This window comes from Paroedura picta, chromosome 11 (genome assembly GCF_049243985.1).
Source record: "Paroedura picta isolate Pp20150507F chromosome 11, Ppicta_v3.0, whole genome shotgun sequence".
In the NCBI taxonomy this organism is placed as follows: domain Eukaryota; kingdom Metazoa; phylum Chordata; class Lepidosauria; order Squamata; family Gekkonidae; genus Paroedura; species Paroedura picta.
Genome location: NC_135379.1, coordinates 7,118,957 through 7,239,330, shown reverse-complemented (window position 1 = coordinate 7,239,330; position 120,374 = coordinate 7,118,957). Strand labels below are relative to the sequence as shown.

General features: G+C 46.8%; 2 protein-coding genes across 2 annotated transcripts; one reads left to right on the top strand and one right to left on the bottom strand.

Moving 5' to 3' along the window:
* Positions 1-3,329: 3,329 nt before the first annotated feature.
* On the bottom strand, positions 3,330-64,198 carry UBE3C (ubiquitin protein ligase E3C). Its single transcript, XM_077304451.1, has 23 exons — positions 63,915-64,198; positions 58,315-58,368; positions 56,487-56,561; positions 55,118-55,264; positions 52,415-52,530; positions 51,822-51,979; positions 50,787-50,940; positions 49,607-49,827; positions 48,542-48,696; positions 46,963-47,150; positions 37,228-37,314; positions 36,166-36,323; positions 35,405-35,637; positions 29,076-29,180; positions 28,389-28,476; positions 26,098-26,195; positions 23,745-23,877; positions 21,650-21,897; positions 13,208-13,420; positions 10,029-10,217; positions 9,854-9,920; positions 8,176-8,306; positions 3,330-5,069 (listed from the first exon to the last, which is right to left on the bottom strand). The coding sequence occupies exons 1-23, from the start codon at positions 63,978-63,980 to the stop codon at positions 4,899-4,901; spliced, it is 3,255 nt and encodes a 1,084-aa protein (XP_077160566.1). The 5' UTR covers positions 63,981-64,198; the 3' UTR covers positions 3,330-4,898.
* A 35,396-nt stretch (positions 64,199-99,594) lies between these two features.
* MNX1 (motor neuron and pancreas homeobox 1) lies at positions 99,595-108,542 on the top strand. The gene is made up of 3 exons (XM_077303833.1): positions 99,595-100,171; positions 104,240-104,400; positions 106,641-108,542. Exons 1-3 carry the CDS (start codon positions 99,640-99,642, stop codon positions 107,007-107,009), a joined length of 1,062 nt encoding a protein of 353 aa, XP_077159948.1. The 5' UTR covers positions 99,595-99,639; the 3' UTR covers positions 107,010-108,542.
* The last annotated feature ends 11,832 nt before the right edge of the window (positions 108,543-120,374 follow it).

The following is a 120,374-nucleotide window of genomic DNA, read 5'->3' as shown; positions in this document are numbered from 1 at the left end:
AATAACCACTGAATAACCACTGATCTTTTGCATGCTGACCTCTTGTTAAAATGTTCTTTGTTTGTTCTGTGACCCCTAAGAAATGTGATTGAGATGTACATTTGGCATTTACTCAAATTGCTTCCCCTAAATCTGGGGTTTGTGACACCCTGGGGTTTCTTGACAGCCCTGGAAGGGCTTCCCGAATGGGTGAGAATTAATTTTTTATATGTTCGTTAAATTTGTTAAACGTTTGAGTGATACGAACATATTCTGCATGATTGTGCCACTTCTGTGGTTTCTAGAGGCCCGAAGAATGTTTCAGGCGTTTCTCAAAAGTAAAAAAGTTGAGAAAGGCTACCCTAAATAATCTGGTTGGAATCCCAACCACAGCTTTCCAAGGCACACTAGTATTCTTCATTCCTCCTAATACAGAAGGGAAGACATGCAGCCAGCTGGGTGACCTTGGGCTAGCCACTGCACTGATAAAGCTGTTCTGACCAAGCAGTAATACCAGGGCTCTCATCTCCCTCACAGGATGGCTGTTGTGGGGAGAGGAAAGAGAAGGCGACTGTAGGAAGAAGAGTTGGTACTTATATGCCGCTTTTCTCTACCGGGAATCTCAAAGCGGCTTCCAATAAACTGCTTTGAGACTCCTTTGGGTAGAGAAAAGCGGCATATAACAACCAACTCTTCTTCTTCTTGGCATCCTCCTATGGGCTTTCAGAGAAGATTTTTCTCCCTAACACAGAGAAATAAAGAAAGGTCCTGCCCCTCCCACCCACCCCAGTCAAACAAGGACATACCACCACACAGACAAATAGACAGAAATCCATTTATTATTGGACACCAAGAAAACGTGAACATTCCAACATACTGGGAATTTTTTTTTAAGACTGCATGAAATTAAAGTTTAGAACATTTGACCCAAAGAAGCTAATGCATTCGAGGTTATTTTTCTTGAATTCATTAGTTTCAAGCACACACAAAGGAATGGATTACATGGTTTCTTTTTCCTTCCCTTGACAAAGGTCAACATTTCTATCCATTGATATGTGTGACAAAAAGGGTATTTAATTGGTTCAATTATCAGCCTCCCCCCAACCCTTTGGGTTCTTCTTACATTTTTTCAGTCTGTAGCCCCCTTCAGATCTACCAAGGAGCTGGGGGGGGGGGACATGAGAGTGACTGATCTAGAGAAGATATGCATATAGAAGTCTACATGAGATATATCACAGTTGGAAGAAAGGGTGAGATGAGGGAAAATTAAAATTTACTATTTGAATCCTGGTAGAAGGAAGTAACCTCACAAGAAGGTAAAGAGTACAAGCTGACCTTACCACCATCAGGAAATGCCTCTTCTACATGAAGGATACACCATCTAGCACTGATCATCTCCCCCAAGTATTATTCATGTGCAAATATATGCAGATTGACTCAATTATTTCCACCCACTTTCCCATCCTTGGGTGAGCATTCCTCGATAGCTCCAAACTGGTGTGTCAGCTCCCAATACCCCAAAGTTTCCCAAGAGTGGAATGGAAAAAGGATGACAACTGCAGGATGAAACCTGTCTTCCTCTGTCTTCCCCTCTGGGGTTTTCCGGGAGGGAAGGGAAGGCATCTCCCCGCTTACAGTAATTTGGAAAACAAAGCCCTGCTTCCTTGTTTACAGCCTGCTGACTTAGAGTTGCCTCTTAGCCCTGGTGACGTGTCCTGCAGTCAGACAGACTGGAAGGATTCACTGCAGTAGAGCTCTGCATGCTAGTGATCTTACCAAATGCATTGCCCCCAAGAGAATGGATTCCTATAGGCCAGGGGATCCCTCAACCTGTGGGCACCTTGGAATTCTGACTGTGTGGTGGAGAAGCAGCTACAGCTTAAATCCAGTCAAACCATGAGGATCCTTGTGTTGTGGTGGAAGTTACTACCAAAGCTTTTTAAAAATCTGTAGCCAATCCAATCTCCAATAGGCTGATCTGGCCCCACCCACTCACTAAAAAACTATTTCGCAGGCACCAGGAGAGGTGGTCAGTGGGCACCCTGCCAGGGATCCCTTGCCTAGGAAATGCAGACATCACCATATTGAGGGTTTCGAGAGAGCTTAAAACTGGGCCATACCTGCAGCCTTAGACTTCAGAATGAATGGAAGAGGCTCTTCTTTGGAGTTCACTGGGGATGTCCTCCAGATGTCCATGGACTACAATTCTCATGAGCCCCTGCCAGCAAACACTGGCAGGGGCTCATGGGAATTGTAGTCCATGGACATCTGGAGGACCACAGGTTGACCAACCACAGCTCTTTGGGAAAAGAACGTGAAACCTTAGAGTTAAAGCCTATTGAAGCAGAATGGGATGGCAGGCAAAGGATTTTATGGGACCAAAGGGCTTTGAGGAGTTGCTTTACGGAAAGGGAAACAGCAGACGTTGAGTTGCCAAGAATCCAGGGACGGATTTATGTCAGTGCATCAAAAATAAATCACAGGGCAGTCTTGTGCAGATTATGTATTGGGAGATCTCCTGTGCCCTGCTACCTAAAACGGGACACACCACTGCCAGTCTTTGGGGTGCAGAAATGATTAGCCAATATGAAATTTATCAGAAAAGTTTTGGAATCGCAGTTGTACAAACTGGCCTTCTTATACTGGCTTATTGCTAAAGCAAACATGGAAGAATCTTCAGTAATCTGGCAGGCCTCTCTCTCCAACTGATACAGCTGGAATCCAACTAACCGTGCCAAGGTGGCCAGGGAGCTTTCAGACTTGTTCTTGAAAAACACTTCCCTGTGCCTTGGGGCAAACCATTCTAGAATATTGTTTGTGGTGTGGCCCAGGGGAGGGCAAGTGCCCAAAGCCCAATAAGCACACACAAGACCCGTTGACCCCGACCGCAGCCTTTGGCACCCTCAGCCATACCTTTGGTTTCACTGCACTTTGAATCTGGAGAGACATATCCAAACAGGAGCCAATCCAATCACCAATCATACGGACAATGTTGCATAAGCACCCAAATCTTGGAAGTGTGCGATTCATTAGAAAAACATTTAATTTACACTTAACAACTCACAAACAAGGCAGTTCCGATGAAACAAAATGAAGTCAACGGAAAAACAGCGGTCAGATATTTAACACTTTGGATGATATAGAATAAATAACGCTTTCTAAAGGAAATGTTCAGGTTTTGTTTTTGAGAGACGGTAGTGGTAGAAGAGAGGGAAGTTTCGATAGCCCTTCTGCATTCAACTCCATTATCTGTATTTAAAAACACGCAGGCAGGCAGCCAACATTCAGGAAAAGGAACAGGCAGCGTATTGTGAGACAATTTATAAATAAAACGGCTCAGAACAAAACAAAACAAAAAAAGAAAACAATTGCTTTATTTCTATCCATTGGGACTACAAACAGTATTTTTAAACACTTCATTTTGTTTATCCGAATCATGAAATTATACATTTTGTACTAACACTAGTAAACATCTTAAAATCACTCAGAGTTCTTTTGCACATTTAAAATATATTGCTATTTACTGCTAATTAAATACGAAATTCAGGCGCTTCCTTGCAGCAGTAAAATACGTCTCGTGTTGTTGTTTCTTAAGTCCAGGAGGCCAGGAATGGTGTAGCCCCTGATGTAAAATTCTCCAATCTTTTTAAACAGATGCTAAAGGATGAACTTGATTCTGCCTCTGTTGATGATTTAAGTCCCAATATCTATATATCATTTCTTTTTAAAGCAAGAATTGCACGTGAAGTCAAGTGTAGACCGGCACTGGGATTTTCTCACAACCATCTCCTTTCACGCAGGACAAACACGTCAAATGTGGACAAGTGTCAGATCTCCCCTTCCTCCACATCCAAGGAGGCCTGTGAGCTGTGCAAAGCAGGCTCTTAGGTGCTTAAGCCATGGGAAAACAATGGGAGCAGCCCTGTGTCTACACACCACACACACACACATGCGCACACACAGTTATTCTGGGTGGATGAAGCAAATGAGATGATGCAAATGCTTGCAGGCTCTCAGAGATAAAAGATAAACACCTGGTGGCTGCAGTTCCCAATTATTTTAATAGCTGATACAAATATTTGCTTCCCCTACCCCCCCACCCCAAGTCACAACTATCATCTATATGCTGAAGAAGTTTGATACATTTTTTTAAAAAGAAGTCTACAGGCACAGAGGATAAAATAAAACAGTGGTGGTGGGGAATCCACATCTGCCCGTAACAACACCTGACTGATCGTGGCAAAAATTAAGGTAGTAAAACTGAAGGTCAAGAATGACCATCTGGGTTTCAAAACACAGAAGGGACATAAAAGCTCTCTCTACCACTTGATACCAAGATAATAAAAATGAATCCCCTTCTCAGGTGTAACAAACTGCAGTCACAGCAAGATTTGTAAACGGTTCCTGCCACCGGGGGGGGGGGATGACACAGAACTACTTTCCCTCGTCGTTTTTAGCCTCTTGTTTCTGGGATGCTTGAGAAAAAAAAAAAGGTTTCGCTTCCCTCTCCAAGGGCATCACCCTGTTTGCATCCCAGCGGTTGCTTTGTACATTGCTTTATTGCCAGCTTGTGAAGTTATTTGTATTTGAACAGCACAAACTCAAAGCTTCATCTTTGGTTATTTCCACTAAGATGGTTGCTGTGCTTGAACAAGCTCTTCCTCCTTGGAAAACACTGCCAAAAATTGCACACGGCGTCCATTAATTTAAACCAGATCCGGGTAGCGTCAATGTCGTTAAATGCTAATGAACAGACAGCAAGTTAACACCTTTCGCTAGAACTGAAGCCTACTGGGGAGTGCCTGATGGGGCAATGAGCTGCAGAAACCTAGACGGAGTTCCCGTAGCCGGCTTGGGCATCAGCCCTGCTCGTGGAGTAGGCACTGGTTGAGTCCTTCGACAGGGCGTGGGATCCTGCTTCAGCTCAGCTCAAACCCAGCCGCACATTCGATGGCGTAAAGAAGTTTGCTCCGCATCAGGTTCTCATCGTAAAACTCTGGAAGCTTCAGTAAGTTCATGCAGGTGCTGGCAGTGGGGAGTCGGTCCAGGTCCGATCCTCCGTTGTGCACACAAAAGGCAGGATACAGTTCCTGGGGAAGAAAAGATGGAACGAGAATTACAGCACGCTTCTCTCCCCCCACCCCTCCAAAAACAAAAAAATGGGAAGAAATAGCCTCACCTACATTTCAGGACACTTCCTTCGCTGCCCTAGAGGAACCCCTAAAAGCCCAACAGTGAAACAGTCTTCAGAAGGGACCACCCACAAGTGATTGAGCAAATAATGCAGAAACCCTGAGGTCTGGGACCCCAGGATTAAAACATGCTTTGCTCGATGGGCTCTGATGGGGTAATTTCTACAGTTCAGTTATGCATTAATGCAGGGCCAGTTTCTTATGCTACAGCCAAGATGTCTGAGCGCTTTGTGCTTATCCACACAGAGAAATTTAAGGGACTCATAGACCGCTCCTCTCTCAAAACTACTGGTGTAAAATGCCATCAAAGTTGCAGCCAGCTTACGGTGACCCTATAGGGTAGGAGTAGTCAACCTGTGGTCCTCCAGATGTCCATGGACTACAATTCCCATGAGCCCCTGCCAGCAAATGCTGGCAGGGGCTCATAGGAATTGTCGTCCATGGACATCTGGAGGACCACAGGTTGACTACCCCTGCTATAGGGCACTCAAGGCAAGGAATGAACATTACCTGCTGCTTGGAGCAACCCTGGACTTCCTTGGTTGGCTCCCACCAAAGTACCAGCCAGGGCCAACCCTGGTTTAGCTTCTGAGACCTGACAAGATCGGCCTAGCCTGGCCCATTCAGGCCAGGCCCTCAAAGCTGTAAATTTACACCCAAATGTGTTGATTATATATCTCTGAAAGAAGTGTAAGGATCTCAGTCATTTTTAGAGTGAGCAGCACAACTTCGCTCCCTGCTAGAGAAAGTGACACAATCGAGGATCTTCTGAACTCTTTAATGCCTGTAGGATTTAGATTTTCAAATGTTTCAGGGCTGGAGCGTTGCTTGAAAAAGCTCTGTTTTTTAACTGCTTCGTAGCTTGTTGCTCCGATAGGATATTGCTCAAAACACTGGAGTGCTTTAGTGGTGCCTGCTCATTAAAATCCACTAAAGGACAAAAGTAAAATTAGTTAAATTGCCCTTTTAAATGCAACTTACCCTAGAGCTGAGAAAACCGCGTCTCTCCTGCCCACTGGGGATGCACAGGGCACTTGTGTATTGCACCGAAAGTTCTATTTTCATTGGCAGGAGTGTATTGACTGCATCAAATGCCCCAGCGAGTGGAAACAGATTGTCTGGTTTTAGAAACTGTAGGGAAGGAGGGGGAGGGAAACCCTGCCACCCTAAGCTGGGAGGTTAATGAGATTTTAAGTTAAATTATTGTTTAAATGGAGGCCTTTAAATGTATGCCGTGGCTAAAATGCCGTATTTTTAGTGTTCCTTTCAAAACGCTAATTGAATTTTCCTACTTTAAGCCTTAAAAATGTTAAAAATTAAGTTCTAGAGGGAGGTGTCATGCCAAGGGCACCATTTGTTGCATAATTAAACGCCGGGAAACGGGAATCTGCGGCAGAAGGGAAGTGCGCGGCGTCATCCATTCATCCTGTGACCTGATTGGAACTTAACAGTTCCCAACTGCACTTTAATGATTTTTTTTTTGTCTGTAACAATCCCATTTATTAAACTTATTAAACTTTAATTAGCTGCAGCATATGTTATGGTGAGCCCAGGCGGCTGGCGGAGAAGACTCCCCATTTTTCTCAAAATGGAAGGCGACCCGACTGAGCTATTTATAAGCAAAGTGCTTAAAGACGCTCGGCAGCCTTTTAAATGAGGCTGAACTAACTTTAGCAGAAGGTGAGAGTTCCCCACTATGGTATGGACGAGAAAGCCAGGAGATAAGAAAGTTAACAGCAACGTTTAATTGTCTCCTATTGTAATATGGGCTGTGCACCATTAATTACCGAAGACATTTTGCACTAATTGCTGCCCTCAATATATTTCTTTCGTTAAACGAATCCACTTATTTCATGGCAAATACTAATTGCTACTTACAGTACGTGGTGCTCTTCATCTTCAAAGTCCTGCACATGAATATATTGCAGTCCCTGGGCTATGCTACTTGCTCAAAAGGCAGCCGCCCTGGCTGGGCTACAGGGGCAGAGCATAGTAAGGCTGCATCTGCTTCAATTTAGGGGGCATAGGAAACTGATTGACATATCCTGCTGGGGAGGGGGGGGAGTTATTAATTGGCCTTTCTAGATGATGTTGAGAAACTCCGCCATTGCAGGGAGGAACAGGTGTCTGCAGAGGCAGCACAGAAGTTTTCAAAATAAATACTTATTTCCTGCTTTACTTCTCTATGTCATAGAACATAGTTTTCTTCGCTTATGTCCCAAACTTATATACCACTCCTCGCCAAGCAGACTTGGGGCGGTTTACAACAATGGGTTAAAACAATTCATAAAAAGCTTTTAAAAACTCAATCTTCAATCTGGGCTGCAGAACTGGCTGAGAGAGGAGAGGAGGGAGGCCCACATGATATTAAGCTGCCACAGCCTCAATCCTAGGCCTGGCGGTAGAGTGTCATCTTACAGAACCTACAGAGTTGTGACAGCTCCATCAAGGCCCTGATTGCAGCTGGCAGCTCATTCCACCAGGCTGACACCAGGACTGAAAAAATGCTGGCTCTGGTTGAGGCCAGGCGCATCTCTTTGGAGTCAGAGATTGCCAACAGATTGGCCCCTGAAGAACAAAGTGCTCTCTGGGAAATGAATTAACGGTAAACCATCTCACTCTGTTGGAGAGCAGGGTAAATAACTATGCTTAAAATAAATAACACCACTAAACTGGCTGGCCTGATCCAATAAGCTCTTCGAAGCTAAGCAGGGTCAGCCCAAGTTAGTACTCGGATGGGAGACCACTAAGGAAGTCCAGGGTCACGAGGCAGGCAATGGCATACTGCCTCTGTTCATCTCTTGCCTTGAAAACCCTATGGCAGGGGTGCCCATGGACGACAATTTCCATGAGCTCCTGCCACTGCTGGCTGGGATTTGATGGCACTTTCCAACATCACCCCTTTGTTATATGTTTTCTTTAATTATTAGGGTGAAACATCACATCTTCAGCAAACCAGACTGAATTACAACAAATGGGGAGTAAAGGGCAGGAAAGGAGATACCTTGAACCCCAACAGAGGAGGTCGGGAGCAGCTGGTCACAAATTTCAGTAATTTACGCTTTTCTTCATCAGTGAAGCTTTCTACAACTCTCCAGAAAATCTTGATTACTGGATGATCTGCAGAATAACCACCTGTTTTCCCCGAAAAGGAAGTCACATTGCATTAACAATGAGCAACACTGCTACTGCGCACCATGAGAAGATAACCAGGATCTCTATTTGAGCGTACTAATAAGCTTGAACAATTTAGACAGCCATGGAGATGTTCAGCTAAGATACTGCCATGAACAGTTTTCTTTGTGGCTTTTTGTCAGCTTTCAAATTCGCATATGCCCTTAGAGAACTAGTCTGTGCTGAGCCATGCACCTGGAATGTGGGGACTGAGAAGAACAGAACGCTATACCTGATCCCAGAAAATTCTGAGTGCTTTTGTTTCAGGGATGAAGTTAATTTGCAAAATCTATGAGGTTCGTCCTGTTGCAAGGAGCCCAGTGTTCTGAAAGCTAGTCATATCATAGACTGGTTTGTAAATCAAGATAATAGAAGAAACAAAAGACATGGGCAAAAGAAAGCTGATCATCTCAGATTCTGACCTGATCAATATTTGGAGGTTAGACATATCAGTTCCTTCAAGCACATTTGGTCTGAGCTCCGTAAAGAAAATGTATAAAACAAATAACATACAATAAATGCCCTCAACCATTACCTGCCCCTTAATTAAGTATAATAAAGATTATTTGAAGCTTTTTAATGCCAACTTTCCACCCATCCTAGGATCCCCAAGGTGGTAAATAATCAAATATGTTAAAACAAACTTTTAAAATACATTAACCAATAAAACAAAATACATAAAGAGGAAGAAGTGTTAGTGAGAGAACAGCAAACACAACAACACAAGTCTTCACTTGCTGGCATAAAACATTGACAGAGGAGGACAAACAGACCAATCTCTGTAGAGAGGGAATTCTATAGTTTGGTGCCATCACTAAGAAGACCCTTTCTTGGGTTGTCACGCATCTCGGCTCAGATGGCCGGGACAGCCAAAGCAGGGTAGCGGTCAGGTAGGTTGATATGGGAGCAGACAATCCTTAAGGTATCCGGTCCAGAAACAAAATGGGAGCCAGTACAGATGGACTGAGACTGGAGTGATGGCCCCTACAACTCAAGCCAGCATTCTGGCCACAGCAACCTGTACAATTGTAGCTATTACCAGGGTATCGACCATAATGGCAAGGCCTTTTTTTGCCCAAGAAAGGCAGCAATTGGCTCACCAGCAACAGCTCCTGTACACTGCTGCCATCCCCTTAGCCAACAGGGGACCTACTTTAGAAATCTGCAACAACAGCAGATACTAAGGCATGAAATAACATAAATCTCAATAAGAGAAAGTAAGCCACATCTTTCAATAAGCCCTAAGACCGTTTACACACTGGGAACTTCACTGCCCCAGCTCCTGTGCAGGACTACAAATCGGGGGTGGATGAGGTGCACCGGGCCAAATGCTCCCCCCGTGTGGGTGCAGGAAGAGGTGGGGCCACCTGCCATGACTAAAACTCCAGCCTGCATCCCGGCATGAAAGCTCCAGTGCGTAAACGGTCTAACAGAGCTTCACCTTCCCAGATTTCATCCTTCGTACTGGCCTGAGACACTCAGTGATTGTTTGACTGCAAAATACTTGCCTGAGTAGTTGGTAAAGGTTTTAAGGTCATCCAGACTGATAGGAACCTGTGCACCAGAAATCAAAACCTAGAATGGACAATAAAGAAAAGCAGTATTTCAGGTGTAGGCGTACATTTATTTATTTATTTGTAATGTTCATTCTTTTACGATCTTCACTGAATTATGGGACGCTACCTGAATTTCTTGCTGATCAAACATCCTAAGCCACTCTAGATTAACAACGTTGGCGAGACCCTGTCTGAAAGCCAGGCAATGTTGACGGATCTGTTTGTTTAACCTGTAGTCTGCCACAAGATGAATGTATGCGATACGGTTAGCACTGGTGACGGGAATGTCCTTTCCTCCTGGCTTCAGTTCAACCACCTGTAAAGGTAATAATCTTCCATGAAATAGAGCTCTTTCTTACACAAGTGATCTGGCTTGTTACTCCACCATTAATGTCATGTTTCAACACAATTTGCTGAGAATGTCGGCTTTAGAGGCTTTCTAAACTCAACTGAAATTAAAAAGAAAGATTCAGAACCCCTCTTTCAGTTAAAGCCAGTTTGGTGTAGTGGTTAGGAGTGTGGACTTCTAATCTGGCATGCCAGGTTCAATTCTGCGCTCCCCCACATGCAGCCAGCTGGGTGACCTTGGGCTCACCATGGCACTGATAAAACTGTTCTGACCGAGCAGTGATATCAGGGCTCTCTCAGCCTCACCCACCCCACAGGGTGTCTGTTGTGGGGACAGGAATGGGAAGACAACTGTAAGCCGCTTTGAGCCTCCTTCGGGTAGGGAAAAGCAGCATATAAGAACCAACTCTTCTTCTTCTTCTTCTTAAATTTTATCGGCTATATCTAAATGTAAGTGGCAGCTGCTACTTGTTTCATACTGATTTTGTGTGGTTTTTAAAAAGTTTTAGAAGCCGCAATGAATGCTCGAATGGAAAAGCACAACGTTAACTAATCAGCAATAAAAATAAGAAATTTCTCAGAACATATGATCTAGATTTCACAAGTGAGGAAGACAAGCAGAGGGAATGAACGGAAAGGCAAAAATACAAGGACAAAATGTGAGCAGGGACTGAATAACCAACTGCAACATTAATTTCTCAAAGGAATATAAAGACCATATAAAGGGAGGGATCTTGGGGTGGTTGGGGAGGGGCTTTTTCTTAATTATGATTTATTGTTCTACTGTATTTTATTGCTGATGTGAACCACCATGAGCTAGCCAGCCTAGGGATGGCAGCATCAAAGTTTAATTAATAAACACAAATAATAATACATAAAAATACTACAACTAAGATCAGAATTATTTACATCAAAAATAAAAGCTCTGATCATCTATAAAACTGAAATGCAACGGATTCATTGGCGAACTCCAGGAATTGGCAAAAGAGAACACTCACTTCCCACATACCCCACAGAATTCAATATTTCCTAGTCTCCCCAAAAAATGGAATTTGGAAATTAACACACAAACACAAAAGGCTACATTATACAGAGTCAGGCACTTGTTCCATGAAAGCCTGTACTGTCTGTGCCAACTGGCTGCAGCTCTGCAGGGTCCCAAAATACTGGAAGTCTTTTTTTCTTTACACTGACCATGCTGAGGAATGAGCCTGGGACCACCAGTATGTAACATGGAGGCAGTACCAGTGAGACACTATCTCTACCCAGAATGAGGGAGCTTTAGTGCTCAGCTAGACAATTCTCACCACGGGTTTTACATGCTATTTGCCATGCTCCCTGGGAGCCACACAGCAGCTGCAGGAGATGCTTGCTTTTTTATTTTATTTTATTAAGGGGACACACACACAAGGACTTAACTTTATTCCACTACTGGATGTTCCTCATGGATTTACCAGCAGATTTCTGTGGTCAAACTCAACCAGGCAGAATTTCTGGTGGTGACCTACCCTGTTACACCTTTTGTCACTAGGTGGCATAATGTAACCATACAGTCGGTCTAAAATTATTCCTGAATTGGCATATTTCCAATGGGTGTTTTTCTTTTCTTTTTTTTTTAAGGTTGATTTTCATTCGAACACACCCACTGAATCTAGGCAGGATTCTGTAAGCATTCCAATCACGTGCAAAGATCGCATTCTACATGTCTGTGTCCTCCGAAATGGAATCAGATTGCACTGGGTTGAGCTTACAGTGCTTGAAGGGCTGGAACTCAACCACCAGACTCAGAAAACAATATCCCATCTTATAAAAAATCATTATTATGCACCCTGGACCAGAAGAGTCCCCATGGCTGGAATCTGTTCACATGTAGTAATATTCATAGTAGCATTCAAGATATTCAGAGCCACTGCTGCCTCACTATCTTGGTGTTCTGGTGGGCACTAGCGAACTCTCTGACGCAAACACTGCATTTTACCAACCCGTAACACTCCCCTGCAGTACAGAATGCTTTCTAGTCTAATACCTGACTGGCACTATCATGGGCATAATAATTAACAATTACAGTTTTACGAGGGGGAGATCCACACGGACTCATTTTCCCCTCTCCCAGTATTTCCTTTTCCCCTTTTTTGAAGGCCCCCACAACAGCCTCTCCCTTTATTCTGATTTCTTCTCTAGTCCCCATCGACCTACCAACCAACAAACCAACCAAAGAATTTATCTGACTCCTAGTCATCAATTTTATGTTTACATGACAAAAATGGATAGTAAACCTTATAATTTGTACATGTAAACCTTATAATTAAAGTATCCAACTATTTCAAGAACAAAATGAATGAATCAGTTTAATTGGTTGAACTTAATATTTGGTGAAGACTCAAAGGGGTGGATTTTATTTGGTTTGAGCTGGGTGACACTCACAGAAACTAACTTTCATGCCTCCGCTCTCTGACTGCAGTTTATTGTCTCAAAAAATCGAGTTTCCACGACTCCGGGTAAGAGGGTAAGGACATGCTTGGTTTCCCTTCAGACTCACTGGCACTTTCCTTTATGCATCAGGCTAAAACTCTTTTTACTCAGGCTCTCAACTGAAAGGTTCCATCATTTGATGCTGTTTTTTTATTTTATTTTTTTGTTCACTTCTAGCTCGCAAAGTGGTTTAAGGAGTACCCATGCATAGTGCTAGGGGTGTTTATATTTCAGCAATGACATTACACAACACATGTCTCACTTTCGGTCTCGCTGTTTATTAACAGTTAGCTTACAAAATTAAACAGTGCCAGAACAAAAAGGCGCAATGGTCAGAGTCCAGATGCTTTGACGCTCTGCCACAGAAGCAGTAGTTGTTGTACGTGCCGTGCCTTATCATCATGGCATCAGCATACAAATGCTACGGCGAAATTAATCGCTAACTAGCTATGCCGGGAAAGGGAAAGGACAACCTGGGAAGCTTACCTGTGCCTCTCCCAAGTCATTATTCACCACTGTAAAGTTCAGGCCAAGTTCTTCCACGTCCCCTTCATAGCTCTTGAGGAAAAGCAAATTTCTGTACATTTCAGGATCCAGAGAGGCCAGGTGATGGATATCCACATCAGCACTTGTCCCAAGCAGTTTGGAGAGAAAGAAACTAGCAAACGGAAGCTCAACAAGCATATTTTCATATAAAGCCTAAAAAAGAGAAAAAGTTGAAAATTCACTCACTTGCTACATAAAGGAATTGGAGTACTTACGTTTTCTTTCTATTTCAGAATTTTCTATGTATTTCTTGCTCAAGGTTTGGTCATTTCTACAGAGTTTTCTCTGTCTTCCTAACATCCATTCTATAACTCCCATGCTGTTTTTTCATCACAACCACCTTATGAGGTAGGTTAATCTGAAAGTGGGCAACTGGCTCAAGCTTCCATGGCAGGGTGGGGACGGAAATCTAGGTCTTTCAGGTCCCAGTCTGACATTGTAACTAAGGCTTTCTCAATCAGGGTTTCCCAGATGGGTGCGAGTTAATTTTTCATATATTTTTAAAATCTGTTAAAACATTTATCAGGTGATATGACTGTATATGATCATGTCAACCCACCCATCCCCCTCCCTCCCAAAATGGCCAAAGGTGAGCCGGGGGGTGTGTGTGGGAATTTTTACTTCTGTTTAAAACCTAAGCTGTCTTTGGCAGTGTTCTACCAAAGGGACTGTCAATGAAGTCACACAAGTCACAGGACAGTGCATGATCTCACTCACACCAATACAAACTTTACATCAAAAAGTGGTAAATTCTATATTTTCTATTGCCCCAAGCCCAAAACGTTTCAGCACTTTGTGCACCCTTGGGCAGGAAGAAGAACAAAACCTAGAAAGGCAGCAAAGAGCGCCAAAGTCACCATGGCCTACCAATGGCACACAGAAGCTTCTTGACATTTTAAGACATATCGCATAGCAGGTATGGACAATGAGATCAAAGCCAAAGTGGGTTTGCACAACTGGAAAGGTGTGGCAACTGAAACCTTCATTTGTGCAGCCGAATCCAAAGAGTAAACTTGAAGTGTAAATCATTAATTGGCAATCTATACGGACACAGCAGTTCAAAATTAGTAACAACCCCCACAGCTAATTTGTTAAATGTATCAAAGCTACCTGAATCTTAAAGTGGAACTTCATCTATGACTCACCAAGTACAAATACAAAAGATTTCCTCCCCCCCCCCCTTCTTTTATACAAATGCAAGTCAGGTTTAAGCCTTTAAAGCATTTAGTATACAAGCACTAATAAATGATGGCTCTAAACACTATGATCACATCAGCTAAATGGATTATAAATTAAATTTCCATAATGTATGCAACTGAAATACAAATGTAGGCATAAATCAAGGTAGTTTCTAAACACAGGTTAATTACACAGATTCAAGAACGGTCTATTTTCTATGCAAAATAATCCACTTACCATTTTTCATAGGAGTCTTAATTCTGAGCCGCATGTAACACTGGCTCCTAGAAGCCTATCAATAACTTCTTGTCAAGGGAAAAAGGCAATAGGTATATTGAAGGAACCTGCATGTTATTTTTCAAGTGTCTGTCTTTTATGAGTGTTTATTGCTGGAAATTGTGCCAAAATGATTTGAAATAAAAAGGATTAATTATAGTAGAAGCCTTTTAATATAAGTGAGTGCACTAGCAATGCAATTAATGCAAATTGCGGTGCTATCAGGAGAATAAATGTGAACAACATCACAGGCCATTTCTGTTTGCTGCCAAATAACTTTAGTAATTTACTACATTAAGAATCAATAAAAAAAATAATGCTTTTCAAATGCATCACTATCAATCTTCAGGTACCTCCGCCGCAAACATTTAGAACTTAATCTAAAAACTATATAAAGCATTTTCAAGCCACCTTGATGGTGCAATCTCGATTGTAATTTTAGCTACCTCGGCTCCCTGCGGCCAGGTTCTTCCAAATATAAAAGGCAAAAGAAATATTCATAAATAAGGTAAGACGAATTGTTAATATTCCAATTAGAGTAAAAGCTAAGTTTTGTAGCAAACATTTCTCAAATGCGCAATCACTCGCTGGTAAGTTAATCACAGCTGAGCTCTGCTCTTTCCAGGTGGCAAAACACAATAAAACACGCAATGCCGTCCCTGTGCATGCGCACACACCCTGACTCTTCTGAGATTTCATAAATCCTAGTCAAAACAACTTTTTCCTATAATCTTCCAGTTAAGTCAAATAGACAAAGGAAAAGTAACGTCAACTTGTATTCCTACAATGAGAGCCCTGATATTCCTGCTCGGTCAGAACAGCTTTATCTGTGCTGGGGCGAGCTCAAGGTCACCCAGCTGGCTGTGTGTAGAGAGGGGGAGCGGGGAATCAAACCCGGCTTGTCTGCACTCCTAACCACTACACCAAGCTGGCCCTCTGAATAACTTGGCCTCTTCAAGAGTCTCTAATTTCAAGCCTATGCATGCAAAAAATGGATGTATTAGGGTTTGGTGCTTCAGCGCCCAAAGCGGCTGGTCTCTCCTGGCGCAGCCAGTGCCACGCCGTGGGGGGGGGGAGGTGCGGGCGTCAGCACGTCAACAGGCACACACACGCAGGCGTGGAGCGCCCAACCCTAGTAGTGATGTTATATCACTTAAAGAACACAGTGATTGGAGATAACAGCCAAAAGATGGAACTTCTTGTCCTTGTTAAACAATAGTTCTCAAAATAGGGTAAAAACCTTGACTCAACGACTTCCAAAAGCAGTACAGGCATCCCTCATTGTAGGAGAAATTCATAGCTTCTTTCTTGCCTATTTAATTTGAGTTCTACTCTAAATTACAGAAGTGTTTCTCCAGAGGGGGAAAAGATGGTAAAAGACCAGGTCAAATAAAAAAAAACATTCAAATAAAAACACTCAAAATGCACAATGCACACATTTTGTTTGTTCCCTTGCACGAAAGAAACTTCTCACTGGTGTTACAGCAAAATCACTGAAGAATCCTAAGGTCCAGGTTTTGGTCCAGAAAATACCCCCGTCGCTCTTTGTTTAGACTTCTCAGGTTCAAATGTGGGAGTGTCTCATTCTACAGCCCTTCCTTGCATATGGATAATTAGGCCTTTTACACAAAGCCACTTGGAAAGGTCTTTTCTACATCTGGTGGATAGTGTCCCCAGTAAGTTGATGTCACCTAATTTCTCTTTTTCATCTGGATTAGATGAGACAATAGATGTCCTCACCAAGTGCCTGAGGCCAGGACTGGGTTAAATGCAAACCAATAAACTAACAATCCAGAAATTATTATTAGTCACTTACGATGCCAAAGGCGGCTTACAGAGATAGCCTGTTCCGAATGGGTTGCATTCCCTTCTAAAGCAGGGGTAGTCAACCTGTGGTCCTCCAGATGTTCGTGGACTACAATTCCCATGAGCTATCAGAAAGCAAATCTGGCCCGCCCCCTTTATTAAATCCAGGCTATGACCCTCAGGCTAAGAGCTGAAGGACAAGATTTTAAAGCTCTCCTGTTGTTTCCCTCAGCTGCTGCTTTATTGTACTTGCTGCCAGATTGATTTTAAGTCAGACTCTATTTTATTCTATGGAAATAGGACAGCATTCAATTTTGTTCTGTTGACTGTATAGCTCATTTAATTCCAGACTTTTTGTGATGTTCAGATCCATTTCATGATCACTTAACATTAATAAGGCAGGAGTCTGGACTTCCAATAAACCCAGTATATCTCTGGTAGAAGTTCCCTGTTATGCTTTGTGTGTGTGGGTAGGGGTGTATGTCTGTAAGTATGTGTATGTATGCGTCTATAGGTATAGGTATATGTGTGTGTGTGTGTGTGTGTGTGTATCACTTCTAATGCTGGGAGCGATTGAGGGCAAAAGAAGAAGGGGACGACAGAGAATGAGCTGGCTGGATGGAGTCACTGAAGCAGTCGGAGTGAGCTTAAATGGACTCCGGGGAATGGTAGAGCAGTGGTCGCCAACCTGCGGGCCGCGACCCGGTGCCGGGCCGCGAAGGCCATGGCGCCAGGCCGCGGCTCCCTCTCCCCGCCCCCCCCCCGCAGTAAAAAACTTCCCAGGCCGCAAGCTTGTGGCCCAGGAAGCTTCTTACTGCGGGAGGGCGGGAGAGGGAATCGGGGCCATGCCCGCGCATGCGCAAATGCGCCATGCGCGGCCGAAATCGTGCATGCGCGGCACTTTTGCGCATGCAGAAATTGCGCATGCACGTCACTTTTGCGCATGCGCTGCCCTGCCGGTCCCCAGCCTCAGAAAGGTTGGGGACCACTGTGGTAGAGGACAGCAAGGCCTGCAGGATCATTGTCAATGTGGTCGCGATGGGTCAGACACGACTTCACAACTAACAACAACAAATGTATGTATGTATGTATATGTGTGTGTATATATGTGTGTATGTACAACAAAAGGTCTAGCAAGAGTTCCAACAAACACCAATGTACTATACTAGTCCATAGTGAGGGCACATGTGTTACGTCTCTGAAAGGAATGATTTTCAGACGCATTCTCCTGCAGCAGGCAAAGGCAGAAATGAAAATGGTCTCTTAAAAGAAAATTATTAGCACAAAGTTATACTTCTGGCGTGAATCATCTCGAGGAAACTGAGTGAAGGTAACAACCATTAATGCAGCCAGGGAGAACACGTATCAAGATGAATCAATAGCTTCAAATCAGCAAAGTATTCATTTTCAGTAAGAGTTCAAGCACAACAATTTATTTCTGCAAATATTCTGGACTTAATTGACTTAAATGGACCTAGGTGTTTCCAAAGGCAAAAAAGGATCAGGGTGCCATTACCACATACTTTAACTGTTTATTTATTCCCTGTCTGGAAGCCTGATTTAAGAGCTATAAAATGCAATCAGTACACAAACCAGAAGCTGGAATCATCTGCTAATGGAACTTTTAATTGAGAAGTGACCACTGACATGAGGTAATTCTTTCTATGTAGAATTGCTTGCAAGGACCTTTTTGTACTTCATCACAGTAAACAATCGCTAACATATGCATTAAAGAAAATTTAAATACATTATGACCCAATAAATATCACAATCAATCAATACAATCTTTCCCCCCCCTCAAAGATTTAGTGTTAAAATTCCACACTTTTAGTGCTCCCCACATATTTATAATGCTGCTACTAGTTTAGGCATTTGTAATGAAGAGATAATTGGTAATGTGAAAGAACTAGTACACAGCGTACTATTACCAGCCAAGTTAAGCCATGATGAAAAATACGTTAACGTTGCCAGACAGCTGAAGACTGATCTTCATTTCCACTCCATATCAAATGATTTTTTTGGATCATTAGCCAGTTGATTCTGCTTGGAAACTACTATGTTACAGAAGTGCTTATCTTTAAGCTAGTAAAATAGCAAAAACCGCTAGAGGGAAAGATCAGAGCCACTTAATTTAGTGACATCAACCCTTTGATTTTTTTTTTTTTAAGTTAAAAGCATAGCACGCAAGATTTCTATTTTCGTTTGATATCTCCCTCAGGTGGAAGCAACAGAATTCAACACCTAAACCCAATTTTCTCTAACTCATGCGTTGGCTTTCTAATGCTTCTATCCTAAACAGGATTATACGTCTAGGGCTGCACTGCTAACCTATTCCAAGCTGCAAACAGTTTGGAAACAGGACTGCAACACCCTGCTCACAGAAATGCCATGTGCTGTACAGAGGGGGAAGTTGATATATTTTTATTGTTCGCCATCTTGTTTACATTGTTATATGTTTATACGGTTATCTTTAAGGGTACTGTTAGGGGATTTTATTCTGTTTTTATTATCGGCATCTGTAAACCACAGTGAAACATTCGTGAGTGGCGGTATAACAAATATAATTATTATAATAAATAAATAAATAAACAAGGCCTGGTTTTCCCCAGCAGGTAAGTGGACTGGAGAAAGATTCCGGTACTGAATTTTTGCCTCTAAAGACTCTGCTAAGGAAACGTGAGCCTCACCACGAAGCATCTTGTAGCCCCAAGTATGACATCACCATCACACATAAAATTTAAAGAGGCAGGTTAACTCTTTCCCACTCTTTTCATGATGATGGCTGTCAGCATTTCAGTATATCTGGGGGCCCCAACTTGGTGCCCATGGTCATTGTGATGCCCACAGAGACCTTTTCTTGGGGCCCATCCAGTGTTTTGTACTAAGAGGGTGGGGCCAGGTAGGACTTTTCTCCAGACAGGCTTCTGATTGACTGTCCGTTTCTTAAATAAATGCTGATTTGTCAGTAGCAGCACAAGGATCTTCAGTGTGTGAGTGGACGTCAGCTGCAGTAGCCATACTGTGGGGGGGGGGGGCTCCATTTACTGCAGCAGCAATTTTGCGGTTGTGCCTGTCTCTGTAGGCATTTTCAAGGTGCCCCCAGGTTTTAAAAGTTTGGGGTCCCCCTGCAGTATATGATAAAATATCACAATGATTATCTTTGGAGAGTGTGTGTGTTATTTCATACTGGCAGGGATAAGTACAGTTCCTTTATGAAGGCCAGAACACAGGAATTTTCTCTAGGGAAGATTTTCAACACTGATCAAAGCTTCCTTGGCCATCACCTCTGAAAGGCTATCTGAACACATACAGATGCATAAAAATTATTTGATTTTAATGTATTTGTTCTCTGATAACAGTGAAACGTATAAACAGAGTTCTTCGTGGCAGCTCTCTTTGCATTTTGGTTTATGCAAATAAGAAATTGCTGTGGGTGCCAGGCTGCTTCCTTTCCCGCATATGCAATCTATTTGCACAAAGGCTTTTATTAACCTACTACTGCATTTCAGGAGTTATTTGCAAATCGGAAAAAATGGAAGCATTTTTATAAACGGATGAATGAGTTTTCAATGAGGTCTTCGAATCAAAACCGCAATCCTGGCAGAGATTGAATAGGAAGACTGTGCCTTATCTTGCTGCTGGATTCATCAAGCTTTCCAAACATGCCAGTTAAAGGGTGTTTCTGCACCTGGGTACAGCTAATTATTAAGTAACACAGCCATTTTGTTCCTTGCGCAAACAAAGAACGCAAACAGCAATATTTCTCTGCTTTCAAAATGACAAGCAGCCAGTTCCCTGTGGATTTCAAAGTATAAGAACTGAAAAGTTATTCAGCTTTTCCCAACCAAAAGGAAAGATCTTTTGTCTTATTTTGTACTTTAATGTTCTGCTGCAGGATAACAGCTTTGGGCAGCTACTGCTTTGGTAGGTGCTAACACTTTCCCCGGTCTCCACGGTGCTAGAGGCAGTGGTACTTAAGCATTAAGCTCACTAGCATTTTTGTGTAGGGTCTTGCATGGAAAAACCTGGAAGAGAAGCAAAGGCTCAAAGCGGATGATCGGAAATGAAAATGTACTGGGCCAATCCTTGTGAAACGAGCCATCGGAGGCGAGAGACTCTTGATTTTATTCACATAGCAAAATTTGTCCCAAGTTCTGGGCAGCAGCCTTAAATTTGCACCTTTAAAAAAAGTAATGTCAAAATCAGCCTCAAACTTTTACACTTGGGGTTCTTTGAGTTGCTGTGTAGGTTCTGACTGACTAGTGCTGAGAACCCATGAATGAAACCACCGGGGTTTTACCATCAGCCTGACAACTCCAACAATAAAATAATCTGCTCCATATAGAAGTTTATCTACAGCAGTGGTTCTCAACCTTCCTAATGCTGCGACCCTTTAATACAGTTCTTCATGTTGTGGTGACCCCCAAGCATAAAATTATGCAAGTGTTCATTGGCAGAAATTAAACCAAAACTGACCAATGGCGTGAAGATCCATTGTTCATCATTGTATATAAATTGTTTTTCCCCTGAGTATCTCAGTTCAGTTCTGTCCCACCATGCTGATCTCACTCTTTTCCGCTGCTCCAGACAGAGGAAGACTCTATCTTGATCTACCCCACAAGGATAATGTGTGGATGGCACCCCACCCCCCCAGCCAAGCTGCTTGCCTTGCCGTGACCCCTGTGAAAAGGTCCTTCAACCCCCAGGTTGAGAACCAACGATCTACAGTAACACAGTGGCTATGATCTCATTTGATAAACTTATTTTTCAGAAAATTCCACACAAAGATTCACATAATTTAAACATGTAGCGAACCAAGCCCCAAAACTAAAATCCAAAAGTCAGAGAAACTACCCGCAGACCAACATGTACACATTTTCATTTAGAACATGGAACTTTATGTAACCACACAAACTCAGAAGGCAGCTACTTGAAACACAAAAACTGTTAAGATTTTACACTGCCAATGGGTGAAGATGTTATTCTCCTCAAATGGGGACTCAGTTGATACCAACTTGTTGTTGTTTCCCCAGGTTTCCTCCATTTCTGAGAACACCTTGTAAAATCTCCCATTTCTATCACATCTACACATTTTTTAGGGGAAATAAAATTTTTGCTTACCTTTCCAAGCATTCTCCCAAGGAAATAGTAGTGCCTGGCATAAGAATCTCCAACAAGCATCTGAGCAGCAGGATTAGGGTAAAGCAGTCCTTCATTAGTGGTCTTAAAAAAGCCCTGGTTAGGATTAAACCCCGATTTAAGCAGTTCATTCAGAAATTCTCTGAATATTCCTCCACCATCGATACCAGCTTCATCTAGCCCGTGGGCGTTAAGTAAATGAACACGGATCCGCTTTTTCAAGTCGGGTTCTGGAGAAAACGGGGGAGGGGGGGAAAGGTTGCATAAGAATGTGCAAACACACCGATCCGTATATAAATAATAATGTTTCCAAAGAGATCGCAAATGATTTTGTGCCTCAAATGTTAGCAAAACAGGTAACCCTGTTTTTTGCGGCTGGCTTCTGTTTCATAGTTGCTGCTCAGTTCTGCAGATCTTCTGCAGATTTGCCAGATACATATTTTAAATAAATAAGAACAGATTCACACTGTTGCCATCTTAGTGAGCCAATATTTTGGTGACAGCTGTAATCCTTACATATTACTTCTTGCTGTTGCCCATTTATTTAAGTCATCTGCCGCATAAACAGGAGTATTGTTATCATCAACACAACTCCAACTAAACTTGCCACGCAGAGAAACTTGCATTAGATACACCTGCATCAGCATTCACCAAGCACAGATAAGAGTCCATGTAAGGCAAATATAAAGCAGCCATGACATAGTTAAGATCTGTTCATGCATATCTGTTTTGTATAAACTACCATTGACTTTTTTTGGAATTGCAGAGCTTAACTTGCCTTCTTTCCCTAATTAGCTGCAAGTCACTCAATGAATATGTCTCTACTGTTTTTACAGTTCCCCACACACACCTGTCCAAATTTTTTAAAGAAGGGAGATTAAAGCTTTGCCAATGACAAATTATCTTCCCCTCTCACCTAGTAAGACTGAGGCCATGTCTATGTTTATCTGATCAAGAGCTCTTTCACACTATAATACACCATTCATTTCCCACCAGCAAGCTACTTCCTAGCACAAATGCTTGAAATCACAATTGAAACTTCTTGGCAGCCTGTCACAATGTGACATTCTGTAAAAAACATTTAGATCACATTCCATCAAAGAAATTCACACCTGGCATTTATACTGGAACCAAATTTTCCCGGTAGAGAAGAGCTTGGATCTAAGTTCCACACTCCTTTTTTCAGAAATTTCAGGACACTTTCAAGCAAGTAAAGGTAAAGGCATCCCCTGTACGAGCACTGAGTCATGTCTGACCCTTGGGGTGACGCCCTCCAGTATTTTCATGGCAGACTCAATACGGGGTGGTTTGCCAGTGCCTTCCCCAGTCATTACCGTTTACCCCCCAGCAAGCTGAGTACTCATTTTACCGACCTCGGAAGGATGGAAGGCTGAGTCAACCTTGAGCCGGCTGCTGGGATCGAACTCCCAACCTCATGGACATGGCTTCAGACAGCATTTCTGTTGCTTACCACTCGCAAGTATCTTGTCCCTATCTGTGCACTGGACACTATTCTTTACACTAAGGTAACCGGGAGGGGGGAGGACAGAATGCAGCTGAAGATCCTAACCCTGCATATGCTGAATTTTCAAGGTTATAACATCCAGTCAGAAGAGAATCACAGAATTACCAGATATATTTTTCCTCCTAATTACGACAAACACCAAAAGGAGGAGAAAAAGAGAGACAACTGGTGTACAAAGCAAACAAAGCATCCATAAGCCTCCTGACATAAAGCTAATATTGCTATTTGTTTGAACAAGCCTTTAGAACTGACTGAAAGTTCTTCCATTTGTGGTCTTCAGACCTGTGCTTATCATGGATCTGTGATGCAATGAAGGCAGTATGACAAAGCCTCTGATGCAACTTGTAGCACTATGACAACTTAAAGTCATATTTATATACATGTGAGAGCCCCATGCAGTGTTATCTCAACTCAACTTTTTAGGTCTTAAAAGTACCCCTGACTCTTTAGCCTAAAATGGCTCATACAGCAGTTAATTGGGCCTTGCAAGATGCCCTGGGCAAATGAAGTAAATAGTAGGAACTACTTTTTTATATAACAAAGAAAGTATACCATTTTCAGGGGACAGTTTGTCATACGCATCTTCATAAATGTAATTTCTTCGGATGGTGACGTTAATTCCATCCAGAAATGGACCTTCTCCTTGAACCTCTTGTTTGTCGGCATAGATCAGTCTTTGAAAAATCTTGGGAAGTGAGCAGGTGAAGGCAGAGAGAAAGCAGTTCCATTTAAGTATAGATTTTCCACATTTCACATTTCCACACTTTGAACTTGCATTCAAAATTATGTTACACAACAACAAGACAGTGAAGAATTTCTGAAAGCATGTAGGTCTGTATGTTAGAATAAGAAGCACCTTAAAAGTACAGCCACACCATAACCAGCACCATGAAATTGACTTGTCATGAAATGGAAGTACCACTTACAACTTTCTCGCTAAAGATAAACAACATGCTTCCCCTAGATTTATCATTGCCCTGTTGGGAAACAGTGATTTATTTCCCCAATGAAACTATGTGTCATCCCCTTGATGGTACTAGTACACAAGGATGGCAGCATAGTTCTGGGAATTCAGTTTGTTATTGGCTGAAAGCTATAGAACCAAGCACTTCTTATACTGAAAAGGTAAAAATCAACCCCCTTTAAACAAGAAAAACTCTATGGATCACTTCAAAGTGCAGCTGATTTTGAAGATTAACAATACAGAAAAAACATGAACTGAGAAAAATGACCCTAAGCCCATTCTGCCAATTTTTAATACTCTTCAAATATGGTAGATTTAATAGTGCAGTTTATTTGCAAAAATTAAAGGTATCCTTATTAACCTCTGGACCAAAATAGAGGAGAGGTATAACCCACTAACTAGATGTCCTATCTTCAGGGGTGATGGGGTGGAGGGGGAATATCAAGAGAAAAGTTTACGTTTCCCTTTGTCCCCCCCCCCATAGCTCAGAAGGAGGGGGACACAAGATACGAGTTGTAACAAATTCTTGTCTGCCTGACTCCCAGGTAAAGTTTCCAGCTTAGGTTCAGAACTAGTTCTGATGGAGTGACCCCAATCTTGCCATGAGTGGGTGGTCAAGGAAGGGATGTAGAAGAAGAAGAAGAAGAGTTGATTCTTATATGCCGCTTTTCCCTACCCGAAGGAGGCTCAAAGCGGCTTACAGTCACCTTCCCATTCCTCTCCCCACAACAGACACCCTGTGGGGTGGGTGAGGCTGAGAGAGCCCTGATATCACTGCCCGGTCAGAACAGTTTTATCAGTGCCGTGGCGAGCCCAAGGTCACCCAGCTGGCTGCATGTGGGGGAGAATTGAACCTGGCATGCCAGATTAGAAGTCCGCACTCCAAACCACTACACCAAACTGGTTCTCTGTGCCAGTGTTTGTCTCTTGTGGCCCTTCCTTGCATATCTAGGGAATTACTAATTGCCGCTGTGGAATGGTAGGTGAATTTCCTCCAGGAGATTCTGGAGATTTTTGGAGGAAGGATCACTTGGGCATGAAATTGGGGTCACTGTGGGTGGGCAGGTAGTTGTGAGTTCCTGCACTGTGTGAGGGGTTGGGCTAGATGACTCTGGATGTCCCTTCCATGATTCTATGATTAGAAACTGAGAGTGAACTTTGGACAGATTAAGATATCTGCAAGGTGCCTTGGCAGCTGGCTTGGACAGGGAAGACACACATCCCTCCAGGTGCTTGAAGATGAGACAAGACTAAAGAGTTAAGCAGGCCTTGAGTTGATAGGATAAATATTTCTGGTTAATTAGATAATGACCAAATTTGGGAATATTATTCGGACTGTAAAAATCTGTACCCAGTGTGTCTCGGGGGGGGGGGATGCTGGATTTTAGACATGACACCGAGCCACCCCTTTTTAATGCTGCAGCTATTAAAACAGCACTTTGAAAGAATTCTCTGGCATTGTGGGCAATTTGGGTCTCTCCCCTCAATGAGTTAAAATGAACCTGAATTTCTTAACGGTGGAATCATCAGTTCCACCTTAAGAAAACTGTATCCATAGCATTTGCCTTAAGAATCACAGGCCAACAAATCAGCCTAAATTTAACTCCTATTTGTCATGGTAAATTAAATGTTGATGTTGAAAACCCTGTTGTGTGCATACAGAGAGACTTACATATATCTAAGGATCTCCTTGGATCCTGGCCAAAGTCTTCAGAACTAAAAGACAATTAAGCACACACTCTGAAAGCATTCTCGTAAAACAAAGAGAATCTGAAATCAAAGTAATTACAATTTTAAAGGGGGAATGGGAAGATTAGAGACCAGGGAAATGACAAGCCCTGCGTATTTGCAAAATGCAACGAACACATGCATGCCCATGAGGTTCTTTGTGTAGAAACATTTTTACATTTACTGTCAAAATTACAAGAACTGAAGAAGTACCTTCACTCTTTCTTCAAAGGGAACCACGAAAGGTAGTTCAGTCAGTATTGCCAGCTGTCGCTCCTCAGACACAGAAAGGGGAGCAGGTTCCAAGCCCACTTTTATTAAAAAAGAAAAACAGTTTTAACTACTAGTACGACACCCTTGTTTTCCAGTTTTCATACTTCCCGACACAAGATAAATACCTGCATTGCACACCAAGCATCTACCAGCATTCAAAGGGCCACATCAAGAGTTTCTGCACGTGAAGCTGCACTTTGGTGACCTCCCTTCATAACTGAAGCCAACCTTACTTTGCCTCAAACGGGCCGTACCCCAAATTCAGGAGTGCCAAATGAGGATCTGCAGCTAAGAAAGGAAAATGGCAAAGCCTACTGAAAGTAGGGGGGGGATCACTTGGACATGAAATCGGGGTCACTGTGGGCGTGTAGGTAGTTGTGAGTTTCTGCATTGTGCAGGGGGTTGGACTAGAAGCATGTGATTGCCCACAAACCTTCTTGGAGCACTAATACAGCCAACATGCTATTAGACATGTTCTATGGACTGGGTTGACGTATACTGGAGAGCCATCTTGGTGTAGGGGTGAGGAGTGCGGACTTCTAATCTAGTGAGCTGGGTTTGATTTCCCGCTCCCACACATGCAACCAGCTGGGTCACTTTTAGCTCACCACAACACTGATAAAGCTGTTCTGACTGAGCAGTACTATCAGGGCTTTCTCAGCCTCACCTACCTCACAGGGTGTCTGTTATGGGGAGAGGAAAGAGAAGGCAAATGTATTGAGACTCCTTCAGGTAGAGAAAAGTGGCATATATGAACCAACTCTTCTTCTTCTTCAAACATATCTGGCCCATGAAAGGCCAATACGTCTTGGTATATATGAAAGGCCAACGCATAAGCAAACCCAGGCATGCTTTGGCATAAACGGTGAAGAAAATTCTTGCAAGATCCACAATCCACCAGGCATTTGCCTGAGACCGACCACAGGTCCCCCTCAGACATCCCCTCCGTGGCCTGCACCAGTCTGGCCTCTCTACGGTTTTAGCTAAGTTTCTGTTCTTGTTATATGGTTGTTATTGGGATCATTGAAGTTGTGTTGTTTAGAACAACTGTTGGATTGTTATTGTTGTATTTAGCTATGTTATATGTTGATTCATTCCATGTATCCCCCTATGGTGTTGTATGCAAACCACCCTGAGCCATATGGAAGGGCGGTAAAGAAATCAGATAAATAAATAAATAAAATGGGGCATTAAAGCAGAAGCAATTCTCCACGTGGCAATTCTTCAGCATTTGTTTGTGGGGCAGCAGCAGCTGGCCCGCCTTTGGCAGAAACCATCAGCTGGAACAGACGCTATCATTTTAAGCTCTCTGAGTTATTTTTAACTAGAGCTATTTAAAGTGCCTATTTAGTGCAATAAGAACATAATGGCGCTAAGCAAGTCTTGGCAAATGCCACCATTGCAAGCCCTTGGAATTCCTGAAAGAGTACTTTGTTTAGTTTCCTTTCAGTAAACCTTTTTAATTACAGTCAATGTATGCTATCTATTAAGCGAAGGGTTAAAAGCATTTTAAACAGAAAAGTGCATGTACAGCAAAGGTAAACCACTATCTAACTTCGACAGTTCAATTATTCTGGCCAATTAGTCAATTTTATCTACATTGCTCCATCAACGTTTCCATCTTTAAAGAGAAATATGGGATGGAGTCATCAATACCCAGGACGTTTAGAACTCAAGGGCTCGCCATTTAAGTAAATGAAAAAGCACAAATAAACATGGCCATATGTGATCCAGGGACTCTTTCACACTAATTGGTTTTAGCCCATATGGAGTCAAGTGGGATTAAACAAATCACAGGGACACTGTTATGTGCCTGTCTTCACACAATCAAGTTGATCACATCTTTTTCATTTCAAGGACATTCACTGTCATCGACAAAGACAGGGACAAGCATGGAGAATGAAGTCTTTCTTGAACCATGAAGTAGAAGGCAGTACTCAGTGGAAGTGTATCTGATCTTGAACACAAAAATATCATCTTATACTGGAAAATAATAGGTTCAAAGACCAATTCTTCCCAACAGCTTACTGGTACGTACCACAGTTGGTCTGATATGCCCCTTTTCTCTACCCAAAGAATCTCTGTATAGAAGAGGTGGCCTAGGCAAATTCGTTTCAGCCAGGAAGAACACTGCTCCCTCTACCTTTCTCAAAGAGAGTTAATGAGAATTTAACAAGAAAATGTGGCATCCTCAGATCCCAAGGCCAAATGAAAAATAAATTCAGTCTTACCATCCAAGGTAGATTGCAGTGGTCCTATTCTTCCCATTCTTCTCACTCTCCACACATGTCTGGCTGACGGCACATAAAGCTGCGTAACCTAGTAGTTTATTAAACATTAAATCTCTCTTATTAAAAGCTTAGCCTAAGACATCTCTTTATAATGAAATCAACGCTGGAATCAGATTTTAAAATGCAGTTTGTATGTTGAAACAACACCAAACTTTCCCAAAATATCCTGTTGACTTGTCTTATCCCAAATATCCTATCCCCCCCACCCAAAAAAGCAAGTCAAACATGAATATTGAAAACAGAAGAGTTCAATGTCCAGTGTCCTTTAATTTACCTTTCCTATACCCCATGTGACCACATGGCTATGGGGATGGTACAAAACTCCTAAAGCTGAAATCCTACAAATATCTCCTTGGGTGCCATTGAACTCTGTGGGACTTTCTTCTGAGTAAATACACAGACCTTGACAGCAAGTACAACCAATGCCTTCATGAGGCAGGGAACTAAAAACAAGAGGCCTGAAGATCCCAAAACTGATGCATCAAGGGGCCAGGTTACGACTTTCACTGTTTGTTACCAATGGACACAATATGAATGTCAGGATTCACATTTTTAAAATTGTTGGGCAAGGCCAGGGGGGGGGGAATCTTCAGAAGAAAAAAAGTTCAGCAGTCACTTCAGTATTACCTTATCTGCTTTAATGTTTTCTTGTTCTGACAACCAATGATTTGGTGGACAGAAGTTTCTTCTTGTATCTCTAGACTTCAGCATTTTCACCAAGTTAGTGATTACCTGGATGGGGCAGAATAGTTCCATTCAATAGAAAGTGTTATTATGCATATAAGAAAGGCAGTTACACAACTATAAAAGGCGACTATGAAGCAATATGTTTATACATCAACAACAGGAACATGCTACATTGTTCTTAAGAGAAGTGATTAAGTAATTGAAGAACTGGCCTTAGTTCCACTAGATAGTTATCTGGCACTAGTTCCCTGTGCAAATTGCTCAGCATACACTTCAGCAGGAAGGTCACGAAATCTCAATGTAACCAAATAATCATTTCACCACACTAGGAAAGGTTACTGTGTTAGAATCTGTATAGTATTTCCTCACCATACGATGCCTTGACATGCATAATTAAAAGCCAGATAAAGAGCTTAGTAACTTTGAAAATAAACCCTATTCCCTTTGAACTTTTGCCTCTTTTGTATTAAAAGTGGGTAATGCTGCTTTTCAGGCCAAAGCCAGCAAGCTGCCAACTGAAAGTGTGCATGTATCTACAATCCTTCAAAGGGAGGGGGGGATATGCCCTATGCTCAGGCACATGTTGGAACATGCTTCCCTTCTCTAGGCCCTTTCATGACCCCCGCCAGCTGTGCATATGGTGATCCAGGGCTCAGATTGCAGATGAAGATAAAGACACATTCAGTGGCAGATTTCAAAACCTGACATGCACACCTAGAGCTAACCAAGTAAAAAAGCAGTTTTCTGTCTAGTGGAGTAAGAGGAAAGCATATACAATGTTAATATACATATGCAGTAAGAAAAAATATTGACAAGCATTCATGATCGAAAGAGGCATGACAGAAGAATACGATTGATAATACTGTAGGTGAGCAAACTTACACAAGCATACTAGAAAATGACTTATCAAATGCTCTAAACCAGGGGTAGTCAACCTGTGGTCCTCCAGATGTCCATGGACTACAATTCCCATGAGCCCCTGCCAGCAAATGCTGGCAGGGGCTCATGGGAATTGTAGTCCATGGACATCTGGAGGACCACAGGTTGACTACCGCTGCTCTAAACTAGGGAGAGCAAACTAGGATTGTGAGTCCAGTGGCACCTTTAAGCCCAACAAAGTTTAATTCTGGGTTTAAACTTTCATGTGGATGCACACTTCCTCAGATATCGGAAGAAGTACCATATCTAATGAAGCATGCATGTACACGAAGTCTTACAGCCATAATTAGACTTTGGTCTTAAAGGTGCCACTGGGCTCAGCTTTGGTCGGCTGCTTCAGACCATCACAGCCACCCACCTCAAATGACCATAATGCAAGCTACACTTTATTTTTCCTGATCTCTGCCACCTCCACAGGGACAGCCAGAGGATGGTCTTCCTCCTTACTTGGCAGACACCTGTGTGTGACTTTGCATTTCCTATAAAGGAGGGTTGTTTGCCTGACGGAAATAACTGGTTGATAAATTGTCAACACCTATAGTGGGATAAAGGCCAATGGTTCAGGCCAGTAATGAAAGTGGTTCCCTTTGAACGCCAATCTGAGGAATCTTCTTAGTGACTAGCCTCTTTTAATTATTTCTTTTCACAACTGGGAAAGTGCCTGCCATTAATTACTAACCTTGACATCTTTATTTCTCCAATGTTTTTGTAAACTACAACTGAACCCAAAAGACTGATTGCCACTTTTTAGCAACGAATTATCACACTGCATAATGTTATATCACACAGTTTGCTATCAATTTAGTTTTGCCTTATATCTGTACTCTTATGAACCTTGTTCCATTGTCTGAGGAAGAGTGCATGCACACAGAAGCTCACGCCTTGAATGAATATTTGCTGGTCTAATGGGCACTACTGGACTCAAATTTTGTTGTGCTAATTCAGACCAGCATGGCTACCCACTTGACTCTATCTTTAAGGAATCTTCTGTGTAGCTTCTGGGTTGGAATAGGCTTCAATTAGTTTGGCTGTGAAACAGAATGAGCCAGTCACTGTTTGAATGGCCAAGTGGTGTGACGCTCAGGCAGTCACAATCAAGGGTCTCCCCTCATCTGAGGGTGGGGAAATAGTGGCCAGGAGCAGGGAAGCTTAAATGACTCTTGAATTTTCACACTGCTAAGGAGGCAGTGGGAAGCATTTTTTTTAAGTCTCTTAGGCATGAGGAAGGCCTGGAGGATCATTGTCCATGGGGTCGCGATGGGTCAGACACGACTTCGCACCTAACAACAACAGGCATGAGGACTGTATACAATTCTTCTTTGTGCTTTAAGGCGATGATGAGGAATTCCCACTCATCCTAATTAAGATAACAAAGGGAAAGAGGCTAATTTGGTTAGCCTCAAATTACTAGAGGTGCTTTGTAAAAATGAAGCCATACGTCCAGCTGGCTGCTAACCAGTAAAGGTGGTTTTGGGTGCTGAGTGGAAGCCCCTCCCCCTTGTTGTTGCTCTGAGAGACTACTCTGTCTACAACCAATAGGGGATAACTTCCTGTCCCACAAGACAGTCCCTGCCACTGGAGAGTGTCTTCCTGTTTTGGAAGATGGCAGCCCCACTGAAGAACAATAAATAAATGCTATGTTAAAACTGCTTCTTTTATTTGTGCAGTACATATATTATCTGGATGGAACTAAGATGGCCAGTCCAATCAAGGTGCGTTCACTGGCTTTTTACTAGCCCCTCTCATTTATCCATTCCCCATTATGTTCTGGTGGCTGAATCCCAAAATTCCACTGTCCCCTTGGCAAACACCCTACCAACTTCGTGAACAACATGTTCATAATGCAGGAGTCCAGTTAAAGACTTGGATAAGGAAGATGTACAGCATTATCACAACCTGCTTGAGCAGAGGAACTGAACTAAATCCCCATTTCCCTTCTGAAGTTGTATTAGGTCTGATAGTAGTACAATAAAATGGTGACTATGCAGCCCAGGGCATTTTTCAAATAATTGTTTTAGTGCTCTGTGAACATAGCATTAGTGGAGAGGTGTCAAAAGTAGCAAAGAACTTAATGGACGTTCAACAGTTTTCTGAAGGGGGAAAAATGACCTGGTTTGTTAAGTGTGGTTTTACATGTTGGGGGGAGGGTACTGAATGGTACTGAAAAAATACCATTAAGAGATCTGCTTTGATTACAAAGAAAGCCTTTCAGCAGCTTGCCCTTTGCCAAATTCAGTGCAGGTTAGCAAAATTGTCTCTAGAGATTCCATTAGGCCCTAAGCACAGACATCATGAGAAGATATTACACATGAAGGGAAGCAATTTGAAAAATAGTCCATGGAATTAAGTGAAGACCAAAATCATCCCTACATATTGTGATAACCAAGTCTCCAGAATCTTGTTCACATAGTTACTCAATTATCTGAGAGATGATTGCAAAGGATCAACTCCAAAAATTAAGCACCGATTTAAGTTTTAAAAATCTTGTCCTGTAACATTCCTCCCAAGTCTACATTTATCATTTTGTATGCACAGGGGATACCTTTACCTTTACCTTTACACTCCAGAAAGGAGATAACAGTTCTAAGTGTTTTGTACTGCACAGAAAGGATGCATCCACCTCAGTGATCTTTCAGGGAGTGACACAGAGGAATCCTTACTTAAAGGACTACTCCCCAATGCAAAGTGCGAGGAGAAGGAGGAGGACGAGGAGAATCACTGCTCTGTGAGAACACCTCTATCCAGGCTGTGATGAGCCCAAGGTCACCCAGCTGTCTGCATCTGGAGGGGCAGGAAACCAAACCCATCTCATCGGATTAGAAGACGCTACTCATAACCACTAGAAAGTTCCCTGAAGTTGCAGTCAATTTATAATGACCCCATAGGAATTTCAAGAGATGCACAGAGGATCTTTGCCACTGCCTACCACTGAACTTCCTTCGTGCTCTCCCATCCAAGTATTAACTGTGATTCAACAGCCACATTTGGGAATGTGACGGTGATCAAAGTCAGGAGTCTTAAACTAACTGTATGCACAGAATTTTGACACATATGCAGACAAGCAATGTCAAAAGTCTATTATGAACTAAAGCTTTTATTATCAGCCCTTCCTCCAATGCAAAGAGCCTTCAGGCAGCAGAATGAGCCTCTTCGGAAGGCACTTTGCATTGGTGGAAGAACCTAATGAGCAGAATTAAAACTTTGGATCCAGCCCAATGTGATTAGCTGAATGGATGTAAGTACTTAGACAGCACAAAGACATGGCATTTTCACAGCATGCAAACAGATACACGGGACATCTTTCCACCGTCTGCAAAATGAAGACGGACAATGAAAAGATGTGTAATTATATTAAAACCGTACAAACACCGATTAGATCAATCTGCAAAATTAGAACTTTAGTGGTGCATTAGTACAGTATCCAACACAATCAAAACATTATCAGTCCCTCTCATTACTAGTAATGTCCATAATGTTCATGCTCATAAGTGAAATGTGTTGTAAAAATCGGACAAAATGGGTGGGATAGAGGCTATTGTAGACTTGTAGAATGAATAAGCATTCCTTAATTAGCCCATCAGGTTAAGTGCAAGCATTAATGGGCCTTTCCTAAAGTCTAGCATGACATCTTTCTCCAAACATGGCCAAGAAGAAAGTTCCATTAGCAATATTAATACAAGCTTAGTTGATCATTTTCATTCAATTAACTTCTTTCAATTAAATAGATAGCTTGACAAAAGCAGTGATAAAAGACCTGGAGGGACGGCTGATGACTCGAACTGAACATTAGTGTGCGAGAGGTCGCTGGTATTAAACCGACTGTAAATCTAGCATTCAATTTGGGAAATGCATTTCTGCTGCTTCCACTCCTTTAATGAGTAATTTTAGCTGACTATATGTGTTTGCTGCAGAAATTTCACGGCAAGTCAAGCACTTTCTTGTACAACAGTCATATCCATGGATTCTCCCTACTCTGCACCAACGTTTTTTAGTGTTCCGCAACCATGAGATGGGAGAGGGAAATCAAAGTGGGGAGAACATTTGTGGTTATTCAGAAACATTTATTAGAAGAAACCACACTCCTGAAGCCCTTAGTTAGGAACAGCCTTCCTGAAATATTGGGGCAATTCATTGACAAGCAGCCTTTTAAGACAGTAGCCAAGGTTCGTTGAATCCACACGGAGGCTTCCTACATTCCCAGCTGCTCTCTGAAATGTGTAACAACTATGAAGTGACCAGTGATGAATGGACAGCAAACAAGCGTCCCCAAGATGAGGCTGAAGATAGACTGTATCATAAAGGCCACAATCCTAAACACACCAGACTACTCTGGGCCATCCAGGTCTAGGATTCTCCCATGGAAGTCAGCAGACTTTACTTCTGAACATGCAAGCTTAAGATTGCACTGCAAGTCTAGCAACCCAACTGAGCTCATTCAACCTCTCTTTCCCAGTTTCAGTTTATCTCCGTGGGAGAAGGCACCCAACACAATGCAAGCCCTCACTATGTTTTTAAAACAAAAGGGTCCAGCTGATGTTGTTGGTTCTGTAAGGAACCCATTTCCCCCAAGTCCTGCTCTCTTGTCCCATTTTGCTGCGTTGTTCCCAACTGCCAGGAGTGGGCAAGAATTTTTGGGCCATGCTGCACAGAAACCAAAATACACCTTGCTGAATCAGAACCAATTTTCTTCTATGTCAGTTCCTTCTTTCGGCATTTCTATACCTCTCAAGAAAAGAGGGCTTCACAATATCAGGACGTATTTTCAATTCAAAACCTGTATTAAAACTAATAAGACTATCCATTTTAGAGGGTAATTATTTGAACTGAGAGAGAATACTGTGTTGACTTAAGTACTCCCTGCCGCTTGATTCAAGCACTTAGGCTAACCTTTTTCAACCTTTTGACTGTGGAGGAATCCCTAAAATATTTTTCAGGCTTTTAGGAATCCCGGAAGTGGTGACATGCTCCTTCAAAGAAGTGGGTGCAGAAGTAAGATGTGGAAGCCAGTCAACTGAGCCTTTATTTTTTTAATTGGATTTATTTATTTGACTTCTATGCCACTCTACCCACCATTTCCATTGTGAAGAGACTAGGTCTGTAGAACAACAGGAGAAGTGGGCTTCAGTGCCATCTAGTGAAGTCAGCAGCCATCCAAACTTCTGGGAAAAGACACAAAACCCCTGGGGAGTTCTCACGTAACCCCAGGGTGTCCCAGAACCCTGGCTGGGAATCCCAGACTTTGGCTGTTACCTTCATGCTTAAAATGCATGAATAAAGCAGTCCTGCAATTTCTGTTAGTTTACTCGATATAGAAAACACACCATATGTACCTTAAATAGCTGGATCCATCGTTTCTGTTCTGTTTGTATGCACTGTTGCATTTCTGTATTTGTGGTGACACCAACACTTCTAAACGCTGCAATATATTCTTCACGAACTTCTGGCTTGGTTTCTGGATATGCCAGTTTAATAATTCCTAAGCAAGCGTCTCGAAGGCAACGAGATAATATTACCAGTTCTTCTAATGTAAAAGGCATCATTGATGATTGTCTTTGACCTACAACTAGACAAAACACAGATTCGTAAGAATAATAAAATCAGAGTCCTGTAGCACCTTTAAGACCAACAAAGATTTATTCAAGGCGTGAGCTTTCGAGTGCAAGTACTCTTCATCAGACTAAGAACTGACCAAAACTGGGCTAGCCTGGGCCATCCATATAACTATTAACTGTTAATAAATATTATTCTTAGTTCAATGTATATATAGTTGCACTCTACCATCTGCCATTGTCACTTGAATGCACTCTACATTAAAGTCTGTTTTAAATGTTATGCCAGTAGGAATATATAAGAGTGCTTGCACTCGAAAGCTCACGCCTTGAATAAATCTTTGTTGGTCTTAAAGGTGCTACTGGACTCTGATTTCATTGTGCTACTTCAGACCAACACGGCTACTCATTTGAATAAATTTGTAAGAAGTTATTCTTGTTTCAGTTAAAAAGTCAGGGGTTTGTTGTTTTTTACTCTACCGTAATGAATACAGTTATGAAAAGGAAAACACTAGCACAGATACAAATTTTGAAATTCTTACCATCTATAGGATCACCGAAGAATTCGTTATCGTGTATAGAAATAAGTGAGTGACTAAACAAAGAGCTAAAAAGGTAGAAGAGGGGGATGATCCGACTGGAGTCCTCTAAAGACATTGGCGAGCCTCGTGATATCACCTGCAGTAATGGCACCATAGACCTTAAGAAACGGAGAAAGTGATGTCAATTTAGACATGTCACTGGAAAATGGGAAAGAAGTCTAAATGGAGGTGGTATGCCAATGCCTGACTGCGTGTAGCAACCCTAGACTTCTTTGGTAGTCTCCTACCTAAATTCGAATCCGGGCCAGTTCTAATCCGGGCTAGCCTGCTTAATTTGCAAAGGCATATTCTGTAAAATATTGTTACTTTATATTGTTAAAATACTGTTACTTTATTGTAAGCCGAAGGGGCAGGTTTACTTTTCTGCTCAGTAATTTCCAAGATCCCACACAACTGGGCTAGCCTGGGCCATCCATATAACTATTAACTGTTAATAAATAGTATTCTTAGTTCAATGTATATATAGTTGCACTCTACCATCTGCCATTGTCACTTGAATGCACTCTACATTAAAGTCTGTTTTAAATGTTATGCCAGTAAAGTTGTCTTGAGTCTCGAGTCTGTTTTAAACTATTTTATATATAGGCAACATGGACAAATTAATGTAAAGCAATCTCAAAAACAGCATGTTCTGACAGGGGTGGTGGTGGGGGGGATTAAGGTCTGTTGAAGCTAAACCACAAAAGCCAAAACACAGTGGGTTTTTACCAGGGTGCCCAATACTTCTACTCACGGATGTAAATAGACTCTCAGATCAAGAGGCAGAACTTATTACATTCCACATACATCTATAAAAATATTTTAATTTCAATTTATCCAAGCCAAACCAAGCCAACATTATCAGTGGGTAGCCCACTATGGAAATTCTATAAACTTTATTATATCCATGATAGCATTTAGCATAAAATTAGTTTAGACTCAGTAATTTATCCTCTCAACATTCTTTCACTCACCATCTTACTTGCGGTTTCGTTTAGATTTTTAATGCCAAGTGCTACATACCCAGTGATCATTCGTGTTGTCATCGAGGAGATTAAATACCAAAGATGCCTCAGGAACCTGGCATTAAAAGCTAGGCTATACAGAAGTCTAAAAAAAAAGAAAGAAAGAAAAATAACCACTGTTATTGAAGTACATCAGACAGGTCTTCTGTAAAAGATCTGTTAACTTTCCTGCCAACATCTATGACAAAGAAAATTCTCAAATACATAATGTTTCCAGTATTAGTCAACCGATTATGTCACGTAACCATCCAGATGCCTTTTAAAGTAATGGTGATAGTGCCCGTTTATCATCCGGAAAGTAATCAAATACAGAAGTGACCTGCGTAACGTTAACCTGCTCTTCCATTCCTCACCCATCATTAGAGAGCTGTTCCATATGAGAGCACACTTATTCATGCGGATTTGCAGCACTAGAGGTGTTTGGAGAAAAATATCAAAATCTAGCAATAAAACCAAGCGCTTGACAAAGGCTGGCTTAATTTTATTTGTATTCCCTCCCCCTTTCTTCCCAGGAGTTCAGAGTGGTGCTCTGGCTTCTTTCCCACCTATATTCATTATCTGAGGCAGGTTAGGCTAGGAGAAAATGTCTGACCCAAAGTCAGCCAATGAGTTTCATAGTGACATATTTGACAACAAATAACATTATGGACCTTTTTGCAAAGAAGCACACAGCCGGATTCTCCAGTACTCAGGGGAGGAATAAGAAATATTTACTGGCCAAGGATTCAGCCAACACAAAAGGGACCAGAACAAGCCATAACAGATCAAAGATGTTTTTAACCTACCCTGCTGAAAATTGTAAAAAATCTCTTATACACATCTGTATTTATATACTGACCTCTGATGAAGATAAGAATGATTGAAACATGTTATGTCTGACCTTGTGAGCATTACTGGTGTACTCACCGAGATGTTTTATGTGTGCCAAAGTAGATATTCTTTTATGGTTTTTAAACATTTTTTGAGCTCTAATAATAAATTGGTTGTATTTTTCTACATTTGATTTTATCCCTAGCATTTCTATTTCTTGAGTTGAGATTTGAACCTGACTCTCTGCAGGCCTAACCAAACTCCATTCCTACCATGTGGGCTCTCACTTTATTAGAACTATACATTCTGCTTTTTTAGATTACAATGAGGCAAAGCTGTACAGCACACACTTCAATAGCATCCAGGGAAGAAGTTTTGTGGAACTATATATGTTTACAAGTGTCTCCTTCCATAGATTCCAGAAATGCCTACAAGCACTTAGTGTGTCTATTTTTCTCGTTACACAACAAAACCTAGATATTATCTACGATAAACCAAGACCAACTGTTAGAAATCCAAATAAAAACTTACATTTCTCAACATTTAAATGAATAAATAAATCCAGAATGTTCACAGATCTTTTCCTAGTTGATTTCCTCTCATTCCCTAAGTAGAAGGACAACTTGGGATCCAACCTACTCTAAATTTCCAATGGAAAAAGCTTTGAACCAGCCATCGCATGAACATCACTTCACACTACAAATATTGCAATTGACACTTCGTAACAATACTTGTAACAATACATTTCAGTGAGCTCAAATTCTTCTTAAAAGCAGTGTTGTCTTCAGTTCTGCTAGTTCCCATACTTACAACTCTTATATTTCTTGTTAATTCATTCATAACTCTTTTTTCCTTAACTCAGATTATTTAGAGGTGCTGATTCAAAAACATTCTTCTTAATTCATTTATTTTAAAAGTAAAGGTCTCCCCTGTGCAAGCACCGAGTCATGTCTGACCCTTGGGGTGACGCCCTCCAGCGTATTCATGGCAGACTCAATACAGGGCGGCCTTGCCTTCCCCTGTCATTACCATTTTACTCCCCAGCAAGCTGGGTACTCATTTTACCGATCTCGGAAAGATGGAAGGCTGAGTCAACCTTGAGCCGGCTGCTGGGATCGAACTCCCAACCTTATGGACATTGCTTCAGACAGCATTTCTGCTGCTTACCACTCTGCGCCACAAGAGGCTCATTTATTTTACAACATCTTAAAAAACTACGGTTCTACAGACAGCTCACAACTCAAGAACAGAAGCAAGTTAAAATGTTACAAAAACAGAGCAGCAGCAAGAGAGCTTGCATGAGCATTAAGACAGCAGAGACAACCTCCAGCGGCAGCCCGATTTCTCCACAACAAAAATAAATGCCGGCAGCAATAATTGATGGTGAAAAGTGCCATCAAATAGCCTACTTTGGATGACCCCCTAGGGCTTTCAAGACAAGAGATGAACAGAGGTGATTTGCCATTGGCTGACTCTGCATAACCCAGGTGAGTTCCTTGGTGGTCTCCTGTCGTAGCACTAACTAGGTACTATATATATTTAGATGCCATTAAAAGACTAAAGACAAGTCTTCCCTGGGCACCTATTAGGACAAGCACCAGTTGAAGCAGCGCAGGGAAGAATCCCATCACCAAGATGCTACAACAGAACAGCACCTTGTTTGTGAAACTAGAAATAGTTGAAACAGGGTCTCACAATGATTTTAACAGCCAGGCAGGTGTGAACTAAGGAACAAAAAGCAGCCAGTGATAGCTTTCCTAATTTGCTAGCACCTTCTACCAAACTGAACCAAATCAGTCAATAAATATGCATTTGTAACTGAATGTAGGAACGGCTGCTTCTGACGAGAGCTGTGAATCATATCCTATCTAGCTTAAATGGGGAAATAGCATCTACTGGCAGCCCAAAAAACAGTTAAATCCACAGCTTTGTTGCATTTCTGTTAAGTTAAAGGATCCACTAGCTCCCTTTTTACCCACAACTGCTATTTTATGAGGACCCTGAAGCAGGCATCTAATTGTTCACCAACAGGTACCAGATTTATGTGCATCTGACAAAAGGGTATTTTGAGCACCACTGGGGATTTAAAATTTTTTTTAAGGTGTCACATTCCTTCTTCTCAATAGGAGAGATTAAATGACCCATTAAGCTTTATTTAGCTGAGGCACCGCTGTAAGTTAATTAGTTAAAGGCAACATTTTCAGGCTAGGTCATAAATTGGGCACAGTTTCCCCCGCAGAGACCGTTTAAGTTAATGAAGAGAATACAATAGAATGAGACAAGCACATGCTGCATGATAAAGGTCACTCCGGCAGGGCAGCATATTTTGACACTTCCTCGAAACTGGAAGGTGCCACAGGTGGAAGATAACAGATGCGACCGCAATTAAATGAAATTAAATGAGCCATTCAACTTCACTGGCGTAGAATTCTAAATGAATGTAGCTTTTTTTTTTTTTTGCTACTGCTTCTCTGTGACTTCCATCAATCAAGGCTGCACCAATAAGCAAAGCCTGTGATCAATATTTTAAGACAACGGTTTTGGCATTTTTACCGGGAACAAGTCTGCATCATTGTTGTTTGCTGTGGGTGTGTTTTGAGCCAGAGGAGTGTTTTCATGATAAACATGATAAATGTTCTTTTCAAGGTGAAAAAACCTTCTAGAGAAATACAACTGCTCCCTACAGAGATTATCTGGATTGCCCACATGGAGGTGGAATTGTTAAAATATTCCATAATGCTGATTTTCCAAAGCCTTGTGTTGAGTTTCAACAGCTGTGGTCTAATTAATTGTTGACTTGCAGAAACCCCAGAGGGTTGGGAATGGTTGAGAATCATCACCGTGTACACACTCACCTGCCCCCCCCCCTTCCAGGTCCATCATTGGCCATTCTCAGGGGCGGTCGGGCGGCATGAACATGCATGGTCATATCACCCGATAAACATTTAACAAATTTTTAAAAATATATACACAGAAATTAAATATATAACAGAAATGAAAGAGATGTACATGTGACTCCATGGGTCTAACAACTGACTACACTCTAGTATCAGTCTAGGGTTGTTCCATATGTCGAGGGGAGAATCCCTGTTGCATCAGGGACTTCAACCATCGAACCTCATGAACCAAGAAAACTAACATGAGACTGAAATCATTCAGGCCTAGGAGCCCTCTTCGGGTACCAAAAGGAACAGATGGGCACAATACCAGATTCTGAATAGACTATGTTTTGGCCGTCAACTCACAGCTCACTTACGATGAGCCGCATTGGGTTTTCAAGGCAAAACGCATTCAGAGGTGGTTTGCCATTGCCTGCCTCTGGTATTCCTTGGAGGTCTCCCATCCAAATCCTAGCCAAGGTCGACCCTGATGACAAGATCAGGCTAATCAGGTCAAGATCTGGACTTTAATACTGGAAATCTGACCTTCTCCTTGTACCTGGTCAATACAGCAGTGTCTACTACCTGATGTACTTTCCGTTCAAGCTGCTCCAGCTGAAAACTATCCATCTACACAACCCTGTGCTTGCCAGCACACTCCCCAAATTTCAATTCCAATTCAGGCACTATGGCCCCAACCTAGCCTGACAATCACTTTCATGATTCACACTAGAAATCCATTTAACACATGGAGCACCAAGTATACATATGATAATGCCCTATGTTTTTCCATAGGAAAGAAGGAAAAATTAGCGGGGAAAGCTAAAAAATGTAGCCATGCCAATACTAAATTTTGCAGAGTTGTGATCCACGGCTACAGCATGCATAATGAAAAGAAGTGAACTCCTACATCTTCATGGAACACAGCAATCTCTCACAGCTACATCTAATTAAAGAGAGACAAAAGCAGTAACTCATATCCCACTTCGGGGTTAAGCTTGCCAACATACGAATTTTAGTTTAATCTGAGTTTCTCTCGATTCTAAGAGGCACTAAATGGACATAAAACAGAATTAGAAGGCAGTCAAAGAAAATTGATTCCACAAAAAAAACCCGGAAGAGAACACTGGGTGAAATTAACTAAATAATATAAAGAGTAATTACGTGGCTATTACACATAGTGTTATTATCGCAGATATTACAACAATGCAAAGCTCCTCGATTAAAGCCATTGTAGGAGGCAGCTGTGCTAGTTTATTGCTGCAAAAATAAATAGGAGTCCAGAGGCACCTTAAAGACCATCAGAATTTTCCTCTGGCATATGCTTTTGTGAAGTATACCCACTGCTTCAGATGCAACGAAGCAAGGTGCTCTTAAATCTAGTCCATGAAAGCTTATAATTATTTTTTTTTACTCTCGAAGGAATCCCTAGGCTCCTATTGAACGGCACTCTAGGAGTAAGAAAAGATGACTACTTAAAAGAATCTTGCTGTTTCATTTATATGCACAGACTTTAAAACTCCCTTCTGTCAATACTTAGGATGTAAGTCTGAAGAAAAGACCTGTTACTCTAAGTTTTATGTTTGGATCCTACCAGATTTTCTTTGGGTATAACACCTCTAAAATGGCTATGCCGGGGATCAAAGAAACCCTTGTAGACAAAAAGCTGTAGTAAGAAGGAAGGTTGAGTGAACTAACCCTTCCTCCTTTTTGTACCAGTGAAAAAACAGGTAGGAGCCAAGCTGTGTTTTTAAATGACATTTTCGCGTTAAAAGTCATATTATGATGGAATTCCAGCTGAGTATTTGGAAAGAGCTTATCAGTGATCTCTACATCCCATTTCCCAAGGTTTCTACAGTGATGTCACAACACTGAAATTATTATTTGTAATTATTAGATGTCATTATTTAAAGCTACTAGCTTCAAAGCCCGTTCCTAAGAACGGGCCTTGAAAGGGTCCCCTCCCCTGGCTTTGCTGGCTGCATCCTGATTGGCCCTATTCCAACTTGGACACCTGGACCACCCCCAAGGCTGTTTCACAAATATATAGAGGAACCATGGATAAGGATACTGTAAGCTGGGTTCTGACGGCAAAGAGATAACTTCTCCCTCTCTAGCACTCTAGCAGATGAAGTCTGAGTTGTAGCTCCTTTACCCTCAGGTACTGTTTGCCCCTGAGGTGGTACCATTAAGGTCTACCCCGTGCAGAAACAGTGGGGTGTTGTAGCTTTCTCACTACAGCTATTAAGAGTGAGCTGCCCATACCTGATCGCTGTGTTTTTGCTCACTTCGCTACTGAGGCAGCAGTCAGGAAGAGTCAATGTGTCTACCAAATGGCTAAAATGATCAGAAGCACTATATTTCACTGGCTTGACACATGCAGGGACAACACAGCTAAAAGAACCACACTCCTAACAAGCATAAACAGGAGGCATATATAATAGATATGCCGATAAAGGCTATGCAGTGCTATACCTTGTTTAACATTCCAGATAAAGATAATAAAGACAACCTTGTGTGGAAGGGTGATAAAAAATGAGATTACTTTCAGCAGACTACAACATTTTCCGAAACTCAAACACAAACCATTACGGTGCTTCACTAAACGCGCTTGTCTACAAAGATTGGGCTGCACTAATAGTACCAGCACTGGTTGGGGGGTTGTTTTAGTGTCTGAGTGTTTTTAAGGAAGGGAAATGTTTTAAAAGCAAGGACCAGAAAAGAAAAAATTCAGAGAGAACGAGACAAGGTAACCACAGAGAAAGGCAGATCCTCTTCATTTTTGATCACAGCACAGAAAAGTGGCATCTCTTTGTGTATCAAGCATTAAAGGTATCCCCTGTGCAAGCACCGGGTCATGTCTGACCCTTGGGGTGACGCCCTCTAGCGTTTTCATGGCAGACTCAATACGGGGTGGTTTGCCAGTGCCTTCCCCAGTCATTACCGTTTATCAAGCATTAGGTACAACAATTTCCACATTTGTATCTAGGATGCCACACGCAAAAAAACAAATCCAAGTCGGTCCCCTTGCTGGAGCTTTGGGCAAAAGGTGCACCTAAGGCTCCAAGTGGGCTTATTTCAACTGGCCACTTCGTAACTTGGAAGCAAACCCAAAACATAAAAGCCAGACATATTCACATCCAGAACGGCAACATTTTAAAACACTGCTCCTTGGAGGAAATAGAGGCTGTAGTCATACAATTAAGGCTATAGGGGCTTCCCTCATTAAACCCCTTTTTCTATACAGTTCACCAATAAACTGAAAGTCAGAGCAATGGTGCATTTAAATCCTGTAATTACTACCCAAGGCAATAAAAGCAAGCATACTGATTCAACTTCTGCTATGATCTCTGGATCTCACATCCTGCTCTCACACAATTAGTTGACAAAGAACTAATTACCCTAATCAAGTGATCACAGTTTCACTGACATCTTACTTCCTTGAGCAGCTATAAACACCAGCAGGCTAAACAGATAGCACCAATTAGCTGGCAATTCCATTGTTTCCAAAGCAGTTCGGAATTAATTCTGTTTCACAGCATTCCGGAGATTCCAAGAACATTTATGATGTTCTTACTCATTTTATATTTTATCTTATATGATATACTCTCCCTTCAATTTACCGTTTTGACAGGATCACCGAGAGGCACCACAATCTCTGTACTTCAACACAAACGGTTATCCACCCCCAACTCCTTATTTTTGCAGCCTCCTGGCTGATTAAGAGTTCTTGTGAATGCAAAAGCTTGCACGCTGTTTTGTGTCTTTCTCGGTTGGTCTTAATGAAGACTATTGTGTGGGCTGTGCTTTTACTTTGGAATGTTGATTCTGGGATGGCTTGGCTGCAAACACCTGCTTTGTACTCAAACAAGCTCTTCCATTTGTCCGTCCTCCTTATGTACACCAACCGCAGTAAAATTAGCCCCGTAAAACATGAGGCAGTCAGAATATCAGCGGCTTCTGCAGGGGGACCGTAATGTTTAAATTCTTGTCTGGCAACCACTGACCACTGGGCAAGATCGGTCAGTTTTTTGAAAATCCACTCCCGTTCCAAAACAAGTTAGCCATGAGGCATTGGGGGGGGGGGGAGGAAGGAAGAGGTATTATTTGGGGAAGTGGTATCTAAAGCCCTCTGGAGCTCACAGAACTTGCTCTTGTGTCACAGTTCTGGCAGATATTTTGCATCCAAAGAAGTGTGGTGAGGTGGTTAAGAGCAGTGGCCTCTAATCGGGAGAACCAGGTTTGATTTCCCGCCCCCCTCCTCCACTTGAAGCCTGCTGAGAGCCTTGGGCCAGTCCCTGTTCTCAACGAACCCCCTCAGCCCCGTCTACCCCACAAGGTGCCTGTTGGGAAGAGAGGAAGGGAGAGACGATTGAAAGCTGCCTTGAGACGTCTTACAGTAAAAAAAAAAGTGGGGTATAAAAACTATTCTTCTAACGGACAACCTTTAATAAGCCCTTAGGGCTGCATTTCTACTAATGTCAGCAGAGCATTCTATTCCAAATCAAGCAACAAAGGCTTTAATCTAATAGGTGCACATTAGTTTTATCAGGAGTTGCTATTAAGTTTCATTCATTGACTTTGTGGGGCACATTCCACTTAAAATTCCACAGAGGTCTTCCCTCAGAGTGAACTCACAGACGCCAGTCGGCGCAGATTGCTGCACCTCGGTTATTACCAGGGGCTAGGCAGAGCAAGCATATTACTCTTATTCTGCAATCACGCCATTGGTTGGCCCATCAATTACCGAGCTTTCCCATTGGAAGGCTGTCAAATCCTTGGACCCTCAGATTGTCAGGATTACCTCTCCTCTTGTGCTCTGCAACGGCAGTTCTGCTCATCTGAGTACAGCCTTCTAATAAATGGGGAGGATTCAAACATGAATTCTTTGCTGCAAGCCACACTTTATGGAATGGCCTAGAATTACAGACTGGGGATGAGGCCATGCAGGCCATCTAGTCCAACCCCCTGCTCAATGCAGGATCAGCCTAGAGCAGGGGCAGTCAAACTGCAGTCTTCCGGATGTCCAAGGACTACAATTCCCATGAGCCCCTGCCAGCAAATGCTGGCATCTTAGTCTGACAAGGAGTGCTTGCACTTGAAAGCTCACGCCTTGAATAAATCTTTGTTGGTCTTAAAGGTGCCACTGGCCTCTGATTTTATTGTGCTGCTTCAGACCAACACAGCTACTCATTTTAAAGTAAAATAAAGTAATCCTGCAGTTGACGTCATGGTTCAAAGGGCTTGGAACTATATATACCAGGGGTAGTCAAACTGCGGCCCTCCAGATGTCCATGGACTACAATTCCCATGAGCCCCTGCCAGCATTTGATGGCAGGGGCTCATGAGGATTGTAGTCCATGGACATCTGGAAGGCTGCAATTTGACTACCCCTGGCATTCGCTGGCAGGGGCTCATGGGGATTGTAGTCCATGAGCATCTGGATGGCCGCAGTCTGACTTCGCCTAGTATATAACCTAGCAGAACATGCACTTGAAGTAGAACCATCCTGTCAACTGAAGCACCAGAAACAGAGGAAAAGCACCTCGTGTGGCGTTTGGGAGAGCAGCAACTATACCTACTGAGGCCCTCACTAGCCACAATTTCCAATCATTCAGAAATCATAAAACTAATCTAAGTTACGCACTGGAAGACAAAAGGTCCCGAAAGATGGGTGGCTATTATATGAGAGTGTGAGTATTCACAGAACATGACACAAAAGCCTTGTTTGAAGGGATTTCCCAGCAGGTAAAGAATTTAAAAATTGTACATTGTTACTGATACGAACTGTAAGCCACTCTGTCTGAAAGGCAGGATATAATTTTAATAAGTAAAATCCTTTCGCAGTCCTTTCAGACTGCCATTCTGTTTCATCAAAGGTATCTCCCCCAAAGACTGCTGCTTTGTACTTTTGCCCAGGGTTCTGGAACGCTTAATCTCCAGAGCTCCTGCAAAGCAAAATTTTAATTTCGCACAACAAAGGCAACAGCAACACTGACAAAGAGTCAACGCCAGAGGCACATCCTCAATTCCTTTGCACTTGCCTGACTTTTGGCACCATCATCCGGTGCTGCACCATCAGCGTGTGGCAGATGGAGGCCATCAGCGTGAAGACCTCTTCACTAGCCGAATCTCTCCAAACCATATTCAACAGAGTGTTTGTCTGCTGTTTGGTATCCAGTTTCGAAAGACACTCTTCCGTTATATATTGGACTGATATCCTCCCATCTCCCTGTAAATATAACAGAAGATTTTTAAGTGCTCCTGGTTATCTTTTTTTATGGTGGTGCATCAACATGGAAGAACCAAAACACGTATTGTAAATTTCAGTGATCCCTTCTACCATCACCAACATATCAGTTCGTACAAGTATGCAGGCTTCAAAGTGCACAAACACATTTCTGAATCTCAGTATACAGGTGAGGCAGGGCTGGGATGATGCTGCTTCCTGTTCTGTAGTTGTCAACTCACACCAAAGAAAGCCACACAGCAGTTAGTACTAACTGCACAGTGTCCATCAGATTTCCCATTTCAAAGGAAGGAAAAGTGTATTATTTTGACTGTGGGACTTCTCCAAGGTTTCCAACAATACTAGTTCAACAAGTCAGAAAGCTGATGGACAGACAAGTCCTAAACGACTTTAATTCCATTTTGCAGGTGACAGCAAGGAATTTCAGAACACGACAATGCTGCAATCCCTCCGGGGAACTCTTTGATTAATTAAAATGGCTTTCAAGCAAACATCCTGAGTTCATTTTACTTGTACACAAGTGGGCACAAGCAATCAACACCTTTAAGTACATATTTATCTAAGTGCAGATGTTGGACCAGGACTTCACTCACATATGCGTGTGTGAGAGTATTCAAGTAAACAAAGCACCACTACATGTGTAATTAAGGATGGGCTATGCCAAGAGGGGAAGTGAATAAATCACATCAAATAAATGAATAAATTCTGACAAAGGGGTTTGTAGTAAAAAGGCAGCACTCCCTCCCTCCCAGACACCCCCATGGCTGAGCAAATCCAAAGGGATTGAAGAGTGACAGGATGAGACAGAGAGCTTTGTTCTTGGAGGGGAAGTTTTCCTCAGTGAAGAAGGTGAAATGCCTGATGCTAACAGTAGCAGCTTTAAGCTTTCTCCACTATCTGAAACTGCTACATCAACGTCTATTAGTAAACCCATACGCAGGACCATGAGGCTTTTTAGACACAACCTCGTGGCTGATCTCTGAACAGGCATTAAATTCTATGTCCCTGTCAGGAGCTCCATTCTCCTCCATAATAAATCACAGAGCATTATGTAGCCACCTGTGTAATGTGCTGATGTGCTGCATCTGATGTGCCTAGCCACTTAAGAGCCACGGCCAGAAACCTGCAACCTGGGAATGGGGGGAAACACAACAGACTGGAGCTATATTTTATGTGTATGAACATTTTAAATTAGGGTTTTTCATACTTTCTACAGAAAACTCTGTAAACTGGCTTCAGGAATTTGATTAAAGTAGAACAGGGCGACCGTGAGAAAAACACTAGGGGGGGGGGGGAGGAGGAGAGACCTGCAGTAGAAGCATGCTTGATTATATCTATCATGAAATTTCTGAAAAACCAGCTTCAGTACTTACAGGCATGGAAGTCATCTTACTGATTCCCTCATCCTCATCTTCTGAGTCACTTGTTGAATCCTGACAGTCTGTTCCCGATGAGGATACGGGTAACTGAGAAAGAAACATCTGTAGTACTCGTAAATACACCAGCAACCCTTCTTCTGAAAGAGACCCTGCATTAAGAAAAAGTCCAATTCAAAGCATTATACACAGCACTGAAACAGTGCACAGAGATCATTCATGCACCGTCTGAATCTGTTCCACCGAGAAGATCTCAAAACAAGTGTTTCGAATTCTGAATAAGCAATATATGATTTATTATGTAACTAGGCTACGAAGGGGCCGGGGCACCCCCCACCTGCCCCGCTTCCCGGCGACTCCCCTGTCTTGCCGTGGGCCTCAGAGCCTGCTCCGAGGCCTACAGGAAGCCTCCCCTGTCCGGCCCCCTCCCCGGCGAGCGGCTGGCTTCCCATGGAGCGGGGAGCAGGCCCACCGCACCTGCTCCAAGGCCCGCGGAAAACCTGTTCGGCTCCCCCGGTGGTCCCCCTGCGTTCCTCCTCCCCCGCCCAGCCACCTACCTGCCGTGTCGCCAGGCAGTCGGGGTGTTGGTAAGTCTGTCTTGTGGCTTTTGAACCATATAAATCCTACTCCTTTCACTTCAAACTCTAGTAGAACACTTTTTTGCTACCCTGTACATCTGTAAACCACGTTCTGCGGTATTGATAAAAGGCTAAGGGGGGGGGGGCAGAGTCCGGGATGGGGGGGGCAACGATTGGCTGCTTGTCAGTCAGGGGCAAAGGGGCCAATCGGAAGGTTGGCCCCACCCCGTGAAAGCACCCTCCCTATGAAAGCATTTTAACCTGGATATGAACCCACTCAGGGGATTATACTAGAATTAATAATTATAACTGATGCTGATGGTAGTTACAGATGTGGTTTTAAACAGTTTTGAGATGTTATTAATTTTTTTTTAACTTACATTGTTATCTATTGTTACACACCGCCCTGAGCCAATTAATCAAATAAATAAACAGACTCAATGATACAGGGGATAGTCCACGATATCAAATGTGTTTTTCATACCTAAATATGTTTCGCCAGCCGTCAGGACAAAATAAAAAAGCCACGGGGCTCGCTCATTTTTTCTTGAGCGCCTGCTTTCCGTCAACAAGAGTGCATTCAGGAAGAGTTCGTAAGGGAAACAGGTCTGCAGGTCTGTAAGCGCTGGAATGATGAAATGGAATATCTGGTCCGTAAAAGGCGCCGCCAAGAATTCTTCTGTAAAAGCAGCAAAGATCTGTTGCCTGCAGCAGGTAAAGAAACATTTCTCTTTATTGAAAGTGCAAACATGGTTTTTCATGACTGCATCCAGAATGTAGTCAAACTTGCAAGTTTGAACATATATTTTGCCATCCGGTACACGGCAAAACTGGATTTCATTAATTCTATGAGATTCCAGTTGTCAGATTATTTTAAGTGAACTTTTGCCCCACTACGGTTGACCTGTTTCTTTAGTTGAAGAAAACCACAGAAAAGCACCAAGACGCTGCTAAGGGCACAAGAACAGACTGATGGGGTTATATCCAAGAATTCCATAAACGGGTAGGCTAACTTCCCTGTACAGCCAAAAAGCTGTCCCTACGGGTTAGGGAGCCCTGAGAAACAAAAGGGATTGAGGAAGTACCTACCACAAGATATATGGCACAAGTCACTCCCCTTTGCCCTCCTGCATAAATGCTTGTGATATTGCTACTCATGCGCTACTTAGAATCATAGAGTTGGAAGGCGCCTCCTGGGTCATCTAGTCCAACCCCCTACACTATGCAGGACACTCGCAACTCTCTGGCTCATCCCCTGTAACCTACCACCCCCTTGAGCCTTCACAGAATCAGCCTCTCCATCAGATGGCTCTCCAGCCTCTGTTTAAAAATCTCCAAAGATGGAGAACCCACCACCTCCCGAGGAAGCCTGTTCCACTGAAAAACCGCTCTAACTTGTGACAACTGTTCTCATAGCTCCCCAAGCATTCCAAGAATTCAGGCATGTGCAGTAGGAAGGGGAAAGCTGCAAAGATCTATTCTGTGTACTTTGCTTTGTTCACCAAAAGGTTGGATACAGCCCTGTGCAATGATTCTTTTTTAACCACCAATTTGTACATTACTATGTACATTACTATGTACATTACTATGTACATTTACTAGAATAAAGAAGGTGAAGATGCAGAATTCAGTCCACAAACACTGAAAAGGTGCCATGTGTTTACCTGGCATTTTCTGGACAGGAGCTATAGTTAAAGTGCAATGGCTTCAGAACATTCTCTAGCAGTATTTTTGCGATAGGAACCCGAGAGACATCAGAATACTCGATACTTGATGGAAGCTTGTTATTTATTAGCAGATAGAGAGACCTGTAGTATCCTGAAAGAAAAATGAAATTTGAACATAGTCACTGATAGTAGATATAGATACCTATTATAAATCACAATTAATTTGTTGGTAACAGTAAGCACTTTAATGTATTACAGAGAGTTAGCGATGTAAGTCTGATGCAGGAAAACAACTGAGTCATGTGACATCACAGACCAACAAGAGTATTCAACGTAAGTGTGTAAAGGTCACTATGGGTATACACAGACATCTAAAATAAGCAGGTTTGTTCACAAAGGGCTTGTTGTCATGTTTGGTGTAGTGGTTAGGAGTGCGGACTTCTAATCTGGCATGCCGGGTTCGATTCTGCGCTCCCCCACATGCAACCAGCTGGGTGACCTTGGGCTCGCCACGGCACTGATAAAACTGTTCTGACCGGGCAGTGATATCAGGGCTCTCTCAGCCTCACCCACCTCACAGGGTGTCTGTTGTGGGGAGAGGAATGGGAAGGCGACTGTAAGCCGCTTTGAGCCTCCTTCGGGTAGGGAAAAGCGGCATATAAGAACCAACTCTTCTTCTTCTTTTTCTTCTTCTATTACATCAATCACATATAGAATGAGCCTGATTCACCTATATAAAATGTCACCTACAGAAAAAGTTTCAGACTGTCCACTGAACTTGAACTGACATTCCATGATTTCATAACACCAAGGAAACTTATCATAAAGATTTCAAGTTCTGCAACAGCAAATATGTGAACATACCAGATACAATTGTCTGCAAAAAGTTAACATATAACCTTTTATTATAACACAACATATTTGAAGACAGGATATACTTCCCTTAGATACTGTTTTAAAGGAAAACATGGTTCAGAAACAGTAAGATAACATGAAGCTAGTGTAAATCTGAAAGCCAATAACTGTACAAACCTTTTTGAATCACGTAGTGCAAGATTTGTTCAACGATGGATGCCACATAGTGAGCATCTTGTAAAACAGGCAAATAGGTATTCTCAGAAGAAAATACTTCAAGCATCCGCATGGGAAGTGCAACATTCAGACTGTCATCGCTGCAGTTTTGCAGTAACCTGAGATGGAATAAAATGCATCGTTCAAATGGTTACAGAAACATTCCCTTCTTATTGTAAAAGGGTAACATTTCTAAAAAGAAAATGTAAAATGGCCACTCTCGACGGGCGGCCGCAAAGCACAATTCTATTTGTGAACACATTTCAGTCTCTGATAGTCACTAATTGTAGGGTTTGTCTAGTGAGGTTCATCGCAGACAGCGATCGGAACTTTAGTCCCACAGTCATATTCCACTCTAACTACTGCAGCGCAAATGCCCTCTCGTTAGTGCCAGCACTTGGGTGGGAATGAAAGCTTAAACTCAACCCACTCTGTGATGTTTTGCAATTGCCCACATAGCTGAATAGGGTCAAGTACTTGGTCGTCATCATGTATAACAAGGAAGCACAGGGTTTAGTGCACCAATCAAACGGAAAGAACATGCTTTATTCTACCTGCAACAGAGACCCAACAACCTTTTGATCTGGAACAGGCATGTCAGTTTGTCCGGGCCATCCAGTTGTTTCACAAACTGAGGATTCTGCTTAATCAAATTCTGACATATCCATATCTAGGGGGGGAAAGCAAATTCAGAGTTATTCTTTAAAATGCTGTTCAGTAAGATCATTTTTGCACGTTATCCAGACAGTGATACGATTTAATATAGTTAAATAGCAACAAAATTTCCCCTTTTCCCACCCATGGAGATGAGCCACTTTCCGGACCCATGGAGAAAGACATGGTCTCTTTATAACGAGGACAGCCTGAAGGTTTGTGGGAACAGCTGTGAAGATAATACGCCCTCAAGGAGATAAAAGTATTGTACAAATACATATAAAACAGGAACCAAACCAATGTCTTCAAGGAGTGTGGCACCTAAACAAAGCATGTACCAGTAACCTACAGCAAGAGACTAGCTAATCTTCAAACTTTCACAGATTCCAGTTAATGAAAATCTACGTTGTGCCAAAGCAACTATCCTCTCCTCTTGTATCCAACCCATTATGGGGAAGATTTCCTTGTGATACAAGTCCTTAAGAATTTACTTCCAAGGACAACAGGAGTTGCAATGCAGCCTAGCCATCCCTATAGACAATGAAGTCCAAGAATACCTGGGGCAATCCTGAACACAACTAGAAGGCAGTTCACTCCTGAGAACAGAGGTAGTCAACAAGCACCATGAACAGGATTTAGTCAGTGAAGTAACTTTTCTTTCTGGCCACCAATAATTCTATCAAAGTTTAACAAGTGTACAATGTCATTTTTCTTGTTTTAAAAAAGACTTCCTTCTATCTTACACACTGTTAAATAAGGCATGAAGACTGATGGTGCAGTTATGCAGCACCTTATGGCATAATCCTATAATTACTATAAACTCAAGTAACACACACAGGACAAAATAGAGTGCAAGAGGTACAATAAATTGCAAATTTAAGTACCTCCTCCTCCAAAATTCAGTATGTGAAGACATCCTGCCATTATCAGGAAGCAGAGTAGCTGTCATATGCCATGTGTGTACAAAGTGTGCCAAATGTGGCCTACAGTTCTTAGGTAATGTTATTTTGGGTATTCTATCTATCTATCTATCTATCTATCTATCTATCTATCTATCTATCTATCTATCTATCTATCTATCTATCTATCTATCTATCTATCTATCTATCTCTCTATCTCTCTATCTATCTCTCTATCTCTCTATCTATCTATCTCTCTATCTCTCTCTATCTCTCTCTCTCTCTCTCTCTCTCTCTCTCTCTCTCTCTCTCTCTCTATCTATCTATCTATCTATCTATCAATCATACTTATATACCGCCCTCCCCGGAGGCTCAGGGCGGTTTACATCATAACAGAGAACATTATTATTTTGTCCATAATGATGAAGCAGTGCCAAAGGAATGTATGCAGAGACTGATAAGGAGACAACATCATTTTTGCACAGTTTTATACACAAAGGGGGGAAAGGCAACAATTCAGAACAGGGAGTGGAAAGAGATCAATTCCACAATTTAATGCTGACCGAGTTTTGCATGCAATATCAACGAAAATCTCCTCCATGAGTTTCTACGAGCATTTCCCCTGAAGCTGCCTCGTGCCAAGTGAATCCATTATCAAGGTCAGCATTACCCACTCTGACCGGGAGCAGTTCTCTAGGGTCTTACCCCCTAAAATTCCTGACCGCAGATGCTGATGGCTGAACCTGGGACTTTCTGCATGTATAACAAATTGCTCTTCCAGAGAGTCACAACTCTCCCTCATATAAGCTATTTCAGGAGCATCAGAGGCCCATTTTTAAGGTTCATAGCTGTCTCTCAAGAAGAATCATATTCATTCCTCAGTAGATAATTTCATTCCCTCCCCCTAGCATCACGTTCCCATTTCCAGATTTCCTTAGTCTCACAAAGCATTCTGCAGCCAAATGACACTCACTTTACTAGACTACCTGAAAAGCCACTTGCGGCTCAGACTGCATGGCAAAACAACATTTTCTACATTGGGTAGAATCAGTTTTCCTGAGTAGAAAATGATTCTATAGGGCCCATTATGCACGGAGTGGAAGGTCCGCATTCGGGGTGGAATGACGGTGGCTAAAATCACCAATTATGCACGCTGCAGGTGGCAACCAGGAGCAGAGTCAACATATGCCGCCGAAAAAGCCGCGTTAGTGAGATGCAGAAGAAAGTGGAGCTTTTCGGGACCAGGGCACAACCAGAAGCAGCTCTGGAGTAGCCGCGTGCATAATCGGACACTCTGGGTTTTGCCGCCGTTGCGTTCCGTCCCGTGCATAAGCGGTTTGCTTCGCTTCTTCCTCCTCCGCATTCTCAATGCCGCCATTTCAGTGGCCGTGCATAATATGCCTAGGAGAGCAGAGATTTTTTTTTCCCAACTGGGAAGCAGCCCTTGGTGCCTTCTGGGATGCTGCTCCTGAGGGCCTTCTCCCGATCCTCAGAGGAGCTTTTGACAAGCTGCAGGCAGACAAAGACTATTCTTGAGAAAGCAGAAGCAATAGCATCTTAATTTGGATTTGACACCCTTACTTAAAGAACAGGCAAAAAGTCAACCAGATGTATGTGACTCAAGCAATTCAAAATTCAATTTATTTTAAAGACAAAAAAAAAAATCTTTGAAAGCAATCTCCGTAATGGGTGTTCAGTACTTACCAAACGCTTGGAATCCTCGTTATGTCTATAGAAAAACAGAAGCTGCCGAACTAAGAGGGTCAGATTTGCGCCATTGGCCGTGGAGAAACCTCCTCCGGATTGCGCTAAATTAGCACAGCGATCAAATTCACTCCTCTGAATGGAATACTTCAAAATTCAAGAAGGAATTAAAGATAAGCAAGCTTTTTGTCAGACATTAGCATTTCAACATATTTCAATATATTCATTTGGAATCACAAGCTTAACTGACAAGGTGCACAAATGAACAGTTCCGTAAACTTAGAATTGTAGCCGCTTAACGTCTCCTCAGTACTGAGGCCACCGGCTACTGTGCTTGTAACATCTACACATTTCGGAACCATTTTCTTCCCTGTGAAAGACTAAAAACAATGATGACCACTACAATTCACTCCAATGTTAAAATAGAGTCTGTGTTGCATAACAGGGAACAAATGTTGCAATGAAATGAAATATAGCGGCAGGACCATGTGCAAAAATTCATTAATTCAGAGTTATAGCCTGTCCAGTCATAAAAGTATCATTAATAATACCCAGAATTGCAATCACCAGGTACAGATCAGCTTCTACTAATCCAGGGGAAAGAGAGACTGTCCACGTGTTAAAGTGCAGAATTGCGACTCATTTTTAAAGTCAGAATGAATTTGAGTTAAAAATCAATGGACACAAAAGTATTTTCTGATGGATTTATATTTTACTGCACTATTTATTATATTAAAGTATTTCATGAAGTTAGTTTTAATTGGTGAAAGCTTATACAGAAGAAGAGTTGGTTTTTATACCCTGCTTTTCACTACCCGAAGGAATCTCAAAGCGGCTTACAATCACTTCCCCTTTCCCCACAACAAAGCCCTGGTGAGGTAGGTGACGGTGAGAGAGCTCTGACAAAAACTGCTCTGTGAGAACAGCTCTAACAGGACTGTGACTAGCCCAAGCTCACACAGATGCATGTGGAGGAGGACTAGGGAATCAAACTCAGCTTGCCAGATTAGCAGTTTGGTTAGATTTACTGTACTTTTTGCTGGCATAAGATTTTGCACAGGGAGAAGTTTCAGATTAAAATGCTTTTCTGCTGGTTTATAACTTTTCAATTCCTTCTGAAGGGGAAAAAAATACAGAAACCTGTAAATTTCCCCAGAAGAGGTAAAAACAGAAAGTGGCATGTTTTTCAACAGGAAAATTACAAAGGAGGATTTATCAAAACCTCTTGTCTGTCCCTTCCCACTGTTCTTGCTCTCCAAAAAGAAAAAAAGTCAGCCCAGACATTGTATTTCGAAAAGAAAAATAATGTTCACAGAATAAAACAATTTAGTTCCACGTTTAAAACAGATAACCATGCAAAGATACCTACTTGATGCTTTCTGTCTCTGTACCCCCGGACAAAGGACTGGATGATTATTGCATTTTTCAGCCTTCTCCTTTCTTCCTAAGAAGACAAAACAAAGATCTAAATAAAACGTGCTGCACTGCAGGCAATAGCACAGACTGTGCATAAACAAAAGCTATCATATGTTAGACAAATACACTATCAAAAGCACCTTTATTTAAATTCTGCATTAGAAACATCAAGCAACACTGAGGTGATGGAACTTCAAGAAGTCAGTGACTGAGTTCTTCTAACAAACTCATGCTGGCCAGTAAATCGGCCACAGCTGTACGACCCCAGGCAGTAGATTAACGGATGCGGAGGTCATGATGACTGTATGTTGACCTGTCTCAAGACTCACGTATTCTTTAGCCTTCGCCTTCATTCGCCAGGCACAAAATTCTAAAATTTGGGTGTACTTTCACTTGCTATCTCTTGGCCTCTTTCTATCCCAGGGGTGGCCAAACTGTGGCTCTCCAGATGTCCATGAACTACAATTCCCATGAACCCTGCTGGCAGGGGCTCATGGAAACTGTACTCCACGGATACCTGAAGAGCCACAGTTTTGCCACCCATGTTCTATTCTATGCACAGCCACAAGTCCACCAGCTGAGATCATCAGATATTTCTGGCAGAACTGGGCACACCAAAAAAATGGTCCTTTTTTCCAAAAGAAAACAAAATTCCTCTTCATGATTAACACTCAAGACTAAAAGATGCCTGGGCAGGGATACAGGTGATTGGAAACCCCAAAAGTACTCACTGTCCCTCCCATTCGTTAATAAGCTGATTCTCGTCCCCACGCTCAATATTCACACATTTACTTGTTCCAGTGCACCTCAATCCTTACATCCCCAAATTGTGATCAGAAACAACCAAATTATTTTAGAGAATCTGAATGTTGGTACACTTAGTCATGCTAACCCCAATATTCCCGCTCTCCTGAATCTTTGTTCAGAAGAGTTTGCATAGATTTGATGCTAGGGAGGGAAAACATTAGAGCTTCTTGCTTTCAGATCGTTTCTCATTAAAGCATTTTGACTACTTTACAATATTAATAATGATACATGTTTTTCCCCCCATCCAAGACAGTAACTAGGACCAGCCCGCTTAACAGAATCAAAGCTTTCCACTCTACCAGAGAATTTGTTACCCTTGCAATTTTTTTAATGGCCCTCTGCAGACTTATATAGGGTTAGGGTTATTTCTATGGCTGTCCTAAGAGCAAAAGTTGGAACTCCTGATGCAGATCACAGATTTTTATATTCTGCTCTCGCTGTATCTGTGAGATCTGAAGGCGATAAAGCAAAGAAAGGAGGAAACGGGGAACTGAATAAGGAGATCTGACAGCCAATGTGAAAAGGCGGTCCAGTGAGAGACCCCCAAAATGGAGGGTTGTTACAGGAAGCAAATTTAATTTTAGTCTCAAAAGTAGCTACCGATTTTCAAATCTGTACAGCTGAGCAATGATAGCTATGTTCATCTACTCTGTAGGCATACGTTCCATCCAAGAATACATAATTATCAATTAGTGACCTATAATTGCAAGTGCTTGAAGCCTGAGGTCAACGCTGCAATTTCATGACATTCATTTTTAAAAGCCGTGTCGGATTGTATTCTCAACAGGCCCAGTCATATGTTTTCTCCGGTTTTATAAATTTTGCAATATGCTGAGGCATGGCATATGTTCTCAAGTTATCAATAAACCAAGCTGTAACCACTGACAGCTGGTAACGTGAAGCCCTTCCGTTTTCATAGCTAACTCGAATTAAATGAAATTCAAACGTATCACTTAACTCTATTGAGCTCATACCTCTCGTTTCCGTCTTTCCTCTTGAGTACGATGCAAAAGAGATGCCTTTTCCTCCTGGAAAAGAATATAATATATTGTATAGTTTTTAGGGGGGGGGATTCAGAATTGTTCTCTTTCATTCACAGCAGCCAATTAGTGCCCATGCTGTCTGCGTATTCCCACCCTCTACTCCCTTTTTTAACTGGTTACTAATGTAATCTTTTTCAACCTTTTGACTGTGGAAGAGTCCCTGAAATAGGTTTTCAGGATTCAAGGACTTCCGGAAGTTATGTCAGCCTGCCACACCTCCCTGACATGTCGCTGGAAGTGACATCACCACTTGCTCCCTTCACCCTCCTTTTGCTGCCTCCCCCTGACTTTACTACTACTATGGTGGCCCCACCTCATGTTGGCTTGAAAGAATGGCGGGAGCCAGGAAGACAGCCCAGATCCCCCATACCAGGACCCAACCAACTCCCCTCCCTTTGATTTTTACACCCATGGCCTAACTACCGAGCCCTCTGGGTAGAGAAAACCATGTCCTGTATGTTTAATGGATGGGAAGTTATGCTTTAAGCCAGTGGTCCCCAACCCCTGGTCCGGGGACCGAGACCGGTCCATAGATCAGTCGGTACCGGGCCGCGGCTCCTCCTCCCCGGCTGCTGCATCGTGGGCTGCCCTGCCACTCTGCCACCGGCTCACCTTTGGTGCTCTCCAGCGGCCGCCATAGATGGGGCTCCCCCTTGGCATGGCACTGCACAGCTGCTGCCTGCAGCGTCCCCCAGCGGGCGGCGGGAAGTCAGGGGCGCCAGCGGGAAAGCAAGAGGAGCAGGGGCTCAGACGGTGGCAACGTCCCTCGACAAAAGACTACCTCCCCCCGGGCCTCAGTAAAATTGTCAAGCGTTGACCGGTCCCCGGTGATAAAAAGGTTGGGGACCACTGCTCTAATGTCTCACAATTCTAGACTTTTAACCATTACACCACACTGATGAGAATATTTTAAAGCACCCAGTTATATTTGTAAAAAAAAAGAAAATCAGTCTGCTAGAGACATTCAGTCAACCTTGGAATTGTTTCCCAAGGAAAACGATGACACCAGCATACTCAGGTTATTTTAATTTACTCCACCCAAAGGAGCAGTAAACATTTACAATGGGAAATAAGCCTGCTTTAATGGAAACGCTGAAAAACTTTATCACATCAGCTGTTTTTTAACATACGGGTTCTATGATATGACTAACTTCACTCTTCAAGACATCGAGAAATTATTTCTGTCGGAACAAAATGTGGCCAGCATTGATCCATAGCAAAATCCAGAAAACAAAAACAAAAAAACATATAATACTAAGCAAAATAACAGTGTGCTGAAGGGGAGCACAATGTGGAGCCCATGGGCCATCTGCAGCCTACAACGCCATGCTGGGCTGCTTGCAGCACCCCCTCCCAAGAGGCGGGGGGGGGGGCAAGCATCTGCATTCAACCTCAGCTGCAAGTCTGCCTGTAGAGGCTTCCACATTCCTAGGAGAGGTCAGTGCACTTGGAGAGGAAATGAGGTAAGCAAATTTCATTGGCTTTCCGTAAAGTCTATCAACAGTTGAAAGCAGTCCTGATAATAACCAATCACGGGAGCAAATTGAATTCCACAGAGATCTCTAATTCAATTGCTCGTGCTGAGTCATGTTTGGTCTCGTAGAGTGTGTCAATCTGCTTACTTGCAGATATTATATTAGGCTCTGAACCCTGCTTCACACCAGACAGAGCAGTGTCAACAGATATCAATGCACAAAGCAGAAACCACACTAACGAGAACCACTAAAAACATGTTTCAATTGAATTGTCTTAACTTCCAGGATCAGATTCCTCTAAGAAACATATCTAACCCAGTTAAGCCTATCGTGAGAAAAGCTTTGATGTGGTCCTGAACACATTTATTTGCCAGTGAGTTCTGCTGATTTCAGTGCTACATCTTTCAAATAATGAAAAGTCGCTGTGTCAATCAGGTAAGGCCAGTTCCTCTGGATCAGACCAAAGGCCCATCTGGTCTACCATTTTGTTTCCCAGGGACCAGGAAGCCCACAAGCAGGACTTATAGGCTACTGTCATCCCCTGGTTTTGTCTCTTAGTATCTGGCAGCATTCAGTATCTGGTAGCAAACTTGCTTAAAATGCAATCCTATACTTAGTAAATCCTATAGCCAAACTATAACACTACACCCTCTGATCTTGACCTATTAAGATTTAAAGTGACAAGTAAAGCAAAACTGAGGAACCAGGATGACCCATTCCATCCTGATTCACTGCAGCAGGATAGGTTCAGCCTGAATCCAGACCTTTATCCTAGTACAATAATTTCAAAAATATTATTAAGATACAGATTGCATTACTTTCCCCAATCCTTCACTGTTGTCTAAAAACCCAACAGTTTCAGCAGCAGGGCAGAAAATATTATGCCATTCCCCCCTCCCCGCCAATTTCTGGAGGAAGAAGCATGAGCTGTAAGTGCTACTATTAGCATCCATAATGCCACGCTCAAAGACGTAAAGCACCTACAACGCATTCCTGAGGAGCAAGACATGGTCTGCCGACAGAATAAATCTTCACATGCAGAACAGCTATTTTCAAATCACAGAACAATGGGACACGGTGTGTATGATCCAAATGGCTTTTAGGCCTCAGATTTATCAGGAAAATAAAATAGCCCCTCCATAATTCAGAAGAACACAATCTTAATATATTTATGATGTGGAAGAGATTCATGAAAATCTATCTCAAATCACACTGCACAGCAAAGTGGGTGCTCGGTTACTTATGATAAATGTTATTTAAAGGATCCATCTTCCACAATACCAGAGTCTTATGACAACAACAGTATTATTTTCAGCATTTACAGTGTAATTGCCTTGGGCTTTAGATTTGCAGCCTGACCAATTCTTGGGGAGGGGGGTTGCTCACCTAATTTTTAAGTAATGGGCAAATTTAAGTGCATATGCTATCACGGTTACGTGGGGCAGTATGAAATAGACTTAGTAGAGTATTATATGTAGCGTCAGTAGAATGTTGCTTGACCAAAGTTTATAGAGACCGGAAGGCCTGGAACAGCCATTAGATAACCAAGAGGGTCATGTTAATGTCACTATTGTTGTAGTTCATATGTTGTGTAGAAACTAAGTTCCATGTATTGTTTACCTTCCATGCAAACCGCCCTGAGGCTCAGGGGAAGGCGGTACATAAATATAAATCCTTATCCATCCATGGTGCCTCTATATATTTGCTAAACACCTCAGTGGGCATGTACGGCCCACTGAGACTGTGTGGACTCGAATCCGGCCCAATCACCCTGATTGGGCTGGCCCATACAGTAACCGCCCTCCCTAGGCAGCCGCTCGCCTCTCCAGCAGCCTGGTCACAGGCGAGCCTGGCTGCTGGGGCTAACGTGTGTGCGGAGCCCCGACGTTCCACCCTGGTGGCGACGGCAGCCAGGAGGCGGCAGCTGTGGGGCAGACAAGGAGGCGGAAGCGGTGGCAGCATCTGAGGCCACAACAGCAGCCGCGCAGAGCACACAGCGGACATGGAGAGCCCTGCGAGGAGCCTCCGGCCATGCTGCAGGGGACATGACAGCGGGGAAGGCACCTCATTGCAGGTAATGGGGCAGCTGGCACCAATCAGCCTGGGCCCACCAGCCCCAAGGCCAACCTGCGCTCCCCCCCCCCCACCTTGAGAGGGGGATGTGGGCGGGGGGACGACGCCAGCCCTCTCCGCCCCTCGACATCACTGCCCCCCCCCCCCCGACAGCCATCCCGCTAGCGCCTGCTGGATTTCAGCATGCAGCAAGCTTTCTACTAGTATAAATATAAATAAATTATATATGCTGCTTGAATTCAACAAGATTAGGGAGCAAAAAGTTATTGCTGTCTCTACAAAGACTACTGTTCTCTTTTAGGCTGTAAATGTTGCAGATCTAGGGATGTGCACATGTGAAAGAATCTAATTTGGGGCCCATTCTCAATGGGATTGCTTGAACATAGAATTTCAGCACTCTGACCATTCCTCTTCCCTGAGGTGTTTCCCAGCCTATCAGGATGGACCAAAACAATTGCCCTGAGCCCCTGGCCAACCCGAAACTGCCATGGTACTTGATGATGATGTGTGGAACAATGGAAAGGCATTAACTGTAAAACATCCAAGTTTGGGAAGTTACTAAAGATCTGCCCCAGCAAGATCTGTATGTATTTCTGCCCTTCTGCTGTTGATCTCCCTAATTTGCGCAAAATACATCTTTAATCTGTTGCTTCTTCTGGGACTCTCATCTGATTTGTTGGATTATTGGTTTTATTATTGGTTTTGCTGACTCTCACACACCTGGGCCTTTCAATTAACATAAGCAAATGAGCAATGACTGGCACTTTATTGCTTTGGGAGAGTGAGCATTCCTGTCCTTACGCATAACAATTCTATGAAGCAAGCATTATTACTCCCACTGCACAGACAGGAAGCTGAAGTTGAGCAGTACTCAGGGCCTCCCACATGAATGAAGAAGGATTTGAAATCAGGCCTTCTGCTATGCTTAAAAGAAACAAACAAAAAAGCTGAGCTGCATTGTAGGGAATTAAAAAGTGGGTTGTTTGGTCCTCTCCTCTCCTATTTCTAATTGCTTTTGTTTTAATTTCAAGAAACTGGGGCAGCCACCCTCTGAACAGCTATTTCAGATGGGCCTCTCTGAGCTGCATCCATGCTAAACAGAGAGCTCCCTTATTAACAGTGATGACGACGACGATGATGCTGATATTTTTTTAAGTTTTAAAAGGAAGAGGAACTTAAACAGTCACCTTCAGGGGGGAAGGATGCTTTCATTAACTTACGCTTTGCTTCAGAAATTCAGCCTGGTCTTTCCCTTCATCTGTTTAAAAGACCAAACGTCTTGTCCCAGACCTTGCACCATACTCCTTTCTTACCCAGAAGTGGGGCATAAGGACTACACTGCCACACTCCCCCTCCCCTAAACTGGGCAACTTTTCTTCCTACCCCAACATTGCAGAGAGGCCTGCCCTACCCGCCTGCACTAGATTCAAAAATGGGTAGCCTGGTCTGAAGTAGCACAACCAAACCATGTTTGTGTGAACAACAACTGAATTTCAGGGGGGATTGACTGGCTGTTTTGGCAAAAGAATTATCATTGGCTGTATTTGGATGCTGTGACACAGCTTACTAATGTAGCAGAATGAATTTTTGCTATATATTCCCACGGTCATGTATTTCTTAGTCTGACGAAGAGTGCTTGCCCTCGAAAGCTCACGCCCTGAATAAATCTTTGTTGGGACTCTGACTTTATTGTGCTTCCTGCACTGACCCCACTGCCTTAAATTTTAACTTCGGGGAAGTGGGGAGGGGGAGGCAAAAGTGGCAGGAGGCAGCATGACAAGGACCCCCCAAACCCCCTCGCCAGGCAGCCCCTGCCAACCCAGGGAGCCTTTGCAAGCCCCCCCCCCACGCCAACCCTTCCTTGCTCCTCGCCAAGCCCCCCTGGCACACCCCACCGCAGCAGGCCCCAGGCGGGCCGGGCTGGGGAGGTCTTGCCCTGAGTCACGCCGGCTGCCCGGGAGGCCGCTGGGCGGCCGGGCTTACCTTCCTGCTGGCTCCTCCGAGGGACACCTTGGGCCTGGTCTTGAAGTCCCCTTCGAAGCTGAACATGGTCGCCGCCCGCCTATCCGCCCATCGAGAGGCGCCGGGCCCAGGGCGGGAGGGCGGCGACCCCCAGGGAGCCCCGGCCCGGCCTCGCCCCCGCGCCGCCTTCCCGGCCTCCCTCGCCACAGGCGGCTCTGAGGAGGCGGCCCGGCCGTCAGCGGGGAGGGAGGGAGGGGGGCGGAGGGCGGCTGAGCGGCTGAGGGGGGGGGGGCGGGAATCAGCCGGCGCCTCAAAGAAGATGGCCGACTGCAGCGCCCGCCGCGCGCGCTCACGCCTGCGCCCCCCCCCGCGGCCGCGCGCTCGCTCGCTAGCTCGCTCGGCGGGCGGAGAGGCGGGGCCGGTTCGCGGGCCTTTTGTTAGGTCGGCTGGGCCGGCTCCTTCCCGGGCGGGAGGCTTCGTCGCGCCTCCCCTCCGCCCCAGGCCCCGCTGGGCGCTCCGTGTTCAAACGGGTGGTCAAACGGCGGCCCTCCAGAGGCCCAAGGACTACAATTCCCAGGAGCCCCTGCCAGCTGTTCGCTGGCAGGGGCTCCTGGGAATTGTAGTCCATGGGCCTCTGGAGGGCCGCCGGAGGAACCTCCGAGGACATCGGGCTGGGCTTCAGGGGGAAGGTGACCCGATTTGTCCCACTTTTGGAGGGACGTCTGGGGGAACCTGGCAAATTGTAGTTTTGCTGAAATTAAATATATATATATATATATATATATATATATATATATATATATATATATATATATATATATATATATATATATATATATATATATATATATATATATATATATATATATATATATTACAATACTATTTTTGCGTTCTGTGCGTTCTATGAAAGTTTATGTTGCTTCATAGAGACCAAATTTTTAATCAAGAGCCCCACCCCCATCCTGGTCAAGGGTGTCCTGCTTTGCCAATTTTAAAATCTGGTCACCTTATTGAGGGGGCCCCTGGGCTCGAACAGGCGACCCACTGGGCTGCCCCTCCGAAGCTGGGCTGGTCTCCCACTTCGGCACCAGGAAGCTCCCAGGGTGTCTGTGCTGGGCAGGGGAAGTGAAGCGGATCGTCAGCTGATTGGAGTCACATGAGGCCTGCTGAGAAATCTTGGGGCAGGCACAGTTCTCTCAGAGCTCTCTCAGCCCCACCTGCCTCTCAGGGTGTCTGTTGTGGGGAGAAGAAGCAAAGGTGATTGTCAGCTGCTTTGATTCACATGCGGCCTGCTCAGTCAGAACAGCTCTATCAGTGCTGTGACAAGCCCAAGGTCACCCGGCTGGCTGCACGTGGAGGAGTGGGGAATCAAACCTGACTCGCCAGATTAGAGGTCGGCGCTCCTAACCACTACACCAAACTGGCTCTATATAATCTGGAGATCAGCGGGGTATAACACCATAGAATTCATCCGTCGAAGCTGCCATTTTCTTCAGAGGAATTTATTTCTAAAGTCTGTAGATCAGTTGTAATTTGAAGATGTCTCAAGGCCCTACCTGAAGATTGGCACCCTAGGCCTACTTGTTCCACCCTGGCCTGTGGCCAAACGGGTAATAAGACAACTTGGGATTTTGTGGCCATGGAAACAAGGCCTCCTTTCCAGGGAAGAACATGAAATTAATAGGGCACCTCGCATTAATCTCTTGCTGTTAAAATAACACTTCCTGAGAATAACCCGTTCGCTTTATAATCATGCAGCTGTTAGTGACTTACTGTTACCTTAAGCGCAGCCCATCTCTGCGTGAAGAGTTTAATTGTTCTAGTGAAGAGTTCAATTGTTTTAATAAATTTTCATTCAGCCCGTTTTTTTAAAAAATCAACTAGCAAGAAATATAGCACACACTAGTCATTTTACACCCTGATTAATTCAAATGATAAATTTTATTGGGACAATTTATTAGATCATCGGACGAACGGCGCTCGAAGCTTATCATAAAAATCCGTTCAGGCTAAACAAAAGTCCGACAATGCTGATGTATCACATTGTCCAGCAGGAGCCATAAATATTTCCAGACCCGGTCAGCTATGTTGAGGACGGGCACCATCCTCTGGAATCCACATCAACCTTTTCAAAGACAGGACATGTATCAAGGGCTTCCAACTAGGGGTTGGGAAACTCCTAAAAAATTGGGACAGACCACATCAGGGTGAAATGCTACAGAAACCACCTTCTAAAACTGCCTTTTTTTCTCCAAGAGAACTGATCTCTGTAGTCTGAAGATCCATTGTCACTCCAGGAGATCTCCAGTCCCTACCTGGAGGTTGGCAATTCTGGATCCCACCAGGCTCATGAGCAGAAATCAGTTCAGGTGGAGGAGGGGGATTCTATGACACTATATCACACTGAAGTCCCTTCATAAACTCCACCCTCCTCAGAATCCACCCCCACCCCCAAATCTCCATCTCTTCCCCAACCTGGAGGTGGCAATGAAAACCCTAGGGAGTTCTTCCTGCCTCCTCTCCAGGTGTAGCCCCCTGCAACCCACCCACCCCCCATATTTGTTCCCAGGGTTCAAGTGAATTTGTGATGAGAGGACGAAATCAATTAAAACCATCGTTCTCCTCTGTGAGGGGAGGAGATACACTCTGAGATATTTGCCCACGGCTACGGTTCTGATTTGTTATGACAAAATCTGTTTTTAATAATTTTGACTTTTCTCCAAGGCTTTGACCAAAACATCTTTCATTTAGGTAGGTAGTTGTGTGAGTCCGAAGCAGCACAACAACCAAGTTTGCAAAAGCTCCTAGCTGGAATTAAACTTTGTTGGTCTTAAAGGTGCCACTGGGCTCCACCCTTCACTTAAAAGTGCCCTTAAAATGTAGTCCACAAATGTAACATGTATGACAAAACCCCCAGAAGATCTGTATTTGAAGGTAGTGCCATTTCACTGATGTCCCGTCAGCCATTTAGCCATTTAGCCAGCTGGGCCGAGAGTGGCGGTCTATAAAACCAATAATTAATAAATAAATAATAAAAACATGTCCCTTATCCATGATTAAGCACATTGAGAAGTGAGCATTTGAAGTTGGAAGGTAATTTGGGGCCTGCTATTGATGCGTCAGAGAAATGGATATAGATAATTACATTAAACAAGAATACAGGATGTAGTTACTACAAGGGGTTTCGATGACTGATTGCCATTAATGCTAATTAATTAAACTTAACTAATGGGTCCTTTGAGGCCATTTGCCATCTTCACACACAAAACCAAATGCTACAACTTCAGCAAAAAAAAGGGGGGGAGGGACATCTACAGAGTGCTGAGAAATTCCTATCATATTCAACACATTCTCATTTTTCACCCTCAGCCTTAATCTTAACACAAATAAAAATAGTAGAACCCTATCCTATTTTCCTCTAAAAGAACTTTTGCACAAAATGACCTTTGGAGCAAATGTTAACACCCAACATTGAACCACAGGGCTTTTTACACGTGGCAGTGAATAAAATTCTATTCTTTGTTGACAAGGTATGCCGCCTGTTTTTCTTCCCCCAGCAATATTGAAAGCTGTAAGATCATATTAAAAAAACAAACAAAAATAATTTATATATCATTTTTCGAATTGCCCAGGGCAGTTTGCACAAAACCACCCCCAGAGCAGCTTATAGACAATAACCACAAAATCGTACAATTCACAGAACCATTTAAAAACACACATTTTAAAATTTAGGATATATAGCGTTGCCAACTGGGTTGGGAAAGTCCTGGAATTTTTGAAGGTGGATGAGGATTGGGGGGGGGGGGGGGCTCAGCATATGGATGTCAAGGGATCCCCTGAAATTATAGATCATCTCCAGACTAAAGGGATCAGTTCTGCTGGAGAAAATAACTGCTTTGGAGGGTGGACTCCATAACACAGAGGTCCTTACCCAACACAAATTCCACCCACTCCTGGTTTCATCCCAAAAGTCTCCAGTTCTTTCCCAACCCAGAGGTGGCAACTCTAGCTCCGAGGGGTTCAATGGCATAGATCCATCCCCCAAAGCAGCCCTTTTCCTCAGAGGAGGAGGAGGAGGAAGAAGAAGAAGATTCCTCACAATGGATACCCTGTGAGGGAGGTGAGGCTGAGAGAGACCTGATATTCCTACTCCATTAGGACAGCTTTGTCAGTGCCGTGGGGAGCCCAAGGTCACCCAGCTGGCTGTATGTGGAGGGGGAGCAGGGAATCAAACCCAGCTTGTCATATTAGAAGTCGGCACTCCTAACCACTACACCAAACTGGCTTTCTTGATCACTGGTGCCCACACAGGTTCACCAGGAGAAAATGGCTGCTTTGGAAGGTGGACTCAATGGCCTTATGCCCCATTGAAGGTCTTCCCTTCCCCAAAACCCTGCCCTCCTAAAGCACCCTTGTCCCATCTCAACATATTTCCCAACCTGGAATTGGCCACCTTTTGACCAGGGGCCATCACCACCACCACCACCACCCATGTAGTTTTTAAGTTAGTTGTGTCCAACCACTGAATTGCCCTCCTCAAAGCTGAGCTTGAACTTGTGAGTTATTAAATCCCACAGGTAGGCGCAAACTTTGCCCCCTCCCTCAACTTTTTAAAAAATCATTATAGCCCATTTTGCAGATCAATTTTTTTATCAGGCCATTGGAAACATTTTTCATGAGGTTCCCAGCTGTCTTCACTAATAATGAACTACTGACCTTTTATCGGTGTCATTTTTGGATACTCCGAATATGCCTCTGCTGGAGTGAAATAAATCAAGGACCTTAATTAACAAAGACTGGCAGGATTGCAAAAGCAATGAATTAGTTTGTGCTCTACCTGAAGGATCTCACGCACGGACACACGCACACAAAATACAGTAGTTACAATTAATGGGTTTAATTTTAAATGCCAGGGCCTCTGTCTGAGAAGTCCATTTTGGCATTCTTATTACTCTTTAATTATAATGGATGTTCCTGCAGGAAAAATAAAAGGTGATGTACATTTTAACACAGATGCCTGTCTCCCTTAAAAGCTACCTGCTCTTTTTTAAAACCCAAGAAGAAGGTGGTGAAATCTAAATTTATTAGGGTAGTTAAATATCGTTAATTATTTGGCACAGTATAAAGACACGAGCTGGCATTATTTTTTATAAGAACAGATGTGGTTAAGCTTTTTCTTTTTAAGGGTCATTTTAAATTCATTCAGAATGTTCTAAATCTAACCACGTCTGTTCATTCCCCAAATTCTCGTGATTTTGCTTTCCTTCTTATTCTAATTTGTGACTTTGATCTCTCCTCAACTTTGCTTTCTTCTCTGAAACACCTGCAGTCTGAATGTTTCCCTTGCAAAATGTACAGTAATTTTTTATACAAATAAGATGTTTATTGAGCTATTCATACAGGAAGGTTGCTCCAACCTGATTGGATGATCCGTGACGTGTCCTGATATATTTAACCAAGAAAATGATGGTCTATGGCTGGGCTTATCAATTTGATTGGGATGTTTGTTTAATATATCAGAGCTTTGCCTGGTTATAGTCGTGTGCTAGCACAGTCAGGGCAAAAAAAGGTAAACTTAACATTTATCCAAACAGATCCAGTTCACATCCAGGTGGAAATCAAAAGGAGAGAAAGAAGTCTAATTATGTGTGGAAGTATGAGGGCATTGTCTCTACGGAACAGACCTGCAGAGACATCTGTCTCCATGGTAGGCCATGTAGAGAAAGTGAGAGGACAGAGGGAGAGAAGAGGAGTCAGAAGACAGCTCCCAGGTTAAGACAAAGAGAGGAATCCCATTCAGAGAGGCAAACTTAGAGTGATTCAGGCCCCTAATGACCAAGCATGCTGATTCAATCACTCCAGTAGATTCCATCTCAAGAAATTCCTGGATACTTGGCAGTGATGATGGGAGACGTGCGGAAGGAGCTCAGCAGGAAGTGTGGTCCAGAACTGATCCCAGTAAGTTTGCCAACTTCAGGATAGGAAATACCTGGAGATTTGGAGGCAGAACTGGAAGAAGGTGAGAGTTGGGAAAGGCCTTCAGTGGTATCTAATGGCATGGAGTCCAGCCTCCAAAGAAGCCATTTTCTACAGGGGAACAGATCTTTCTTCCCTGGAGAATATTTGTCACTCCAGGAGTCTGGTCCCAATCCAGGACTGTGTATGTTCAGCCTAGGCCTGCCAAATCCCTGTTAGGGCAGGGGAATCCCCTTTCCTCATGGGCCATTCCCTCCACCATTCAGTTGGCCAGCAGGAGGGGAAAGGGGGGAATCGGAAGGGTGATCAACAGTGATCCAATGTTTAGAGTTGCCAACAAGATCCTTATGTCACCCGTAAGGTGCCCCTCCCTGGTGAATCTTCCAGCCTTATGGCTGTGACCCTAATTCAAAACCCAGAGTCCTCTTCCAACACAAAGGGGAAATAAATAAACAAACAAACAAACGAATGAACAAACAAATGAATGAATGGGTGTGCAACTTCAGCTCCTATGACTGATAGGGTTCCCTACTCATAGAATCATAGAATCATAGAATCATTTTTTCTGATATCTAGCCTATATCGTTGTACTTGTAGTTTAAACCCATTACTGCGTGTCCTCTCCTCTGCAGCCAATGGGAACAGCATCCTGCCCTCCTCCAAGTGACAATCTTTCAAATACTTAGGGCTACTCCTGGATATTTGGGAGTAGAATCTTGGGCAAATGGGTTACCAGGAGGACAGGGACCTCAGGGGTTATCATGTCACCTAGCGCACCGTCCACAGTAGCAGTGTTCCCCAGGGGGACTCATTGCTGCCATCTGGGCACCTGTTCTGATTCCAGGAGATCTCCAGGCCTCACCTGGCCGGTGGCAACCATGGGCTGTTCCCAGGCTCCCCAAGCTCCGTCAGCTTTAAAAGACCTAAAGTAAATATCTTAATTAAACCAATTAAAGTAATGCTCTGGATTAATCACTTGTCAGGCGCTGCCCAGTCTGCGTCCCAGATTTATTAAGTTGATCCCGCAGCGGCGAAAGCCAAGCAGCAAATGTCCCGCTGCTTTTTATGGTTTCCCAGCAACAGGAACAGCTTTCTTCCCTCCCATTGCCCCTGTGACATTTCCCCAGAGATCCCCACTCCCAGCTGATGGCTGTTACGGCCGCTCCGCTCCTTGCTTCGCTGGCCGTCCAATTGACCCTGACCACGCGGCCCACTGCCCGCCAAACAAAGAGCAGAGGTGGTGTGCAGACTGCGAGCATCCAAGCGCTGGGTATGCTGCATGTGGGGGCACCCTCACAGGAACGCGCAAATCAAAAGGGGACCAAAATTCTGCAATAAGAAAAAGAAATCAGGTCTATGAATTGTAGGCATCATTATCCTGTTTTGCATTATTGTCGTTTTTCAGTGCTCATGATTTTGCAGAACTGATTGTGCGTTCTCTCTTCCTGAGAGGGGATGAGGAGCTACACAGCATCATGAAGCATCCCATTCTGCCCTTTCTGCAGGCTGGATGTTCCAAACGAAAGGAAGCAAGAACACAGAGGGGAGTAGGGATGCCAGCCTCCAGGAGGGACCTGGGGATCCCCTGGAATTACCGCTTAGCTCTACACGACTGGGGAAAATGGATGGCTTGGACTTCATGGTTCCATCCCCAAATCTCCAGGAGTTTCCCACCCGGGATCTGGCAACCCTACCCCTTGTCTTCCACCAGTGGCCGGGAGGATTTGGCAGACCTAAACGGGGGGGGGGGGGGCTCAAGACACGATGAGAAACCCCCTAGTTTGTGACAATACTAGTCCTGACCTGGATCGTCCAGGCAAGCCCCACCTCGGAAGCTAAGCAGGGTCAACCCTGACTAATATTTGGATGGGAGACCTCCAAGGAACCCTAAGGACATTGCACAGAGGCAGGCGATGGCAAACCACCTCTGAACATCTCTTGCCTGGCTGCCTGGCAATCCTAGGATCTCCTGGCTCTACCGAACTCGCCCCATATGAGAAATAAAGACATAAATGTGCAGTCTTAACGTGGAGCAGGGCAGGTGTTGCAGACTTAATTAGATTGGATGGATCTTTGTGCACAACGGATTTCAAATTACACCGGAGGCCATGGGGACAGAGGCACAGAATAGAATCACAGAATCATAGAGTTGGAAGGGGCCATGCAGGCCATCTAGTCCAACCCCCTGCTCAACGCAGGATCAGCCCTAAGCATCCTAAAGCATCCAAGAAAAGTGTGTATCCAACCTTTGCTTGAAGACCGCCAGTGAGTACCGATCACATAACAGCCAGGTTTCCTGCAACCGTTTTATGCTGTGCGTGTTCCTCTCCAGGGGCTCCCAGCAGAAGAACCGTGCTGGGGTTGACACGCGTTGCTTGCTATGGCCCCCTGGAATTGCTTCTTAATTTCCAACTCTTTTGAGCAGAAATAGCTTTTGGGCATCTTCCCAAAGCATAATATATACCAGTAATGGATCGTTGCGAGTCATTAGCTACAAGCGTAATGTAGAAAACATATCCTGGGCAACAACTGCCCTTTACACATTGGATTGGGTGGATTTCACTTCCACTCCAATAAATTTCTATAATGGATTCCAGTGCCAAATACTAATAACACAGCTGGCTACGGAGTTGCGCGGTTTCCTATTTCATCCTGGCCAGCTTAGGGGAGGGGGGGCGGGGGGGGAAATAATAATCATCTCAGAGTGGATGCACAGAAAGGATAATTATATTCCAGGAGCAGTTATTGCTGTACTTGCATTAACCTTGCGAGGTTCACACCTCAAAATGTCTATATAATGTATTTAACCCTGCATTTGATAATGAAATATGATGGGCAGATCGGTGCAGGGCTGATCCTGCAGATGAAGAAGGATCCTCTAGTGCCGCTTTGGGTTGTGTTATAACCGCACAGTATGGCATTACTTAGAGCCTCTTGTGGCGCAGAGTGGTAAGGCAGCCGTCTGAAAGCTCTGCCCATGAGGCTGGGAGTTCAATCCCAGCAGCCGGCTCAAGGTTGGCTCAGCTAATTTCCATCCTTCCGAGGTCGGTAAAATGAGTACCCAGCTTGCTGGAGGGTAAACGGTAATGACTGGGGAAGGCACTGGCAAACCACCCCATATTGAGTCTGCCATGAAAACGCTGGAGGGCGTCACCCCAAGGGTCAGACATGACTCGGTGCTTGCACAGGGGATACCTTTACCTTTACCTTATGGCATTACTTGGGCTTTCCAACCTGCACCTTCTCTCTTATGCACCGCGCATCTAGAATGCAATCTTTTGTGGGGATACGGCTTCCTAAGTCCATCAAAATCAATCGGCTTAGAAAGGGTTAAGCCTGGTTAGGGCTGCACTGGTAATTGTTTTTTAACGGGTCGTAAGCCAAATTCAAATGGAAGATGCGGGGAACCCATCCGATCAAAACAGACTCATCTCACGCCTCAATATTTCCCTTGTAGTTAAAAAAAAAAGTATTTCTTTAGTTTTTTGCAGTTTGCTCCTAGTGTGTCTCCATGCAGGGTGCAAGCTGGCGCTGTACAAACGTTTGTTCTCTCACCAAATATATAACAGCTACACGCTGCCTGTTAGACCATTAATCAGGCTGGGTTTGATGTGAAATTCCACTGCAAGGAGGCTGGCTCTGGTCAGACATATGCGAAGAGGAAGAGGGAAGAGGAGGGGGAGGAAGAGAAGAAGAAGAAGAAGAGGAAGAGGAAGAAGAAGAAGAAGAAGAAGAAGAAGAAGAAGAAGAAGAAGAAGAAGAAGAAGTTTTATATGCCGCTTTTTTCTACCAGGAGTCTCAAAGTGGCTTACATTCGCCTTCCCTTTCCTCTCCCCACAACAGACACCCTGTGGGGTGGGTGAGGCTGAGAGGGCACCTGACAGGACTGCTTAGTCAGAACAGCACTATTAGGACTTTCACACCTTGCTTTCAATGAGGCACAATATGGGTGGCCCCAAGAGGTTATTTCATTCACCCGATGTCCCCAGCCGCACAAAACCACAGGACAGGAAGCAGCACTCACCTGACCACAGACCAAGGGAGACACCTCCCACCAAAGGGACGTCACCATATCACTTCCATCTGCAGCAGCAGCAAGAGTGTTTTCCCACACTGAATGCTAATTGTGAGGCCTAGACAGCTTCTATAACGTTTCTATTTGCCACACGGTATCTTCCACCCCCACCTCGACTCCTTAAATTTGTTACAAAATGTTTTTTACAGCAGCCTGTAATTGAGAGTTATCAATAATTTCTGACAGGGAGGGGACCGTACAAAGTATTTTCACCCTTTGCGCTTCGGAAGAGAAGCCAAAAAGACAAAGTGTTTTTGTCAAGATGACTGTCGTGCTGCTCTCTGCATTTGCCCGTTGAGTGATGAAGGCCTTCTTCGTCTGCAGAATGTTAAACTTGTCGCTTGGCTTCCCGAGACACCAAAGTGCCCTGCAATTTGGCACTCCTAAAACCTTGAGAAACTGAAGTCTTCGTGTCACCTTGAGGAAATGATGCTCTGAAAGACATCAGCTCTGAAAACAAAAACCGTCTCAAAAGCAAGCGGTGGTTTCATTTCCCTCAGAATTAATAATTCTGGCGGTTCAAATATGTACATAGGGACATTTAATGGAGGGCTTTACCATGACCCTAAGATATGGAATTCAGCTGCCTTTATACAGAGTCAGAACTTGGTCTATTGAATTGGTTCCCAAGTTTTTACAGCTGGCTATGAGATCTTGTTATTGTTGAACAATTGACAATTTATGATGTATTTTGTTGCCTTCTTTTATGTACATCAATAAAGGTCTTCTGATTCTGATTCCTCAATCCTGACAACTCATGAAGAAGAAGAAGAGTTGGTTCTTATGTGCTGCTTTTCTCCATCCGAGGGAGTCTCAACGCGGATTACATTCGCCTTCCCTTTCCTCTCCCACAACAGACAACCTGTGAGGGAGGGGAGGCTGAGAGAACCCTGATATTATTGCTCTGTTAGAACAGCTTTATCAGTGCTGTGATAAGCCCAAGGTCACCCAGCTGGCTGCATGTGGGGGAGCGTGGAGTCAAACCCAGCTTGCCAGATTAGAAGTCCGCACTCCTAACCACTATGCCAAGATGGCTGGTGCCCACTTTTTGGTCTGTGCCTACTTTATGGACTGTATTTCTTGTCCTCAACCATATCTCCTGGCTCTGGGCTCACTGCTTGGTCTTTATCTTCCTGACCTCAACCACACTTCCTTCTGCTGGCCCTGCTAATATCTTATTGGACATGACTTCCTGGCAGTCCCTGATCCCACTTCCTGCCCCTGATGCAGACATCCTAGTTTGCTGACCAGGGAAGCTGATCTAAGTTCCCTTAGAGCTGTTGTTCCAGAACAGTTCTGTTAGAGCTCTCTCAGCCCCACCTATCTCACAGGTTGTCTGTTATCGGGAGAGGAAGGGAAAGATTTCCTTAAGCCGCTCTGGGACTCCTTTGGGCAGTGAAAGGCAGGGTATAAATACCAGTTCTTCTCCTTCTTCTATGTGCCTAGATCCAGTAAGCTGTCCACCCACAATGCTGTCCCTGATCATCTAACAAGTAACAAAGGTGAAGGAACTCTGGTGGTTGCCCTTTGGCCAGAGAAGATGAAAGGATGTGGACTGGGGAACCAGTGCAGGGGCAGGTACAGAAGAAATAAAAGCACAGCCTGGAATTCCCATTCCACAATGACAGCTCTTGACTCCACGCTCGGCTTTGTGTCACTGTTACGGTTATCAATTAGTCAGACATTTGAGCAGCCGCGGTGGAAATACAGCTTCATCCGTCATTTTATAACAGCGACAGCAGCACTCGGAGGTGTTTTAGCTCTCTTCAGGTCAAGGCTTTTTTTAAACGATTATTTATTGCTGCTGATTTAGGGATTTGCAGGGTGCCACTTAATCAATTTCCTCAGCAGTCGGAATTGACAATTGACATTTCTCTTGCAGCCTGGCAAAGCTTTTGAAGAGTCTGACAGACAATTAAAAAAAAAAACCTGGAGCAATTCTGTGATTCTAAAACAAAATGAATGAATGAATGAATGAATGAATGAATGAATGAATGAATGAATGAATGAATGAATGAATGAATGAATGAAAACTGGAAAGAAGCATTCTGAAATGACACGATCTGAGAAGATGTTACTGTTTGCATAAAATATTTCTCTCCTTCACATCTGAGACTTTCTCACAAGCCCTTGCTTTGCATTCCTTCTTTTAGGGTGCCAAGGCAGGTTTCCAGTAGAAGCAGGGCCTTGTTGGTAGTTGCCCCCAAAGCCTTAAATAACCTTTCTAAATCCATTTACATCAATGAGTGCGATTTTGCTAAGGACAGCTCTATAGATCACTTAGTACCACCTTTTCTTCTGCTCTGTGTTATTTTAATATCTGACATGCTTGAGAGAAGTGGCAGTAATCCAGTCCATGATATTTATAAAATAAAATCTCAATATTCCCAGACTTTACAAAAATTGTATAATATACCGAACAGATAATTCTTTTTTTAAAAAAGCTCTTTGGCCCAAATGAGAACTGAAGCATTTAAGTAGATGGTTAAATGTCTAGAAACCAAAACAGTCACAGAACAGCAATAAAGTCCCTTTTCCAATATGACCGGAAGGTGTCCATAAAGAGGATATAATGAAAAGAACAGCCCCACTGTACAAGGATAATACAGTTAAATGTATTACTACTTTTATTTTATCACCTTTCATTAATTGCTGGCTTTGTTCCTACAGGACTTGGTTTCATGAAAGGGGCTTTTAGTCAAACGTCCTCAATGAAACAACCGCATAGAACCCAAGGACCAATTTTGACATATTTAGGCCTTTCACTATCCCCCACCCCCTCCGAATTAACCACAAACAAATGGAAATCTCACATACTAAGTTGACTATTCCTGCTTGGTCTATGAATCTGTTAAACATCTCCATTATGCTGTATGCTCATTTATGGCTCAGCCTCTACCTGTATGTACGGATGGTAGGGCTAGGATGGATCTTTTAGATTTATGAAACATTCTGAAATTTTTAATCAGTATTATATTGCGGTATTCTACTGTTGTGAATTTTGTTCCAGTTGCCAACTGTAATAAATGTATCTATCTATCCACTTACGGACTGGTAACATCCATGTTCAACATATCTGAGGAAGCACACATGCACACGAATGCTTCCCGCTTGAATTAAACTTTGCTGGTCTTAAAAGTGCCCCTGAACCCAAACTTTGTTCTTCTGCTCCAGACCAATGTAGCTAAACACCTGACTCTATCCCTGACACAACAAAATCAGAGTCCAATAGCACCTTTAAGGCCAACAAAGATTTATTCAAGGTGTAAGCTTTCGAATGCATGCACTCGAAAGCTCATGCCTTGAATAAATCTTCGTTGGTCTTAAAGGTGCTATTGGACTCTGATTTTGTTGTGCTACTTCAGACCAACACAGCTACCCAATTGCATCTATCCTTGATGGTTCAGATTAGAAACGTGAAACCCCCTGAACAGATGAGGAGGCATTGACAGCTGCTTCTGGGGAGCTATCCGTGGTCCTGACCCTGAATCTGAAAGAGTCACAAATCTTTTCATTCTAAGGTGGCACATTATGCTGCTGTTAAGAGGAAGAAAACAGCTTCACCCTAGCATGTGCAGAGGTGGAACGGAAAAGAAGGAAGAGTCATTGGGAAACTCTATGCAGATAAAGCAGCAGCAGTTTTGGGATGACCCATTCATTTGGGATGACCCCTAGTTACGTAGGCTGTGGCTATCTGCCACAGGTGGCATTTCTTTATTTAATAGGTGGTTGTTGGTGGTGGAAAGTGACATCAAGTTGCAGTCAATTTATGGCAACCCTGTAAAGGTATCCAGGCAAAAGGCGTACAGGGGTGGATTGCCGTCGTCTCCCTTTGCATAGCAACCCTGGACTTCCTTGGTGGTCTCCCATCCAGACACTAACCAGTGATGACCCTGCTTAGCTTCCAAGTTGTGACAAGATCAGGATAGTCTATGCTATCCAGGCCAGGGAATAGGTTGTTTGTACTATATCAAAACAGAACAAATTCACTGCTGTGTCTCTGAGACAAATACAAGGCCATCTGCTTGAGGCCAGAGATTGTAGAAGGAATATGATTTCTCCATCACCAAGTCTGACCTATGTCCCTAAAACAATTCTGTTTGGACAGCCTGTCACTCAAAACTTCTCAGACTCTCTTAGGCAGGGGTAGTCAAACTGCAGCCCTCCAGAGGTCCATGGACTACAATTTCCACAAGCCCCTGCCAGCATTCGCTGGCAGGGGCTTGTGGGAATTGTAGTCCATGGACCTCTGGAGGGCCACAGTTTGACTACCCCTGCTCTTAGGTCTTTGACAGTCTATCACACCATTTTTGAAAGTTGGCCATGATGGGACCGTGGAGTTGGCTGCTGCATCTTTGCAGGAACCCAAAACATTTAGGTGGGTTTTCAGTCCAAGGAGATTCACTAACCCATGGCCTTCTGTGACTGACCAGGTATAAGCTTCCACTTCCTGTTCAGAGTCTTGCGGTGCCATCTTAAGAGAGTGACTCCCCTCTAAGCCTGCTGAACCCAAGAAGATTAGACGACACGTGCTACATGGATAAACTAGCCCTGCATCTATGAGCTGAAGCAAAAGTCTGAACTTCACTGAGCATATAACCCCTACAGAATAGCATCACAGACATTCATGGAAGCATAATCCTTAAGCAGATCCAGCAAAAACACAGGAGATTTCTGAACAGTCAACAGAATTTCTTGGAACGGGATTCAGAAGTAAAAAACAACAACAGGCACTACAGAACTGGACCTGAAGGTCATTTGGCAACATGCGGTTTCCTTGCATTCCCTCCTTCTTAATGCTCATGGGCGTTTTCCTTTTTGGCCATTGCAGCCAAGTGCCTAGAAGGCTTTGATCAATTGATCAATGCCTAGAAGGCTTTGCAACAGCATGGAAATGCTCCTCACCAACAGAAGGCATCTTCTGTTCATGCACACATCCCACATCTGAGTGTAGGTTGACCACATATTGGACTCGGATACCAACCGGTCCTCCCTGAATAACCCTTGTACCTCCAAGAATTTTTTAAAAACACTGTCAGGAAGAGGTAGGCATGCCTGGCCCATATCTTAATTGGCTTGATGGTTTTTCGTCTCCTGAACAATTGATTAAAAGCATCCTAATAGCACCCTCAAAGCGATCACCGCTGCACATCTGTATATATATATAACAATTGTCACCTTGCGTGGCAGAGAAATTTCGGAAAAGTTAATTACCCCGACAAACTGAAAAATCTATGCTCATTTACAAATGGACATCAAATGAAGCTTCCATTATTGTAATGTATTTATGCTGTCAGCCGAGCCTAAAAGGGTATTCAAAATTATGGCGCAAGGTTGGAACCTTAGAGCCCACCTCTACAAACTATTCATCACGCTTGTCATCTTTGCCCAACTGAGTAGTTCCGTCAGAGTGCAGGGATTTACAAGGGGCCGGTTTTGCGATTGCAAATGCGTGTTAGCCATGCTCAGAACCGAAACAGCATCTGTTATGTTAAAGTCACCCAAAGTAAGTAATTCTTTATTGGCCTGAGAGTCATGTTGATTTGCTTGGGATGCTCATTCCAGGGCATTTATTTTTGGTGACACTGTAAACTCCGTGACAAATCTAAATAGACATTGCTGTGTATTTATTGCTCCGCAGGGACTGTAGATGGATTTCACCTCACTTCGCTGTGCCACAAGCAAATTATGTTGAAATCCTTCCAAGAACTGAAATGATACGTTTATAAATCCTCGGAATTGAACTTCTGGCCTCCGGTAACTTTATTATAATAAAACATTTAGGTGGGTTTTCTCTTTTCATTTGTTTTGGGAGCGCTTTCCACTTACAGGGAAAGGAACGTCGGCCTTTTTGTAATTTCACCTCCGCCCGACAAATTTTCGGCTGGAAAACAAGCCTGCATAAAATAATAAAAATCGCACCCCAGTGTATCCGATATGTAATGAATTTCTGCATGTGCTGTTTTATTCATTAGGCTGATTTATGGGCACTTTAAGTACACAGCCGCCTTCCATGACTTAAGGTTGATTGGTCGGGGACTGCACTGTGATCTAAGATAACGGGGCCTGGATCGCGGCCACCTTTTTGAACAATCACCCGGATGCCTCTGAGGATAAACAACTTTGGTTTCAAATCTGGAGGTTAGGAGACTCACGCAAAGGGTGCCAGTCCCTTTTATTCCTAATGTGCTCTGGACGAGGCAGAACAACTGGATCTGAACCCAGCTGACCTCCCACAAGGGTGTTATTCAAACAAACCTGCAATTTAGCTACTGTAATAATGTGGCACGCATTCTACCAGTGCTTTGAGCAAAGTCCAAGGCCTTTGAGGGGTGGCGTCTTGGAGAGCATAGTATCACCTACCTCTCTTCTCCCTACAACGGACACCCTTTGAGGCAGGTGGGGCTGAGAGAGCTCTGACAGAACTGCTCTGTGAGAGCAGGACTGTGACTGGCCTTGGGTTACCCAGCTGGCTGCATGTGAAGAAGGAGTGGGGAATCAAACCTGCTTCTCCACAGCAGAGGCTGCCGTTCTGAACCATGACACCCCGCTGGCTCTCAAGAGAAAGAGGATGCTCTCTACAGGGGGATGAGTCCTCATTTCCATAGCACTCCTTCCAGATTCTCATACAAGCCATACTTGGCCCCCCAGTTCCCCTCTGGGGGTGAGAAACTTGCCATTCCCCAGCTCCCAGCATTCTGATGACTGGCAGGAGGGGAAATATTAAAAATCACTGTCCAGTGATAGTGTGAAGTCACTTCCAGGGCAAACCTATAATGACCACTTGCCTCTCTAGGAATCACCAGGATCATTGTGGTTTTGCCTCAGAGTGTCCTGCAGTTTTCTGCCCTTCATGATAAGGGCCGTGTTGAGGCCTGTCCCGACCCAGTGATAGCTTAACATCCAACAAATCAGAAAGCATTCACGATATTTGGGGCTCTCCATCGCAGGGACTTCCAAGTGATCACCACCTTGGTATGATTAGGCAGTTAAAACATGTCAAGAGTTAATGCCGGCCTAATGCTTTTTAATCTTGTCTTCCTTACAAGCTTTAATCTTATTTTCCTTACAGTGGGCTGTAATGTAAGAGCCATGGCTACAGCAATTACTTAGGCATTAGCAGTTTGGATCTCTCTCTCTCTCTCTCTCTTTCAAGGGGTATCAGTGAGTTTATGGATTTTGAGATAAGTAGGCCGAGATGCTTTCACTGGTCGACCATCTCCCCCCAAAAAGGTGGCTTATAACAAATGTGGCAGGAAAGTACAGGGCTATGCAGACCAGGAAAACAACAAGACAGCTTGTGACTTCAGTCACTGGATTAACGCCTTGGGCATAGATGTTCAACAATCAGGGAATTTGCTTTTATAATATAAAACAGGATTATCACATGAATGACATGGGGTTGATTTGGGGCTGCAATAAGGATAATCAGAGCTGTTTTTCATTCCCTGCTTTTCACTACCCAAAAGGAGTCCAAGAGCGGCTTAAGATCCCCTTCCCTTCCTCTTGCCACAACAGACACCTTGAGAGATTGGTGGGGCTGAGAGAGCTCTAACAGAGCTCTAAGCTTTAAGAAAACGCACCATCAAGCTGTCATTTTGTCAATAAAATGTAAACTCATCAATATCACTTGCAGGTGGCCAAATGTTTCTGCATCATTAATACAGATGCATTAAGGAATGTTCTACACAGCATTCATCACAAAGAATGGTCAATATTTGGACCATATATAAAAAACACAGCTTGTTGCTCCAAGTCAACTCTTCCCCCATCTCTCCCCCCTTCCCCCCCAAGACTGACTCTCCAGTGAACATGGATCTTTGGTAAGATGGTAGAGAGAATGCTGTTGTGGAAACAAAAGTGAAGCCAAAGGTCTAGTGCAGGGGTAGTCAAACTGCGGCCCTCCAGATGTCCATGGACTACAATCCCCATGAGTCCCTAACATGCTGGCAGGACTAAAGCAGGGGTAGTCAACCTGTGGTCCTCCAGATGTTCATGGACTATGCTGGCAGTGGCTCATGGGAAATGTAGTCCATGAACATCTGGAGGACCACAGGTTGACTACCCCTGCTTTAGTCCATCAGAATCCAAGCTAATTCTCCCCCCTGGTTCTTAGCTTAATTATAGTCTTCTAGCCAACTGGCATGAGCCTCTTGTGGTGCAGAGTGGTAAGGCAGCCATCTGAAAGCTTTGCCCATGAGGCTGGGAGTTCAATCCCAGCAGCCGGCTCAAGGTTGACTCAGCCTTCCATCCTTCCGAGGTCGGTAAAATGAGGACCCAGCTTGCTGGGGAGTAAACGGTCGTGACTGGGGAAGGCACTGGCAAACCACCCCGTATTGAGTCTGCCATGAAAATGCTGGAGGGCGTCACCCCAAGGGTCAGACATGACTCGGTGCTTGCACAGGGGATACCTTTACCTTTAGCCAACTGGCATTAGGTGATGATGACAATCCAATCAGGACAAATTCTTTCTGGAACCCTCTAGAAAATTACCTCACCATTCCTGATTCCACCTCTCCCATCTTGTGAGCCACAGATTCTCAAGATGAGTCCTTTACCTCATTCCTAACTCTGGCCCTGAAGACGTGGGCCATGTAGGTGGAGGGGTCCAATTACCAACACCAGAGACCAGGGCTTCTGGGGGGGGCTACTATTGTCGATCCCCCAACCCCCACCTCCCCTGCTGCCACCTGTCCCTACCTTTGCTCCCAACTGTCCATAGAATCATAGAGTTTGCAAGGGCCTCCTGGGTCATCTAGTCCAACCCCCTTCACTATCCAGAGTCTTTCAGGAAGGGAATGTGGGTAGTGCACAGTGGTGGGACCCTGGGAAGATGCAGTTGGTCTGAGTAGGCAATACAGACTTTGATGGACCCAGGTCAGATTCAGGAAAAGGCAGCTTATTCTGAAGTGTTTTGGGAGGGAAGAGTGTGCTGGAATGGTTTACAATTGGGAGAAGGCATAAGGAGAGGACTTGGTGGTGGGCAGATGGGGGCTGCTGGGCACAGTCTGCCCAGGGATACCCCCCCAAAAAAAACACTTGGAAATCACCTTGCTGTGAGTGAAATAACTACATTTGAAAACTTTGCAATGGTTAGACCAGAAAACTATCTAGAAACACGTGAACAGCCGGATCCATGTACTCAGGGAGACTGGCATCACAACTGGGATTTGCCCTTCAAAATGTAGCCATTTATCCAGAAAGTAATAACATGAACTTTCAATGATCTTCCGGCCTTTCCTTGACGAAGATCACGTCCTGCAAAACTTCATCAGAACAGCTATTAATCCAGTCGCTTCCTTCCAATTCCGTTCCGAAGTGAGCCAACTCCGTGCGCGGAAATTAATGTGCCAAAACGCTGTGCCTTCCCACCCGCCCACCCCTCCAAAATTATAGATGCCACAACAACAAAATGCTGCCGTCCACACAAATAAGCTAGCGAAGCTGTGAAACGGCAGGAGATTTATTTTATTTGTGCTTGATATTTTCAGCGTGTCTGCATTTTAAATGCGTTTTAATGTAAAGGTTAATGCAGTTTTAATCAAGGTCAGATGGCTACTCTAATGGCCTACTCTTTTAAAACCTCTTTAGCTGGCTAGACAGATATTATTAGCACTAAGAGCCATTAGGGCGGAAAAAGCAGGAGTGGGAGTCAAATGAGTCTGATACGTTCAATTAATTTCCAGCCCCAAATTACGTTCATTACATGCATTTCCAAAAGTTAGAGAAAAATGGCATTATCAATATATTTCCCATCAGATGCTCCTGCGATCTCCTTGCCTATTAGCTATAACCGTATTAACAGGCCGGCCACTTCTCGACCTATTAAATATTGGTTCCGACCCTGTGGTGTCAACCTCCGGGTCTTTACAGAATGATGTCTGAGCAGCAAGATTAGGACAATTAAACAGCCCCTTCCTTGGCTATCGATCACCTCTGAAGGGAGGGAAGATCCTTGGAAGACTCATGCTCTAGGCTAATCCAACCCTACTGTGTCTGAGCAAAAAGAAGCACTGGGTGTTTTGTACCCTGCTTTATACTACCCGAAGGGGTCTCAAAGCAGCTTACAATTACCTACTACAACTCCTCGTCCCACAACAGGCATCCTGTGATGTAGTTAAGGCTGGGAGAGCTCTGGGAGAACTGTGACAGCCCAAGGTCACCCAGCTGACTGCGTGTGGAGGAGGAGTGGGGAATTAAATGCAGTTCTCCAGATCAGAGGCCTCCGCTCTCAGCCACTACAAGAGAGCCAGCTTGGTATAATGGCTCAGTGTTCTCTTATCTGGAGAACCTAGTTTGAGTCTTCTCTCCCCCATAGGCAGCCAGCTGGGTTACAGTTCTCACAGAGCTCTCTCGGCCCCACATACCCCACAGGGAAAGGGAAAGGTGTTTGTAAGCTGCTTTGAGACTCCTTTGGGTAGTAAAAAGCGGGTTACAAAAAAAAAAACAGCTCTTCTTATACCAAGCTGTTTATTCTCAGGGTGCTGGGCCTGTAGCCAAGCTGCACCTGATGCCTCCATTGCTGTGAATGGCACCTGACAGCATGTCTTGGGCCATATTGATCTGAAGCAGCAGAAGGAAGTTGGAGTCTGGGGACACCTGGAAGACCAAGAGCGTCTGATTCAAGGGATAAGCTTTCATGTCCATGCACACACTTCCCTATGGAATGTTTCGTCAGCTGGGGGATTTGATAATCCTGCAGTAATTCTTCAAAGATTAGTTGTGAAACGCATAGTAATAGGAATGCGCAGGTAATAGGAATGCACTTGGACAAGATGGTTTATGGATTTGTGTGGATAAACGCACAAGGATCCTACAAGGAAGTAGGATCCTACTGTGTATTTTCTGTGCTAAATTAATACTTAGACATTCCTGCTTTCTGATTATTCTGGACTTTTATAATGTTGAAAATGAAATGGGGAAGTATTAGTTTGAAAGAGTTATGTTTTAAAGCAGGGGTAGTCAAACTGCGGCCCTCCAGATGTCCATGGGCTACAATTCCCATGAGCCCCTGCCAGCATTTGCTGGCAGGGGCTCATGGGAATTGTAGTCCATGGACATCTGGAGGGCCGCAGTTTGACTACCTCTGTTTTAAAGGGTGTTCTGGTTGTGGATATATGCTGTAAGCCACCCTGATCCTACTTGCAGGGAGGGGCAGCCTATAATAATAATAATAATAATAATAATAATAATAATAATAATAATAATAATAATAATAATAATAAGAGTTGGTTCTTATATGCCGCTTTTCCCTACCCGAAGGAGGCTCAAAGCGGCTTACAGTCGCCTTCCCATTCCCCATAATAATAATAATAAATTCAAGTTAGTAGCCATGTTGGTCTGGAGCAGCAGAGCAAATTTAGAGTCCAGTGGCACCTTTAAGACCAGCCAGCTTCCTCAGATAAAACTATATTATTATTATTATTATTATTATTATTATTATTATTATTATTATTATTATTATTATTATTATTATTATTATTATTATTATTATTATTCAATCCTGATGCATTGAATGTCACGTTTTTTCAGTTGTACTGGCTCACACTATGTTATTTGCCTTCCGTTCCTGTGAGAAATAACATAAATTAAAAATAAATTTAAAAATCAAGGCACCATGCGTCTGATACATAAACGGGCTGTGGTCCTCAAAAGATCTGCCTTCATAAATCCGTTAGGTATTAAGATTCAGATGTTATCCCTTGGGAGGGAACATATAAAACACAGTGGGGAAAGTCCATTGTTCTAAAATAAAGAGTAGCCCCTTTTTTTCCTGTTGGGCTTTTAAAATGCTTCATGGGTTTCACAAATGCACATTTCGTCTGATGTTTAAAATGAACCCCACAGGACGTTGCATGAATTACATGGACTTTGTTTCCATGCTTAGCTGGTGGGAAAAAACGTATTTTGTTTTTGTTTTGTTTTGAGGGGGGCATTTTATTGTCAATCTCTTCCAGCCAAAGTAGCATCCCAGGAAATCCTGACTGACAGCTGGCAATGAAGCCTCCTCCCCTCTCCGGGTCCAGGAGATGAAGTGAGAGATGCCAGGAGACCCTCCAGGACCGAAGTCCTGTCCAGGATCTTGCCTCCCCCCCCCCCACCACACACACACAAAGGGGTTCTTGTTTCTCCATCCCAGGGAAATCTGCTGTGTGGGATGGAGACGGTGCCTCTGGATTGGGGGAGGGGGCGGCTGCTAGGAGGAGGGGGAGACAGGAGACAGGCAAGGGGCAGGGAAGAGCCGGACCACAAAATGGGAGCTTGCACGGGAGTTACCGCCCTCCAGAAGGCTTCCACGATTCAGCCAGATCCATGAATTGGGTCCAAACAGTATCCCTGGAAACCGCTTGGGTGCCCGGAGCCTGGACTTTTAGGGGCTTGTGCTTCCGGCCCCTTATTTTGACCTTCACTGGCTTCCAGGGGGAGGGAGGACCCCTGCACAGCTGTGCATGCTTCCTCGGGAGCCAGCCTCCTTGAGCTCAGCGGGCTTTACTCTGGAGTAAATGCACACCAGGCGCAGCGGCCGTTTGCAAGTGAACCTGCCCGTTTCACGCGGTAAAACGCTCTCGGATAAGCTCTCGGGGTCGGGAAGGGAAATTCGAAGGGGCTTCCGAGTCCTCCTTTCACCAACCAACCAACTGGATTTGGCTGCTCTCCTTTTGGCCCAGGAAACACCCGCCCAGGATATGAAGAACGAGGTTCAAATCCTGGTTTGGGGGGGGGCATGGGGGGGGGGGAGAATAATGGATTCCAAGTTCCTTAGAGGAAAGATAAGATGTATGCTTGGCGCCGTGGTTAAGAGCTTCTGCACATGCAGCTAGCTTCGGTGATCTTGGGCTAGTCACAGCCCTGATGGTTCAGTTCTGACCAAGCATTCCTGTCAGAGCTCTCAGCCCCACCGACCACCCAGGGTGTAGAGAAAAAATGGGGTATAAGAGCTATCTCTTCTTCTTCTTCTTCTTCTTCTTCTTCTTCTTCTTCTTCTTCTTCTTCTTCTTCTTCTTCTTCTTCTTCTTCTTCTTCTTGTCTTTGTGGCCCTCGGCTTAGCGGCTCGGAAGGGCCGTCGATGGGTCCTGCTTGCACTTAGGCTCGGCCTCGGGGCCCTTCTTAAGGCTTCGGACGGGATCTCCGACCCCAAATCCTTAAGGGAGTGTCCGCTTGGAATCCCCGCCGAAAAGGCGGCTCAAAAGCAGTGTAAATACGTAAATACCGACAAGGGCCATTTGAGTGCAGAATGGATAAAACGGTGCCCATCACAACGCACGAGCTTTTGCGGACTAGAGCCCGTTTTTATTCGATGTATTTAAGACGGTCCTTTTCAGGTCGGGGGTCGCCGTTCAGGCTTGGGGAGGGGGAGGCAGCCAGGCTGGTTTGTGGGGTCCGGCTGAGGAGCCAAGAACCAAAATGTCTTGGGAAGGGGGGGATCCCCAAGGATGGTGATCTTGGCTGTTCTCTTGCCCAGCTCGCTGCTAGGGGCTCCCCGCGGCAGGGGCCCACGCCAGCCGACAGGGGGAGCCCTTTCTGCCCCGATCCCGCTGAAATTAAGACCAAGTCGATCTGGGGGACCCGGGTTCGAATCCCTTCCTCGTCCACTGGGCGGCCTCGGGTGACCTCACAGGGCTGTTGAGAGGATAAACCGGAGGAGAAGAGAAGGGTGGGGGCCTAAAATGGCTCACACGGAAAGGCTGGGGGCGGACTTCCCCAGGGACGAATTTAGAGCAGGGCGGAGGTTCCCCTGTCCAGGGGGGCGAGTGCGCCTTAGAAGTCCGTGGTGTGGGCGGGGTCCTGGGCTTGTTCAACCATCATTTAGATCACATCTGGGGACGGACCCGTGAGGGCGCATTCAGCCCAAGGAGGCGCAAGGAGCCCTGTATCCACTGGCAGGCCCATGTTCGGACTTTGACCAGAAGGGATAGAGGGCGACGGAGGTTTCGTCGGACCCTTTAAACCTCTGTATTTGACACTGTGTGGCAGGGGTAGTCAAACTGCGGCCCTCCAGATGTCCATGGACTACAATTCCCATGAGCCCCTGCCAGCGGTCGCTGGCATCTGGAGGGCCGCAATTTGACTACCCCTGGGATCCAATGATTTTTCACGCAGCTCATCCTAGGAATTAGCCTGCGCTGCTTTTCCTGGCAGCGAGGTTACCCGCTTCCTCTTTCTTTCTTTCTTTCTTTTTCTTTCTTTCTTTCTTTCTTTCTTTCTTTCTTTCTTTCTTTCTTTCTTTCTTTCTTTCTTTCTTTCTTTCTTTCTTTCTTTCTTCGCTCTGCATTCCATTCCCACCCATCATGTAGGGAGTGTTCGAGCCGATCAAAGCGGGTATCTGAGGGTGGCCCTTTCGCCTTGCCCCTTTCTTGGACTTCTCGGTCCGCTCTCCCAGCCTCGTTCCCCCCTCTCCGAAAGGGGGCAGGGTGCGCCCGGCCAGCTCCCGCGAAGACGGATGAAGGAAGAGTAGTTAAAAACCCACATTATATAATTCTGTCGAGGACCAAATTACGCCGCCGGCCCATATATTTTAAGATTGCGAACGGACTCCAGTCGTTTAAAATACTGCAACGTCGATAGGACTAATTAATTGGAAATAAGAAAACGAAAGAATACAATTAAACGAGCAGAGAATCATTTTCTAATTTAATAGAGGGACATTTATAAAGATCACAAGCTTAAAAGGCACGAAATGATTCTATCGACACGGTATTAAATCAGGGAGACCGAAATTGGGGGGGGGGGAGAGTTTAGATGGCGCTTTTGCCGTCCCGTCTCTGATCCCGTTTAGAGCTCATCCAAGCCCCGTCGTTATCCCAACCCCACCCCCTTTATTATTTTGGACATTCCCGGTCCTCGTTGTTCAGGGTTCCCATTTCCGCAGCCCAACCAACTTCCAGGGGCAAAAAATCTTTATGGATCGAATTCCGCTTTCCACGCCTGGTGCTGCGCGCGGGAAAAAAATTTGTCAATTGCAAAGCGAAATTGACAAAATGGGCGGGCGGGCCGCGCGGCCCTTTCCCTGGCGGCTTCTCCGGGGGTCCCGCTCCGGCGCTCGGCCGCTTGACGAGTCCCCCATTTCCGACCCATAATTTATGGCAATAAAAGAGACACCCAGGGTCCTCTTAAATTGTCTTTTCATAATGAATAAATTTAAGGGGACTAATTAATATCTAAACTCGCCCGATTTGTCAACTTGATTTGTATTTTAGTTAATTGTGAAAGTAATTACCACGCGGGCAAATTAACAGCTTTCTGGAAATGGCCGAGGCTGAGGTTTTTATTTCCTTCCTGGGTGAAGAAAATTCATTTTCCCCCCAGCTCTTGATGTGATGAAGAAAAGCCATAAATCTGGATGATTGGTGCAGGCAGAGTCTAAATGGCTTCATATTTCATTGGAGCTTTAATAGAAATATTCATGTTCCGTTTTAATGAAATTAAATCGAAGTGGGGGGTGGGCTGCGTGGGGGGGGGGATATCCGGCGAGGCCGGCCTTTAAAGAGGCAGGAGCGGCCGTTTCAAGGCTCGCGGGGGAAATTCGGGCTGCTTAAAAAAAAGAAAAGGAAAGGAAAAGGTCACCATCGAGACAGCAGGAATCTGAAAAGCGGCGCCGCCATGGCCTTTCTCCAGTCTCTTCCAGGAGGGGAAGCGGCAGGGATCCGTGAGACCCAGAGAGCTAAACGGGTCCGCACTTGGGTGGAAGACCCACACACACACACATACACCCTTGAGAAAGACTCGGTAGAGCAGGGGTAGTCAAACTGCGGTCCATGGACTACAATTCCCATGAGTCCCTGCCAGCTGGCAGGGGCTCATGGGAATTGTAGTCCACGGACATCTGCAGGGCCGCAGTTTGACTACCCCTGCCGTAGAGGAAGGCGATGTCCCTAACTTGCCTTGAAAGCCAGGATCCTGCGCTCGCCATAAATTGGCAGCCACGGGATGGCCCTTGCGCACTTGGACCGGGAAGGCCGACCCTCTTCTGAGGCAAAGCCCTGATTCTAGTGGGGGCGAGAGTAAGGTTGCCAACAACGACCGACCCCTGTTCTTCTGCCTCTGATCTGCACCAGGCCCTAGACAGAAGGCCTTCACCGCCGGCCCGGATGGCAGCCTGCTGCGCGCAGGGGGGGTGCGCATCGCCTTCTCGACTGGGCCAGTTCCTTCGCAGGTGGACGGGGACAAAGGCCTGTCCCTTCGGGAGAGATTTCAGGAGCAAAGCCTCCGGGATTCCCCCCGATTTATCTGGACGTGAGGGGACCTCTCTGCCCGCCCCTTAATCCAAACCAAAACCGGCCTGAATTCAGGTGGGCAGAGGGGAGCCGGGTTGGCCTGAAGCAGCAGATCCAAGTTCGAGTCCATTGGCCCCTTGGGAGGCCCACCCGAAGCGATCCAAACGCCTTCCTTTAGCAGAGAAATGGTTGGTTGTTTTCTTTTTTTTTAAATTAATATCATTATTATTATTAAGAAAAACAAAAACGCCCTCCCGAATTCCCTGTTCTTCCAGGCCTGGTCGCCAAATTATAGCTAACAGTCAGCCCAGCCGGCTTTGGAATATGCCGGAGCGACCAGAAGATTAGATTTATTAAAACAAAACAAATTCGGTGTGAATGAATCCATGTGCTCACATTCAAAAGCGATTGGAATAATACACGGCAAGTATCCTGCCGGTTCCTGCCGGGGACCCCCGGCCTGCAGGAAGAGTCCCGCCGCTCCCAGGCCGGGCCCCGAGGGACCAGAGCGTCCCTTGCAGAGGGTGGGCCGGGAGGAGCGCCCTTCCACCTGGCGGGGAGCCCACAAACGTGCGCCGGACGCGAGGAGAGCAGCGGCTGTCTGCAGCCTTAATCCAGCGGAGGCGAAGGGGGGGCCCTTCAAGACCCGCGCCGTTTGATTCAGGGCCACACCGAAGCTCAGGCTTGGAATAAGACGTAGCTGGTCCCGAAGATGCCAGGAGACCTCGCTCTTGACACGCCGAAGGGGCTCTTCGCACTCGGCCTCCTCTCTGCGGACTTCAGGGACTCCCGAAAGCAAATCCCGAAAGCCACCCGTTTGAAGGCGCTGCTGGACTCTCCCTCTTTCCGAATGCTTTTAATCAGGGGTAGCCAACCTGTGGTCCTCCAGATGTTCATGGACTACAATTCCCACCAGCCCCTGCCAGCGATTGCTGGCAGGGGGTCGTGGGAATTGTAGTCCATGGACATCTGGAGGACCACAGGTTGACGACCCCTGCTTTTAATGACGTATATTTTTATCTGGGGCGCGCTGACCGCATCCCAAGGACCCCCCCCCCCAAAAAAAGCTCTGTCCTAGAACTGGGGCGGTGGTGGGGGTACTACGTGGCTGGTTCCCGGACTGGAATGCCACCGGTGGGTAAAGAGGGGAAGGGGGGGATCCGGTCTCTTCACAAGGCCAAAGGTGGCACCCTAACGACACGCCCAGAGCGCTCTGCAAAGGCCGGCTCTCCCCGAGGCCTGCTGGGTTAAGCCTTGCCCTCCTCCTCCTCCTCCTCGGTGCTCAGCGGCTAACCGGCGGAGGGGACCGTCCATCCCGGCCGTGAAAACGCTGCCATCCCTGATGAGCGCTTCTCTCCCGGGCTCCGGGAGGAATTGGCACCTTGGCTCTTGGCCACGGCAGTGCCGTCCCGTTGAAAACTCGGCCTCAGGTCCGGTTGCCCAGGAATCGGCGCGCTCTCCAGAACGGGATTCTCAGCAACTTTGGGCAGGACCCCCCAGCTGCAAAAGCGCGCTCGAAGCGCCTCCCCCGTTCAGTGCGGATCGATCCGCTGCCTGGACCAGACGCCAGATCGCGGCGGGAAAGACGAAGGTCCCTCCTCCAGGCCAAAGTCCCGAGGGGAGCGGCGGAGTTGGCAAGGCCGCCTGTGCCCTGCAGCCGCCCCCCCCCCCTCCCCCCGTCTGCAGGCGCCGCTCCGCCCGCTGATTTCCCCTGAGCAGCGCGGCCGGTGATGGATGGCCGCCCCCCAGCCCATCAGCTTTATTGGGCTCCGTCTCCGCCGACCTCTCTCCCGCCCCCTGCAAGGAGCTCCCCTCTGGCCGGCCCCTGCGCCCGGGGTGGCTGGGCTAGGCTTCCCGGAGGCCGGCAGCGGGAGGGTCCCGGGCCAAGGGGTCCCAGGCCTCGAGCGGAGCGGCCTCGATCCGGCACGGCGCAGGAAAAAACCGCTTCTAGGCCTAAAGATTAAGACGAAGCCTCAAGGAGCCAAGCCCCCTCCCCAGTGGTCTGTATGTTTGTGTGTGGCGGTGTCTTCCCGACGGGTGGCCAGTGGGGTCGGTCCTTTGAGCCCCAGGGGTCTGGCCAGTGACTGGGGATGCCATCCCTAGAGGGAGGACATGGCAAGAGAGGATGGGAGGATGTGACACGCACACCCGCCCAGGAAATAAAATGCCCAGCCGTCCAGTCCAGCCGCATCTTATAGAATCGTCGATCTGGAAGGGACCTCCAAGATCATCTAGCCCAACCCTCTGCAGTATGCAGGAAATTCACAACTTGAACCCCAACGGTTATCATTCTTCTGGGTGTAAACTCATCCACAGAATTGGTCTTCAAGGCGCCTGCCGGCTCAAACCGCGACCCTTCCCAGGCCCTTCCGCAAGAACACTGTGCGGAGGAGAAATGCTCAGCTGTAGAGGCCGCGGGACAGAGGTGGCAACCCGGGACCCTTGGACTGCAAGGCGAGGCGGGGGTCGAACCTGGGAGCAAGGCTCTTCCCGCGGGGACTGTGCCAGTGGTGCGAGCACTTTCGAGGCCGCCCGGCTATTTTAACCGGGTTGCCAACTCTGCAGGTCTACAGCAATCCACGAAGCCCGTAGTGGAGAGTACAAGTCAGAGGTATACTGCCTCCGTACATGGACGCTTTGCGTGCATATGACTGTAGCAGAAACAAGGTGCCTTGAAGTTTATTTATTTATTTGCTTTATTTGTAGCCGACCTTTCTCAATTCGGAAAGGTGGAAAGCGACCGCATCGGACAGCAGAGGCGGAGGGACTAAGGTCACCCCCCGCTGGTGACAACCCACCATAAAGAAGAGGGGTTACGAAGGGACGGGGGATTGCAGTGAAACTCCGGATCGGCCGATGAAATGGGAAGCGAGTCCGTTCTTAGCCTGAGCGTCATTAACCCTTGGAACTGCCTGCCATAAATTGTAATGATGCCCTACCCCCCCCAACTACCCAAATGTAGGGTGTTCTTAAAAAGAAGAGGGGGGGAAAACCTGGCCGAGTTTGTTGCAAAAAAGTCTGTCAAAAGTCGTGTTGGCTAAATGGAACCTCCATGGACAAAGGCAGTATACCTGTGGTCTTTACTTTTGGGCACTCAGCAAGGCCACGCTGGTTCATACGCTTCCCGAAGGAACCGTCCGGGAAGGACCACCCAGGGGAGAGGCAGCCGGCAGAGTCCCGGACAGATGGAAAAGGGCCCCCTCCCGCGCCTTGTACTGTTTCGAGACAGGCCTCCAACGGGGTTGCCAACAGGCCGGGAGAGAAACTGCCTTCCAGCTGCCACGAAAGCCAAGGGAAGGGACTTCTAGGTCTACGTAGAGTCCTACAAGGGGTCCAGAGGGGCTCCCTGCCGGGGAAGTGTTTGAGGATTGCGCTTACTTCCTGGTAAGCGGCCGCAGGATGGCCCAGGGTTTGCAGGCGGCAAAACAAGGCGCCATCGGTGCGCACCCAGCAAGCGAAAATCTCTGCAGAAATCGACCGAACTGGATTAAGTCGAACACGCCCGTTTCACCCAGGAAATGCGCCCATTCCTTCCAGAAAGGACAAGGAGAGCCCCAGTTTTTCAGCATCTCTCAGGTTCGCCGCGCGAAGACCCTCCGTTTCGCCAGTTGGGGTGTGTGTGGGGGGGCTGCAGGGAGGATAATGTCGGAATAGGCGGGTTGCCAGACTCCAGGGGGCGGCTGGAAGCATCTTGGGATTTTCACAGTGCGAGCGGCGGAGATCCGCCCCCCTGGACAAAATGTTAAGCGGGTGTAGCAGGAAGTGCCGCCCCACACCCCACCTTTCTCAATTTCCACCCCCCTCCCGAAACGTCCCGGTACTTCTCGACCCAGAGCTGGCAACCAAGCGGCCAGGGCAGCAGAAGGCGAACGCCACTGATTCCTGAGTCAGAGGAGAGCAGATCCGGTGCAGAGGACTGGGAGGGGAGGAGCGCATGCGCCTTGGACACCTGTTTGCCCAAGAGGCTGGAGGGGGGGGGGGGGTTAAGCACGCCTGGCCGGCTTCCCAAGAGGCGTTCCAGGGGGAGATTTACTTCCGAGGAAGCGCGCTCAAGGTGAAGCTGCAATTTGCAAATGACCGAGCCAGTGAATCGAGGCCCGCGGGTGGCGCTGGATCTCAGAAGCTTTCTTGGATTGTGGCCGGGTCGCCGGCGTCTCAACCGGCCTCTCTTCATCGCCCCCTTGACAGCATCTTGCCTCGAGGAAACCTGCGGATGGCAGGAGGAGAAGGGTCGAAACAGAGAGTTGGAAGGGACACCCAAGGGTCATCTAGTCCCACCCTCTGCACAAGGCAAGGGATTCACCGCTCTTTCTCTCTCCCCTCTGCCCAAAAAGAAGGTCCAAACTAGTCCAGGATCTCAGGGCCAATCTGATCTGGAGGAAAATGCCTCCTTGGCCTCAGCGTGGGAGCAGAATCAACGTCCCTGCTGCCAAAACCCAGCAGGTCCTGAGGAGGAGCCGGACCAGAATTTCAGAGGCCCCTCCCTCTCTCACGCCCTCCCCCCCAGCCCCAAGAATACAGAGAGCATCACTGCCCCAGACAGAGTGGCAAATCTGTACCTGCAGGTGGGTCACCGCATGGATCCGAAGCAGCAGAACTAAATTGGAGACCAGGGCCACCTTTGAGACCAACAAAGGGATTGGCTAAAGGTATGGAAGGGCGGTCTATCTGTGGCCATCTGTGGGTATAGATGGAAGAAGAAGAGTTGGTATTTATACCCCACTTTTTACTACTAGAAGGAGTCTCAAAGTGGCTTACAATCGCTTCCCCTTCCTCTCCCCACAACAGAAGCCCTGTGAGGTGGGTGGGGCTGAGAGAGCCCTGTGAGAACAGCTCTAACAGGACTGACTAGTCCAAGGCCACATAAGCTGCCTTCCATGGAGGAGCACAAGAGCAGCACCAGGCGACTGAGCCCAACCCCCAAGTTTGACTGGGGTCCCTGGCAGCTGTGCCTTTAACAGAAGTTTAACCCGAGTGAGAGATCAAAGAAGGAGCTGGTCATTGAGAAGGGGAGGGAAGAGCAATGGGGCTCCCACTGGGTCCTAGTGCTCTGCCATTCCTGGGCCTTCCAGGTGGGGTGCATTTATACTCCACTCTGCTCCCAAATGGAACCCAAAGTGGTTTACATTGTTCTCCTCTAAGGGATGTTAAATACATAAATAAACTTTGTTTTGGAGAGGCAGTTCTAAACTGAGGAAGCCCTGCTGATGCCAGAGAAGCCGGCCGAGTGGCCTTGGGCAACGCTCTAGCTGAGCCTACCTCTCGGGGTTGTTGTGAGGATGACACGGAGGAGAGGAGACGGATGCCAGCCACTTAGGAGCTCTATTGGGGATAGAAAGGCAGGCCATAAATAAATCAAATAATAAAGATCAGCAGATGGCTCTTATTGCTCCCCGGTCTTCAGTGGAAATCCAAGCCATGGGACAGGAGAGCTGAAGAAATCAGCCTGGGCTGTCCTTAGGGGCAGCATAACGCAGCCTCTAATCTGGGTTTGATTCCCCACTCCTCCTCCACCTGCAGCCAGCTGGGTGACCTTGGACCAGATACAGTTCTCTCAGAGCTCTCTCCACCCCACCTCCCTGTCTGTTGTAGGGAGAGGAATGGAAGGAGACTGTAAGAGGTTTTGAACCTCCTTCTGGGTAGTGGAAAGCGGGCTATAACAATCAACTCTTCTTCTTCTTCTTCTTCTTCTTCTTCTTCTTCTTCTTCTTCTTCGTCTTCTTCTTCTTGGGACTCCGGGATCATTGCCCACCCATCCCCAAACCCACCGCCCCCTTCGGGGCTTCCCGGGGTTTTTCTTGGCCTGCCGCAGTCCCCGCCGTTTGCTCCTGAGCTGCAAAAGGCCGCCTCGGCAGGCCCAGGGGCGGAACCCCCCGGATAAATGATGGCGCGGGGAGGGGGCGAGTGCATTAGAGAAATGAAGCCCCGTCTTTTACAGGCCCATCATTCACAGGTCCGGAGTGGGGGGCGGGTCGGGTCGGGCGGGGAGGAGGCCAAGGCAGGCTCCTGCTGCACCCACCCCGCCCCCTCCCCACCCCACCCCACCCCAGCTGGCGGGAGGATTAGATCACGACCCCTTCCCCAACTGGCCGCCCGCCCCTTTCCAGCAGCTTTTTCAGGAGAGAGGGGGTGGCGCCCCCCATTACCCTCCCCCAGAGCCCGAGTTTAATTAGCCCACGGCTCCCCCCGCCTGCCCTCTCGTGGGAAAGGACCTTGGGCTGACTGGGGGGGGGGCGGGCGGGAGGGGGGGCTGGTGGAGAGACCCCGGCGGGGCTGGAAAGGCCTGGGTCTGGGGAGGGGGCGCTGGAGTCGCGTGGACACGAAACCCCTTTGCTGCAAGCGCACGTGGAGCGCTTCTTGTGCAAGGGGTGCGGACACTGCGGAGCGAGGTCAGCGCCTGAAGCCAGCACTTTCCCACGGCCGGATCTTCCGCCCGGAAAACTGCCCGGGGAAGCTGGGTTGCCGACGGAAGAGGGCGACGCTTCTCGTGAGTAATTTGTATGAGCGCCGTAAGCATTTCCATCGAGGGCCTGTCTTGCCACGCTGCGCTTTCGTTCGCTTTGTGCTCTCTCCGGTTCCGTTGTAAGCCCCCTCGGGCACGTTCGCAAGAAAGGCGGCATGGAAATCCCCTAAATGAAGATAGACTAATTTTACTATTATTTATTTATTCGATTTATATACCGCCCTCCCGGTAAGCAATAACAAAGTAAGCCAAATAACAATAATATTCACAACCGTTGAAAAGCAGACGTGTAACTCGCAGCAGTATCAGTATAATGCAGGGGTAGTCAAACTGCGGCCCTGCAGATGTCCATGGACTACAATTCCCAGGAGCCCCTGCCAGCGTTCGCTGGCAGGGGCTCATGAGAATTGTAGTCCATGGACATCTGCAGGGCCGCAGTTTGACTACCCCTGGTATAATGATTATTTCTAGGATTACAATCCACTTCATGGGGTGCTTTTATGTGAGGGATATTATCTTATAGGATCACCGGCGTTAACCAAAAGCTTGGCAGAAGGCCTTGTGCCCGGGCCGGGGGCTCCTCTGGGAGCTCATCCCACCAAGCAGGGGCCAAGCCTGAAAAGGCCCTGGCCCTGGCCGAGGCCAGAAACATTTCCTTGGGGCCTGATGGTCCCCCGCCGTCCCATAGGCGTCCAGGAAAGAGCCTTTCCCGGCTCAGCTTCAGGGCTCGGCCTCCGCAGACCACGGACAGAAATTGGGGAGCGGTCCTCAGGCAGGTCAGCTCAGGATCCTCGGCCGGGCGAACAGCGCCCTTCCCACGGCCTTGGCTGCCGCAAGGGTGCCTGGAGGGGATCGGCCGCCCTGTGGGTCGCAGTCGGAGTCCCCTTGAAGACCGACACTGGGTCGATCCCAGGAGGTGCCCAGGATGCGGCATACAGAAGCGCCTACCGGAAATAAAAGTTGTCCCCGAGTGTAGGATTGAACCTGCATCGCTGGGCAGGCGGGAAAGCCCGGCCGCCTCTGGCTTTCTGGCTGGGCCGCCTTCCCGAGGCCTCCCGCCCTCTTCCTCCTCGGCGTTCCCAGGAGCCTCGGCCCGGATCGCTGGGCCAGCCCAAGGCGGGGTCCGGCTGGGTGGGCGCGCTGCAAGAGGCGTTCGCGGGCGCCCGAGGATTCTCCGGCCCGGCCTCGGCTACCGCCCGCCGCTTGGCTCCCCGGGCCCGGAGGCGGCCGTGTTTGCGCAAGATAAGCGCCTCCCGGGCGCGCTGTTGACTCAAGGCGACGTCGGGGGCCGCGCCGAGGCTTTCCTTAGGCCCGGCTGCTGCGGGCGCCGCCGAGGAGGCGACCCCGGACGGGTGGGAGGCGCTCCCCACCGGCCGGCCGCGCAGGACCCCGCAGGACCCCGCTGTGCGCTTCCACATTTCTCTTCGGATGCGCGCTCTTAAGCAGAAAGCCCACCCCGGGCCTGCTTTGGCCCCCGTCGGAGAATGCGCTCCCCTGGCACGGCAGCCGTCCTTTGCAGCGGGCCGCGTCTGCGTGCAAACAGGGGGATCCAGCGGCAAAGGATCGCTCCGGGATATGCGCCCAGGCAGGCGTTGGCTTCGGGCGGAAGGCGGGGAGGATCGGAGCCCCAGGGGAAAGGGAAGCCCTCGGTTTCTTCTGGGCACCTGGTAGGAGCCTGCAATGGGGGAGGGAGGGGGGATCAAGGAGCTGGTCCTGTCCAATTTAAGGTAATGCCCAAGAAAGGGGCAATGGGGAGCCAGGGGTGCAAGGCAAACGGGGGGGGGCAGGCCTCTAAAGCACCGGATGAAGCCGGAAGGGGTCCCCTGCAGGGCTGGAAGCGGAGTTAGATCTGATTTCTCTTCCCTTGTCTCCCGGCTCGGCCTCTTCCAGCGCTGGGTTTGGACAGGAGCCGGTCGGCCGACGCTGGCCGCCTGAGTGTCCTGCTGGCTGGGCCCTGAGAGGGTCTTGGCCGGCACCCTTGAGGTCTCCTCCGATGGCCACATGCGCTCGAAGCCAGGCGGTGGACTGAGAGCCAAGCCTTTGAGGGAAACCGGGGGGTGGGTGGGGAACCCAGGCCTTTGAAGCAAAATAAACACATCCTGAAACAAGCGACTTGGAACAAACAAACAACATGCGTTTGAAGTTTAAATCTTGACCGTCTCCTCGCCACCTCGGCCCCCAAACCCTCATGAGGGCTGACATCGGAATCCCGGCCTTCGGGCTGCAGGAAGAGCAGGATGATAAATTAAGGGGGTGATAATTGAGAATCGCAGCCGAATTTCGTTTCGCCCCGGCGCACCATACCGTCTATCCAGCCATCCGGTCCAGTATATTATGCGCGGCAGAGAAGAATTCAGGGACAAACGCGCACTGGCGCCTCGGCCCGGAGAGGAACCGCTTCCAATCCCAGCCCCCCACCCCCACCCCATCCCATCCCATCCCATCCCATCCCATCCCATTTGGACCTGGCCTGTCCTCTTGGTTCCGGGCAGCTGCCAAGAAGAGCCGAAGGGTCCCGACCCCCCTCCCCTTAAAAGAGGGCCGCCATTGAGATCCTTTCCACGGGCCCGGCAGGTCTCTGCGCAGCGGCCTACCGTCGTGGCCTCCTCCCCAAGGCCGAGCCTGCTTCGCCTGCGCGGCCTGGCGAGTGCGCTCTCTCCGGGCCCGGCTGCTTCTCCAACGTGTCGCCCGCGGGCCTCTTGGACCAGCGCTCGCTTGGCAGGCTGCCTCCCCCCTCCCTCCCCCCCCCCAATTCCTCCCGCGCGGAGCCGTGGCCGGGCAGGCTTCCCCGGAGCCCACCTCCAGGCGGGAGGGAGGGAGGGGCGGGGCGAGCGGCTTGACAGGTGGGCGCGGGGCCCAATGGGGCGGCGGGCTGCGCGGCGGGGCGGCCAATGGCGGGCCCGGGGGGCGGGGCGGCGGCGCCTTGAAGGGCGCGGCGCGGGCGGCGGGGGCCGCTTTGCCGTCCGGCCGGGCCGCGGAGGGGATGGGGCGTCGGGGCGTCCGCTGAGCAGCGCCATGGAGAAGTCCCGCAATTTCCGCATCGACGCCCTGCTGGCCGCAGAGCCCCCCAAGCCGCCCGCCGGCCCCTCGACGGCCCAGGCCGCCCCGCTGGCCCTGCTCGCCTCCGCCAGCCCCCCCGCCAGCCGCGCCTCCTCGGCCGCCTCCGGCAGCTCCGGCGCCAGCCCGCCCGCCGCCCCCGAGGGGACCCTGCGCCGCCGCCGGAGCCCGTCCCCCGCCCGCCTGCTGGGCGGCCCGTGCGGCCTGGGGGGGCCCAAGGGCGGCTGCCTGGGCGCGGGCGGAGGCGGAGGAGGAGGGGGGCCCCCCCACGCCGCCCTGGGCCTGCCGCCGCCCGCCGCCCTCTACGGCCCGCCGCCCGTCTACGGCTACCCGGCGGCGCTGGCCTCGCAGCACCCGGCCCTGGCCTACCCCTACGCCCAGCCGCCCGCCGCAGAGCCCCTCAAGCTGGCCGCAGGCACCTTCCAGCTCGACCAGTGGCTGCGCGCCTCCACCGCCGGCATGATCCTGCCCAAGATGCCCGACTTCGGCGGTGAGTGGGGGCGGGGGGCGGGGGGCGGGATGGGCGGGCTCCCCGCCTGCCTGCCTGCCTGCCTGCCTGCCCCCCAGCAAGCCCCCCGGGAGTGGATGGAGGGGGGGGCGTCTCCGCTGCTGCATGTTGGAGGCCAAGCCGGTCCCCTCCCCGGCTGCGGCGGGAGAGCTGGGCACGGGAGGGCCGCCGCCTCCTCCTCCGAGGCTCCAGGCTTGGGCCGCGCTTTGTGGGGAGGGGGATGGCGGGATCCAGGTGGAGGGGCCTGGGCGGGGTGGGGGTGGGGGTGCCTGAGTGTGGCCCCTCTCTCCCGGGGAAGGGCTCTCTGCAACCCCCCTGGAAGCCGGCGGCATCCCTCGGGGCCCGGGAGGCTTGAAGGGGCCGCGGAGGGTCGCGATCCCAGCGCGGAGCCTCCAACGAGCAGCCCCGCCGTGTGTCCCGCTCAGTTCTCCGGGGGGCATCCGGGGAAGGAGCCTCTCCCTGCCCCGGGGGAGGAACCCTAGCTCGGCCCGGAGGGGAAAGCGCCATCCCGGCCGGGACCCCCAGCCTGGGCGGGAGGCTCTCCCGAGGGTCGCCGGGCTGGGCTGCGGGGGAAGGGCCCGCCGTCCCTTCGAGACCCAGGCACCTTTCGGGGGGCATTTGCCCCGCGAGCCCCGGCTCCCTTTGGCAGGCGCGGAGCAGAAGGACGGACCGGGGGTCTCCGGACGCAAACGGGCCAAGAGGGCCGCGCCTCCCGAGGTTCGAGGTCCAGTCCTCCCTGGCGGGAGAAGCACCCCCCCCCGCTTTGCCAGAGAGGGGGGGGCGGAGGCCGCGGATCCTGCTTTCACCCCACTGGGGAATTGGGGTCTCGCAGGGGGGAGACCCCCGCTGGCCGCCCCTCCGGCCGCCCCTCCGGCCGCGCTTGGCCCGCTGCCCAAGACCAGGCTCTGGCCAGGCAGGAGCAACCGCACGAAATCCTCCCTCCGGCCGCCATTCATTCGGAAAGCAGCTGGGGGCTGCTGCCCACGCGAGGAGGCAGGAGGCGCCCCGCGGAGAGCTCGAACGCGGCTCTGCTCGGGGCCCTTAGCGGGCGGAGACGGCGCTTCTCGGCGTGGGTCTTTCTCTGGGGCTCCCGAGGGCGGGGGGGGGGGGTCCTGCCTTGCTGTGCCCGGCCATTTGGTGCCGAGAAGGATCTGGGGGGCGCAGGGACGTCATTTCCTTTCCCAGATCAGGGCAGCCCCAAAGGCCTCGAGATGGTTCCTCCTTCTGTCCGGTCGCCAGGCAGGATGTTGCTCGGCCGCCGCCTCCAGGAAGACTAGTAAGGGGGTGGGGGGGGTACCCAAGGCTAGGGCAGCCGACCCAATCCAGGTGAGCTTCTCAGTCGAAGGGGGCTGCACAAGCGTCCGATTTCGGGAGGGTTGCCTTACGAGTCAGCCTTGCGGAGGAGCCCAACTATCATTCGCACACCTTGGGTAAGACACTTTCAAGGCACTAGAATCCTGCCACAAAAGCGCATTATCCAAGGCGTGTGGAATGTGCCAAGGACCATTCCCTTCCAATTCTCATTCAGGGTCAAAATTCTTTCGTGCCCGATTTCCTTTTAAGCTCTTCCCACTCTGGCTTTGAAGACATTCTGCACACAATGGTTAATGCACTTTCAGGGCAGATTTTCCTTTTCTGCGCAGGCAAATGTAGCTGGAAAAGCTCACGGATAGCAGGTTATCCTGCATGTGCAGAATGAGCCCAGGAGCGTTTTCCAAAAACGGGGGAGGGGGTGGGGAGAGGAGAGGAGAGAAGTCGATGGGTCCAACCGCGTTGTTTTATTGCTGCCCGCTGGACAGGATCGGGTTCCCCAGGGGGCGGCCGGGGCCGGCAGCTGGTTTACCGGCGAGCCAGCCCGCTTTGGCGCTGGAAGACAGGCCGTTCCCGATCCGTTTCCTCATCGTCGGAGCGGTCGGAATGGCGAGGCTGGCTGCTGATCCCGAAGGAGCAAAGAGCAACCACGTTGCCCTGGATTTGGGCCGTAGCCCCGGGCAGGATCTCCGGGCTGGCCGCTCCGTTTCCCGCCACCCGCTTTGCTGGAGCAAACGACTCCCGTCTCCCGGGAGGGCCCCGGCTCTCCTTTCGCTGCTGCTGCGTCCCAGGCGAGCAAGAGGAGGAGGCCAATGCGCGGAAAGGAAAGGAAAAGAAAGAGAATCGCGTCCTTCTCTCCCCGGCCCGGCCTTGCGCGCTTCCCCGCAGTCGTCGCACAAATCGGACGCCGGAGCCGGCTGGGGAGGAGGGGAGAGCGGGGACCCCCTTTCTGCTCCCGCTCTTAGAGCCTTCTGGTGGGTCTCCGGGGGCGTCAAGGCCTGCCGACTGGGCCCTGCGGAAGTCGCTCGGGACCTGATCCGTCCGCCCCGGGGGAAACCAAGGAAGGGGATTCAGAAGGACCCCCATCCAGCCCCGCAGCAAGGCCGAGGTCGAGCCACGGACCGGGCCAGAGCAGAGCCAGGCCTGGAGAGCCGCAGGGGCCGTTCCCTGGCTCTTGGGAAGCCCCTGCAGGGAGCTCCCGCCTCGGGGGCTGGCCGGAGAGGGGGCCGCACTGTGGGGCTCATTCCGCACCCCGCGGAGCAGCCCCCTTGGGTGTCCTTTGGCAGCTGGAGTCTCTTGCGCCCAGTTCCAAAGCCGTGCGGCCAGGAGGGTCTGCGAGGAGGGCGCTGCGAGCCTCCCCGCTGAGGGCCTGAGCGCCGGCCGACGGCCGCTGGGCTCCTGGCTGCCCCGTGGGTTTTGGCCGGGCTGCCAAGCCAGACTCCAAGAGGTACTTCGTTCCCCCGGGAGTCTTCGGCGAAGGGACAAGAGGGAGTCTGGAGCGTGGGGGGGGGGGAGGGCAACTGGCCCTCCCCTCTGGCTTGTCCGTGGCCGGGGGCCCACCCCTCCGCAGCCCCTCTCCTGCGCTTTTTGACGGGTCTGCAGCGGCTGCTTCTCCCCTTCCTCCGTCTGCCTCTTCCAGCATTCCTTGCAACCCTAAACAGCTTCTAGATCTTTCTTTTTCAAATGCATATATTTTTGAATGCCATGTATATCTATGGCAATCGGGTGTCCATTTGTGGGCAGGGCCTGGCGGTTCATACTAAGAGGAGCCCGGCGGAGGGAGGGATTCTCATCCTTTTGTTTCCTGGCCTCGGGAACTGAAGGCTCCTGCTGTTAGGCTAGGAAAGGAGGCCTTGTCCACACACACACCAGGACAGAGAGAAGCCTGCTCTAGGGCTTGGTTTGGTCTTCCCATGGAAACAGAGCGGAGCGCTGCTTCTCAGGAAATGTTTCCAGCCAGAAGGACTCCTGTTTTCTGATCTGGCAAAGGGAGCTGTGACTCTCCAAAGGGATTTCAGAGAGAGACTAGAACGGGATATGGTTGAGGTACAAGTTATCCCAACCCTTGGTATAAAGGAACCCAGAGCTTAACAGAGATAACGGTTTCTTAAATCTACACATGCTGATCTCATTCAATTCTGGCATCCCTTTGTAAACTCTTTTATAATATACTATATGCAAATTTGCTGCAATGCACTGGTGTTACTGGTGGGCAACCACCCAGAAGAGAAGGATCCCAGTCCAAGTGGAGGAAGGGAGGCTGGGCTCCAGGAAGCCTTTATGAAATCCCTGGCGGTCTGATTACCCTTTTAGGTGCTGCAGGACTTTAATCTGGCTCCGTCTAAAAACATCAAATTGCTGCCCTTCCCAGTGTCCAGTTCGCGAATCTTGAACGAAAGCCAGAAAAACAGAACAACGTGGTGTGTGTGGGGGATCTTTTAGAGAAACAAAGGGAGCAGTCTAACTATGGGTCTTCAGCCAAAGTCTCCAAGGAGGGGGGCTGCCATAGAAGCAGCCGGGATGGAGAGGGACGAGTTACGGTTTGGGAGCTGTCAGCACCCTCCGAGAGATCCACGGCTGTCCTCCTCCTTGGAGGCAGGAGCCAGGCCTTCCCGTTCCCCCTCCACCCAACCCGGGTCAAATTGCCTGCCTGCCTCTCTCCCCCCCAGTCTGCCTGACTCTCTTCCTGCCTGCCTGACTCCTCCTCATGCCTCTCCTCTCCTCTCTCCCTCTCCGCAGCGCAAGCACAGTCCAACCTGCTGGGCAAATGTCGCCGGCCACGCACCGCCTTCACCAGCCAGCAGTTGCTGGAGCTGGAGCATCAGTTCAAGCTGAACAAGTACCTGTCGCGGCCGAAGCGCTTCGAGGTGGCCACGTCACTCATGCTCACCGAGACTCAGGTGGGTCGGAGAGGGAGGGACAGGAATCCTGGGAGGACGTGGTGGGCGGTGGAACGGGGCCTTCGGGTCACCCTTCCCGGGTTCCCAGGTCTGGGCTCTTGAACTGGGCAAGAGAGCCCCCTGTAGCCCAGATGGGTATCCAGAGGAGCCAGGTTTTTGGGCTCAGGGGAGAGGGAATTCTAATTAATTAAATTTAATTTATTTTTCCACTTGTATGCCGTCCTTCCCCAGACGGGTCCAGGCAGCTTGCAGCAGTTACTGGTGACATGAAATCATGAGGTTTAAAAATTACGGACATTAAAAGCCAGCCTTGAGGGCTTGGGACAGGCGGCCTGTTTCTCTCTTGAGACAGAGGGGCCCTTAAAGTGTACCCGTATCATTGGGGGTAAATGTTAACTTGTCGGTGGGGCCTTTTAAGTTGGGAGGGCAGAATTTTGATGTTATTGCCTGGCCACAGCCATAGGCCTGACGCAGTTCCTTGCACAGTTTTTTTTAAAGGGTGGTGATGGTGTTACAATTTATTTTATTTATTTTTGATATTTTTTCCCCACCCCTCTGCAAAAATACATTCTAAGACTCCTAATTAGTTTTTCCTTGAATTTGAAAACTCTATTATTTTTCTCTCTCATACAATTTCTAATAGATTTTTATTGATTCAATGAGTAGCAACTGAATCAATTATTTTGGTTATTTAATCGTCTCTCTCTCTTTTTTTCTTGCGGGGTTAAGCCCCCCCCAAAACACCCCCTTTGTGCATGGCCTTGGCCTGGCTCTCAGGCCTTGTGGAACTGTTTCAGGTCCTGCAGGGCCTTGATCTCATGCAACTCAAAAAGCCCTGGCTCTGCTTGAGGCCAGTTTGATCTCTTTGGGGTCAGGGATCTTTTATTTATTCCCCACCCCCATTTATATGCTGCCTTTCACCCCAATGGGGAACCCAAAGTGGCTTCCACCATTCTCCTCCGTTTCATCCTCACAACAGCCATGCGAGGTAGGTTAGTCTGAGGTTGTGTGACTGGCACTCAGAGAGTGTCCATGGCGCAATCTAAAGAGTGTGGTCATTTTGGGGCTGGTATTCCTTCCTCTGCCAGGACCCGAACCGCCCAGGCTACCTCAGCCTCAGCAGATCTCGAAAGCTAAGCAGGGTCACCGGCCTGTTGGAACAGGTTTGGGGAAAGAGCCCTGGACCCAGGTAACTCCTGTCTTTCTCCTGACACAAGAACACAAGAAGAGTCCTGCAGGGTCGGACCAGCAGTCTTATCTGGTCCAGCATAGAGCCTGAGGCCTTCCCCTTATGTTGCCTTCTGGCACAGATTTGAAGGTTGGCTGCCTTTGACTGTGGAGGTTCCCCTTGATCACCTTGGCCAGTAGCCCCTGACAGACCTCTCCTCTGTGAATCTAGTCTTCCTTGCTTCCTTGCTTCCTTCCTTGCTTGCTCCCTCCTTCTCTCCCTCTGTTAAGTCACAGTTCATTTATAGCCACCCTCTGGGGTTTAGGCAAGAGAAAGTCAGAGGTGGTTTGCTGTAGCCTGCCCTTCCTTGGAGGTTTCCCTTCTAAATACTTGCCAGGTCTTACCCTGCTTAGCTTCTGAGATCTAATGATACCCAGGTCAGAGTTTTTAAAAATCTAGCTAGCCCCCTTTGAATGCTGCTCGCACCTGTGGCCCTCAGGACATCCTCAGGCAGCAAACACTAGTTGTTAAGAAGAGCTGGGGGCTTTGTACCCTGCTTTTCACAATCCAAAGGGGTCTCAAAGTGGCTTACAATGGCCTTGCCTTCCGCTCCCCACAACGGATACCCTGTGAGGTAGATGAGGCTGAGAGAGTTCTGAGAGATCTGCTTTGTGAGGACAGCTCTAGCAGGACTGTGACTGGCCCAAGGTCACCCAGCTGGCTGCATGCAGAGTCCTCTCAGGCAGCTCTCCCCACCCTGGGTGTCAGTTTATATCATGCCCCCCACACTTCGGCTGTCTCTCTTCTAAATGGAAGTGATCCAGACTCTTTAGGCCAGGGGTAGTCAAACTGCGGCCCTCCAGATGTCCATGGACTACAATTCCCAGAAGCCCCTGCCAGCATTTGCTGGCAGGGGCTTCTGGGAATTGTAGTCCATGGACATCTGGAGGGCCGCAGTTTGACTACCCCTGCTTTAGGCTTTACTTAAAGGGCCTCTGCAGGGCCTCTCATTGACGAATCCGAGGGAGGGGCTGCATCTTTCATCAGTGTGCCATTCCTTCCTCTCCCCCAGGTGAAAATCTGGTTCCAGAACCGGCGCATGAAGTGGAAGCGGAGCAAAAAGGCCAAGGAGCAGGCGGCACAGGAGGCAGAGAAGCAAAAAGGCGGCGGCCTGGGGGAGGACAAGACAGGGGATGAGCTCCCGCTGCCTCCCGGAGGGGCCGAGAAGAGCACGGGGGGCCGCCGGTTGCGGGAGCTCAGGGACAGTGACCTGGAAGAGGAGGAGGAAGACGAGGAGGAGGAGGAGGAAGAAGAACAAAGGCCCGGACACTGCTGCCCCTACGGCTCTCCGGACTGCTCTGATGGGGATGAGGACGGGAGGCAGCCCTGCAGCCGGCACGGGGGCGGACCCCCACCCCTGCCCACAGCACCAGCCCCCTAAATCCTGGGGTCCGTGGACCAGTTGCTCCCTTGACTTCAGGTCCCTAAAAGATTTTATCTCCCAAATATCCCAAAGTCAGTCGGTTGCCCACTGACTCAAACCAGGGGGCGTTTGGGTGCCACCACTCCCAGCCACCTGTGGTCAAGGTCCCGGCTGGCCTGCCCCTGCCCCCCATCTATTGACAGCCTCAAACCACATGGAAAGTCCTACAATTCCATCCCCATTTCCTCTATAGGGTGCAATATCCTCCCACCGGCCTGTGGCGACCCAGCCCTCCCTATCCCAAGTCTCTGCCTTCTCCACCGGAGTATCTTCCCTCCTCCCTCTTGGTTGCTCCCAGCACTTTGACAGCCGTCTTACTCCGCTGCAAGACTCACCCCGCCCCCTGCCTGACCAGTATTTACCCAGCCCCATTTTCCAGCCCCGTCCTTCCATCCCTCCCCCTTTATAGACACACATGGTGCTTGTGGGGGCACAGTGGGAGTGTTTCTGGAGTTCTACCCCTACAGGTGGACCTCCTGGTGGCCCCTGGGCTTTGCCGACAGTGGGACACAGAAGTATTGAACTAGGTGGGCCCACTGGCCTGAACCAACATGTTCTTAGCCTCCCTTTGCTGACCCAGTTGAGACACCCTTGATTGTGTTCACAGCCAGCTGTCCCCCCCCCCTCACAGAAGGATCTCTCCTGTCTCTCACAGCAGGGGTAGTCAACCTGTGGTCCTCCAGTTGTCCATGGACTACAATTCCCATGAGACCCTGCCAGCATTTGCTGGCAGGGGCTCATGGGAATTGTCATCCATGGACATCTGGAGGACCACAGGTTGACTACCCCTGTCTCACAGTGATCCAGTCGCTAGTGGATCCCCAGATTCGGGGGGGGACCCCACATTGGTTCTTTGCCACCTGCCTCTCTGGCACGCATGTGGAGCCATGCACACATTCGCTTCATTTTCAGAAGTTTGCAGAATTCAGGATATTATTTTGGGGGGTGGGGCGGGGGGTATATCAAAGAAGGAGTGCCTTCAGGCAGAGCACTTCAATGTGGATCTACGATCTGCTCACACCACTGGGCTGATGCATTTCAACTCCTGACAATAGGAAGCCAGGACGGAGAAACCACACAGGTAATGTTGATCCGCCCCCAAATCTATTCTCCCTTTCTGTTAGGTGTTATTCCGTTTTCCGCAGTGGAAGCAAAGAGGGCCACTTTATGGCCTCCCGGACATAGGTCATAAGACTCAGCAGTGTTAAGACGATGAAACTAGAGACTTGACTCCTCCCTCTTGGACGTGATGCTCTTTCACTGCGCCAGTAGTGAGGGTTTTTGTGCATATCCTATAACAAGCAATCTGGGAAAACATAGGCCATAAAAGGGACGAACTGCTGGGAATCTCTGGCAGAGGACTGTACTGTCTTTATTTTTGTACATTGTATTTATAAAGAGAGAGAAAATACCTCTACTTATGCATGCTAAGTTATTAATCAGCTTCTCTGATGTGCAAACGGTATGTAAAATAAATGGTTTTCTACTTGAGAGCTGTGTAGACTTATTGAACCGCAGCCTGCTTGCGTTATGAATGCGCCATGCTCCCCTCTGGGTCAAAATATGCATCAATTTAGCTCAGTGTTGCCTTTGTCATGTTGTGCGACAGAAGTCTCCAGTGTGCTGCCCATGGGTGTATCACTAGCTGCTCTGAGCATGCTGCCACAGAGGGGTGGCCTGCAAGTCAAATCAATAACGTACACCTGCTAAAAAAATACCGGATGGGAAAGGGCTAACTCTGTCACTTCTGCTGACGTCACTGAGACTCAAGTAGGGTTGCCAACCTCCAGGCGGTGGCTGGAGATCTCCTGGGATGACACCCAGTCTCCTGATGACAGATCAGTTCCTCCTGGAGGGGAAAAAAAAGTCCATTTTGGAAAGTCAGGTACTGAAAGCACTGAACAACTTGGACCACTTTAAAAACCTCATTTAAAAATAACACGAAGAATGCACCTTCTGTTTCCCCCACTAGAGAGAAACTGTTGATTTGATGGATTTCAATTAAATGGGCCGATTTCAAAACGGTGCTGATATATTTCTATGGGCGTGTTTATAGTTATGTATTTTAGGGAACACTGTGGGCCACCTCAGCCATTGGGGAAGGGCAGCATGCAAATTTGTATATAATAATTAAAAAAAACCCCTCTGACAGTCCCTCCCCTTCACAAACTCCGCCCTTCTTAACCCCCCCCCCCCAATCTTTCCCAACTTGACTCAAGAGAAGATAAATGGAGCAAAGAGGAAGTAAAATGGAAGAGAAGAGAGTGGTGATACTGGGGAAGCCTTGCCCTTTCAGCCTGACCTGCCTCGAAGGATTGTTGTGTGGCTAAAAGACTGATCAGTGCTCCTTGGACGAAGGCTAGGTTGGCAGTGGCACCAACTGGTCTGTTCAAAGCCAGGCCACGTGGGAGAGAGATGAATCCCCCCCCAGGCACAGCACGGGACTCCTCTGCTGGGGAAAACCTGTCTCTTTGGCCACACAGAAAAGGAGACCAAAGCCTGAGCTTTGGAGCACAGGCCTCCATGCAGGGGCTACCCTTAAAAACAAATCTCTCGTGTGGTAAACCTGTCAGTGGGTTGTGCTGGCACATCTAAGGGATACGGGCTTAGGCCAGGGCTATTAGGAAGTGACAGGGATGAAACAGGGCTGTAAAGGAGAACGAATACTTCCTGCCGGGCTCGGTTGCTCCAATCTAATTTCCTGGCTTGCTTGCTTTCCCCCCCCTCCGGTCTAGCTGTGAAAGGGGCTGGAAATGGCCCTCTCTGAGCTGAGGAAACCAGCAGCTAAGTAGGGGGGGGGGAACAGTCTGCTCCAGCCCTTCCCTTTTGAGAGTCCGGAGGGTCAACCCTCCTCCAAAGCTCAGAAAGCTGCAGAGAAGCTGGAGAATCCGGCTGTCCGCTGTTCTGCAGCGATGTCTTTTATGGGCCGCTTCATCCGGTGGGCTGGTTTTATGGCGGTGCAGTGAACAGCGTTGTCTGCTCATTCCTTTCGAGCTGGGGTCCCCAAGGTGGTGCCCACGGGCCCCGCAGCGCCCGTCAATACTTTTTCTGGTGATCAGCAAGTCTTTTTTAGAAAGCCGGCTGGGCCAAACGGGCCCCTGGCAAGGCTTCTAGCTGGCCGCTGGAGATTTGATGGGCTTTGCCAATTCTTTAAAAATTGGCAGTTATTTGGCAGCAACGGCCACCACAGTGCGAGGATCTTCGCTACGAGACTGAAAGTAGTCTAGGGCAGCCATTTTGTGGCTCCTGTGGCAGCCATTTTGTGGCTGTACCCACCACATTGTGTCCAAGAGTGCCTGCAAGCTCAAAAAGGCTGGGGCATACTTTGGAGGAAGCTTGGCTCCTACATGCCACTGACCGGACTCTGAAAGTGCTTACCTTGACCAGGGCCTGCTTTTGAAAATTGAGAGGCCTCAAATCCTTTTATCTGGCCTTCTGGTCCACAGAGTTGACTACAGGTCCATAGTGTCCTGAGTATATCATTTTATGTAAGGGGCCAACTATCTATAACAATTCTTGTATTCACTGTATTCTTTGTATGTTGGTTTTACCTGACGCTTGACCATTGATAAAGGTGGTAATGCCGAATGCATCTGCTCAGTGGAGGCATTTGGATGGATGCATGCATTGATTTTATTGAGGCTGTGCTACAAGTGCTGGGGTTTTAACTAAAATATAATAATTATTATTATAATTATATTTATTATTATTATTAAATTTATTACCCACCACTTCCAGTTAGCCAGCTCATGAATTACAACAGTGCAATAGCATAACAATCCCCAATTAAAACCCCCCGTTATAAATTATATTTATTTTAAATTAAGGTTTACCGTAAGTAGGCTTAAGTTCATCCCCCTTATATTGACCTGTTTGGCTCCTTGTCTTAGATCTACTTGCCCCTGATAAAGTGCTGAGACGACTTGAGAGTTGGCAACTCAGAGGGGGAGACGGTTCTACCAGAATTTCCCCTTGATGAACATTGCTGAGTCTCACCCTGGTTTAGGAAGGCCCGGAGTCAGGGGCAGGCCTGCAGCTCAGGAGACCTGGATTGGTGGCTGGCTCAGGGGTTCCCAGTGGGTGCCTGAGGGTACGAGGGACCTGGTGTTCGAATCAACGTTCTTTTCGTGAGGAGCTAGAACAGAACCACACAATTATGTATTCAGTAAGGATGCTAAAACCTGGCATCATTTCAAATGGGCAATCGTCTCCTCAGTGTTTCTGCTGTGTAATTTGAAACGTGTCTCCAGGCTCAAAAAAATGCTCAGTAGAATTTTTTGCACGAATGCTGGCAGGGGCTCATGGGAATTGTAGTCCATGGACATCTGGAGGGTTGCAGTTTGACTAACCCTGGCCCACAGACTAAACGCCGAGAGTTGCAGCTCAACTGGCTTGGGGGATCGGGACCCCCATACTTGCCCCCGGTCAAGTTGATTTGGGTGACGGTGGAGGAAAGGATGGATGGGCACTCTTGACTCCGCACAAGCTGTCAACATGGCGCTTGCCCAAATCAATTAACGCAAAAACTCACCACTGGCTTGTTCCGGGAGCTGAGGATAACTGCCAGGTAGTGGTCCGGGATCGGGTCCCAGCCGTCCTTCACAGCTCGGGTTCCGCAAAGGATGGCTTCCCACGGGAATTAGCGGAGTGACTCCGGAGTGGAGAATGGGGTGGGAGGAAAACGGGAACCGCTCTGGTCAAAAGGCACTTAGAAGTCAGTTTCTGTCTCCCTCTCTTTCCGAGGTTTGAAGTTGTCCAGAAGGTAAGGGGGAGGTGAGTAGCGGTGGCCTACCTTACAAGGCTGTAGCTGAAAGAGGGAACTTGCATAGTCCTCCACCTACTTCACCTTCACTCATGCCTTGAATAAGTTTGGTGGGTCTTAAAGGTGTCCTGTAGCTGCACCTGAGAAGGCCGTTGTAAGGCTAAAAAGCCAGCATGTTGTCCTGGTTAAGAGCAGCAGCACCTAGTCTAGAGAGCCGGGTTTGATTTCCCCATTCCTCCTCCACATGCAGCCAGCTGGGTGACCTTGGGCTTGTCACAGTTCTGTTAGAGCTGTCCTTGCAGAGAAGTTCTGTCAGAGCTCTCTCAGGCTCATCAGCCTCACGGAGTCCTGTTATGGGGAGAGTAAGGGAAGGTGATTGTAAGCCATGTTGAGACTCCTTCAGGCTGTGAAAAGCAGGGTAGAAGAACCAACTCTTCTTTTTCTAAAACTGTACTGAAGTTCTTAATGGAGGAACTTGGGGCGGGGGGTCTTACTGAGAGCAAAGAACTTTAAAATCCATGTTTATGTCTATGGAAGATTTAGTAGGTGTACTTCGAAGTCCCCGTGGCTTGGAATAAATAGACAGTCACCAGTTCTTTGCTCTTAGGAATAGAGCTAAATACATCAGCAAGCCCTAAACCTCTACATGCTGGTCCACCAGGCCTACAGCTGAGGTCAGGCCGATGTGCTATCAGAACTACATCGTACCTCCCTCTCTTCTTTCCCGCTTTCCCTGGAGGGTCTCCCTCCCCTCCTTGCAGGTTCCCATTGCCTACTCATCTCCATCCGAATGGCTGAAAAATCACCCGCAAGAGGGTGGTGACCCGAATACAATGGCCGAATGTGGTCAAGAAATCAAACAATGAAAATAAAGGCCCGGGAGCAGATAAGGCTGGGCTCTTTCCCGATCAGTTGGCGACCCTAGCCACCAAGGGGCTCCCAGGCAGCCCTGGATGAGTGCCACATAAATATAATTTAAAATAACACCATCTTCCTGTGGGCTGGGCCTGCCTAGGGGTAAGTCAGAGCGGTAGAGAAGACGCCCAGCAGGCCTCCGGCCCTTCTGCCCGGCCATTGTGCAGCTCTGAATAGCCCGGATCCTTCTAAAGCCCCTCTGCGTGTCCCAAGAATGCTTCCTGTGTGCCAGACTACTCGGGTAAATATGGTTTACAGATCTCGCTTTTTATGGGTGGATTAAAGTTTATTTTCCATAATAGGTCACCTCGTAAAAAGGCATCAAGCGCTGCCATTCTGAGCAGCTGGCGGCCTCATTTCACACTTTCACTCCGTAAATCCTGGCCGGCCCAGCCAGGTGTTTCCAGAGGTGGGAAGTAAACAAGTGCCCCCCCAACGCCAAGCCAGGTTTCGGAGTGTGTGTGGTTCATAGGTGTGTGAACGATGAAGCGGTGAAGGCCAGGTTGCCAACAGGCCTGGAGGAACAGCCCTTGACACGTTTATGGAGGTGCCCGCGTGGGAGAGGGTGACTGGAGCTTCCAGACAGGATATTTCGTTTCTTCAGGCAATTGGCAGCCCTGTCAGGGAGGGCCCTGCGTTGGCTGATCTGGTGAAGATTTCCACTGCTCCAGCTCTTCCACGTAGGCTGGCCAACATTCCTTCCAGCCCTGAGAAAGGGTAAAAGTTCATCACAGGGACTCTCTTGACAAGGAAGCCTCAGCTTGGCCAGTCTTGCAGAGGTGGTGCTACCAAGACCATTTCCCGGGGGCTTGGGGAGAAACTGGATCCTGCATCAGCTTTGCACGCTGGTCTCTGGCGCTGCAGCTTCTAGGCTCCCTCCGGGCTGGCCCACAGGCAGGGATTTCCAGGGGAAAGGCTTTTGAGAACCAAACCTCACTTTGTCCGGCTTCTGACCTAGCGTTGCACTGGGCGGTGGCAGCCTGTGGTTTCAAGACCAGGATTCCCACCCCTGGCCTTTAATCAAAGGTTAACGCTGGACAGGCCCCTTCAGAGGGGGAGGGGGGTCTCTCCCACCTGCAGCCATTCATTTCCCTTTCACATTGGCTTAAGGTAAATGAAACTCCTGGGCCAGCAGCCTCTCTTTGCCCCTGCAGCCAAATAAAAGGGGGGGGGGTCGTTTCCCTCTCTGATGGGGATTGTTCAGCGGTGGCCACCCAACCAAAACGGGCGGGGGGGGGGGGAGTTTGGGATTAGAAGACATTAACACCGGGACACCATTTCTGTTGGTTTACCCAGCTGGAGGGGAACAAAGGTCCCTTATCTGGGTGCAGCTCCAGCTGAGCTCCACGGGCCGCCGTCCCCCTCTCCAGGCCAAAGGAGCAGAGTCAACAGGGGTGCAAATAAGGCCCTTCCGGGGACAGGCAAAGCAGCTGGGTCAGGGGAGAAGCATAGTTCACAGGGGTCACCAGGGAGTTCACATGCCCAGGGGGGCAGTCTGAGCCCAGGGTCCAATTAAAGACGCAAGAAAGGTGCTTTGATGTCATTTGGGGGGGGAGTCGGGGGGGGGGGGAGAGAATGGGATCTTGCCAGCAGTGCAAAATTGCTCGTGGGGCACATGAGAAAGGGGATGGTGGTGCTCAAATACATCCCTTGGATCCAAACCTGCAACCTGTTCACCCAAGAATAAGGTGACCAGATTTTAACATTGGTAAAGCGGGACACCATTGACCGGGGGGGGGGGGTCTTGATTAAAAATTTGGTCTCTATGGAGCAACAAAAAGTTTCATAGAACGCATAGAACGCAAAAATGGTATTGTAATATATATATTTTTAATTTCAGCGTAAGTACAATTTGCCAGGTACCCCAAGATGTCCCTCCAAAAGTGGGTCAATCTGGTCACCTTACCCAAGAGGTTTGTGACAAAGTGTCCTGAATGTCTCAGAAGCTGGCCCATGCCCAGAACTCCTCTTCCCAATTGGTTTGCAGTTCACACGTCTGTGTGTGTTTTTCAAGGCGGAGGGGCGAGGCACTTGAGGATTGTTTGAGTATCTCCAGGAAAAATGTCATATATCTTGCCTGCCCCCCCCTCCTTTTTGCAAACACACATGTGGGTCCTTCAATTTTAACCTCTCTGTTTTTAATTTTCATGATTCAATTGAATCATGATTTGGTAGGGAAATGGGTTTTTAATGTTTTCGTGGCTATGCTTGAGAAGGGGTAAGGAGGAAATGAGACCCGTCGTGCTACTCTTATTTTAAGCAATGCCACATGTAGGTAATTAATGAACAATTTCATAAAGATTAAGGGCCCTAAGGAAAAGCAACATGGAACCACAGGTTGTTGTGAAAAGCTTCATCGACAACAGAGAATCATGTGGCAGCCAAGTTAGCAAGAGGCTGTTAATGGAAGGCATGTGGACGGTTTACAATGTCGAATCTTTTATTATTATTTATTATTCTATTATTCTATGATTCTATGATTCTATGATTCTATGATTCTATGATTCTATTAAATCCAGGTGAAAACATAGGCAAAATTCTGCTAATTTTCCTTTTAAGCAAAGTTTGGAGTCCATTTTGAACGCAGATCCTTTTGGGCTCTCTAGCTATAGCTAAATCCAGGCATGTTCCTCCATCCCAGATGATTTATGGAGAGCTCAGTCGGAAGGACCCAATTTAAGAGACTGGGTCTTTAAAAATGGTGCCTTGTTTGATAGATACACAGTTCCACAATCCAGTTTCCTCCTCTAGTTTAAGCTATTTTAAAAAGTTCATTTCAGATCTGGTCATTTATTTACCATCTCATCACAAAATCTCCAGTTTGCGTCGGCTTTACTGTCTCATCATTACTCCCGTGTAGCTTAGCCCTTCGCTTGCGTATTTGCGGACACCCTGCTATCAAAGACCTTTCTCATTACATTTTAGATTGGCTTCTATATTAGGAGCCAAGGATCAAGTTCATAACTAGGTTTCTAATTTTTACAGTGACACAGACAAATTGGTCTTTCTGTTTATCGAATACTAATCCTTTTATTAGTTTTAATGTGTCATTATTTGCACTGGCTGCAAGGAAAATTCAAGCCAAACAGACCCCATCAGAGAGTTAATATTTTTATCCACTTAGTGCTTGGTATTCACTGGGATCTGATTTATTTTCATATCTTTGTTTATACTGTTTTGTCTTACCAAATATTGAATTTAACTTTATATATATATATATGTATATATGTATGTATATATATGCATATATGTATGTATGGCTGCGAGAGTTGGACCATAAGGAAGGCCGAGCGTCAAAGAATTGAGGCTTCTGAACTCTGGTGCTGGAGAAGACTCTTGCGAGTCCCTTGGACTGCAAGGCGAACAAACCAGTCAGTCCTAGAGGAGATCAGCCCTGACTGCTCTTTAGAAGGCCAGATCCTGAAGATGAAACTCAAATACTTTGGCCACCTGATGAGAAGGAAGGACTCCCTGGAGAAGAGCCTAATGCTGGAAGTGATCGAGGGCAAAAGAAGGAGGGGACGACAGAGAATGAGGTGGCTGGATGGAGTCACTGAAGCAGTCGGTGCAAACTTAAATGGACTCCGGGGAATGGTAGAGGACAGGAAGGCCTGGAGGATCATTGTCCATGGGGTCGCCATGGGTCGGACACGACTTCGCACATAACAACAACATATATATATATATATATATATATATATATATATATATATATATATATATATATATATATATATATGTAGTGTGTGTGTGTGTATATATATTTCACTGCCCGAAGGAGTCTCACAATTGCCTTCCCTTCCTCTCCCCACAACAGACAACATGTACAGTAAGTGGGGTTAAGAGAGAGCTCTGATTGAAGTGCTCTGTAAGAACAGGACTCTGACTAGCCCAAGGTCACCTCTCTGGCTGCATGTGGAAGAGCAAGGAATCAAAATTTCTGAGAACTAAAGTAGGGTTTTGCGCTTCAGCCGCTTCAGTGGCCGATCATGACCGAAGCGCACAACCCTAAAGAGGTATTAAAAAGAAAATAAAAAAGGAAAACCATAATTACATATAGAAAAAATGATTATATATAACAAAATGTAGGAGATATATATATATATATATATATATATATATATATATATATATATATATATATATATATATATATATATATATATATATATATATATATTAATCCCCCCCACAAATTCTCCTCATTACATTGAAAAGTTTTTGCAGCACTGTTTACAAAATGCTATAAAACTTACTTCTGTTGATCTCAACATTGATATTTAACATTTTACTTTTTGAATTCTGTCAGCAATCAGTTTTTAAGTTGAATTATTAATTTCACTGTTGCTGCATACTCCAGACTGCTGATTTGATCTTCAAGGCAGGAGATTAGCAGTGGTGAACAGCTGTTGCCATCCTCTTGAGAACCAATTTGGCACAGCGGTTACGAGCAGTGGCCTCTAATCTGGAGAACCGGGTTTGATTCCCCGCTTCTCCCCCCTGTGCAGCCAGAGGAGTGACCTTGGACCACTCACAGTGTTCTCTCATTCCCACCTACCTCACAGGTTGTCTGTTTTGGGGAGAGGAAGGGAAGGCAATCGTAAGCCTCTCTGAGACACATGAAGCCTGCAGGATGAACTTGGGCCAGTCACAGTTCTCCCAGAGCTTTCTCGGCCCCACCTACCACACAGGGTGTCAGTTGTGGGGAGAGGAAGGGTGGGAAGTTGTAAGCCACTTTGAGACTCCTTTGGCTAGCAAAAAGTGGGTACAAAAATCCTGTTCCTTCTTCTTGAGCAACCCTACTTAACAGGAAGCAATAATGAGGACTCCCAGGAACAATTTTAGGTTGTGGCAGAGTTTGGACTTCTCTACTATCTCTTTGACCCGAGTTCCCCGTATTTGCTTCCTTTGGCCTGCCCACTCTGCCAGTTTTGCCTTGTGTGGCTCTATGCCTTTCCCTTTAGGCCACCCCTCGGGCCAAACTCTTTGAGCCTTCCCCTTCTATGCCTGTATCCCCCCCCCCCCAATTTGCTTAGGCAGAGTTGCTGAACATCTGGGATCTCCTTTGACCAGCCTTGGAATGCCTTCAGGGCTATAACAGAGCCAATATAAAGGATGAGATTTCACTCTCGGCTCCCCCACCCCTGGCCTTTGGGGCTACTTGTTCAAATGATTAGTAATCGGATAGGGAACTTTTCACCTGCAGGTTGACAGCTCGAAAGCTGGGACTGTTCTGAGAGGGAGGGGCCAGATTCCCCCCCCCTCCCAGCTTCTGAGCAAGAGAGATTCCCAAAGCAGCAATGTTTGAGTCCGGTGGCAAAGAAGCAACATGCATGCACACGGAATTAACCTTTGTGGGTCTTCAAACTTGGTTCTGTTGCTTCGGACTGGTACCATGACCTGCCCGAATCTAAAGGCAGCGGTTATGCATAGATGTTCAGCTTCAGGGGCTCTGACTGGCCCAGAGAGGAACGTTCTCTCTCTTGAATAGAGCTTTAAATTGTGGGAATGGGTATCTGAGCCCTTTTTACTTCACCTGGTAAATATCCTCTTCAGCCTCTTATCAAACAGACAGGCCATATGTTCCTCCAGGCAGTTGGCATCTCTAGTGGTCTTCTCCTAGTGACACCGTATGGGTTACAGCTGGATGTGATTATTTATTTATTTATAATTAGATGTATAGGACTGACCTTCCTGGAGTGCTGCCTCTTAGGTGGTTTGCATCATATGATGATCAGAATCCAATAGCACCTTTAAGACCGACAAAGATTTATTCAGGGCATGAGCTTTGGAGTGTAAGCTGTTTTTCAGTCAAAAAGAGAGAAACCTGCTTGTGTGAATCAGCTCGGAGATTCATCCAGCGTGAAATAATTGAGTTGGGGGCACATCCATCTCTGAGCTTGCTCTCCGAATCATAAAACTGGAAGGGGACAAATAGGCACCAAGACTGGAATCACCCATTAAGTGAGTCCCCCAGAATATACAGGTCAGCTGAGTCGTTCTTACATCTCTCCTCGTGATTTTATCCTCACAATGACTTTGTGAGTTAGGTTAATCTGAGAGAGAGTGCCTGGCCCAAGGTCATGCATGGAATTTCCATGGTCCAACAGGGATTGAAAGGTGGGTTTCCCACTGTAGCCCCTACCCCAAGGCACAGGAGACATTCCAGACCGCTCCAGTGCAGAAATAACCCCAGAAGGGCCATTCAGGGGATGCTTGAGTTATCAGCTTTGCTTCTCACAAGCCAGTCAGTCATTCAGGAAAGTCTTCTCCTGGCTACCACCACAGATGGTCCAGGACTCACCTGCGCAGGAGCACTATGGGTCCGTCAGGCTGCCTGAACGCAAAGGAAATGCTTCTGCTGACGGGTAGTGCATGCTTCCCACAACATGTGCTTGTTAGTGGAGGCCTTGACTGCATTGCCAAATGGACACTGGTGACACTGCACTAGGGGTGAGCACTTTGGCATGGTTTGGCCACCTCGGTGTGGAGGGGAGGGGTGGCGTTGGCATGCCAGCCGCATGCAGGCAGCTGCATGCAGGCGCAGCCGAATGACAGCTGCATGTAGGCACAGAGCTTTCCACTGGAAGAGCCTTCAGGATAGACAACCAGGGTGGCACAGTGACTGGACTAACACAGTGGTACCCAATGTTTTGGATAGGGATGCCCGCCTCCAGGTGGGGCCTGGGGATCCCCTGGAATTATAGCTCATTTTGGGACTCCAGAGATCAGATGGTTCCCGTTGAGAATTTGGCTGCTTTGGAGGTCTATGTACCCCACGGGGGGGTCCCTGCAAGTGGTTTGAGGGCCACGGATAACAGAAGGGGTGAGGCACCTTGATCTGTGTTAGGAGTTCAGTTGCTTGCCTGGCTTTTAACTTAAGGAAGACGGCAGATTTTGACAGGTTGGGCTTTTATAGAAGCAGGTGTGATTCATGGGCCCATGGACCAGGAGGGAAATGCAGCTTTATGGGAGGCGAAGGATCTGTACCTTCAGGAGATCAGAAATTATGGTCTGGGACAGATGGTAAAGGAGTCACCTGTTGCATCTGGCCATTGGTACAAAAGGGTGGTCTCACTGATACCTTCCAGCCATGAAAATCATGATGTTTTAGGAGAACCCTCTTGATTGGACTTCTGCAAGGCCTTTCTGGCTGTCAGGTAGTATGCAGGGGGCGTCATTTCAAAACGTTCCGCACCTCCCATAAACGAAGACCTTACAAAAAGCCATTGCAAATAAATCTTTTAAAAATCAGGACCGTGGAATTCAAAAGGGACAAGCGTTCAGTAACTGGCAACAAGTTTTCCTAGGAGCACCAGGGAAACAGAAAAGGTTTTGGGGAGCTTTTGAAGCCAAGGAACCTCAGTCTCTTGCACTGAAGGAAGACTTCTTACTCTGGATGAAGGTGCTGCCCATTAATGTGAAGTGAGGCTGCAGGATACCTGTGGATCCCTGGTGGAGCACTGGTTTGCAATGCATTAAACTGCCTTAAAGGTAAAGGTATCCCCTGTGCAAGCACCGGGTCATGTCTGACCCTTGGGGTGACGCCCTCTAGCGTTTTCATGGCAGACTCAATACGGGGTGGTTTGCCAGTGCCTTCCCCAGTCATTACCGTTTACCCCCCAGCAAGCTGGGTACTCATTTCA

Excerpts from the sequence above, each read along its gene's own strand:
- UBE3C (XM_077304451.1), bottom strand. The coding sequence starts at position 63,980 with ATGTTCAGCTTCGAAGGGGACTTCAAGACCAGGCCCAAGGTGTCCCTC. Across the intron at positions 23,878-26,097 it reads CCTTTGAAGAAAGAGTGAAG|ATTTTTCAAAGACTGATCTA; the intron begins GTACTTCTTCAG and ends TCACTTCCCAAG. Across the intron at positions 10,218-13,207 it reads ATGACTTGGGAGAGGCACAG|GTGGTTGAACTGAAGCCAGG; the intron begins GTAAGCTTCCCA and ends TTACCTTTACAG.
- MNX1 (XM_077303833.1), top strand. The coding sequence starts at position 99,640 with ATGGAGAAGTCCCGCAATTTCCGCATCGACGCCCTGCTGGCCGCAGAG. Across the intron at positions 100,172-104,239 it reads CAAGATGCCCGACTTCGGCG|CGCAAGCACAGTCCAACCTG; the intron begins GTGAGTGGGGGC and ends CCCTCTCCGCAG. Across the intron at positions 104,401-106,640 it reads TCATGCTCACCGAGACTCAG|GTGAAAATCTGGTTCCAGAA; the intron begins GTGGGTCGGAGA and ends CCTCTCCCCCAG.